The sequence below is a fragment of the Pelophylax lessonae genome (genome assembly GCF_965119305.1).
Source record: "Pelophylax lessonae genome assembly, chromosome: 7".
NCBI lineage: Eukaryota > Metazoa > Chordata > Amphibia > Anura > Ranidae > Pelophylax > Pelophylax lessonae.
The window spans coordinates 41146923-41291101 of NC_138774.1; the positions used below are offsets into that span (position 1 = coordinate 41146923).

General features: G+C 44.3%; 1 protein-coding gene across 1 annotated transcript; it reads left to right on the forward strand.

Moving 5' to 3' along the window:
* Positions 1-7914: 7914 nt before the first annotated feature.
* Positions 7915-64595, forward strand: LOC309559449 (class I histocompatibility antigen, F10 alpha chain-like). Its single transcript, XM_082262716.1, has 8 exons — positions 7915-8052; positions 16203-16463; positions 24417-24695; positions 33918-34196; positions 42519-42617; positions 46308-46340; positions 61469-61514; positions 64549-64595. Exons 1-7 carry the CDS (start codon positions 7980-7982, stop codon positions 61510-61512), a joined length of 1068 nt encoding a protein of 355 aa, XP_082118842.1. The 5' UTR covers positions 7915-7979; the 3' UTR covers positions 61513-61514; positions 64549-64595.
* Positions 64596-144179: the final 79584 nt, after the last annotated feature.

A 144179-nucleotide genomic window follows, 5' to 3' on the forward strand; every position in this document is an offset into this window, starting at 1 on the left:
CCTTCCAGCCAAGCACACAATTCTCATCACTCTTCAGACTCATAAGGCCTCATTCACATCGGAGGTTATCAAAAACTGTAGCTGTAGAGGAGTTTTTTTTTATAGCATTTTTGCAGTAGCGTTTTTCAGTGTTTTTCAGCGTCTTTTAGCGATTTTCAGCTATAGCATTTTTTTTTAGCAAAACTATTCAATACTATATGCCATACTATATACCATACTATATACCATACTATATACATTACTATATATGATATTATATACAATACTATATACAATACTATATACAATATTATATACATTACTATATACAATATTATATACCATACTATATACAATATTACATACATTACTATATACAATACTATATACCATACTATATACATTACTATATACAATATTATACTCCCACAAAAGCTTATGGCTCAAAAGCCACATTTTTTTGGCATTTTTAACCACTTGCCAACCATCCACCGTACTTACACTGCGGCAGGTCCGCTCTGTCCATACCTGTATGCCGTTTCACGGAACCGATAGTCGGGGAACACGCGTGTGCCGCTGGAGGCGAGTGCACCCGCCGATGGGCTACAGGGAGAACCAATCGGTGGGTTTGGCGGCTGCGATGTCCACCGGGCACCCGAGATGGCTCCCAATGGAGACAGAACGGCGGTCTGCCGTTGTAAACACTGCAGACCACTACCAATGTTCTGTCAGTAATGAACACAGGGATCCTGTGTTCCTCTTATTTAGGAACATGGATCTCTGTGTTCATTCAGCAAGCCCATCCCCCCCACAGTTAGAAAGCACCCCATAGGGACACAGGGAACCCTTTGATTGCCCCTGATGTTAACCCATTCCCTGCCAGTGTCATTTTTACAGTAATAGTGCATATTTTTTAGCACTGATTACTGTAGTAATGTCACTGGTACCCCCAAAAGTGTAAAAAATGTCAGTTTGTCTGCTGCAATGTCGCAGTCCCGCTAAAAAAAAAAAAAAAAAACGCTGATCGCTGCAATTACTAATAAAAATAAATATATAAATAAAAATAACATAAATCTTTCCCCTAGTTTGTAGACACAATAACTTTTGTGCAAATCAATCAATATACTCTTATTGCGATTTATTTTTTTTTTTTTACCAAAAATATGTGGCAGAAGACACGTTGGCCTAAAATGATAAATACATTTGATTTATAAAAAAAAATTTTATTTGGAATGTTTTATAGCAGAAAGTAAAAAATATTGAATTTAAGAATTGTCGCTAATTTTTGTTTATAGCGCAAAAAACTTAAAAATCGCACAGATGATCAAATTCCGCCAAAAGAAAGCTCTATTTGTGTGGAAAAAAAGGACATCAATTTTATTTGGGTACAGCATCGCACGACCGCGCAATTGTCAGTTAAAGTAACAGTGCCATATCGTAAACAATGGTCTGGTCATTAAGGGGGGTAAAACCTTCCAGTCTAGAAGTGGTTAAGCTTCTATCAGAGTTAGAACCTTTTTAGAGCTGAAAATCTCCTCTCAAAAACCACTAGTTCTGTTACATGGGGGGAGATTAGTGGCTGCAGGAAGAAACATTTGCTGTAAAAATGTCCCGTGTGCATGAGGCCTTAATCAGTCCTCATTTTGCTTTTTGATGCTTTAGGCCTCATGCACTCCGGACGTTATAAAAACGCCATTAGCATTAGCAGTAGAAAGCTGTAGAATGAGTTTTGCAGCATTTTTGCAGTAGTGTTTTTCAGCTTTTTTAACAAAACTATACGCAGAATAGGAGCGTTATTCAGCGTTTTTAAGCTTTTATCAGAGTTAGAGCGTTTTTACAGCTAAAAAACTCCTCTTAAATCCCACTAGTTCTGTTTTTTTCCAGCCAGAAAATGCCTCTGCCAAAAAATGCTGATAACGAGTGGGCCCCCAAAAAGCCCGGGGTCTAGTGTTGAGTGTAAATAATTATTAGCCCCCGAGTCCATGATCCTCCTCCTCTCTGTGCTGGGCCTCAGCCTGGCTCTACTGCCTGGCCTGCGTGCCGCAGCCACACTGGTTGCTAGGATGGCCTGCTGCATGGCTCCTAGCAACCAGTGATGTGACGTCAGCGTTGTCACGTGACAGCAGGAGAGCGCGGGCCCAGACTCCGAGTCCCAACGTTCAGAACGGAGGATTTCAAATTACTCCTCCGCGCCTAATTCTATTGACTCCGCCCACCGGCCACCTCCCCCTTCTCCGGGCGGCAGCACGGCTCAGCTTAGAGCCGAGGGAGGCCCTGAAGGAAGCGTCAGGTCGCAGCGCCGGGTCAGTCAGGTCAGTGTAAATCATTTTTTGCTTTCTGTGCTTCCCTGTCTCAAGTAATTGCAAATACTCTTTCTTCTTTTACTTTTTTATTTGTTTTGGGTGGATTGAGAAAATATTTGATCCCCTGACGGATTTTATTGCGGTCTGTGACCCCATTGGGGAGCTTTCCCGTCTCCTCTACTCCTCTTGTGGAAGTCGGTGATCTGTGGTCACTTCCTAGCTCCTTTCTAAGGAATGCAGAGTTGTAAAAAGTACTCGAAACCCATACTTGAGTAGAAGTGGAAGTGCTCGATCAAAAAGTGACTTGAGTAGAAGTGGAAGTGCTCGATCAAAAAGTGACTTGAGTAGAAGTACTAAAGTATTCAACATTTTTTGTACTTAAGTATTGCAAGTAGTTTTTTTAAAAATGTTGCTACTCAAGTACTGAAAGTAAAAGTACAAGTACTGTGTTATGTATTTATTAAAGAAAGAAGTCAAAAGTTTGAACATCATATTGTTTTTTATTATTTCAAATGCAGCTTTTATTTATACATACAGTAGCTTTTATTTTTGAATGCGCTGATAATACACATGTTTTGAGCTTCATGAAACCTGCCATCTACTGTTCTGGCAGTGGTAATTTTTATAATAGTAACGAGTAACTATGCAACACAAAAAAAAAATATCGGAGTAGAAGTATTGAAATCATCGAAAAAATGTAGTGAAGTAAAAGTGGAAGTAGGAGAAAAAAATTCTACTCTAGGAAAGTACAGATATCGCCTTTCGGTATTTAAGTACAGTAGTGAAGTAGTTCACCTTAGTTACTATACATCTCTGAAGTAATGCCTTCTCCATATATAGGTATCCTCTGGAAGTCCCCAGTGACACCCCGTGTGTTCCACCAACATACACAGAAATGCACGTTTCTATGCACATTCTGGGAATACTTGAAAAACGCATTATATAGACGCATTGTACTTGTGGTGACATTAATTGTGATTGGCTCCCCAGACATGGCCAGCAAATGTTTGTTTTGTCATTTGACAAAATACATGTCAAACATGCTAAAGTTCATTGTAGAAAAGTACCGAGCTCTGCACCAGAGTAAGCTGAAGGAACTTCTTTGGTGCTCTTGTCAAACATCGGGAAACCTCTTCAAGTGAAAGGGCCGCCCTATGCAGTCACACAAAAAAACACATAAAACCCATGCACTACACCGAGGTGTGAAAAAAATGAGGTTGAAGGATTATAAGAGGTGCATGAAAGTCAGCCAGCCCCCAGTCTGATGTACTCACCCTCCAGTCTGTCACCAACCAAGTAGACCTGTCTCATGATACAAAGAACAGGGGTTTAGTTGACACACATATGCAAACGCATGTGTAAGGGGCAGAGCCACTACACGGCACCCTGTTTTATCTGCAGTCCTAACACTTTCTAATTTAGTGTCTCCACACTGGGAGCACATGGCTGCTAATGGATGGATGGGGGAACAGGTGGGAGGGAGACAGCCCAAACCTCCCCCAACCCACCCCCATCCATGACTGGTCTGTTGTCTCAAAACTCAAATAACTAAGTTGTAACGATGGTACAACCTGGAAAGGACCAGCTGAGAAGCATTACATCTCCATCCCCTTGGTGGATGCAGTATAAAGACAGATTAGGATTTTATATATGGGGCATGGCCTGTAAAGCACAATGCCTTTCAACCCCTAATTTCCTAATTACACCGAGGTGTGAGGGGGGCCAAAGGGTTGGTTTGACCGGCTGCTCTGCCCCTAAGATCAGAAATTCTGAACCAAACGGTTACTTAAGTTAACCTTCTGGGGCAGTGATAGGGAACCTTGGCACTCCAGATGTTTTGGAACTACATTTCCCATCATGCTCATGCACTCTGCAGTGTAGTTGAGCATCATGGGAAATGTAGTCCCAAAACATCTGGGGTGCCAAGTTTCTCCATCACTGTTCTTGGGTCTGTGTAGAAGGGCTTTTGTTTTCTGCAAGTGGGTTTTGCATTCCATACAAGTCTATGCACTGGAAACAGGTCAGACTCAGGTCAGAAGGAGGTAATGTGCGGGTAGAATGCACTTCCAATGAATTCTGAAATATCTCAGAAGCATCTTCCACCAATGTCACACTGATACCATTGCTACAAGCAATATAGCTGTCATATATAAAGGGGGACTCTAGTGGCACAGAGAACAGAACTTCATATGGACAATAGAAATGGCCCAGTTTTTTAACCACTTCACTATTGCAGTATGATTTAAGTGTTGGTTTACGCTAGAATGCAGTGCGGGAAACCTTCATATTGTGTGCACTTCCCTCACTGCGTTATAAAAGCACTGCACTTGCAATCTGCAGTGGGTGTCAGTGCAATGCTAATGACCCCCCAAATGGAGGTTGCACATACACGGCATTTGACTGCACCAGATTGCATGGGACAATAGTACTGTGCGATCCAGTTGCTGTGCATGCACTACTTTTGGTGCAGTCTGGTGTGATTTCAGTCCATTCAAATAAATGATCTGAAACCGCACTGCACCTGGATTGCATGTGAATTGTACAGGGACACATGAACCTTCCTGTGAGATTCATGATGTGAACTGACCCTGAAACAGAGGAGTGGTGGACATGCGATTCTGAAATGCTGGTTATAAATGGTTCCACAGAAAACCCCATGGGCAGCCAGTGTGTATATGAATTACTGTCATCTGAACTCTCATCAGAAAGCACAGATCATATACACTGTACAGAGCCAATCAGAGTGACTCTGTACCTTGTGACTGCTGTCATGACCAATCACAATGATTGCAAATGTACAGTTTACATTTAAAGTGGTACTGTATTTAATTTAAAAAATTAAAAAATACAGACAGGGAGGGTTTTTATGGGAGATGAGACCTAATGGTCTCTTCTATCAAAAGTTCCTCCCCCTACCTGTCAGTGGTAATGTACACTGAGCTGTGCTTGCACACATCAATGTACCTTATGGCACCAGATCTATGCCACGGTGATGTGGCTCCTAACGTCATTGCAGCCTGGCCATTGAGGATGAACACACAGAACCTGTAAGAAAGATTGGGGGGAAGATGGAAGTAGCTGGGATCGGGGATTGAGCAGCACTAGAGGGCACATTATGGAATAACCCACCTAGGAGCCCCTTTTAGGTAAAAAAAGGAATTTCCATCCCCTCCCCCTCACTAAGGAGGAAGAGGATTTACCAATAAAGAATTGTACGCAGATTTAAGGTGGAGGGTTTAACCTCTTCCCATCCCGCTCACAGTAATGTTACTGCTGGTGGGATATACAGGCACCGCCACATACATGTACTGTATGTCAGCAGCCAGTTTCCGGGTTTAGGGCACGCATGCCGATCTGTGCTGTGAATCGCTACAGCACAAGTTTGTCAGCCGATCCCGGCAAATGATTTTGGTTGTGGACTTGTTGATTGACTGTAGCCAATCACAGCACAGAGTCCTGTGTTTACAAACACACAGAGCTCTGTGCACAGTTCAGTAACTGGGCTATTTCCTAAGCGCTGGTTCACACTGGCGCGACGCTACTTTCAGGGGCGACCTCCGAGATCACGGTGCGAGCAGCGCGCCGCAACCTCGGAGCGGCCGCCACGGACTTCATAACATTGAAGTCTATGGCGGTCGCCTCCTGGTCGTTCCAAAGAAGCTCCGGACATTTTTTCTAGGTCGGAGCGACTTGTGTCGCTCCTATTAGAACGGGTCCGCAGCTTCCCTATGGGAGGCGACCTGCGGCGACCTGTGAGGCGACCAGGTCGCCTCACAGGTCGCCCTAGTGTGAACCGGGGCTAAAGAACTGCCAGATGTGTTAGTAAAAGCAGCGCATATTACACACATTACACTTGTTACACACACAGTTAACCCCTTGATTGATCCTCTATGTTAACCCCTTCCCAGCCAGTGTCATTAGTACAGTGACAGTGCACAGTTTTATATCACTGTATTAGTGTCACTAGTGATGTCAGTTAGTGAACCTCCAAGCGAGGATCTGTTAGTGCTAGATTGTCCACCACACTATCACAGTCCCACTATAAGTGTCTGATCACCACCATTACCAGTATAACATAGCTTGCTTAATTCCAGTATAAATACCAGAGTTTGTAGAGACTATAACTTTTACACAAATCAATTAATATACATGTATTGGGTTTTTTTTTTTTAACCAAAGAGGAAGCAAAATACATCTTGGCCTGTATTTATAAAGAAATCTGATTTTTTAAATTGTTTTATTGGATATGTTTTATAACAGAAAGTAACAAATATTGTTTTTTGTTTGTTTTTTTCAAACATTTTGGTCTTTTTTGCATATTTAAATAAAAAAATTAAAAATCCAGCGGTGATCAAATACCATCACAAGAAAGCTCTGTTAGTGTGAAAAAAATATTTATATAATTAAATGATATAAATGTAATTTGGGTACAATGTTGCATGATGGAACAATTGCCAATTAAAATAGTTCAGTGCTGAATAACCCTCCCGAGGGTCAAATGGGTAATTGATTGTTGCATTTTTTTTATAACCCTTTTACTCCCCCCCCCCACATCTCATCTCCATTCTGTCTTTTTATCTCAGCTGTATATTATTGTCTCTGTCTCCCCAGTCCTCCACCTTAACCCCTTCATCTCCATCCTCCCACTGTATGTGACCTGTAAATTAACCCCTTCACTTCCCCCTCCCCCTGTATGACCTGTACATTTAATGTGCTCTATCTATTGTACTATGACCAAGTCCCATGTTTTTAACTACCTCAATGCCAGCATGCTTCTTCATTTCTCCAAAAATTGAGGTAAAAATGAGATCACCTTGGGGTGTCTACTTTCCAAAAAGCGTCCATTCCTGGTCTGTTATTTCCCTCCTGGGATTTCTATTTGATGTGTTTATAACAGAAAGTTAGGGAAATCTTTTTACTTTTGTTCTTTTTCTTTTATATAATAAAAAATAAATAAAATCCACCAAAATAAAGCTCTATCTGTATAAAAATGATATAAAATAAATGTGGGAACAGTGTTTCATTACTGAGTCATTCTAAAAGTATCCCAGCCCTGGACAATGGTCTGGTAATGAAGGGTTATGACAGGCTGGTTCTCAAGGGGTTAATCTGGCCACATATGTTACAATCTGATCTCACAATCTCCTTCTTCTAACAGTTCTGTAGATTCAACTTCTTTCTGATTGGTTACAAATTGAATTGATTGTTTATACACTTCTATTACTAGCCCCTCCCATCCTGGTAATGGGCACTAATAGGTGACCCCCATTTCCCAGCATTGTCCTGAGTGTGTCTGTATGTCAGTGGGGGGTCATTAGATTGTAAGCTCCTTCTCTGGTGTAGAATGGTGCGGAGGGTTCTCTGTAGATCAATAAGTAGAGATCCCTCCTGTGATTGGTCTCTGGGATTTCCTGTGGATCTCTCCCATGCCCGGTATTAGGAGATGATTGGGGGGATTTGGGGGATTCCTAGAATTCTATTGGTGGAATGTCTCCAGATTTCACTTTCACTTTGTGGCTTCTCATCTCCAACCTTCGTTCTGTTATTCTGCCCGGTAACTGTTGATCCTCTATGTAATCATTTTCCTATTGGATAGAGAGGAAGTCTCCTCCAATCAGCACAGAGCTCCGCCTTCCTGTACACAGAGTGTCCTGAGCTGGGTGAAGTGGAAGGTGTCGTGTTTTGGGGTCTCTATAGATGAGAGCGGGGAGGATGAAGATGATGACCCCCCTCATCCTGATTATTCTGGGGGTGTCAGGGGTGGAGTGTGGTAAGTAGAGGACAATATAGATGACATCTTGTCAGTGGGGGAGGGGGGATGTATAGAATGGTAGAAATCAATGTTTAGTGATAAAGGTAGAAGTATTGTGGAAGTGACAACCATGTCCTGTCTGTGTGAAGATGACAATACGGCTCTCCAGGCTCTGAAGGATCTTTATTGATCTTGTGTACGGAGCTGATGATGGACGGAGAGGTCGGGGGGTCAGAAGACATTACAATGTATCAGCTGACAATACATTTCACCTTCTCACTCATCACACCTATTTCCTGTTATACATCTCATCCTGGAGGGGACGCTGTGCTCAGCCTCGTCCTGGAGGGGGCGCTGTGCTCAGTCTCATCCTGGAGGGGGGCGCTGTGCTCAGCCTCATCCTGGAGGGGGCGCTGTGCTCAGCCTCATCCTGGAGGGGGCGCTGTGCTCAGCCTCATCCTGGAGGGGGCGCTGTGCTCAGCCTCGTCCTGGAGGGGGCGCTGTGCTCAGCCTCGTCCTGGAGGGGGCGCTGTGCTCAGTCTCATCCTGGAGGGGGCGCTGTGCTCAGCCTCATCCTGGAGGGGGCGCTGTGCTCAGCCTCATCCTGGAGGGGGCGCTGTGCTCAGCCTCATCCTGGAGGGGGCGCTGTGCTCAGCCTCATCCTGGAGGGGGCGCTGTGCTCAGTCTCTGTCCGATGGGAAATATAACTAAGAGTAAAACTTTTATTTCAGATTTGGATGGAGTGGTGAGGGGTTAGAGCCTCTGTCAGGTTTATATTGCTGTCTGTGTCCCCGTTAGGTAGATTCACCCTCTCTATGTGTCCTGATCACCAATGTCACCGGGAATAAAACTGAAAAGCCGTCTAACATTTTGTGTTGTCACAAGAACAGGAATAGAGGAGAAATTTTCCAATGGGGTCACTGTGACATCTAAACCAGGATTTCCTCTCACTTCCAGTTGAGTCTATAGGACAGGAAGTGAGGAGCAATTCTCCTAACGAGACACAGATGGAAAAATACAGAGGTCAGCTAAAATAAAAATAGTGTTGGCTCTAGATATTCTTTAAAACTCAACTTTGTTGATAACTTTTTCTATTTCAGTTTTGCAGAGATCAGGGAAGGGTTAGGACATCTGGCAGCATTTTATTCATCTTTGTGCTACTATGAGAGATATTTTCCCTCACTTGCTATCCAGATGATGGGTGTCACACAGAGCAGGAAGAGAAGATAAATTTCTCTATGGGGACACAGACTGTGTAACCTCTTCTCTATCAGAGCAATTTTTCATATATGTTAATATCAATATTTTTTGCTAAAAAAAAGTCACTTTAAACCCCCAAACAATGAAATATTTTCCATAAGTAAACGGCATTTCCAAATAAATGATGGCAGATGTAATTTCTTATGTCACAAAATGTTTTTTCAACTGTTTAACAAACTCATATTTTATGAAAAAAATAAACTAAAATTAATTTTAGCACAAACACAATATAATACTCAATGTTTGATAATCTATAAAATATGGGGTTGTGGTGAATAAATATATACTATATATACCATGTCTAAAAAGTGCCGGCAGTCTTATAGACCCCAAATCTCTCCATAAAGAGGATCTGTCATGTCTTATTTCTATCACAAGGGATGTTTATGTTTCTTGTGATAGGAATAAAAGTGATAAAAAATAAAGGGACAATGTAACAAAATAAATAAAAATGTTAAAGTGCCCCCCCCCCCCTGGTCACACACAGAAGTGAACACATACGTAGGTCATGCACACATATGTAAACGGGGTTCGCAGCACACATGAGGAATCACCACGAGCGTTATAGTGAGAAGAATAATTCTAGAGCTAGACCTCCTGTGTAACTCTAAGCTGGTAACCACTGCTCCATTTTATTCTCTGGGGCCTCTGCCTAAAAATATATCATGTTTGGGAGTTCTGAGTAATTTTCTAGCAAAAAATAAATAAAAAATCCTGATTAATACATGTAGGAGAGAAATGTCAGGATTGGGCTGGAAGTAGTTAAAGTTACAGCGAACAATAAAACCCGACTGACATTCTAACCCTTCCTGACTCCAACCAAACTTAAAAAAAAAAAATGTTCCTCTGCTTTAACCACGATTTTAAAGTGTTTATTACCCCCAAACTTCATATCAGCCCTATGTGTCTGTGTGTTCATGTTATTAGTGATCACTGCAGCCTGTTATTTATTCTTTTCTTCTTTTGCTCAGAAATATCTGGTGATCCCGCCACTTGTGATTGGTTCTTGTGTATTTTTTAATGTGCTGCAAAATATTTCCATCACCCATTGCAGTGATTTCATTTTTCTTTTCTATTTCCCTTCCATGCTATTGTTGTGCACTGCAGCAGGCTATGATGTGTAATAGAATGATAAAATGTGCTGTGCAGAAATACAACATGTCCCATTATTCTCATTGCACACCGACATAATACTTTCCTGGGAGATGAAGAAATAGGATTTGGGGAAATTCTTGTCCTTGTGTTGGGACTGTGCTGAGTAATGCTGCGTTAGGCTGCTGGTGTGAATGGGCCCCAATCTTCTATAGAATGTGTAATGTATTCTCAGCCATCATTTATCTTTCTATCATTTTTATTATAGTAGAAGATGTGATCTCATCCCTTGTACAGGACAAGTCATAGTGTGGGCACTCAGTGACATCACTAGGGTTGGTGTCACCCGGTGCAGTAAAACATGATGTCACCCCCCCCCCACCAATTATAGTCACCCCTCAGTACAGCCCCCCCCTTCAGTACAGACCCTCCTCCCCCTCGGTACACAATCTCTCTATACTAAGTATTGACCCCTTCTGTCAGTACAGACTCCCCCTCAGTACGGATTGCCTCTACACGAAGTACAGACTCCCCTCTCCAGTAAGTATAGACCCCCTTCACCAAGCATGGTCCCCCTCATTACAGACCCCCCCCCTCCACTAATTATTGCCCCCCCCCCTAGTATAGACCCCCCTAGAGCTTCACGATTCTGGATAAAATGAGAATCCCGATTTTCTTGCTTAGAATAAAGATCACAATTCTCGGTGTAACATCATCTTTTACATTTTTTTTTTTTTTTTTAAGCCCGTAGCGTGTGCAACACACTCAAAAGACTCCACCCGGTGCATAAAAAAGTGCACACACACAAGGTGAGAACACAAAAAAGCACAGGGTGTGCGAAATCGAATGGTCTTCCCTCCGAAGAGGTAGGACCCGAAACCTCAGTCCCCCGGGGCGCAAGACTCCTGACAGGGACACAAGGTACTCATGGTCTGTCTGGCCGAAACCAGACAGACCCCGTTCTTCAGGGGGACTGCCGAAACAGCCCCCACCGAGTACTAAGTAGGGCTCCCCCGAAGGGAGACCCCATAGGAGAGGGCGAACTAAGCCAAAAGGCCATATCCACCCCCTCCCAAGACTTAAGGCTGGGCCCGAAGACCCACACACTCTCGTCGTGCAAATAAAGAAAAAAGGTGAAAGTGCAGGTGACGGACTCCAAATAAAAAGACAGACAAACAAAAAGGTGGGGAAGGGGAGTGGGGAAAGTGCTTTGGTGCCATGTGAAGAACCAAGGCAGGCCTTCCAGCCGGAATAAAAAATTCCTCTGGTGCAAGCCAAAAGGCCTGTCCCAAGAGGCAGGTGTGAAAAAGGTGTGCATAGTGCAGTGACCAAGGTGCCAAAAGAACTCACAGCGAGCTGCCCCTCACCAGTGAGAAATTAAGGCACCCCTGGGCTGCCACCCCAGGGGCACTTACACTACGGGCTTTTTCTATCTCAGCCCCCGGCCAGACCGAGCGTAGCCTATCCCCACCAGCAGACCTCAGAACCTGGACAGCTTAGAGAGAGCTTACCTACAACTGGGGACAGGCCCACAAGCAAGCCAGATCAAAACCCAGGAGAGAAAGCCCTCCCCTCGCCATCCTGTTCCTCAGCCCATTACATCCAGGAGCAGTTCCACCGGGCTCACCCTCCAGACCGGCTTTCCTGCTCCCTTCAAACTGGTTAGGACAGTTCAACCCATTCGAATCAGAAGGCGGCGGGCCCCACATGCTTTCCCAGATGACCTACTTCCCATACCTCAATACTCAGAGCGCTCCGGGTTTCGGTCATACTGGTACTAGCTAAGGCCCATACCAACTGATAAGAACAGATACTACACTTGATCTTAGCCAAAAGGCCGAGAAGCTTTTACATTATACAAAACAATTGGGGTAAAGTGGGGTACACACTATAAGAAAATCGGCCGAAAATCTTCGCCCGAGGAAAGATCGTACGATTTTCGGCTAGTGTGACCTTCTGAAAAAAAAAACCGGAGGGACAAACTCCAAAATTTTCATCGTCCGTCCTCAGCACTACCCATTTTCCTTTAATGTGTATGCAATATGTCCGCAGAAAATCGGACATGAAAGACCTACGTATGATCGGAAGTTGCTGACAACCCGGAAGTTTATCAATTAAAAACAACACAATTGGATAATTCGTATCTATATTCGTTGCTCTAATAAGAACTGAGCTCTCACTCTCTCTCTTTATGTATCTCTATCCACCCCTACAGTATACAGGGGCTATATAAAGTCTATACACCAATGTTGAAATGTCAGAATACAGAAACCACAGAGGTGTGTAGACTTTTTATATCCACCGTATTTGTGTGTGTATATCAATGAATTAATATACACTATACGTATACACTGTTCTGTGCGATCTCTCTCTCTGTATGTGTGTGTGTGTATGTGTGTATATATATATATATATATATATATATATATATATATATATATATATATATATACAGATTGCATAACACGAACGACCCGAGGACAAAAGTCACGACACATCAACAAGATGGAGCTCAAAGACGTGGCCTCAGGGGTCACAGGTATACGTACTTACATCACACTCTTCGATCTAACGTCCCAAGGAAAAAAAAAAGAGATCGGACGAGAAATTTTGTGTAACATTATGCACTGTCAAATTAAAACGGTTATGACCGCTGAGCAAGAGCTAGAAAAATCAGACGATATTTCGTCCGATTTTCGTTCAGTGTGTACGAGGCTCTACCTTACTATTTAAATTCATTAATTCATTCAAATACAGTGTGACATAAAAAATTACAACGGTCGCCATTTTATTCTCTAGGGTCTCTGCTAAAAAAAAAAAAAATATATATGAAATGTTTGGTGGTTCTTCTAAGTAATTTTCTAGCAAAAATAATGATTTTAACTTGTAAGCAGCAAGTGTCAGAAAAAGGCTTAGGCATGAAGGGGTTTAAACTGCCCTCGTTTACAGATGGAAGTTCATTCCTTTGATCTAAAAAGATGGAAAATGTACATTGTAAAACATATTATGTTTATAGCAATCCATACATTGTAAAACATTGTGTTTATAGTAGAGATCGGCCGATTATCGGCAACACAGATATATCGGTGGCCGATATGCACGTTCCCCGATATATCGGAATCGGCCTTTGGATTTACCGATATTGCCGATATTTCGGGAAAGTGCTGTACCGGTGTGATGCTTGCAGCTAGAGAGAAGCCGCTCGGCTGTCATTACAAGGAGCAGCTCGCCTGGGTCTCCCGTCCTACCGGGAGATCCGGGAATCCTACCTACACTGCCACTGCCGCTGTCTGACCGGGTCTCCATTAATTCGGCGCCGCCGAGTACACGGAAGTGATGTCATGTCATGACATCACTTCCGGGTACTGGCGCCGCCGAATTAAAATTACTTACAGCATTCAAAACAGCCAAACTTGGCGTTTTGAAAGCTTTTAAGTGCAGAGGAGGGGTTTGGGGTCTTTTAGACCCTCAGATCCCTCCACCACAGTACCTGTAGACATTTAAAAAAAAAAAATTTTTTTATAAATTTCAGACAATATCGGCCGATACCGATATCCGATGACCAAAATATCGGTATCGGCGTTAAAAAAAATGATATTGGTCCATCACTAGTTTATAGTAATCCATACATTGTAAAACATTGTGTTTATAGTTATCTCACAGCCTTCACAATGTTGTAAACATTTGCTGGAGCCTCCTTTTTTTTTTTACAGCAGTGAGTGAGCAGTAAATGGCTCTGTAAGAATCGAGGACATGCCGTTTTAAGATCGCCGGGGGGAGGATCGAGATAGCAATTTTTTAATGATTAATTGTGCAGCTCTAGACCCCCCCTCGGTACAGACCCCCCCTCCAAGTATAGTCCCCCCCCCCCCTCAGTACAGACCTTTCCTCAGTATAGACCCCCTCCACCAAATATAGTCCCTCTCAGTATAGATCCTCCTCCCTCAGTACAAACCCCCATCAGTATAGACCCTCCCTCCCCTTAAGCACCTGGGCAGCAGGTGGGGCAGGATTTAGTGTGCAGAGAGTTGCTTGCTCAGACTGTCACTCCCCAGGCAGTGGGCCTGTGACAGGAGGCAGCCGCAGCAGTGAGAATGAGGAGTCCCACCCAGGGCTAGCATGTCGCTGGCATGTTCTGGCAAAAAGGAGCCCTGCCCCCGGGACACAGGACTCTCCGCCATCCTCAGGATGGTGTCACCCCGGTGTGGGCTGCACCCCCCGGACCCCCATAGCGATGCCACTGTGGACACTTATTGATAAGAAGTGTCAGGATTTGGCACACCTGGGACCCATTTACACCATAGAGGTTTCCCGGAAGCTGCATGTTGGCTTGGATGAGGCCGGATCAACGCTAAAGACTCGGGGACAATTCACACTATGTGTGGTGACCGCATGGTAAAACTTACAAAAATTAGACATTTTATAACTCATCTTTATGTTTTAGTGCTCTTCTGTATTGCTTTATTTTACATGTTGTTGCAAACAAAATAAAGAATAAAATCCGCACTGTAAGGCTCGGGTCACACTACTGCAATCTGATTTTCATCCGATTTCAGTGGATTGCAATTTGCTTGTGTTTTGGATGTGATTTGCATATTGAATGGGGCAAAATGCGCTGCTGTTCACACCAAAGTAGTACAAGAACCTTTTACAAAATCGCACCACACAGAGTTGCATTGATGTGAATGATTTCCATAGTCATGCAATTCTGTGTGATTTAGGTTGGATGTGAAATTGCACAAGTGTGATCCAGGCCTAAAACAGAGCGCAATTTACTGCACCGCACTCACTGTACATTGTGGGGGCTGCATTGCTAACATGGGGTCACATGTATTTATTATCTGTCACAGTGAATTGGCCGATCATTTCTAGTGAATGGACGGCCTTACATGAATGACAATGTGCATTGTATCCCCATTACCACACCGCAAGGTAATGCAGAAGTGTGAATTCAGCGCTAAAGGGAAGCCGTGATTTCATCACACAGGGCTGAGTAACGATCACTTCAATCCCCTCCGCTCCCCCCCACCATCTACTCACCATTATTCTTCTCCTATTACAGTTATTGCATGCAATCCCACCATTTATTATCATAAATTGTTCCTCCATGATTGCAAGCTCTGTGTGCAACCATCTGCACACTCATAAACAGGGCCGCTGATAGGGGGGGACCAACAGTCTTTCTGTATGGGGCCCAGGCACACAGGAGGCCCCAACAGCATGGGGAATCGGTGCAGTTGGGCAGAGGGACAATTACAGAAGGAAGCCCTGTGTGGCTCTCTGCAGCAGCTAAAAGCCAGTTTCTCCCCCTCCTGCCAGCTTTCAGCTGCTGCGGGAAGAGACACAGAGCATCGTTCCTGTAATTACTTCTCCCATACCGATCCCCCCTCCCTGTTCTGCCTGCTTCTGATTTCCCCCCCCCCCCTGTGTGCCCCCTTTTCACTGTGCCACCCTCCATCCTACAGCACTGCAGGCTTCCCTGTCCTGTAAAAAAATAACACATTGTAAAAAAAAAAAATTAAACACTGTAAGAAATAGTTTTAAAAAATTGTAAAGTAATTGTAAATTTTTTTTAACATTTAAGTTTTTTTTCTTTTTTCTAAATGTAAAAAACAGTTAAAAAGGTATAATTCACACAAGTTCTCAGTTACTGTATGTTTGTGTCCACTAATAATGATTTTAATGTATTTTTCGTGAAAATATTGTCTTGATCTATTCGGGGGGGGGGGGGGGGGGGTAGGCTGTTCTCTTCCCAGCATTATAGTGTGTGATGTGTAGAGGATGTATATATAACCGTCTGTATGTCTCTCTATCAGACAGTCACACTCTGCGATATTATGAAACATCAGTCTCCTCTCCGGGATCCGGACTCCCTGTGTACTCTGAGGTTGGATATGTGGATGATCGGGAGATATCAAATTATAACAGTGACACCCGGCAGCGTCTTCCCAAGACTGAGTGGATGAAGAAACTGGAACCTGAATACTGGGAGGAGAACACACAAATAGGTCGGAGCAATGAGGCTGTTGGCAAACACAATGTAGAGACAGCGATGAAGCGATACAACCAGACTGGAGGTGAGACAATTCTTACATTTCTATTTCTTTATTACACCGAATACAAACTCTGCAGACAGGATAGAGGGGGGGAGGGGAGAGATGAGACATTCTATGAGACAGATTTATAGAAGATCACAGCTTGATGAATAAATTCCTCCCTCATCTGATCAGAATTCTCATCACATCTATAAAATATACACAACGACTTCTTCTAGGAATCCTGGAGTGAGAGAGATATGGAGGCGCCATAGCCGACCTCTAAGGCCTCATGCACACGGGACGATTTTACAGCCAATGTTTTTGGTGTCAGACGTTTCTTCCTGCAGCCAGGAATCTCCCCCCATGTTCTCCTATGTCTCCATGCACACACAGCTCTTATCAGAAGTTTTTGGCAGGGGGGTTTTCTGGCTGGAAAAAAATCCCAGAATTAGTGATCTGAGAGGAGATTTTCAGCTGTAAAAACGCTCTAACTCTGATAGAAGCTTAAAAACGCTGAAAATGCGACTATTCTGTGTTTATCAGCGTTTTTGAGCCATAAGCTTTTGTGGGAGAATAGTTTTGCTAAAAAAAAATCTGACAAACTCCTTCTACAGCTTTCTATGGCGTTTTGCTAACATGCAGTGTGGATGAGGCCTATACTCCGCTCCCTATCTGCCCGCCTCTCATCCTCAGTCATTGCTTTCCATAGATTTGGGGTCATGACCCCAGAACAAGAAGCTAGATTAAAGTGTAAGTCCAGTCAAAGCTTTTTTTCTTAGTTTTGAATAAGGTGTGGAAAGGTAAGTACCCCTGCCAGGCTTTTACTCTCACTTCCTGTCCTACTGACTGCATTTTACCAAACCAGAGGTCAGGGAAATCTCTTACAGCAACACAGTTATAGATAAGTATGATTTTATTATTAGAGTAGAGGAAGGATAGAACTCATGTCAGATATTTCATTCTGTCTTTGTCTGTCGGAAGACTTTACCTCACTTCCTGTTTTGGTTGTCAGCAGGACAGGAAATGAGCCGAATTCTCTCTAATGGAGCCCCGGGGAGCAATAAAAACTCTGCAGGAGTTGTAATCCTTCTTCACTCTCTCAAAAACTAGAAACAAAGTTTTTGTCTGACTTACACTTCAAGACTTCGCTGTGACTTCACTTGCTGCATGCTTTTTCCCATGTGAGTGAATCAGAGTATTAGTGACAAAGGAAAGCCAGCCAACAGTTCTAGGAGAATGTCAGCAATGGGAGGCAGCAGACTTCTCTCAGTACAGGCTGTGTGTCTTATTTAACCCTCTGACAGCCATACAGATGTAATGCAGTACAGGATCATCATGATGACAGTTAAGGGGTAAAACGCGCTCAGTGCTGCAATAACAGTTGTGATCAGTTTCTGTTCTCCTCTGTATTAGTCCCGGTAATCATTATCAGCCAATCAGAAAGTGAGGGGAAATATTACAATGACGAGACAGCAAAAATCACCTAATGGGGGTGTAACCCTTCCCTACTCCATCTAAAGACTAAAATAGTTTCATCTATACATACACTTTAATTAGATGAAGGTATGATGAGGTGCCAGTACATATCACAGCCTTATCAGCCTGGCTCTCAGGGGGCCACACACTCTAAGTCCCGGTTCACATCAATGCAATTTGTCATGCAACTTTGTACTTCAAAGCCGCATGACAAGTCGCATTCCATGTATTTCAATCAGAGGATCTTAATTGCCAAAATTCAAGTCGCAGTAACAAAAAAAATGTTCCTGCACTACTTTTGTACGACTTTCAATGCGATCTGGCCCCATAGACTTTTATGTTCTCTCACAGAAGTCGCATCAGTATAGATAAGTATGGCACTTTGGAGGATCTTTTTTTTTTTTTAACCCTCCCCTCTCCTCCCTGGTCATCCTTGCTGCCTAAATCTCAATCACACCTGAGCATAGCAGAAACGCATCTTCCTGCTCACATTTATTTGTGTTTTTTTTTCACGCCTAAAAACACATCGCACATAGAGCAACCCATTCACATAAATGGGCAGCCCTGCACAGAACAAACGCCCCAAAGTAGCTCAGGAACCATTTTGGTAGTGAAGTGTCACACATTTGGGATTGTTTGTAGCACATTTTGTTACACAGCAGAACATGCGTCTGCTAACCACGATTGGGGGGTCAGTAACAATTAGCCTGAATTCACATCTGCGCATTTCCGAATGTGCCGCCACCTACACAGAACACGTGCGATTTGCCTCATTTTTAAGAAATGCGCAGCAAGCGGACATTGCTTTGCCATTTAGGCTGTGTTCACATCGGTGTGTTTCCAGACGCATGGCAACCCTCACAGTAAACGCATGGCACGCATTTAGAAACACACAGCTGTAAACACAACCTAAATTGTGATCCACGTTTTCTGTACGGGGTGCCGCACATTCAGAAATACGCAGATGCAAACGCAGTCTAAATAGCAGAGTTAATTTTGGCATCAAATTTCAATTTAGTTTTAGTTAGAGTCTTTTGACTAAAATGCCATTTTAGTTTTATTCATATTTTAGTCATCTGAATTGTTTTAGTTTTAGTCATATTTTAGTCTACTAAAATCTCATACATTTTAGTCAACTACAAATCCAACAGGTTTATGTAATTGTAATCCATTATTTAAACATTTCTCTAGCATTTCCAAATGAATTGTATACTCCTGGAGTAAAAATCTAATAAAATGTTTTTATAAGGTTTGAACACGCACTACAGACACAGATTTAGTGCCGGTTCACACTGCCCCGACCTCTAAGTCGCCTCATAAGGGGCGACTTGTTAGCGCGACTTCAGCGCTACTTTGCGCGTATTCAGCGCGACTTGTATGATAGACGACTTTGTACGACTTTGTATTTGGCCAATCAGAATATGATGGTTCTGGGTCATGCTCAATCACACAAAAAAGAGTTCTTAAAATTTGTCGTTTTTAATAGAGAGCCAATTATTGAAAAAAAAAAAAAAGAGATTTCTTTGGATTTGTGTCTGTGGGGTCTAAAAAGTGTACCTGTAAAGTTTCAGCTCTGTAGCATGTCCAGAACCAGAAAAAAAATATCATTTTTCTTAGAATTTTTAGTAGCGCAGGGAGTTGGCTCCGCTCCACCTGGGCGTTTTTGTTGCAGGCGTTTATCGCTAAATAGACACTAAATCCAAAAAAAGTCATACCTGCCTCCAAAGACGCCCAAAAAATGCCCGATAAATGCCTGCAACAAAAACGCCCAGGTGGAGCGGAGCCCTATCCCTGTGCTTCTAAAAATTATAAGAAAAATGATCTTTTTTCCTGGTTCTGGACCATTTCAATGGAAAGTCGGATCACAAGTCACTTCAATTAAGATAAGGAGGCGACTCCCATTGAAGTCTATGGGACAAGTCGGATACAAGTCGCCTCAAAGTAGTACCGGACCCTTTTCTGAAGTCGGAGCGACTTCAGTAGTGCCAATTAAGACGGCTCTCATTGATTAACATTGCTTTTGTTATGTCAAGCGACTTGGGGCGACTTGAGGGCACACAAGTCGCCTCACAAGTTGCGGCAGTGTGAATGGACTCTTATCCATTGAGATTTATAACCTCTTTATAAATAAAACCAAGTTTCATAAACAAACAGAAATATTGCTTTTTGACAAACTGAAGTGCAACTTTAAAATACAAAAAACCCAAAAAACTGTAAACTCCATTGGCTGTGATGTCATTGCACAAATTACCTGAATATATTACCGACATTAAATATTAGGGAAATATATAAGAAAAGCCTTTTTCTTCATTTTTTAGTTTTCAGCAGCTTAGTAGATGCCCCTTACTTATGCGGTGGTGCAATCCATGTTTAAACTTTAATGTGCGATTATTACTGGCTCTGGATGGAATTGTGTTGCCGATTTAGAAATGGCCAGCAGAGGAGCGTTCATTTTGATGTCAATTTTCAATTTAGTTTTAGTTCTAGTCTTATGACTAAAATGCCATTTTAGTTTTAGTCGTATTTTCGTCATCTGAATTGTTTTAGTCATATTTTAGTTAACTAAAATTGTGTTCATTTAGTCGACGAAAACATTTTAGTTGACAAAATTAACACTGCTAAATAGGAACACGTGTGCATTGCTGCGCATTTTGGAAATGCACGCATTTGCATTCGCTCGTTTCTGAAAGCGCAGCACCTCACACAGAAAACACGCGCTTTGCTGTGCGTTTCCAAAATGTGTGGAATCGCATGTTGTGCTTACATTGCCATTTAGGCTGCATTTGCATCTGCGCCTTTCCAAGCACGCAGCAATGAGCATCATGGAAAACGCACGCATTGCTGTGCATATCAAAAATGTGTGGAAATGTGCCTCCAGCTTGTGTTGTCATTTAGGCTGCGTTTTCATCTGCGTGATTCCAAATGCACAGCAACCCGCATAGAAAATGTGCGTTGTGCCGCTCACTTCCAAAACATGTGTCGCTCCTGCATTACCATTTGTTTACATCTGTGCCTCTCTGAGCGCACGGCAACCCTCAGGAAAACGCATGCTTTGTCATCTATTTTGAAAATGTGCCACACGCACATCACAACTACATTACTATTTGTATCTGCGCATTTCCAAACGCATGGCAACCCGCACAAAAAAAAGTACGCTTTGCTGAGCATTTACATAACACTCAGCAATGTGCATCATGTCTGTGTTACCATTTTAGGCTGTGTTTTCATCTGCGTGTTTCCAAACGCATGACAACACACAAGAAAACGCACGCTTTGTCCTGCATTTAGAAAATGTGTAACAATGTGCGCCACGCTTTCGGTACCATTTAGGCCGCATTCACATCTGCGCATTTCCAAACACATGACAACCCACACAGAAAACGTGAACTTTGTTTTGTGTCTCAAAAACTCGTGGCAACTTGCGTCACGCTTGCGTTACCATTTATTCACATCTACATCTTCTCCAAACACACGACAACCTGTAAGAAAAATCATGCTTTGCCTTGTATTTTACAAATGTGCGGCAATGTGTGTCATTCTTGTGTTATCATTTAGGCTGCATTCACATCTGTGCGTTTCCAAATGCACGGCAACCCGCACAAAAAACACGCACTTTGCGCACATTTCAGAAACGCGCATCACAATTGCTTTGATTTCATGGCAACACAAGTGTGATGTACATTTCTGAAATGTGTGGTAAAGCATGCGTTTTCTGTGCGAGTTCCATGCAGATGTAAATGCTGCCTAATTATTAACCACTTTACCACCGGAGGATTTTGCTGTCTTACGTCCAGGCCACTTTTTGCGATTCGGCGCTGTGCGACTTCAACTGACAATTGCGCGGTTGTGCGACGCCGTACCCAAACGAAATTTACGTCCTTTTTTTCCCACAAACAGAGCTTTCTTTTGGTGGTATTTGATCACCTGTGCGATTTTTACTTTTTGCGCTATAAACAAAAAAAGAGCGTTTATTTTGAAAAAATAACAATATTTTTAACATTTTTTTATATGAAATTCCCCCCAAAAAAGATGTAAAAACCAACTTTTTTTAAAAATTTTTGGCCAATTTGTTTTATGCTACATATGTTTGGTAAAAAAAATCGCAATAAGCGTATTTTGATTGGTTTGCGCAAAAGTTATTGCGTTTACTAACAAAGGGAAAGATTTCTGTCATTTTTGGTGGGTTTTTTTTAACGCGTAATGGCGGCGATCTGCGATTTTTTTTGCGGGACTGCGACATTGCGGCGGACAGATCGGACCCTTGACTGACATTTTTGACACTTTTGGGGGTACCAGTGACATTACTACAGTAATCAGTGCTATATATATGCACTGTTACTGTAAAAATGACACTGGCAGGGAAGGGGTTAATTTTATTGGAGAGGGAGGGGTTAATGTATGCCTGGTGCTTACTGACGTGTGGGGGGGGAGGGGACTGTGTGAGTCATGGACAGATCGGATGTCCAGCTATGCTGAACAGTCCGATCTGTCACTCCCTGTCACTATGGAGATCCGCCCGCTTGTGTTTACACACAGCGGGCGGATCTCCAGACTCGATCCCCGACGATCGGGTAAGAGCAGCGGCCATCGCCGCTGCTCCTCCCCTGGCCCGACTCCCGCTGTGAATGAAAACAGCGGGAGCGAGCCTCCGGCGGCGCGCAAGCGCCGCCCAGAAGGGGGAGTGTCCAACGACGTTAATACTACGTGGCTGGACGATAACGAACCACTCTGCCGCAGTAGTATTACTGTGAGCGGTTCTAGAGTGGTTAATGCCCCCCCCCCCAATCACGGTTAGCAGATGCGTGCTTCGCTGTGCATCAAAATGCTCTACAAATGCGCACAGCAAAATGCGATCTGTAAAAATGTGACACTTCATGACTGACAATGTTCTAGAGCTACTTTGGGGCATTTGTCTCGCATGTCGGCAGTTCATTCTAATGATTGGGATGCCCAATGTGCGACGCATGTTTACTCTTCAAAAACATGCAGAAATGGGAGCGGGAACATGCGATTCTGCTACACTCAGGTGTAAATGGAATGTGCTTGGGAGGAAAGTTTTTAGGCAGCAAGGATGACCAGGGAGGAGAGGTGAGGGGTAAAAAACCACTGATCCATGAAAGTCGCAGAGGAATGCTTCTTATCAGTTGAAGTCGCAGGGAAGTGGCACAGCAAAGTCACGCTGGAAATGGTGCGACTTTCATGTCACACAAGTGTGACCCAGCCGGGGATAAATCCATATTACAATTCTAATGTGACATAGTTGTAGAATACACATCGCTCCTCTCACCTGACCTATGGATAGGATGCACAGAGCAATGCATTGTGGGAGGGTACATGCATTTCCTCCAATACCAGGGAATTGGGATGTCACATTTTGAGGGTCCCAGGGACCTCTGATTGTGATTATGGTGTGTGACCCCTCTTGGTGCTTCTGTTTATGGGACATTTTGATTGGGTTGATTTACACAAATAGTAGAGGGGATTCACTAAGCAAAGTGAAAGTCATCAAATAAATGGAAGCAGTGTGTACTATAAGCAACCAATCACATGCTTACAAAATATGAATATTCCAGGTGAACACAGGACACACCCACTGTAGAGTGAGGGGAATGATTTCCTCCATGCACAGCTGACTTCCAGTCTGGGGCCTCCATAGAGAAGTATGGATGTCTGTCCCCTGTCAGGTCTCCTGTGTGTATTATACATGGAGGACCCCCCAGAAATGACACAACATAGACTGCTCCCCCCAGCAGATGTATAATGTGGAATCTCCCATTCCTGTTCTGTGGGGGGAGGGGAGTATTACAGAGATATTTGTAGTCAGTCTTCTACAGGAAGCATTCTGTGATTGGGACTGTCTATGTATGAATAGTATAAGATGGATGAGGAAGGTGTACAATGGCCGTGTATTGTCTCTCAGGTGACACCAGGAGGTGATTATTGAGGAGATGTCGGTTCTCTTTCTGGATTTCCTGTCACATGATCTCTCTGTACAATCTGCAGCCATGATGAGGGAAGATATTCTAATTATTCCATAATCCACACATCCCGTGTCACCATCACTGGGGGAGGGGTCATCTACACAGTGTGTGATTGGCTGGTTGAAAATAGAGGGAAACAGCAGCCAATGAGATGATGATCTGGAGATGTCACACCTGATTGGTGAATAGAAATATTTGTTGGGTCAGGACAGCCAATCAGTGATGAGTGTCATCTCCTCAGTGGTGGGATGAGTCGGTGACCCCTCTGTAGAACATTCTGGGGTGTCACTAGGATCCGATCTTCTTCTTCCTCCATACTGAGGATGTGTATCGGAGTTTTCTGCCATAGTGGAGGATATATATCTGTAGTACTGGCCGTGTCATTATAAGGAGAGCTGTGCTGTATATGTACACTCTGTATACACACATCTATCCCTATACATATCTCCTCCATATACCATCACCTCCTACATCATCACATATTACACACATCACACCTCTGATCCCGGGTCACATCTTCCTCTTCTCTCTGCAGGGATCCATATTGTACAGTATATGTACGGCTGTGAGCTGAGAGATGACGGCACCACTGTGGGGTATAGGCAGTACGGATATGATGGGAGAGATTTTGTGTATCTGGACACACAGAGATGGATCTATATCCCGACCATGAATGAGGCTCAGATCACCACACAGAGATGGAACAGTCCGGAGGAGAGAGTGGGGGAGATATACAAGAATTATCTGGAGAATATCTGTATTCCATGGCTGAAGAAACACATCAACAATGGGAGAGAAGATCTGGAGAAGAGAGGTGACTGCACTATATACATCATATATGTTATATCTACACCCCGTATATACACACTGCACTATATACATCATATATGTTATATCTACACCCCGTATATACACACTGCACTATATACATCATATATGTTATATCTACACACCGTATATACACACTGCACTATATACATCATATATGTTATATCTACACCCCGTATATAGACACTGCACTATATACATCATATATGTTATATCTACACCCCGTATATACACACTACACTATATACATCATATATGTTATATCTACACCCCGTATATACACACTACACTATATACATCATATATGTTATATCTACACCCCGTATATACACACTACACTATATACCTCATATATGTTATATCTACACCCCGTATATACACACTGCACTATATACATCATATATGTTATATCTACACACCGTATATACACACTGCACTATATACATCATATATGTTATATCTACACCCCGTATATAGACACTGCACTATATACATCATATATGTTATATCTACACCCCGTATATACACACTACACTATATACATCATATATGTTATATCTACACCCCGTATATACACACTACACTATATACATCATATATGTTATATCTACACCCCGTATATACACACTACACTATATACCTCATATATGTTATATCTACACCCCGTATATACACACTGCACTATATACATCATATATGTTATATCTACACCCCGTATATAGACACTGCACTATATACATCATATATGTTATATCTACACCCCGTATATACACACTACACTATATACATCATATATGTTATATCTACACCCCGTATATACACACTACACTATATACATCATATATGTTATATCTACACACCGTATATACACACTACACTATATACATCATATATGTTATATCTACACACCATATATACACACTACACTATATACATCATATATGTTATATCTACACACCGTATATACACACTACACTATATACATCATATATGTTATATCTACACACCATATATACACACTACACTATATACGTCATATATGTTATATCTACACCCTGTATATACACACTACACTATATACATCATATATGTTATATCTACACCTTGTATATACACACTACACTATATACATCATATATGTTATATCCACACCCTGTATATACACACTACACTATATATATCATATATGTTATATCTACACACTGTATATACACACTACACTATATACATCATATATGTTATATCTACACACTGTATATACACACTACACTATATACATCATATATGTTATATCTACACACTGTATATACACACTACACTATATACATCATATATGTTATATATACACACTACACTATATACATCATATATGTTATATCTACACACTGTATATACACACTACACTATATACATCATATATGTTATATCTACACACTGTATATACACACTACACTATATACATCATATATGTTATATCTACACACTGTATATACACACTACACTATATACGTCATATATGTTATATCTACACACTGTATATACACACTACACTATATACATCATATATGTTATATCTACAAACTGTATATACACACTGCACTATATACATCATATATGTTATATCTACACACTGTATATACACACTACACTATATACATCATATATGTTATATCTACACCCCGTATATACACACTACACTATATACATCATATATGTTATATATACACACTACACTATATACATCATATATGTTATATATACACACTACACTATATACATCATATATGTTATATCTACACACTGTATATACACACTGCACTATATACATCATATATGTTATATCTACACACTGTATATACACACTACACTATATACATCATATATGTTATATCTACACCCCGTATATACACACTGCACTATATACATCATATATGTTATATCTACACACCGTATATACACACTACACTATATACATCATATATGTTATATCTACACCCCGTATATACACACTACACTATATACATCATATATGTTATATCTACACCCCGTATATACACACTACACTATATACATCATATGTGTGATATCTACACACTGTATATACACACTACACTATATACGTCATATATGTTATATCTACACCCCGTATATACACACTACACTATATACATCATATATGTTATATCTACACACTGTATATACACACTACACTATATACATCATATATGTGATATCTACACCCCGTATATACACACTACACTATATACATCATATATGTTATATCTACACACTGTATATACACACTACACTATATACATCATATATGTGATATCTACACACTGTATATACACACTACACTATATACGTCATATATGTTATATCTACACCCCGTATATACACACTACACTATATACATCATATATGTTATATCTACACACTGTATATACACACTACACTATATACATCATATATGTTATATCTACACACTGTATATACACACTGCACTATATACATCATATATGTTATATCTACACACTGTATATACACACTACACTATATACATCATATATGTTATATCTACACCCCGTATATACACACTACACTATATACATCATATATGTTATATATACACACTACACTATATACATCATATATGTTATATATACACACTACACTATATACATCATATATGTTATATCTACACACTGTATATACACACTGCACTATATACATCATATATGTTATATCTACACACTGTATATACACACTACACTATATACGTCATATATGTGATATCTACACCCTGTATATACACACTACACTATATACATCATATATGTTATATCTACACACCGTATATACACACTACACTATATACGTCATATATGTGATATCTACACCCTGTATATACACACTACACTATATACATCATATATGTTATATCTACACACCGTATATACACACTACACTATATACATCATATATGTTATATCTACACACCGTATATACACACTACACTATATACATCATATATGTTATATCTACACCCCGTATATACACACTACACTATATACGTCATATATGTTATATCTACACCCCGTATATACACACTACACTATATACGTCATATATGTTATATCTACACACTGTATATAAACACTGCACTATATACATCATATATGTTATATCTACACACTGTATATAAACACTGCACTATATACATCATATATGTTATATCTACACCCCGTATATACACACTACACTATATACATCATATGTTATATCTACATCCCGTATATACACACTACACTATATACATCATATATGTTATATCTACACACCAAAAGTATTGGGACGCCTGCCTTTACACGCACATGAATTTTAATGGCATCCCAGTCTTAGTCTGTAGGGTTCAATATTGAGTTGGCCCACCCTTTGCAGCTATAACAGCTTCAACTCTTCTGGGAAGGCTGTCCACAAGGTTTAGGAGTGTCTATGGGAATGTTTGATCATTCTTCCAGAAGTGTATTTGTAAGGTCAGGCACTGATGTTAGACGAGAAGGCCTGGCTCACAGTCTCCACTCTAATTCATCCCAAAGGTGTTCTATCAGGTTGAGGTCAGGACTCTGTGCAGGCCAGCCAAGTTCCTCCACCCCACCTCGCTCATCCATGTCTTTATGGACCTTGCTTTGTGCACTGGTCAAGTTCCTCATCCCCTGTTAGAACAGGAAGGGGCCCTTCCCAAACTGTTCCCACAAAGTTGGGAGCATGAAATGATCCAAAATGTCTCAGTATGCTGACACCTTAAGAGTTCACTTCACTGGAACTAAGGGGCCAAGCCCAACCCCTGAAAAACAACCCCACACCATAATCCCCCCTCCACCAAATGATTTGGACCAGTGCACAAAGCAAGGTCCATAAAGACATGGATGAGAAAGTTGGGGTGGAGGAACTTGACTGGCCTGCACAGAGTCCTGACCTCAACCTGATAGAACACCTTTGGGAGGAATTAGAGCGGATATTGTGAGTCAGGCCTTCTCGTCCACATCAGTGCCTGACCTCACAAATGTGCTTCTGGAAGAATGGTCAAACATTCCCATAGACACTCCTAAACCTTGTGGACAGCCTTCCCAGAAGAGTTGAAGCTGTTATGGCTGCAAAGGGTGGGCCAACTCAATATTGAACCCTACGGACTAAGACTGGAATGCCAATAAAGTGCATGTGCGTGTAAGGCAGGTGTTCCAATACTTTTGGTAATATAGTGTACATCATATGTTATATGTACACACCGTATATACACACTGCACTATATACATCATATATGTTATATCCACACACTGTATATTCACATTACACTATATACATCATATATGTTATATGTACACACCGTATATACACACTACACTGTATACATTATATATTGTATATCATATCTACACACTGTATATACACACTGCATACAGTACAAATACTTATTACACTGTAAATATACGGCTCTATGTACACACTTCTGTATGTAGTCACACCACATGGTATATACACCGTACACTATAGATATACTTTATAAGGGAATGTGTTGGGGCCGAAACAACTAATCAATTATGAAAATAATTTTCAGAATCGATTAGTTGGTCTGCATACAGAATGCATTATTTGTTTACATATCAGGAAATACAGTGCAGCACACATACAGCTCAGTACACCGCCCATACATGTCAGTATACACAGTGCAGCACACATACAGCTCAGTACACCGTCCATACATGTCAGTATACACAGTGCAGCACACATACAGCTCAGTACACCGTCCATACATGTCAGTATACACAGTGCAGCACACATACAGCTCAGTACACCGTCCATACATGTCAGTAAGTGCCTGGGAACTTGTGAATGTAAATGTATGAGAAGCAATGCCTCATGGGACATGTAGTCCTGGGCAGGAGAAGGAAGTGAGTGGTTCTAAAGGCAGAAGTTTTTTTTACCTTGCTATAGGGGCACTCTGTCTATACTATACTTTGCAGCTTGCTATTGGGGCACTCTGAAGGCAGGAGGAGCCAGAAGTGTCGGTGGGGGACCCCAGGAGAGGAGGATTGGGGCTGCTCTGTGCAAAACCATTACACAGAGCAGGTAAGTATAACATGTTTGTTGTTTAAAAAAAAAAAATCACTTGGAAGACTCTGTGCAGGGAAGATCAGCATCTGACCCCAGAGAAGGTGGAGGCTGAAAATCTCAGCTTTTAGTACTACTTTAATATAAAAGATTTATATCTCCCTTCCACCCTTCATATAGCTTCATATCTAACTCCAAGGTAAAATGCCCATATATCCTACTTCTGGGTGTATTTATTATATATATATGATATAAGTAATATATGTTATTACTTTCACTGTTTCAGAGTATAAATGAACCCCTTATAGTAGCGATTATCTGCTTTTTGTACTATAAAGGGCTAATTTCTGTTTTTTTAACCCCATTATGACAGGAGATACAAAAAAAAAAACACGCTGCTGCTACTAAACGTCTTAGTCCTGGTTCACACCTATGCATTTTTTGGTGCTTTTTGCAGAAACGCATTACAGTTCATTTAACATGGTTTCCTATGGGACACGTTCACATCTATGCTTTTTTCAGCCGCAGCTTATTTGGAAAGGGTCAAGGACTTTTTTCAAAGCAAAACTGTGCTTTTTTTTTTGGTTCAATAGACTTTAGTGGAGAAGCTGCAGAAAAGCATGTAGTGCGTTTTTTCCACGATTCACGTTTTTTAATCTGCCCAACAACAAATTGGCCAAAAAAAGCATAAAAAAACTCAAATCGCAGCAAAATCGCATGTGCAAATAGCACTGCAGAAACGGATCAAAGCAAAATGCATTGGTGTGACTCAAGCCTTAGTTGACCATACATGTATCCATTTTAGGACAAAAAATATTTATACAAAAAATCTTTGTAGATTCGCTGAATGAAAAAATGTCTTTTGAAAATTTCACTTGCTTTTAACATTCAGTTTTAAAAAGAATGTCATATATGAATGAAAAACCACACACACTGTCTGATAATTCCTTTTACCAAGAAGTTTTCTATTCTGCTCCTTCCAATTTTCCCGTCACTGTGGTTGAAAACGAACGTCAATTTGACCCCACTAATGATAAGAAAATTGAACGAACGTTCTTAAAATGAACATTTTTTTTGAAGGAAGACATTGTTTCTGTATGGGCAGCATAAGTCACAGCAGGCGCAGGGAGCTTTTATCAATCCCCCGGCCTATGACAAGGGAGTCTGTCATACATAATATATCACAGGTCTGTCTGAAAATTTATAAAACAGTCTTTCATTTTTTTTTCCCTCTTTAAATAAAAAATGTGATCTCTGAGTCTGATGATATTTACCAGATCCAACCTCTAGCAGTATATACAGTATATCTCTTCTGTCTGTTATTCTCAGAGTGGATTAGAGATTTTGCTCCCTAACCATATACAGTAATATCTTGGATTGTGAGTATAAATCGTTCCGGAAACATGCTTGTAATCCAAAGCACTCGTATATCAGAGCAAATTTTCTCATAAGAAATAATGGAAACACAGATGATTTGTTCCACAACCATTTATTGGTATAAATAAAGATATGCTGCTATCATATCTAAAGTACAGCACTGTACAGTATAAGCATGCCATCCCCTCTGTTACATAACATTTTGTGTCCCTGTGTCTGTACTGTATATAAAAGATGCTGATTTCTCCTGTATCAGAGCGTCTCCCGGCGCTCACGTGACTCCTTGGCTCTCTGCTTCTTTCCTCCCCGGATGTCAGCTGGGGTGATTAGCCGGGGAGAGCTGAGAGACGAGGAGTCACGTGAGCACCGGGAGACGCTCTGATACAGGAGAAATCAGCATCTTTTATATACAGTACAGACACAGGGACATATAATGTTATGTAACAGAGGGGGTGACATGCTTATACTGTACTAAACCACTTTAACATTGTGAGTCTAATACTGCTCGTATATCAAGACAGCGCTTGTATATCAAGGCAAAATTAAAAAAAAAAATGTTGCTCATCTTTCTAAATGCTCGTAAACCAAGGTATTACTGTAGTTGGTTATTTATATTTACCACTGCATAGAGATATTTAGGAATAAATTGACTTTTTTTAAACTATAGATATTAACTAAAACATACACTACACTTTTTTCAAGGGTATTATCTGAATAATCGATTAATGGAAACAATAATTGGTCAACTAATGGATTATGAAAACAATTGTTAGTTGCAGCCCTAGAATGTGTAGTCAGTCTGCGATGCGATAGACATACAGCAAATGGGATAAATGCAATGGATAAATAGATTTTTCCATGTTTTATGGAAGATTCCGCTAGCAGGAACCTGCATGTCCTTCTGGAAAACACACGTCTATGTGAACAAAGTCTTGGGGTCCTTTCACATGGTTTTCCCGATCCGGTCTGACTGTCAGTTTTTAAGGCGGACCTGATCGGATGCTCCATGTACCTCTATGGGGCAGCGGATATCAGCGGTGACATGTCCACTGACACCCGCTACTATCCGATCCGGTCCATGAAATCCAGACGGATGGAAACCCTATTTTCCATCCATCTGGAGGATCGGATTGGATGAAAACAGACAGACGGTCCGTTTTTATCCGATCTCCCATAGAGGAGAGTGGGGATCAGACAGGTCGGTTTCCGCACAGAGAGTGGAGATGGACCTGTCACCCGCCTGCTTTGCGGGGGATCAGCGGATCGATCCCACTGAGCAAAACGGAGTCCGTCAGCCAGAAAACTCATGTGAAAAAACCCTAAAATTCCAATCATGTGCTGACAAAAATCATGTTTTCTTTAATATTCCTCGTACATTATTGGGTATTCGGAGAGATCACAGTTTCATCTTATTTATTACCATTAAAGTATAACTAAAGACAACATTTTGATTTAGTTTTGGATAGAGTGGAAGTGGATTAGAACCCCTGTCAGGTTTTAATTGCCGTTTGTGCGCTGTGTTAGGGAGATTCACTCTCTGTAGTTGTTCAGATGACAACTATGAACCAAGAGTGAAAGAAAATCCCCAAATTTTGGGTTGTCTTTAGAACAGGAATGGAGAATAAATCTTCCAATGGGAACACTAGATCAGGTGACAACGAGGGATTTCCTCACTTTGAAGGGATTTTCTCTCACTTCCTGTTTTGGCTATGGGACAGGAAGTGAAGAAAAACTTCCCCCAATGGGACACACATTGCAAAACCCTGAGAGGGGTTCAAACCCTCCCTTACGCTATCCAAATGAAAAAAAAATGTTTTGCCTTTAGTTCTACTTAAACTTTGAAAAATAAACTTTGACTTTACCAGGTGATCAGCCTCTATACCTTTAATAAATGAATCCACTAAGCTTTACACACTGCTCTGTATACATCCACCATTATAGGACATTACCATAGGAGGGGGTTTAGGTCAGCCTTGGTCTGGTATTGTTTGGTGCACACAGAGAGACATTGGGGGTCTGATATTCTATTATACATTTGAATGTGGAAAGCATATCAGACCCCATGAATTATTTTATATTATTATCTCACCAAGTCTAACATGACATGACTTTCCCAATGTTTGTCCGGCTCTCGTGTAATCATTGTGGATTTCTTCATCTGGTAGGATTGCTAATCTCACCCATTAGGTCACATTTGGGTGTTTTGTGGGAGGAGTCTACCTGGACTTTTTTTTTGCAGAGTTTATCCAAGGGATGAAATATTTGTTTCTGGATTCAGGAAATGATCTAATCCCAGATGAGTTCATATTCTGGGTTTTATCCTTATTAAGCCGGAAGCACAGCTTGCATATGTAATGGACAAATATGTTTGATGTAAATACATAATTCTAAATATAAGTACCTGTTAGATTTACTTCTTTGTAAAGTATAATTCTAATAGGTGATGTCACATGCCGCTTCCTATACCATTCACATTCATTTATCCATTCCATACATTTCACTTGTCACACCTTCACACTGATGACTGTATGAGGAAAAGGAATTGGTTTTGTGCTTTTTTTATCCTTTTCACTGTACGGTTGGCTAGGATCATCCTAATTTACACGGATCTATCCCAGGGAAGTAACCATTTTTATATAATCTTCATATGAAACTGATCAGAAGATGTGACCTCCTGTACAACCAGCAGAATGTTATTTTCTCTTTCTCTCTCTCTCAGTGCGTCCAGAGGTGAAGGTGTGGGGTCATCGTCAGTCGGATGATGTGACCAGACTTCAGTGCCTGGTGTACGGGTTTCACCCCCGACCTGTGGATGTGAAGTGGGTGAGGAATGGGGAGGACCATATTCCTTCAGATGAAATGAGTCCAATTCTCCCCCATCCTGATGGCACCTATCAGATCAGAGTCAGTGTGGAAGTGCCAACCAAGGAGGGAGACACTTACTCCTGTCATGTGGAGCACAGCAGTCTGGGGGATGAGACTCTCCGTGTGATATGGGGTGAGTGATATTTACAGAGAATACATGAAACCTGGAAGAGGGGGAAAGAGTGCAACTGAAAAGTTTTTTTCTTTTTCCATTTGACATCAATTTTCTATGGAATTCTAATATTAAAATATAAGAACATTTTATCTCCACACACAGCAGTCCCACTCCTTTCCCAGTACTACTTGCAGAAATAGACATTTTCTATCCTTGAGTGCACTAACTCATACCAACCAATCAGAATCCATCTTATATTAGTGTGACTTTAGAAAAATATATTTTGATTGGTTGCTATGAGTTACTGCACTTGAATCAAAACTGTAGTCCTTTTCTTAAAAGTGCAAATTGAAAGTTTTTATATTGCAGATAAGATGTGGTGTCTATGTGGTGTCTTGATGACACCAAGCTTTGCAGTGGAATAACTTCCTTACAGGATGTCTCCAACTTACAAACTGACCTCAATGTACTGTTTTATTGGGCAACTATGTGGCAAATGAGGTTTAATGTTGATAAATGTAAAGTTATGCACTTGGGGGATAAGAATATTCATGCATCATACATACTGGGGGGGGGGGGGGGGTAGAACTGGGGGAATCCATAGCGGAGTAGGATCTGGGTGTTCTGGTAGATCATAAGCTTAATAATAGCATGCAAAGCCAAGCTGCGGTTTCCAACGCAAGCAGAGTCCTTTCTTGTATTAACAGAGGCATGGACTCCAGAGAGAGAGAGATATAATTTTTCCCCTGTACAAATCATTAGTAAGACCTCATCTGGAATATGCAGTTCAGTTTTGAGCACCAGTTCTTAAAAAGGATATCGGGGAACTGGAGAAAGTGCAGAGAAGGGCAACCAAACTGATAAGAGGCATGGAGGAGCTCAGCTATGAGGAAAGATTAGAGGAACTGAATTTATTCTCTCTTGAGAAGAGGAAATTAAGGGGGATATGATCAACATGTATAAATGCATAAGGGGTCCATATAGTGAATTTGGTGTTGAGTTATTCACTTTAAGGTCATCCCAGAGGACAAGGGGGCACTCTTTACGTCTAGAGGAAAAGAGATTTCATCTCCAAATATGGAAAGGATTCTTCACCGTAAGAGCTGTGAAAATGTGGATCACCAGCTGCCAGCTCAGTAAATTGCTTTAAAAAAGGCCTGGATTCTTTCCTGGGTGTACATATTATAACTGGGTTCTAATATTTATAGGTAAGGTTGATCCAGGGAATATCCAATTGCCTCTCGGGGGATCAGGAAGGAATTTTGTTCCCCTGCTGTAGGTTTTTCACTCTCTGGATCAACTGCGGATGTGGGATTGTGTATATGGGATTGTAAGGTTGTGTTTTCATTTTTGTTTTTTATTGGTTGAACTAGATGAAATTGTGTCTTTTTTTTTCAACCTGACTAACTATGTATTAAAAAAAATGTCATGTGGATGTCTTAAGCATTCACACATGCATAAGAAATGATCACAGTATTGTTTGAAATATAATTATCTCCTATGATCATCAGCTCCATCTATTGGCCATATTGTGGTATTTATCAGAAATGGCTCAATAACAAAAAATATGCATTATGTCCACTAGATGGAGCTGATGATCTTAGGAGATAATTCTATTACAAACAATACAGCAATCATTCCTTGAACCTGTGTGAATGCTTAAGACATCCGCACAGCAATTTATTTCATACATAGACTCCATAGTGTGTCTCTTCTGTATAAAAGTTTCTTACCTTCCTGTTTTCTCTTACGTCCTCCGACAGTCGCCGCCCACTCCCAAGTCTTCACCAATCGGTATTGACCTTTGCTCCGCAAGAGTAGCTAGGCACAAGATTTGCTAATAACAAAAGCTTTTAGCATAGACACACCCCTAGGGGCTGTCCCCTTAGTCAATACCTCCCTGCACCAGCATTCCCAACTCAGTTTGATCTTGCCTAGCTTAGGAGTAGCAGGCTTTCCTATGCTGGGGCTTCAGTCTCAGCCTTCTACCCTTTTTTTGATTTTATTTCAAGTATTTCTCTTTTCTTTACTAGCTGTTATTTTGTCAGCTTTAGTTAGGGATCTTCGGATGAAGATGTTCATGCGGAGCTGGGTCTCGGACTGGCCGCCCTGGATCCCAGGGCTGAGGGCCAAATGGATCCCCAGCCTGCCATCGAGCGTTCAGCTATGGTTCGCCCTGGCGCCATGAACGACCCATCCCTGCTCGCTGCAGGAATGCTGCCTGTAAGGTGGCTACCTCACTGGACGCCATTCTGCGGTCTCGTGCTGCGGTCCACTGCGTCCTGGCTGCGGCACTCCCTGTCATCATGATAGTGGTTTGTCACCTGGAGACGGCTCCCCACGCCATCCTGTACGGTAAGCACCTTCTGTGTGGGGACCATCTGTGTGGGTGTCAGTCTGTGGCTGTGTGTACCCCCATGTCTGTGTAAAGTGCGGGCTCCCTGACAGATCCCTGTATGGGTTAGCATGCCTTATTGGGATTGGGGGGAGGGGGCCCTCCCGCTCCTTTGTGAGTTCTCTCTGGGGCGGAATGGGTGCAGACACGCTGCAGCGGCGGCCGCTGTTGCGGCCCGCCATCTTTTTGCAAACTGCTGTGGGCGGCTCTGTCCCTGTACAGCGCTGTGCTTTGGCGCCAATCGGCGCCATTTTGGCGAGGCGCGCTCGTTCTCGAGCACATGTCGGCGCTATTTTCTTGTAGCCTCTATCCCTCAGCCGAGCAGCCATTTTGCCGGAGCCTCATAGGTTATATAAGTCAGCCGGTTATTGCATCACTTCCTCTCTCTCTGGAACAGCGATCGGTGGCAACAGCCTGTTTGTGCTCTCTCCAGGTTTTTCCTTCATTGTCCTGTCATTCCTTGCTCAGTGTTCTTTGTCCCTGCGGGGTCGGTGCATACAGTAGTGTAGGGTGGGCTGTGCTCGCCGTAGTGTTAAAGGGCCAGTACCCTTTTTTCCTCTCATTGCTGTTGGGCATGGATTCTCAGGATAGCAAGTTTCCCCCCGCCCTGGTGGGGGACCAGGGGGCTGCTGCACCCCCCGATGGGGCTGATCTGGCCACTGTAGTGGCATCCTTAGTTTCTCAGATGCATGTGCTGATGGCTGAACGATCTGCAAAGAGGGCCAGGTTATCCATTTCCTCTGATTCAGAGGGCGATGTGGCTGCTATGGCTGGCGTGCCCTTCTCAGGGTCTCGCTCATCTCTGGACCTTGTGGGGTCTGAAGCGGAGGTGGAGGGGGTTGATACTTCTCCCCCTGGCTCGCCTGAAGAGCTTGTGCTCATGGGTGAGCTGATTGCCTCCATTAAGGATACGCTGCACCTGGAGGATGAGCCCACTCCTCCTGCTAGGGTGTCCTCTTTTGGGACGCAAAGAACCCGCAAATCGGCGCAGGTTTTTCCCTGCCCTGCAGAATTTCATCATACTGTTAATGAGCAGTGGCGCAATTTAAAGAAGCCCTTTACAGCGCCAAATAAGTTTAAACTGCTTTATCCATTTGCGCCTTCCACCGACTAGCATTGGTGTGTGGCACCCCAGGTGGATCACGCTGTAGCCGTTTTAAACAAAGCTACCCTGGTTCCTTCTGAGGATACCCCGGTTTTCCGGGATCCTACGGATAGGAGGATGGAGTCTCTTGCCCGTCATGCCTATATGGTTGCTGGCTCTATGCTAAAACCTATCTTTGCTTCGGTTATGGCGGCCCAGGCGGTTGCCGATTGGACGAAGGTACTCAGGCACACCCTGGTAGCTGATTCGGCTCCGTCGACCACGCTGGCTATGGTGGATCAAATCCATCAGGGAGTCATGTACTTGTGTGATGCGGCCTTGAATTTAGCTCCTTTGGCTGCACGCCTGTCCAGTGTGGCAGTGCTAAACCGTCGTCTGATATGGCTGAAAAGTTGGTCGGCCGACCAATCTTCTCGCAAGACGTTGGCAGATTTTCCCTACGTGGGATCTCGCCTTTTCGGCGAGGCTTTGGATACTCTGGTGAAAGGAGTTACGGGGGGCAAGAGTACTCTCTTACCCCAGAATCCCAAGCACAAATCCTTCCGTGGCAAACGGAACTCCTCGTTTAGGCCCTCTCAGGGGTCCTTTTGTGCCTTTTGGTCGCAATCCAAGGGCAAGCCCTTCAAAGGCCAAGGCTCCCCGAAGAAGCCATGGCCGGGTAAGCAAAAATCCGGCCAAGCCGGTTCGGCAACCCATGCCAATTCCGCCTGAAGGGACGCCCTCACCCGCTTCTGTGGTGGGGGGACGTTTGCGCGGTTTCCTCCAACCTTGGCTGATCCGCATTCAGGACAGATGGGTTCAGGAAATCGTTCGATCGGGTTACAAGATCGAATTTCTTTCTCGGCCGGCGGACAGATTTTTTCCCTCAAATCTTCAGCTGTCTCCGGAGCGCTTGCAGGATCTGCACCTAGCGGTGCGGGACCTGCGGGCCCAGGGAGTGGTGGTTCCGGTGCCTCGTCGGGACAGATTTCGGGGGTTTTACTCCAATCTGTTCACTGTGCCCAGAAAGGAGGGCAAGGTGCGTCCGATTCTGGACTTAAAAGCTCTGAACCACTTTGTGCGGTTTAGCAAGTTCCGCATGGAATCCCTGCGCTCAGTGGTGGCTGCCCTGAGTCCGGGGGAGTTCATGGCCTCCATCGATTTGAAGGATGCGTATCTGCACATCCCCATTTTCGAGGGTCACCAAAGGTACCTTCGATTCGCCATTGCGGAGGACCACTACCAGTTCATCGCGTTACCTTTCGGTCTCGCTTCGGCTCCGCGGGTTTTTACCAAGGTGTTGGCGCCGGTTCTGGCCCTGTTACGAGCACGGGGCATTGCTGTCTTGGGGTATCTGGACGATCTCCTGATAAGGTCGAATGCCAGCCAGAGCCTGGTGACCGACCTGTCCACCAAGGTGCAGTCACTACAAGAGTTCGGGTGGACCATAAACATCCCGAAGTCGACTCTGTGTCCTTCGGTTCGCCTTCCCTATCTGGGGATGATTCTGGACTCTGTTCAAGCGAAGGTTTTCCTGCCGGAGGACAAGCTCCGGACACTTCAGGACGAGGTCAGGTCCCTCAGGGACAACCAACACTCATCTCTCCGGACATGCATGAGATGTCTGGGATTAATGGTCTCGGCCTTCGAGGCGATCCCCTTTGCCCAGTTTCACACGCGGGATCTCCAGGCGGAGATTCTTGCCAAGTGGGACGGGTGACCGCAGTCCCTGGATCTGCGGATTTCATTGGGTCACCACGCCAGAAGGAGTCTTCTGTGGTGGCTCCAGTCCCCGGCGGTGTCGGGGGGGCAAGTCTTTTCGTCCATTGTTATGGACGGTGGTCACCACGGATGCCAGCCTGTCGGGCTGGGGTGGTGTCCTGGGCGTTCTGTCCGCTCAGGGAACTTGGTCGGAGGAGGAATCCTCCCTTCCGATCAACATTCTGGAATTGAGGGCAATAAGGCTTTGCCTTCTGCGCTGGACGGAACGGCTTGGGGGCCGTCCAGTTCGGGTTCAGACAGACAATGCCACCGCGGTGGCTTACATCAACCATCAAGGGGGCACCAGGAGTGCCCGGGCGGCTCGGGAAGTGGCCGACATTCTGTCTTGGGCCGAGACGCACGTCCCGGCGATATCGGCAGTTCACATTTCGGGGGTGGAAAACTGGCAGGCGGACTATTTGAGTCGCCAGACCCTGGACCAGGGGGAATGGTCCCTTCACCCGGATGTCTTTCAGATGTTGTGCGTGAAGTGGGGTTCGCCAGATGTGGACCTGTTCGCGTCTCGTCTAAACAACAAGGTGGAAAGGTTCGTGGCAAGGACGCGCAATCCTCGGGCAGACGCCTCGGACGCGTTGGTGGCGTCCTGGCATCAGTATCGTCTGATGTATGCCTTTCCACCGATTCAGCTGCTGTCCAGGCTCCTTCGCAGGTTGGCCTCGGAACCGCATACGTGATTCTGGTGGCACCCGACTGGCCTCGCTGGTCTTGGTACGCAGACCTCGTCAATCTGGCAGTCGACACTCCGTGGCGCCTGCCGCTTCGGGAAGACCTTCTGTCTCAAGGGCCGATATTCCATCCTGCTTTACAGTCGCTGGCTTTAACGGCCTGGCTGTTGAAAGCCAGGTCCTGAAGGACAGGGGTCTCTCCCCTGAGGTCATTCCCACTTTGATCAAGGCTAGAAAAGCCTCTTCGGGGAAGATTTACTACCGTACTTGGAAAGCATACTTTGCCTGGTGTGAGTCCAGGGGGTATTCCCCTCGCTCATACTCGGTGTCGAGAGTGTTGGCTTTCCTCCAAACTGGAGTGGACCAGCGTTTGGCGCTGACCACGATTAAGGGCCAGATTTCTGCGCTGGCCGTTCTTTTTCAGCGCCCTGTGGCGTCAAATTCGTTGATTCGCACCTTTGTTCAAGGGGTGCGCCATTTGGCCCCTCCTCGGAGGGAGCCTTTGCCTCCGTGGGACTTGAACCTAGTTCTGTCCGTGTTGCAACATGTTCCCTTTGAAAAGATCAGGGAAATCTCGTTGCCTCTGTTGTCCAAAAAGGTGGCCTTTTTGGTGGCGATCACTTCGGCTCGCAGGGTGTCGGAGCTGGCGGCCTTGTCCTGCAGCTCTCCCTACTTGGTACTTCACAAGGATAAGGTGGTCTTGCGACCTAGCCTGTCCTTTCTGCCAAAAGTGATCTCAGATTTTCACCTTAATGAAGAAATTGTCTTGCCTTCGCTCTCACGCGAAGCCAAAACATCCTAAGGAGGTTGCCTTACATTCCTTGGATGTTGTCAGGGCGATCAGGGTTTACCTGTCATCCACTGAATCTTTTCGTAAGTTGGATTCCCTCTTTGTCCTTCCTGAGGGACCTCGGAAGGGCATGGCGGCGTCAGCTGCGACAATCGCCAAATGAATCAGACAAATCATTGAGCAGGCCTATGCTTTGAAGGGGAAGGTTCCACCTTTCCCTGTGAAGGCGCACTCTACCAGATCCTTGAGTACGTCTTGGGCTTTCCGGCATCAGGCTTCTGTGGCCCAGGTGTGTAAGGCGGCGACTTGGTCGTCCGTTCACACCTTCTCAAAGTTTTATAAGGTGGATGTTCAGGCATCGGCCGATGCCTCCTTTGGCTGTAAAGTTCTCAGTGCGGCAGTGCCTTAGGGACCCTTGTTTTTGGGTCCTTGGCTGTTGGGGTGTTTTACCCCTGGGTTACTTGTTTTTCCTGGGTTGTTGCTCCTGTTGAGCACGTTTTTCGGTTGCCCAGTTGGTTCTCTTACTGTGGTAAGGTTCCTTTCTCTGATGTGGGTACTGCGTTGCTTGTTATGCGGCTGCGTCTCCCACCCCTCAGGTCTACACTGCTTTGGGACGTCCCATTGGTGAAGACTTGGGAGTGGGCGGCGACTGTCGGACGTAAGAGAAAACGGAATTTTTGTAAAATCTTACCGTAAAATTCCTTTCTCTGAGTCCTCCGACAGTCGCCGCCCCTCTTTTGGGGTTTTTGTGTACTCTTACTGCTATGCTACCAAACTGAGTTGGGAATGCTGGTGCAGGGAGGTAATGACTAAGGGGACAGCCCCTAGGGGTGTGTCTATGCTAAAAGCTTTTGTTATTAACAAATCTTGTGCCTAGCTACTCCTGCGGAGCAAAGGTCAATACCCATTGGTGAAGACTTGGGAGTGGGCGGCGACTGTCGGAGGACTCAGAGAAAGGAATTTTACGGTAAGATTTTACAAAAATTCAGTTTTCTCTTATGTGTGTACACTCCGTCTATACACATCACACAGCGCTGTATAGGAGGGTATTGGGAAATTTCTGTCTTTTCTTCACTCATTTCATGACAGCTTCAGTTTTCTATATTTTTAATAAACTTGAATTGAAACCCCCCATAATAATTCAGCCTGTAATTTGTATTTATTAGTTTCTTAACCCAGTTTTACATTTTACATACAGTTTTATATAGTGCAGGAATAATTCATTTTAAGGCGGCCAACACTTTTCATAATTTTGAAAAATCAATAATTTATATCGGGGGTTGCCAAACTTTCTAAATATAGTGCCAGTTTACTGTCTATCAGACTTTAGGGGGGCCAGACTGTGGCCATTAGGAGTAAAAATTGACCTGGCATCAGTGAGAGTAAACAGTGCACCTTTGGTATTAGGGAGAGGAATATAGCCCTGCCATTGGAAGGAATAGTGCCCCATCATTGGTATTAGTGGGAGGAATTGTGCCCCATTGTTGGTGTCAGTGGGAGGAAAAGTGCCCCAAGGGCCAGATAAAGGCAAGCAAGGGGCCACAGATTGGAGACCACTGATTTATATACAAGAATCCCAAATCTCTATAATATCTCATCTTCTCTTTATATTTATCTCTGTCAGATCCACCAGGCAATGGCCTCTCACTCGGAGTGATCATTGGAGCTGTTATTGGAATCCTTGTTCTTCTTGCTGTAATTATCGCAGTTGTTGTTTGGATAAGTAAGTATAAGGATTAGTGAATAATCATTTTTATCTGCTAACTCACAATAGATTTTATTTATTTTTTAACAGGTAAACTTTTTATTTAGTTTCATAATAACATACAATATACTCTCAGCATTCACCATACAGTTAGTACTTTCCAGATTAATTAGAATTGAAATTCCATTACATCGTTCAATCAAACAGTCTTACTTTGAAAGACAAGGATCCCATACATATCACAATAAGTGCCAAGGGGTGTAGCCTCATTTTTCATATCATCTCCCCTAACATGTGTACATTTTATATAAAGAACCATTCATACCTTAAAGTAGTTGTAAACCCCAGTCATGGAATTTGAGCAAAGCACATACATCTGCAGTGTTTACTTATCTCTTTCCAAAGCTCTAAGTGTCATTTCTCTCTGGTGCTTTGTTCCTCTGAGCATGAGTCACTTCTGACAAGTGTTCCTGACACATGAGATACATTTGTGATGGGAGAGCTCAGCAGACGGCTTGTCTATTCAGAACACATCTCTGTTGTGTGGAGGGGGGTGTGTCTCTTTCCTCCAATCAGCTCTCACACACTGTAACTGCAGCCTCTCCGCCCCCTCCTCTGTGCTGCTGACAGATGAAGAAAGATTTTTAAAACCATCTGCCTTTTTTCTAATGTGTACTGCTCTGTATAGGTCATGTCAAAGAGGATACAAATGAGGGTAAATAAGACACAGGGTATAGAGGGGATAAAGACAAAATGGAAATATAAGGAGGGGGAGATTTTATTTACTGCTATGCAGTATGTAGGATTTACTCATTGGGAGTTATTTACAAAAACTGGAGAGTGCAAAATCTGGTGCAGCTATGCATAGAATCCAATCAGCTTCCACTTTTTACCGCCAAAGCTTAATTGAAGAAGCTGAAGTTAGAAGCTGATTGGATTTGGTTATTATGCACAGCTGCACCAGATTCTGGGTGCAGCAATTTTAGTAAATCCCACATTGGCTGTCAGTCTGTAATATGCTTTATACAGTTTGTGTGTAAATTCAGGACTTGTGGCTGCCCATAGACATGAGATGACAAAAGGGAGATCTGGCTGGTTTTAAGATACGATTGTATGTATGTATGTGGACAATTAGTGACAGTTTCAACTGAGAAGCCTCAGCGGGTACAGCAAACCTGATGTTCGCTGTCACCCGCCGGTTGCTTGGCACAGAGGCAGAACGGCAGTCTGCCAATGTAAACAAGGCAGATAACCGTTCTGTCAGTAGGGAAGGCATGGACATGGATCCATGTCTTCCCCTAGTAAAAGCACCTCCCACACAGTACACAAACACTGGCTAGTAGGCACACAGTTAACCTTTTGTTCGCCCCTGATGTTAACACCTTTCCAGCCCATGTCATTAGTACAGTGACAGTGCATATTTTTAGCACTGATCACTGTATTAGAGTCACTGGTTCCCAAAAAAGTGCCAGTCAGTGTCTAATTTGTCCACCGCAATATTGCAGTCCCGCTATAAATTGCCGATCACCGCCATTACTAGTAAACAATAAACAGAAATTCCATAAATATATCCCATAGTTTGTAGACGCAAATCAATCAATATACACTTATTGGGATTTTTTTACTGTAAACAACATGTAGCAGAATACATATTGGCCTAAAATGATGAAGAAATTATATTTTTTTAGTGGATATGTTTTGTAGCAGAAAGTATAAATTATATATATTTTTTTCCAAAATTGTCTGCCTTTTTTTGTTTATAGCGCAAAAAAAAAAAAAAAAAGCTCTATTTGTGGGGAAAAAGGACAGGAATTTTATTTGGGTACAGCGTCGCATGATTTCACCATTGTTAAGGTATCACAGCGCCGTATCTCAAAAAATGTCCTGGTCATGAAGGGGGTAAATCTTCCAGAGCTGAAGTGATTAATTTAATAAGCTGTTAGAAGCTGATTGGCTACCATTTACAGCTGCACTAAATTATGCATTTTCCGGGTTTAGTAAATCACCCCCTAAGCTGGCTGTATTTTATTAGGTTACTGAAGCACTAAGCAGTAAAGCAAGGATAAGGATGTCACTCCTGGGGATGTCAGTAATTGAAGCTCCCATATCCCATCCTGAAATGTTCCCATTAAATCCAGGAACCAGTAACTATTTTTTGAAGTAAACCTCATTAAATTGGTCCTTAGTTTATAGTACAGGATCCTTTAGGTCTTTGCACCATTTGAATATCATTAGAGCTCCTGAGTCTCCTAAGACTTGTAGCACCCTGTCACAGCAGATTCTGTAGTCATGCCCCGCCCACTGCCTTCCCATCCCATGCCTTCTTATTGGCCAGTGAGGCAGCTAATAAAATTGGTGGCCAACACAAAGGCATGAGAGATAGGAAAAAGAAAGCCAGAATGTGACTATGAAAGCTTCATTAAGGCCAGGTTCACACTTAATACGGATCCGGCTCACAGCAGGGGTCCGGTGCGTCCCTGTTCTCCAATTCAGGAATGAATCAGGCCTGAATTTTTGCCTGAATTCAGACCTGAAATGGAGCCAAAGACACACAGGACTCCTGTGCAATCCGCTCCGCAGCCGCCCTGGAGATGTGAGAATCGGCTCCATTGGGAGTCAGGCACACTCTCCTGTCATGTGAATTGGATGTGAGGAAACCTTCTTTCAATTCACACCAGTGTGATCCCAGCCTTACTGGTTATATAAGGCCTTCTATATACTTGGGGCCAGCAGGCAGTAATACCAGGCTGTTAAGCAGTGGTTTTACCACTCCTTGGCCGCCCCTTTATTATAACACAATGGCTGGAGGGGGGTGTACACATGCGGCAGCCACAGTGCTTTGTATCATGGGCATAGCAAAACAACATCCCTCCTCACAACAGATTGAAGGTAATGACACAACCCTGCAGCTCTGATTCTATATCTGAGATCTGAAGGTCCAGCATTGGAGTGTCAAAACTATAGCGATAGCTGTACTCCCAGTGCTCAGTATAAACTGTATATTGTAAATAAAAGAGAGAAGTCCATGAGGTGGCATTCACCTTGTTGGACTCGGCCCCTTAATAAGCCAGCAGCTTTTTAAAACTGCTGAAATCCCTGAATTTCTTCAGTAAACAAACCTGAGGACACGTGTCTTCCTCTGCAACAAGAGAAAACAGCCAGAAAATGAAGCCACTTTTTTGGAGCATTACTTAATCCACTCCTGGGATTTCTGCAGTTATGTCCAAAGCATTACAATTATTAAGGCTCTTTTCACACTTGTGCGATTTGTCCTGCGACTTGGGACTGCAATATCACATGACAAGTCGTTCTCCATGATTTCCAATGAGTACCGTACATATCTGTGCGACTTCAAGTCACAACGACTTCAAAGTAGTCCCTGCACTACTTTGGTCTGACTTTGATGCGTGTTGAGGTCCAAAGACATTGCTTTAAGTCCAGTCAAAAGCGTGGCAAAATTGCACAACTTTTAGGTCGCAAAAGTGTGAAAGAGGCCTAAAGCCCAACCATCATATAGCAGAGCAAAGCAGGAAGTAGAGCCTGAATATCTAATGGACACATATGGCTGCCCCCATGTACAAAATTAACACAGCAATGATAATTGTGCTTTTCAACTATTGTATATTGTCTGGTAGAAATTATTTAAAATGCATTTTATGGGTTGCAGTTCTATTTTTTGGTTCCTAACTCCATGTCTTCATATTTCAGAGAAGAACAAGGCTGGCTACAAAAGCACCAACAGTGAGTAATGTTTGCTGTATTCCTCTGTGTAGTATTTTATATTATTATGATTTGTAGAATGTAATCTTTATATAGAATTTTATAAGGATCCTCTAAGCCTGATACACAATTTATTCCAGGCCGCAATGAAAACCTCCTCATTATTGTTGTTAGTGATTTCCATACACTCTAATGTCACACAAAGTACAGAAAGAAGGGAAAAGACAATAGATCCTGTGTGCTGTACTGTATGACTAAGAAAATAAGTTTTTCTTCCTGTAAAATCAGTTTCTGGGAGTACAGTACCGGACACAGGCCCCTCCCCCTGTTCTTCTCATATCCCTATTGCTTGCTACAAAACTGAGGCCAGCTGGTAGTGGGCGGGGTTATATAGGGGATCCAATAACAATCCCCTGCACTTAAGTGTCATAGTCCAACAGGAAAAGTCTCTTATAGTAGATATGGATAATCCCCTTGGAGCCTTGCTGCCCTCTAGGACTGGGGTTGTCCTCAGAGACTCTGTGGTAATAGATAATAACAGAGGGTGCACTGGCCTAGTGTATTATCCAACCCCATTTATATTAACAGTAAGACCAAATAAATATCTACTCACACACATATGTGGTTAAAACACCCATCAGGCTACTGATCATGGCTCCACTCTCCCAGGCTGGCCAAAGACTCGCTCTCTGAGGGGACCTCACCGGGGTCCCTGCTGGCTTTCGCATTTCAAAGCGATGTCCTCCTTCATCAGAGCCAAAAACCTGGTTTTGGCTCTGATGAAGGACATACCTTCGAAACGCATCGGGGCTGCTCTATGCAAAACTACTGCACAGAGCAGGTAAGAATACCGTGTGGTGTTTTTTAAAAATGGAAAAAAGACTTTAATATCACTTTAAACAAAAAAAAAAAAAAACACATGCGCTGTTAGAAATAAATATATTTGAGAAATTATGATTATTATTATTATTATTATACAGGATTTATATAGCGCCAACAGTTTGCGCAGCGCTTTACAATATGAGGGAAGAAAATACAGTTACAATACAATTCAATACCGGAGGAATTAGAGGGCTCTGCTCGTTAGAGCTTACAATCTAGAAATAATTTCAATCCTGCTCCTTCAAATTTTCTCATCACTGCAGTTGAAAACAAACATTGATTTTTTCCTTACTAACAATTAGAAAATCAAATGAACATTCTTGAAATGAAACATTTTTAATGATTGGTCTACTATTGTATACCCAGCACCAGTTCAAAATCCTGTTTCATCATTGCATGTGTGTTTATTTTTGTTGGATTATTTTGTGGATGAGTAGCCAGGGGTAATATGTATTCCTTACTCATTCACATAGGGGAAGGGCTGGATTTCTGGGGCCCTCTTTTACATAGGGTTTCCCTTTTAAATTTCATTTTTAGGTATTGTACACTATTTTTTTAGAGACCACACACCGCTCCAGGTGAAAATGCCTTCAAAAATCCTCACAGTAACAGCACAGGTGCAGGGTTCAGGCTCAATGTGCAAGCCATGTAGAACAAAAAAGTATGTCTGGACAGCCGCACTCCAATGCAAATAGTTATAAATGCGTTTCACATTACTAACAGTGCTTAATCAAAGCTGTGATTCAGCACTGTTAGTTTGAAACGCGTCAGCTCTCTTTGATCCGTACCTTCTGTATGCTGTGGTATTATTATCCTCTTTTCAATAAATATTTGTATTGGAGCGCAACTGTCCAGACATACTTTTTTGTTCTATACAATTTTTTTGTTTTGCCTGGGTCCCCCTTCAAATCTATATGATATCCTTATCAAGGACAATGATCTGCTCTTGGATTTTTGGGGATCCCTGTGCCATTTCTTACCAAGAAAAGCTGGCAGGGGAATGTCATTTTGGAGCAAATGTTTTCTTTTTTATAAAACCTGATGTTTGCTTATGTATATAAGACATCTTCCACACATAATATTTAACTCTTTCACTGCCACTGACATATGGCATACATTGGCCCCAGCGGGGGTTTTATCCCACCCAGAATGTGTGTGTGTAAATCCAACATGTCAACTGTCGGCTGTCAAGTGGAAGATGGAAGTGATCGGGTAGCTTTTCAGCTGCCCAATCACTTATACGAATCCTGGCAACAGTCAACCCCCTCGCATATGTCCCTGCCAGGTTTGCTAGATTTTCCACACTCCCATTGGTGGACCTGGGACTGCCCCCCCCCCCCCCCGCGCTGATTTTTTAACCCCCATCCCCACATACACGCACATAATATAAACACACGCATCGAGTGCGCCTATGCATGAAAATGTCAACTGCACTACACATTCTATATAATGCCATCTATGATGGAGTGAGAGCAATAATTCTAGGCCCAATATTCACAGTTCACTCTCAACTGAAGACCTGTAGGAGCTTTTAGGGCATCAACTATAGAAAAATTCAGGGTACCAAAGTTTGTTGCCATTTCAGGGGTGCACACAATATTATGACTTGGCATGTCTGATATCTATTTACTTGATCCAACCTCATATTTGAAATTTTATCAAAACATTAACTCTCAAATTAACTTTAGTATAAGTTTTATTGAAATTTTGTGATTAATAAACTGTTGCGTTAATATGATGTGTCATAAAAAAATTAAACTTCCAATATTTTATTCTCTAGGGTCGCTGCTTTCAGAAAATATATAATGTTTTGAGGGTTTTAAGTTATCTTCAAGTCTGAAATGGTTTTTCAAAGATGTTAAAAAAAAAAATGCAAAAATGACTCTGGCACTGAAAGTGTTAAAGAATTTTATATTCTAAATGTTTAGAGCTCCCCGAGGAACACTGTGTGTGTGTGTGTGTGTGTGTGTGTGTGTGTGTGTGTGTGTGTGTGATTTTTATTAGGTTTTTAGAGACAAAAGTAATAAAATGTTACAGGGCATTACATACAGATAGCAGAAACTTCCAAGATTGCATGGCAAGGAAGCTTGGTAAATTATATAAGCAAGACATTGCACATTCACGTAAATTAGCCATAGTTGCCATGTGCATGGTCATGGAGATTCAAGAACCAGATGCGCCCGGCGATCATTCTGTCAGTTGTCGCCTGGGCGCTCCGGAAGGACACGGGCCACCCCTACACCAGACCGCAAAAACTACACAGGGTCCAGGGGCAGGAAGGTGGGCACCTGCAGCATTGATTACGGAGGGGTGTAGCCAGTGGTGGGATTCAAAAATTTTAGTAACCAGTTCCGACTTTCCCAGCAGAATGACCAGCGTGCCCCCTTTAAATGCACAGAAACCAGCGTGCCCCCTTTCAATGCACAGTGACCAGCGTGCCCCCTTTCAATGCACATTGCCCCCAATGATTGCAGAGTGCCAGCCACAGCATTGTCCTCAATGATTGCTGAGTGCCAGCCACAGCATTGCCCCCAATGACTGCAGAGTGCCAGCCACAACATTGCCCCCAATGATTGCAGAGTGCCAGAACAGAGCATTGCCCCCAATGATTGCAGAGTGCCAGCCACAGCATTGCCCCTAATGATTGCAGAATGCCAGCCACAGCATTGCCCCCAATGATTGCAGAGTGCCAGAACACAGCATTGCCCCCAATGATTGCAGAGTGCCAGCCACAGCATTGCCCCTAGTGATTGCAGAGTGCCAGAACACAGCATTGCCCCCAATGATTGCAGAGTGCCAGCCACAGCATTGCCCCCAATGACTGCAGAGTGCCAGCCACAGCATTGCCCCCAATGACTGCAGAGTGCCAGCCACAGCATTGCCCCTTATGATTGCAGAGTGCCAGCCACAGCATTGCCCACAATGACTGCAGAGTGCCAGCCACAGCATTGCCCCCAATGATTGCAGAGTGCCAGAACACAGCATTGCCCCCAATGATTGCAGAGTGCCAGCCACAGCATTGCCCCTAATGATTGCAGAGTGCCAGCCACAGCATTGCCCCAATGACTGCAGAGTGCCAGCCACAGCATTGCCCCCAATGATTGCAGAGTGCCAGCCACAGCATTGCCCCTAATGATTGCAGAGTGCCAGCCACAGCATTGCCCCCAATGACTGCAGAGTGCCAGCCACAGCATTGCCCCCAATGATTGCAGAGTGCCAGAACACAACATTTCCCTCAATGATTGCAGAATGCCAGAACACAGCATTGCCCCCAATGATTGCAGAGTGCCAGCCACAGCATTGCCCCTAATGATTGCAGAGTGCCAGCCACAGCATTGCCCCCAATGATTGCAGAGTGCCAGCCACACATTGCCCCCAATGATTGCAGAGTGCCAGCCACACATTGCCCCCAATGATTGCAGAGTGCCAGCCACAGCATTGCCCCCAATGATTGCAGAGTGCCAGCCACACATTGCCCCCAATGATTGCAGAGTGCCAGCCACACATTGCCCCCAATGATTGCAGAGTGCCAGCCACACATTGCCCCCAATGATTGCAGAGTGCCAGCCACAGCATTGCCCCCAATGATTGCAGAGTGCCAGCCACAGCATTGCCCCCAATGACTGCAGAGTGCCAGCCACAGCATTGCCCCTAATGATTGCAGAGTGCCAGAACACAGCATTGCCCCCAATGATTGCAGAGTGCCAGCCCCACATTGCCCCCAATTGCAGAGTGCCAGCCACAGCATTGCCCCCAATGATTGCAGAGTGCCAGCCACACATTCCCCCCAATGATTGCAGAGTGCCAGCCACAGCATTGCCCCCAATGATTGCAGAGTGCCAGCCACACATTGCCCCCAATGATTGCAGAGTGACAGCCACACATTGCCCCCAATGATTGCAGAGTGACAGCCACACATTGCCCCCAATTGCAGAGTGCCAGCCACACATTGCCCCCAATGATTTCAGAGTGCCAGCCACACATTGCCCCCAATGATTTCAGAGTGCCAGCCACACATTGTCCCCAATGATTGCAGAGTGCCAGCCACACATTGCCCCCAATTGCAGAGTGCCAGCCACACATTGCCCCCAATGATTGCAAAGTGCCAGCCACACATTGCCCCCAATGATTGCAGAGTGCCAGCCACACATTGCCCCTAATGATTGCAGAGTGCCAGCCACACATTGCCCCCAATGATTTCAGAGTGCCAGCCACACATTGCCCCCAATTGCAGAGTGCCAGCCACACATTGCCCCCAATGATAGCAGAGTGCCAGCCACACATTGCCCCCAATGATTGCAGAGTGCCAGCCACACATTGCCCCCAATGATTGCAGAGTGCCAGCCCCACATTGCCCCCAATGATTGCAGAGTGCCAGCCCCACATTGCCCCCAATGATTGCAGAGTGCCAGCCACACATTGCCCCCAATGATTTCAGAGTGCCAGCCACACATTGCCCCCAATGATTTCAGAGTGCCAGCCACACATTGCCCCCAATGATTGCAGAGTGCCAGCCACACATTGCCCCCAATGATTTCAGAGTGCCAGCCACACATTGCCCCCAATGATTTCAGAGTGCCAGCCACACATTGCCCCCAATGATAGCAGAGTGCCAGCCACACATTGCCCCCAATGATTTCAGAGTGCCAGCCACACATTGCCCCCAATGATTGCAGAGTGCCAGCCACACATTGCCCCCAATGATTTCAGAGTGCCAGCCACACATTGCCCCCAATGATTTCAGAGTGCCAGCCACACATTGCCCCCTATGATAGCAGAGTGCCAGCCACACATTGCCCATAAATGATTGCAGAGTGCCAGCCACACATTGCCCCCAATGATTGCAGAGTGCCAGCCACACATTGCCCCCAATGATAGCAGAGTGCCAGCCACACATTGCCCCCAATGATTGCAGAGTGCCAGCCACACATTGCCCCCAATGATTGCAGAGTGCCAGCCACACATTGCCCCCAATGATTGCAGAGTGCCAGCCACACATTGCCCCCAATTGCAGAGTGCCAGCCATACATTGCCCCCAATGATTGCAGAGGGCCAGCGACCCCCCCGCACTTACCTCTCTCGCAGCTTCTCTTCAGTCCCCGACTCCCCGCATCTCCGAGTCTTCAGTCCTCCCGCGGCGCCTCCTCCTCGTCCAATGGCACAGGGTTTGCCTTTCGGCCAATCAGGAAGCGGGAAGACCCGCTCCCTGATTGGCCAGGAGGAGGTTCCGTGTGACAATAGCGAATTCTCATTCGCTATTGTCACAGAATGGGCGGGTCGCGGCGCACTGCTCTGCTCCTTGCCCGCCACGTCTGCGGCTGCGCGGTCCAAGCGCGGGACATTCAATTGTACTGCGCTCGGACGTGCAGAGGGATTCAGCCGGTTCTGCGAACTCGCAGAACGTTAGTAACCGGTTCTATAGAACCGGTGCGAACCGGCTGAATCCCACCACTGGGTGTAGCGTTTCCTCCAACCATAACACGGTTAAACAACGGAGAGAGAAAAAAAAAAAAGGGGGAGAAAGGAGAGAAAGACAGTAGAAAAGGAAACTTGCCGGAAAGAAATGGAAGAAGAGAAGAGTATCCCAAGAGGAGATGAGCGCGCTATTGTGCTGCTATGCTATAGGGTCCAGTAAAACAGCCAAGGTACAATGGAGCGGACAGGTAGTGGATCCAGGGTTCCCACTTCTTGTCAAACTAGGTTCTGTTGTCCAAGAGGGTTGCCGAGAGGCGTTCATTAAGCATGATCCATGTTAGCTTATGCTTTACAAGATCAAATGGGATGGTCGGTGATCTCCATGATCTGGCGATCACCATCCTGGCTGCCGTAAAAATAAACGCTACCAGTTTTCTAGCCCTGCTCGGCACGCCCATAAAGGAGTGTCCAAGCAGGGCTTGTTCAGGGGTTTTAGGTAAATTGACTTGCGTAAGTGAGTATATAAAGTTATAAACTCTGATCCAAAAACGCTTTACCTTTGGGCATGTCCACCACGTGTGTAATACTGTACCCTGCATACCGCATCCCCGAAAACATGCTGGAGAGCCATCTCAACATATGCCGCAAATTCTCACCGAGACCATGTACCATCTCATCAAAACCTTATAATTGCCCTCTATCAATTAAGTATTTATGTAAGATCTAGAGGCACGTTGGGTCATCTGAATCCAGTCGCCCAGTTCATGGGTTATATGGAGATCCTGTTCCCATTTCTGCATATAGAAAAGTTTTGTAGAAGAGGAGGTCAGGATCCCGTACATTTTTGAGATGTGTCCTGTGTTTTTATCATATGACCCACATAAATATTCCATGTTGAGTTGAGTTGATGTAGAGGTTGAGAGGTCAGAGACTGATTGCAGGGATTGCAAATAGTGCGTAATCTGATTGTGGTGGTAAAACTCTGAGTTGGGAAGGTGGTATCTTTCTTTCAGTTCAGCCTTAGGTATGATCCCCTTATTATCACAACAATCAGCAATACAAACAAAGCCTTTATTAGTCCACCAAGCAAAGTTGTGGGGGTGGAGACTGGGGGTGAAATCTGTATTGCCCCGTTATTGGAGCCAAGGGGGTATGGGGAGACTTGAATCCGTGAGTTTTCAGCAACCTATCCCATAAACTCAGAGAAAAGGAGGTAGTGGGGCATAGCATCGGTGGTCTATCTTTTGGTTTCACCCACATCAAGTGGCTAATGGGTTTGGAGGGATGTTGCACTGATTCTATTTTCATCCACACTGACTGGTGAGAGGAATGAAAACGGATCAATTGGGACAATTGCGCTGCATAAAAGTACTTGACCAAGTAAGGGGCTCCCAGACCCCCCCTAATTTGGGCGTGTATAACGTGCTCCTATTCACCCGAGGTCTCTTCTTCCCCCACACAAAACGTAACATTTTAGATTGAAATTCCCGTAGTTCGGACAGCCTAATGAAGATAGTAAGGGTCATAGCAAGCTTGGCCGAGCTTGTCCTGCCGAAATATCCAACTTGCCGAGATCTCCAACGGGCAGATGAGCCTCGGTGAGATCAGCACTGTACAGGGACATCCCAAGCCTCGAATAGAGACGGTATTCAGAAAATTATTGGCCAGCTGGATGAAGATCTGAGCACTATGGGGCAAATCCGCAAACTGCCAGAAACCCTCAGCTTTCCTCATCAGGAGCTGGAATTTGGTCTTTCCATGCCTGCTGCTGGTCCATACGGATACCTCTGAGTTCTTTACATCCACTTGGGACATCCACCTTATATTCCAACAGCTTGTATGACCCACATGCTATATGGTATCTGGGTCCTACTTTTCTGGTGAGCGCATATTATTACTCCTTCTCGGTGTTGGGATTTGCTGCACACTTTAATCACGTAATTTATGTTGGATTTCTTTTTATCACTTCATTCACTTGGGACTTTACTCCAGATGGACTTTTCATTGAATCACATTTGGCTTATATGATTGGACACTTATTATTCATTTCACATGTGTTATATGTTCAAGCATATTTTATTGATTTTAGCGCTGCACAATTTTATGTTTTTTCTATATTTTCGGTCACTTTTTTGTCTGGTGATAAGCAGGGCTGGTGCAAGGATTTTTGACACCCTAGGCGAAATCTCATTTTGCCACCCCCTCCCCCCTCCGCTCCTGACTGCGCCCCCTTTTCCCCTGCCTATGTATATGGTGGAGGTGGCGGGGTGGATATTTTACGGCGCCTCTCCACCTATTTCTTCAGCCGTGATCCTCAGGCCTGCACCTGTGCCTCTGGACCGGGCCTGAACACAAATAGTAGCCGGCACCGGCTCACTTCCTCATGCCAGCCATGGTCCACAGGTATACGGACAGGCTAGGGTAGTATATAGACAGGGATCAGTCCAAGACAAGAGGCTGCAGTGCAGGCAGGGGTCTACTACCCATGTGTGTCAGTGCCAGCCCTCCCCACTGGGGGGGGTCTCATGTAGACACTCCCAGCTGTTAAGCGCCCCCTGCAGCCGGTGTGGGGTTGGGGCTTGGAGGTGTGTGTGTGGGGGGTAGGGGAGGCTGGTACCTGTACATGCATCACTGGGGATCCTCTGCGGCAAATCATCAGCTGTTACCGATACCCTTCACTCAGCTGCCATTACCTGGGATGCTGGATCCACCATCTGCCAGCCTGGACAGGGGAGATGTGAATCTCAGTGGCAGAGATTCCAATTTGTTCCCTCTTCCTGAATGCATAAACTGTCATTAGACCATATTATAACTCCCAGCATTGATGTCAGTGGACGCAATATTAACCCCCAACACAGGTATCAGTGGATGCAATATTAACCCCCAACACAGGTATCAGTGGATGAATTAAAAATCCCCAACATTCTTTTATCTAAATTGTACACATATACCATGTTTTTGATGCATGTTAATGCCTCTTTTCAAAATAAAAACTTTTGTACAAGAAAAATCCCCAACATTGAGGTCAGTGAACGCACTAATAATTCCCAGCACAGATGTCAGCATTATTAACCCCCTCCCCCACATTGGTGATAAGTGGCATTGAAATGTAACCCCCCATGACCACCAATGTGAGGGGAGGGGTTATTAATACTGGCATTACCACAAATGCAGAAGGGGGAGGTGGGTAAAATGTCAATGCCATGAGGACAATGCAAGGTGGGGGCTGGGGGGGGTTAACTTTCACTGCCACTTACCCCCCCCCAGCCCCCACCTGCATCGGTGGAAATGGCAATATTAACCCCCTCCTCACTTCCAGCCTGCTCTCCAGTCCCATTCTCTTAGTACTCTGTCAGTTAGGTACAGTCAGTTAAGCTTACCTCAGCTCCTGGTCGTCAACATCTCCCTCTGAGTTTCAGTGGGTGGCCGGCCGGCGCAGGCAGGCCGGCGGACTGGCGGCAGGTGGTTCAGACAGTTGGCGGGCGGCTCAGACATGTAGGCGGGTGACAGGTGAGGCAGGCAGGTGGCTCAGACATGTAGGCGGGTGTCAGGTGAGGGGGGTAGCAGGGTGTCAGGGGGTGTCAGGTGTGAGGGGGTAGCAGGGTGTCAGGTGAGGGGGGGTAGCAGGGTGTCAGGTGTGAGGGGGGTAGCAGGGTGTCAGGTGAGGGGGGTAGCAGGGTGTGAGGGGGTGTCAGGTGAGGGGGGGTAGCAGGGTGTCAGGTGAGGGGGGGTAGCAGGGTGTCAGGTGAGGGGGGGGTAGCAGGGTGTCAGGTGAGGGGGGTAGCAGGGTGTCAGGGGGTGTCAGGTGTGATGGGGTAGCAGGGTGTCAGGTGAGGGGGTAGCAGGGTGTCAGGTGGTGTCAGGTGAGGGGGGGGTAGCAGGGTGTCAGGGGAGGGGGGGTAGCAGGGTGTCAGGTGAGGGGGTAGCAGGGTGAGGGGGGGTAGCAGGGTGTCAGGTGAGGGGGGGTAGCAGGGTGTCAGGTGTGAGGGGGTAGCAAGGTGTCAGGTGCGAGGTGGGTAGCAGGGTGTCAGGTGCGAGGGGGGTAGCAGGGTGTCAGGTGAGGGGGGTAGCAGGGTGTCAGGTGAGGGGGGTAGCAGGGTGTCAGGTGAGGGGGGGCAGCAGGGTGTCAGGTGAGGGGGGTAGCAGGGTGTCAGGTGAGGGGGGGTAGCAGGGTGTCAGGTGAGGGGGGGTAGCAGGGTGTCAGGTGAGGGGGGTAGCAGGGTGTTAGGTGAGGCAGGCAGGCGGCTCAGGCATGTGGGCGGGCGGGCAGTTGGCTCAGACATGCGGGCGGGCAGGTGTCTCAGAGTTAGACATGCGGGCGGGCGGGTGTCTCAGAGTCAGACATGCGGGCGGGCGGGTGTCTCAGACATGCGGGTGGGTGTCTCGGAGTTAGACATGCGGGCAGGCGGGCGGGTGTCTCAGAGTCAGACATGCGGGCCGGCGGCTCAGAGATGCGGGTGGGCAGGAGAACAGTCAGATAAGGCGGGTAGGATCTCAAAAGCTGGCTGCAATTCCGAACCCACAAGAGCCTGGTAGCCAGAGGAGATCCAGTCCTGCACTTGGAGAAGAGGCGGAGCAAACTCCTCCTATGACTGGAGTGACTGCAGGCGTATCTCCTGTCAGGTAGTCTAGCTGGGGAGCAGAGCGCACTTCTGCTCTCAATGCCCGCCGCTCTCCACATAGCGCCCCCTACTGGTGTGCGCTCTAGGCCGGAGCCTACCTTGCCTATAGGTAGCGCCGGCCCTGGTGATTAGTGCAAGCAGCTTTTGTCTTTCTACAAGCGCAGTATTTCAAATTCCATGTGCCTAATGCCCTTTATTTGACAATTCCTTGCCTGTTTGCTTTGAAAATGGAGGTCATTGATTTTCAAGATTTGCCTTTCATCGGAGAGTTTTGATTTAAGGATTGCAATTTGCAGACTCTTAAGGCCCGTACACACGTAGCGATTGTCGGCCGTAAATATTCGGCCACCGTCCGATTGGCCGATTGTCGGCTTGTTAGTATGATGCTTCCGACAACCGACTGCGACTTTTCGGCCGAACAGAATCTGATGTGCATGCTTTAAAATTTTTGTTGGCCAACACCAGAACGGCCGATTGTTCCTCAGTCAGTACAGAATTCGGCCAACAAACAGCAGATGAGCAAGACTGGGCATGCTCAGAGAAGAAAAAACACACGGAAAGTTAACCATCACATGACATCACTTCTGCAGTTGGTTGTTGTTGGCCGACAAAATTCGTGTGCAGTCTTTAGCATTTTTCAACCTACACGACAGCACCGGACAAAAGACGGCCGATCGTTCGGCCGACAATCGGTGCGTGTGTACGGCCTTTAGACAGGTTTGCTGCAATTCATCACCAAACCCATTCTCCCATCACTAATTTGTTCCTTTTTTTAAATGTGATCATCCCGGATAGAAACTGTTACCTGTTGCTATGATTAAAGTTTGTATTTGTAGATTTTTATCATACAAACATCACCTAACTGGCAAACACATCATACTAATATTGTTATTGGTGTAATGAGGAGGAAAGAGACCCATGTTCTTGTATTAAAGTCAGTGCTGGGCCTCACCATAGATATAGTAGTGATTGCCGCCTCTGCCATCCATCTTGTTACACCATTCAAGTTCTCTGTATACTGGCCATGTGTGTGAGATTTATCTGATATTACACTTATGACAGACCCAACCAGGACAGGGGCTCTTGGAGGGGACTGCAGGGTGGCCACTTGCCTACTGACTATGGGCCCTGGCTTTTGAGGGGGCTCTATTCTTGGGAGTTATGTGCCTGGGGGACCCTTGGAGTGGTCTCCAGACTTTGGGAATCCAGGTCCGGGATACAGATTTTGGGTCCTTTGTGCCCAAACCAGCAATGACTGCTTTAGACTGTGAGACTCAGAGCAGATGGTAATATGATCAGCTCAGACCAACCTGATATTGGGGTATCCTGCTATAATCTTTTTATAAGTTGTTATCTGTGTCTTTGCCCCATTGTGTGCCTCCTAGGTGTGAATTCCCATTTGTAATTGAGTCACCTAATGTTTCTGTCTGTCTGCTAATCTCTTGGACATGTGATTAATATTGTGTCCACTTTACCTTGTTATCGAACCATTGTGGGATGTTATGTGTTTATGCTTATGATAATGTGTAATGTACATTGTGTATCCAGGGTTGTGGGCTTGGTGCCAAATGGTCTAGACAGCTAGGCTTGTTTAAGTGACTAGTTTAAAGCGTAGCTCAAGGTTGCTTCAGATAAAAATAAAAGTCGGTAGCTACAAATACCAGGGTTCGTACGGTCCTTGAAAACCTGGAAAAGTTTTGAAATTTGAAGATGACACTTTCCAGGCCTGGAAAGGTCATGGAAAATTAGGATTCCACAAAGGTTTTGGAAAAGTCATGGAAATGTAACTGGGGAGGAGCGGGGAGCGGCGGGGGGAGTTGATGCTTAAAGACTTTAGTGTAATTTATTTTATTCAGTAATGTTTGTGCCACATATTATTTGTCTTCCGGGTCCGCGGTATACCCGTGCGCTGTCACGCAGCAGCCGAGGAGATAATCGTGCAGCATCAATCACTGGCAGCGGGGAGGGCCGGCCGCGGTTTGCCTGGATGTGACTGGCCAGCAGCAGCAAACCAATCACAGGCAGCGGAAGCGTCACTGGAGGGCGGGCCGGCCGCATGAACGTGATGACGCGGGGGTGACATGTCCACCGCCCTACTTGCCTACTGCACTCCTTGTGCTCCCTCGGTGACAGCAGCCTTCTAAACAGTGAGCAAACTAAAATTAGTTTAGCTAATTAGTTTAGCTTTAGTTTGCCTGCTGGTGACAGGAATTTTTTACCACCCCTTCTCAAGGGGGCTGCCTAAACTGCCTCATGCTGGCGCCGCCCCATTTTAAAACATCTCATAGTATTTTCTATAACAGTAACTTTCAGAGATCTAGCATTTTTCTACTAACTGCTTTAACATTATTATCTTTATCATCCCCATCCCTGTTTTAATTTTCTCTAATGTGGAAGGACTAGGACACACTGTATCTCTTTTAGGGACAGAGAAGTTGCTTAATACTTGTCATAGTTATATTCCCATAGTGTGCTGTCTACTTTATATTGTGCCCATATCTTCCACTTCACTGTGTGTATGCCAATCATCATATGATAAGATGAATAAGGAGGAAAATGCATCTTGTGAAAGCAGCATACAGTCTAATTAGACTTTTAAAAGTGGAAAAGGAGCATTTAGTATTTCAATAGGTTCTGATTATTCTAAAGTGCCTCCAAATTTACAGACCAACTCAATTCTTCTGATGTATCAAGCTGTCCCATGAATATTGTGTACTACACTAAGGCTAGACATTTATTTTTTTTATCTCCAGCCTCCCTACTGCTCTTCTATCTTCTATCATGTCCGCAGTTCTTGACCATCTCTTGTATCATGTCCGCACTCTCTGACCATCTCTTGTATCATGTCCGCACTCTCTGACCATCTCTTGTATCATGTCCGCACTCTCTGACCATCTCTTGTATCATGTCCGCACTCTCTGACCATCTTCTGTATCATGTCCGCACTCTCTGACCATCTCTTCTACCATGTCCGCAGTCTCTGACTATCTCCTGTACCATGTCTGCAGCCTTTGACCACCTCCTGTATCATGTCCACAGCCCCACACTTTTTTTCCCAGGACTTGACCCCTAAGTATAGACAAGAGTAAGCGCCGCATTTGTGCATCTGTGCCATCCATACCAGTCCACCTGCACCTCCATCATGACTGTGGCTTGGGCCTTCAGAGTAAGCGCCGCATTTTGTGCATCTGACTGTGCCATCCATACCAGTCCGGGAGCACCTCCATCATGACTGCCTAAACTGAAGCTTTTTCCCCATGTATACTACAGATTGTCATTTATTTTAGTAAAAATATGTTGGGTATGACATGGATTTTCTTCTTATTTAACATGTAAACATAGAGATTTCATGAAACTTTAGGTCATGAATATTTACGTGAAGTCATGGAAAAGTCATGGAATTTTATTGGTAAAAATGTGTATGAACCCTGAAATACTGTAGCCTCTGACTTTAGGACACTTACCTGTCCACGAATCCAGCGGTATCTTCACCCGAGCTAATTTTTCAATTGGCTCTTGGGTGCTGCCGCCTCCATTTTGTGTATGGGAAAAGCCGGTTCCCTACTGCGCATGCGTGATGCACACTGTGCTTTGTGAATGGCCCAGCATCGGGGGAAGGCGGAGGGGGCGGGATAAACTTCTGGATGAGTTTGCTGCGGCAAAGTCAGCCGCAAGTGGGAGCAGGTACCTGTCAATACCAGGTAGCTGCTCCCCCCCCAAAAGATGCCAAATGTGGCAGCGGAGGGGGGAAGGAGGCAAATAAATCAACCCCTTTTGGGTGGAGCTTCACCATTAATTAGCTTAATTATGTTGGATGTTCCTTAGCTATGTTAATTATATTCCTGTGTACAGTTTGCATTGTATACGATAATGTGATCAGGCTCTACCTGATCTTGTGCTATATATTCTGTGTGAGTTTACAATAAACAGTTCAAGTTCCAGTTTGCACCTAAGCTAGTGTCGTTTAGTCCTTGGGTGCTCAGCCATAATACCTGGTTCCTGGGTCCAGACTGGAGGAAGCTGAATACTGACGGAAGCACCCAAGCCGGATGCTGGATGGTTCCATCACAACCCTGATATAGCCATCTTAGTACTGTCCGTAATACTTTTTTTTATTTGCACTAATGTACTCTTGTTTCTGTCGCAAGTGCACTAATATGGCTACAATCACCTCAAGCAAGTTAGTACTATAATAGAAGCACATGGTAATCATTGCTTTATATTTTACAGCTTCTGACACCGCTTCTGACAACTCCAAGGAAGTGAAGGCCTGAATGTAAGTTTTGCTACATTTGATTTGACACGTTGCCTAAAGAAAACATACTAGATACTGCCTCATATGTCCAAGGAAGGTTATAAATCCCATCTTTGACAACATATGGTATTCACTATAAAAATTGTGAACATGAAAATGTTTCACTCATTAAAAACTGGCTGAACAAGTCAGGAGGTCCTTTAAACTCAGATCTTCAGCTACTTCTACCCACTAAGTCACTGGTTCTGGCGTAATGCAGTTTTTTACCCATTTAACCACTTCCTGCCCGCGCTTTAGCCGAAAGATACTACAGCATGGGCTTACAATGCTGGGAGGGGCATACATGGACATCCTTCCGTGTCTGCGCTTCTCACCCATCCCCTGCAGCATGTGGGCAGCGCGCTCCATGATCACTGAGTCCTTGGGACTCAGCTGATCACAGATCAGGGTAAAGGGCCAATGACAGGATGTAAACAGAAGCCATTTATCGGCTTTTCTTTCCTCACGGTCAGCTTGAGGAGAGAATAAGAAAGTTGATAACCCACTTCTGTTGAAGGGACGTCAGCACTGATTATCAGTTTTCTAAATATCAGTGCAGTCCCAACAGTGCCCACCAGTAGTGCCAATCAGTGCCCACTATCAGTGTCACCTATCAGTGCCCTTTAGTGCCACCTATCAGAGCCCTTCGGTGCCCACCAGTGCCGCCTTATCAGTGCCATCTTATCAGTGCCCATCAGTGAAGGAGAAAAATTACCTGTTTGCAAAATATTATAACAAACTAGGAAATTTTTTTTTTTTCAAAGTTTTCGGTCTTTTTTTTTGTTTGTTTAGAAAAAAATATAAAAACCCCAGTGGTGATTTGCTTAAAGCGGTAGTATCCCGCTTTTTGACACTTTGACCTACAGGTAAGCCTATAATAAGGCTTACCTGTAGGTACAAATAATATCTCCTAAACCGGCATGGTTTAGGAGATATTTACAGTGCATGCAGCCGCTCGCGCGAGCGGCGCATGCGCTCTGAAGGTCCGGGGGGACCTTCAATTAGTTTGCCGGAGTTTGCCGGAAAAATCACTCCCACGCGCATGCGCGGGAGTGACGTCATCGCGGCTCCGGCCAATCATCGCGCCGGAGCCGTCTCTTCCAGCCAATCAGCGCGCCGGAGCCGCCGAACCCGGAAGAGACGACGAGGGACCATGGCAGCGCCCGCAGCGATGTCCGGGGGTCCGTGTCGGGGCTTCGTTTTAAGGTAAGTTACACATAATGGGCTAGTATGCGATGCATACTAGCTCATTATGCCTTTGTCTTGCAGGTTTTTTTTTTTTTATTTTTTTTTTAATTGAGTTTACAACCGCTTTAATGTATAGCATCTTAATGCACCACACCACACTTCACTCATTACTATAACATATAACATTTAATTGGCCCTAAATGGTACTTTCTTTTTGGTTGAGTCAATAAAAAAATTGCAAGCTTTCAAAACAGCTCAGGTCTCTTGCTCAGGTGATGCGAATGAACTTATCTGTCTCCCTAGCTTGCAGATATATTTTTTGTCTAGTTTTCACAAGCCTTCTATTTTATGTGTAGCACTTCCCCCTAAGGAGCTGCGGAGTGTGGATTGCCCTGGGTTACCCATAGCAACAGTCTGTAAAATATTATCGCTTTAACACTTGGTTCAGACAACGAACAGTCCAGGGGATTTGGTTTTTTGTGTTTTATTTTAGAACTTGGATAGGAGAAGGGATGAGTGGGATACTCCAACTTGAACTATGCACAATTTCTGAGGACAACTGACTGTAGTGTGTTCGGCAAGGCCGCTGCTTCACCTTGCCAATGAAGTGAAGTAAAAAATATAATCCTGAATGAATTCCTCTTCAGGGTCCCAACCTGGCACCCCTTTTCTCACTTCCAGTGCATGCTAGCCCCTTGTCCACTGACTCTCCACTGGAGTGGTCCCCTTCCTGGACAGACCCCTGGCAAGCTTCCCGGTACTCACGGACACTGTTTTTCCCTGGGTTGCTCTGCCTTCAGCTCCACTCGTCAGTCCACTAGGCCGACTGCCGTGTTACCACTCTCCTCAGCAACAGGAGGAGAGACAGCCGCCACCCTCCTCCTGGCATCTGGCTACCCGCCCAAAGACGCCCTGTCACATGTGCCTCCGGCTTTTATGACCTATCCCAGGATGCACTGCTATTTTGCCCTCCCACTGGGACAGCCACAAAAGCCTGTATGTCACTGGCTGGGTTTCCTCCACTGTCCAACAATCTCCCCATTGGACACAGTGGGGACACTGGCTCAGACCAAGTGAATCACAAACGGACACATGTAACAGGCAAAACTACTGATCAGGCTCCCCTGATAAGAAGATGGAGCAAACAATGCTTTTACCTAGCATCTACTTAGGAGGGGGCTACATATGTTAAACTGTCAAGGTATGCAAAGAATTTTTCATATTCTTAAGCATGAGACTGCCGCTTACCATAGCCAATCCTGGTGTGAAAGCGTCAATCAGTGCTGCTCCTCAGGCCATGCTCCCTCATATGTTTTGCCCTGACCACTGGGGCTTAAATAACCCCTATGGATGAAACATGTCAGGGGACATTGCCTGAGGAGCGGCATTGACTGAGGATTTCACATGTATACATCCACACCAGGTTTGGCTATGGTGAGTGGCAGTATCATGCTTAAAGGTTCATTGGTCACTGGATGAGTTTTTCTTACGCTGGCATTCCTACTATCCTGAGTGCCAATGACGCTCTACACCTCAGCCTGGAGCGGCACCACTAAGCACTTATTAAGAAATGTTATATGATCCAAATTAGAGTTATAAACAAAAGCCGTACTATCCACAAATATGGAAGGATGTGTATTACCAGAGTACTGTAAAGCCGATTCAGGATTTCAATGTGTAGAACATGTTGGGTGAAGACTCCATTTTACATTGGATGAACACTGTACCTTTCCTCACATTTATGGATAGGACTGATAATAAAACATTTTCTGAGAGTAACAAAACTTCTGATATAGGACTATAAATATATACTTTTTGTTCTTTGCAGGTGCACAAAGGAGAAGAATGGAGGCTGTTTTCTTTATTTGTATACAATTCTCGCTTTGCTTCTTTCTTTTTAGAAATACGCACTTTGTGATTAAGGAGAACCTGTCATATCCCAGAATCAGTATAAATGCAAACATAATTAGTTGGTAGACATCATGTGCTCTTTTATGATGTTAGCATTTTTACAGGGGCACTTTAAGTATTATACATTCAGCAGCTGGTGGGATCTGTGGCGGCCATTCATTCTGCATTTTTTTAGAGGTGAAATTCCATGGTTCTTCATATCCATGGCTGATTTGATATTGTAATACAGAACACTGAGGTCATCTTTGTGAAAAGTATTTATTACATGTTCCATTATGCCTACTAAAGTATTAACTGTGTCCAATATAAATGTCCATACTATACTGGTAGCCATGTTGTCATCCAGAGTCCACCGTTGTCCTCGTTCTGAAATGTGCCTAAAATAAGAACTGCTGTGTTGACCACAGCCACCAATCATATTTAGACTTTCATATCACAGCCAGTTGTATGGCCAAGAAATGCCATCATCGGCCCAATTTACTGGTAATCAGCATGTGCACAGGGAAATCTCAACTCTGGAACCCAATCCATTATTTAATGGGCAGGAGAAAAACTGATTTCAGGATAACTACTTTGCCAAATATGTTAAAGCTCTGGCCGTGTGAGATTGAATGAGCCTTGTAAATGATCTGGCCGGATGAGATTGGTTTCTCCAATCTGAGGCTCATTCAATCTACAAACATAGGACCAACCTAATCAAAAAAAGGAATATGGTTATGCAAACATTAATTTATTATTTGTAGATAATTGAAGACCACTGAATATGGAAATCATGGCTGCCAGCAAAGTCTGAAGGTTTTACTTTGCGGAAGTTATTACCTTGGACAGGAATGACAGAATTAGATAGAATATTGGCAAGTGGATTGGTAGCTCTTTCCTAGATTACTAGTAGTTCAGGCAAGTCAATATTGCAGATTTCTTTAGGTGATCCAATCTCTTACTCCGATCCTGATCCCTTTGCAGTTTAGTTAGTGTCTGCCAATTTAAGAAGCCCATATTCTAACTCATTATGGTACTACTCTATTAGAGCAATTATGTCAAAGGAAGTGGGCAATCATGTCCCCTAATCTCTTCCACCCCCCTTTATGAATAAAACAGCATTCCTAATGGCAAAAAAAAAAAAGACTGTACCACTCCAAGCTCCTAAAACAGCCTCTTGGGAAGTCCATTGCTCTCAGGAGCTCATCTAGCTCAGTATGTATAGCAAAATTTAAAAACAAGATTGCGCTCTATGGAAATCCTATGGTAAGTTTATTGTGTGTAGCTGGATGTTTACACAGTCCCTGCCCATTTGCCACACTCCTCTGACAGGTTTTGCCCCTCCAAGGTCTATGATAAAGCCAAAGGATGGGCAGTCAGGGGTTGTCATAAAGGTGGGGACTGTGTAAACAGACAGCTACTCACAATAAACTTACCAGTAGGATTTCCATGGAGTGTGGCCTCATTTTTGAATTTTGCTAAACATTCCTAATGGATTTCACATTCTGCTGACCACAGCTAAAGAACTTAGTGCTGCTCAAAGATCAGGCTCTTCAATTGAACTAGCACAGAGTGTGAAGGGGCTCATTTACTAATTGACTAAACTGGGAGTAGATTGCAACTATGCACTGCAAAGCTACTACTAGCATCTGCTTCACCAAAGTGTTGTGACATTTGCTAAAATTCACTCATTACTAGGCATGAATAATAGTGACAAGTTATCTAGTGTTCTTCCTTATAGTATTGGATCTGTCAGAAAGGTGGATTTGTGTGCTGTTTGGAAGATGGATCTGACATTAGTCCTAAACTATTGAACTGTGCCATGATATCTGTGCTAATTTTCTATGACTGAGGATTCTAATTGTCGTATATGAAGTGACATTTTTGTAGGATTATTACCAGCAGCGCACGCTGGATGTATATACTGGGACAAAATAAAGTAATAGGTTGCTTAAATATTTAAACTTTACCTTTCCACTAGATAAGTAAATGATAATTCACCTTATGACAGGTTTGCTTTCATTATAGAATTTTTATAGATGTTATGCACTATGTTAATACTGACTGTTTTAGTCTTAAGTAAACCTAGATTTTGCCCATACTAAGTAAACTAATGAGTTCACATTACTCAATAGAAAATCAGCAGTATGTAACTTTCACTTTTCAAAGATTTCTGCATTTTTTGAGTTGCTCAATCTACACAGAGGCTGCACATAATTTGCCTTCCTATGTGTGATAGGCTGCAGACCTCAATGTTGGCTATATAAGCTCCATGTTCTGCAGCAAGAGTATGCAGGTATTATTTCACAGGACGGCTATAGATCAGAGTGGAACAGAAGTACTTAAGCTCAACCACAGAAAGCATATGTACTGTGTCAGGGAGGTTGGACACTAATGCATTCATGGGAACCAAGGTTTCTGTACTCATTGCACACTTCCAGCACAGTAAGCGAACTGTCATAGACCGTTACCTGATCTCTGTTTATGATTGGGAGCCAGCAGGGAGGGCTCTGACCTTGTGACCACTATGACAGCCAACCATAGTAATCACATAATGGAGAAGATACACCACCTGGTAGTATTACCCTGTTGAAGGGCCACCAGGAGGGAGGGCAAAGGGGATAAATACAGCGGCATCACTATGGGGGTGTGTATCGCACCCTGGTGACACCCGCTAGAGGGGTGACCCCATAAAGTAGCACTGTGGCAGGCTAGGGGGGGCAGCTGTGCAGATGTGCTTAGCCTGCTCAGTGCCTTACTGACTGTCCTACTTTGACTCCGTAGCGGCAGAACAGAGCACAGATAAATGTGGCAGGCTAGTGGGGGGGCGACACCATGGTTTACCACACCAGGTGACACCAACCCTAGTGACGACATTGGACAAATACTTGTTGTTTTCATTCCTTGGACTAACGTGTACCTGTTACTCTACATAGTATGGCCAAAACACAGGTTAACTTTAAGATATATATATTTAAAAGTTATCTACAATCAGGTTTTGGGGTCTTTTCTATTTATTTTATTTGTTTTGCTAATTAGGATCAGGATTTTTACAAAAAATGTAATATAGATTTTGTGTCATATAATTATATCCAATTTTCTTCTCTCATTGTTCTATATTTACGTATAGTATTTCAAATTAAACATCTATGACTGGGAAATGTCTAAGATGCAATGTCTTTCGGTGCCCTGGTATGTTTATATGCTTGCTCCATACGTGTTTTATTGGCATTGTCTGTACCTGTTTTATCTTTTGTTGGTTGAAAAATTGAAAAATAAATACCTTTCAAAAAAACATCTATGACTGGAATTATTGTTTTATATTTCTTCAATATTAAGTGATTGCTGTACTTGACGTTAAAGATTCTGAATGTACGTTAAATGTGTTTTTTATTGTAATTTTCATTTGTAGGTTGATTAAATAAATTTTACCTTTGGAAAATGTAAATTACATTACGACTGTAAAAACAAAGAAAGGATGATGGGGGTGGGGGATCGCTGGAGGTAGGTTTTAACCCTTTTGTTGCAACAGCCAGGAGTGTGTGTAAGGCCTCATTCACATGAGACACTGAGACACCAGACGGCGGCCAGTAGGTGGTGCTGTGGAGCAGAGAGCAGAGCGCGGGATCAGAGGCTGTCAGGGAGAGCAGGAGAGAGGAGTGTGTGTGGAGTGTGTGCGTGACCGACCGCGTGTGAGTAACCCCCCCCCCCCCCAGGAGAGCAGCGGCGGGGAGCGGCGCTCGAACCCCGACCCCCCCCCCCCCCCAGAAGCGAGCGGCGAGCGGGTAGGTAACCCCCCCCCCCTCTCTTGTTGCGGGTGGCGAGCGGAACAGTAACCCCCTCCCCTTTTTGCGGCGGGCGGCGAGTGGTGCGGACCCCCCCCCCCGACAGAGAGGGACCAGAGGAGACTAGCGAGCAAAGGCTGACCGGGAAGTGACAGAGGGAGGCGGGTGCAGAGCGGAGACTGACCGTCTGAGGGAAAGAAAAAAAAAAAAAAAACAGCCAGGAACTGCTAGAGACAGACTTAAAGGGACATACACTAGGTAAGTAAGACTGGTGACTGAGATTGTACACTGACTGAGGGTGTAGTACCTGAGTATCTGTGAGTACCTGTGAGTACCTGTGAGTACCTGAGTATCTGTGAGTATCTGTGAGCACCTGAGTATCTGTGAGCACCTGAGTATCTGGGAGCACCTGAGTATCTGGGAGCACCTGAGTACCTGTGAGTACCTGAGTATCTGGGAGCACCTGAGTACCTGTGAGCACCTGAGTACCTGTGAGTACCTGAGTACCTGTGAGTACCTGAGTACCTGTGAGTACCTGAGTATCTGTGAGTATCTGTGAGTACCTGAGTACCTGTGAGCACCTGAGTATCTGGGAGCACCTGAGTACCTGTGAGTGCCTGAGTATCTGGGAGTGCCTGAGTATCTGGGAGTATCTGTTGCTACCTGAGTGTCTGGGAGTACCTATCACTACCTGAGTGTTGTGCGTCTGACCGGGCTGTGCGACTCGGTGTTGTGCGTCTGACTGGGCTGTGCGACTCGGTGTTGTGCGTCTGACCAGGCTGTACGACTCAGTGTTGTGCGTCTGACCGGGCTGTGCGACTCAGTGTTGTGCGTCTGACCAGACTGTGCGACTGAGTGTTGTGCGTCTGACCGGGCTGTGCGACTCGGTGTTGTGCGCCTGACCGGGCTGTGCGACTCGGTGTTGTGCATCTGACCGGGCTGTGCGACTCGGTGTTGTGCGTCTGACCGGGCTGTGCGACTCGGTGTTGTGCGTCTGACCGGGCTGTGCGACTCGGTGTTGTGCTTCTGACCGGGCTGTGCGACTGAGTGTTGTGCGTCTGACCGGGCTGTGCGACTGAGTGTTGTGCGTCTGACCGGGCTGTGCGACTGAGTGTTGTGCGTCTGACCGGGCTGTGCGACTCGGTGTTGTGCGTCTGACCGGGCTGTGCGACTCGGTGTTGTGCTTCTGACCGGGCTGTGCGACTGAGTGTTGTGCGTCTGACCGGGCTGTGCGACTGAGTGTTGTGCGTCTGACCGGGCTGTGCGACTGAGTGTTGTGCGTCTGACCGGGCTGTGCGACTGAGTGTTGTGCGTCTGACCGGGCTGTGCGACTCGGTGTTGTGCGTCTGACCGGGCTGTGCGACTCGGTGTTGTGCGTCTGACCGGGCTGTGCGACTCAGTGTTGTGAGTCTGACCGGGCTGTGCGACTCAGTGTTGTGAGTCTGACCGGGCTGTGCGACTGAGTGTTGAGCGTCTGACCGGGCTGTGCGACTGAGTGTTGTGCGTCTGACCGGGCTGTGCGACTCGGTGTTGTGCGTCTGACCGGGCTGTGCGACTCGGTGTTGTGCGTCTGACCGGGCTGTGCGACTCGGTGTTGTGCGTCTGACCGGGCTGTGCGACTCGGTGTTGTGCGTCTGACCGGGCTGTGCGACTGAATGTTGTGCGTCTGACCGGGCTGTGCGACTTAGTGTTGTGCGTCTGACCGGGCTGTGCGACTTAGTGTTGTGCGTCTGACCGGGCTGTGCGACTTAGTGTTGTGCGTCTGACCGGGCCGTGCGACTCAGCGTTGTGCGTCTGACCGGGCTGTGAGATTGTGAGTGTTGGGTGACTGACCGGTGTCAAGTGAGTGGAGCGGAATACCAGAGGGTGAGAAGGTAGCGTTAGGAAGCCAGGAAATAGCCACATAGGATAGACTTAAATCGCTGAATCCCCATTAGATTAGATAGTAGGTACAATGCCCGGCGGGTGTGGAGATGCGACTCGGTGTACATCTTGTGATATGTATGCGTTCCTCGGTCATGCGATCGAGGGCGAATACAAATGCGCAAAATGTGAGCACGTTGCTTCCCTGGAAGCTCAGGTCCTGAATCTAGGGAAGCAGCTGGCAACACTGAGACGAATGTCCATACCGGAGGAGAGCCAGGATTGTACCAATCAGGTGCAGGCAGGGGCCTGCACAGAGGTGGGCGGAGTATCGGAGGTGCAGGCATCAGAGCAGAGCAGAGGGGTGACAGTTAGGAGGGGTAGAAGGGGACAAGTCAAGGAGGCTGATCCTGGGCTGGAGCACCCCAATAGATACGCCCCGTTGTGTGATGTTGGGGAAACCAGTCAGGGACCAGCATTGCTGGAGCAGAGCGACACCCCTAGCTGCCAGGGGAAGAACTCCTCCAGTGAGGCCGGGAGAAAGGGAAAGGATAGACAGGTGCTGGTGGTAGGGGACTCAATTATTAGAAGGGCAGATAGTGTAATCTGTGACAAAGACCGTGTGCGCCGAACAGTCTGTTGTTTGCCGGGCGCTCGGGTTCGGCACATCGCGGATCGGGTGAACAGATTATTGGGTGGGGCTGGGGAAGACCCAGCTGTCATGGTACACGTGGGTACCAATGACATAGGCAGAGGAAGACGGAGAGTCCTAAACGATTTCAGGGACTTAGGCGCTAAGTTGAGGACTAGGACCTCCAAGGTAGTATTTTCCGAAATACTACCTGTACCTCGAGCCACACCAGAGAGGCAGCGGGAGATTAGGGAAGTTAACGAGTGGCTGAGGAGCTGGTGTAGTAAGGAGGGTTTCGGGTTCCTGGAGAACTGGGCCGTCTTCTCAGTCGGTCACCGGCTCTTTGGTAGGGACGGATTGCACCTAAATGGGGTGGGTGCAGCCGTACTGGGTGCGAGGATGGCCAAAAAGTTAGAGGGGCTTTTAAACTAGGGAATGGGGGGGAGGGTACAGATGTAGAATTAGCCAGTGGAAAGCAAGCTTCAGAGGGCAGAAATGGGGGCATTAGCGGTAGGGTGTTCGGAGCTCCTATACCCAGGGTGGGTACGGGGAAAAATCAAGAGAGCAGCCTAAAAACATCAAAATTACGAGGCTTATATACCAATGCCAGAAGCCTGGCCAACAAGATGGGAGAGCTGGAGCTGCTGATGTTTGAGGAGGACTTAGATTTTGTGGGGATAACTGAGACTTGGTTTGACAGCTCTCATGACTGGATGGCGACCATTCAGGGGTATTCCCTTTATCGCAGAGATAGAGAGGGTAAAAAAGGGGGAGGGGTATGTTTGTATATTAAGAACAGTATACAGGTAAATATGAGGGATGATATTAATAATGGAGCTATGGACGAAGCAGAATCCCTATGGGTAGAGCTTCAAAGGGAAGGCACGGTGGGGAAGGTAATATTGGGCGTATGCTATAGGCCCCCCAACCAGAGGGAGGAGGGGGAGGCGGACCTCATGTTACAGATAGGATTGGCAGCAAGGATGGGAAATGTCATTATAATGGGGGACTTTAATTATCCTGATATAGACTGGGCAGAAGGAACCGCGCATTCAGCCAAGGCTAGGCAGTTCCTAAATGTTTTGCAGGACAATTTCATGGGTCAGATGGTGAATGCACCGACAAGAAACAATGCGGTACTTGACCTACTGATTACCAACAATACAGACCTGCTCACGGATATAGAAATACGGGACAACTTAGGGAACAGTGACCATAGGTCAATTGGTTTCAGTATTAATTACAGTAATAGGAAACACAAGGGTAATATAAGGACACTGAATTTCAAAAGAGCCAATTTCCCTAAACTGCGCTCGCTGCTAGAAAATATCAAATGGGATAGAACCCTGGGAACAAAGAACACGGAGGAAAAATGGGAGTGCTTCAAGAGCATACTTAACAAGGGGGTGGGCCAGTGCATTCCACAGGGAAATAAATTTAAAAGAGCAAAACTAAACCCTGGGTGGCTAAACTCCAACATAAAAATGTATATTAGAGCTAAAGAAAAGGCCTTCAAAAAATACAAGACTGAGGGGTCATTGGCAGCATTTAAGCACTACAAAGAGTGTAATAAGAAATGTAAAGATGAAATCAGGGCGGCTAAAATAGAACACGAGAGACATATAGCGGAGGAGAGTAAAAAGAACCCCAAGAAGTTCTTTAAGTATATAAACAGTAAGAAAGCGAGGCCAGAACACATTGGCCCCATAAAAGATGATAAAGGAAAAATGGCCACAGAGGACAGAGAAAAGGCGGAAGTGTTAAATAATTTCTTTTCTTCAGTCTTCACAAAGGAATCGGGGGGCTACACGAACCCAGCTTGTAAGGCCGAACTAAATAATACACCTCAGGAAGTGCCGCCATGGCTAACAGAGGATAGACTTAGAGCTAAACTAGAGAAACTTAACATAAATAAATCCCCGGGACCGGATGGCTTGCACCCAAGGGTTCTTAATGAGCTCAGCCAGGTGATTGCCAGACCATTATTCTTGATCTTTAAGGATAGTTTACAGACAGGTATGGTGCCAGCTGATTGGAAAAAAGCCAACGTGGTACCAATATTTAAAAAGGGGCCGAGATATATCCCGGGTAACTATAGGCTGGTCAGCCTAACATCAGTAGTCTGCAAAATTTTGGAGGGGATGATAAGGGACCACATACAAGACTTTAGTAATGAAAACGGTATTATAAGTAGTAATCAGCATGGATTCATGAAAAATCGTTCATGCCAAACCAATCTATTAACCTTCTACGATGAAGTGAGCTGCCACTTAGATAAAGGTAAGCCTGTGGATGTGGTGTATCTGGACTTTGCAAAGGCCTTTGACACCGTTCCCCACAAACGCTTACTGTACAAACTAAGGAAGGTAGGTATGGACCATAAGGTGAGTACCTGGATAGAGAACTGGCTCCAGGGGAGAGTCCAGAGGGTGGTGATTAATGGGGAGTACTCTGAGTGGGCGGGTGTGGAAAGTGGGGTCCCCCAGGGTTCTGTCCTGGGACCAATCCTGTTTAATTTATTCATAAATGATCTAGAGGAGGGGATATCTAGTACAATCTCAGTATTTGCAGATGATACTAAATTAGGCATGCCAATATCTTCTATACAGGATGTGGAAATCTTGCAAGCAGACCTGAACAAAATAACGGGGTGGGCAACTACATGGCAGATGAGGTTTAATGTAGAAAAATGTAAAGTAATGCACTTGGGGGCCAGTAACCAGAAAGCAAGCTACTCACTAGGGGGGGAACCTCTGGGTGAGTCTAGGATGGAAAGGGACCTGGGGGTACTGGTAGACAACAGGCTTGGAAGTGGCATGCAATGCCAAGCCGCTGCAAGCAAAGCCAACAGAATACTGGGTTGTATAAAAAAGGGGATTCACTCCAGAAATAAAGAGATTATTCTTCCACTCTACAAAACTCTGGTCCGGCCACATCTGGAGTATGCTGTCCAGTTCTGGGCACCGGTCCTCAGGAAGGATGTGCTGGAACTGGAGAAAGTCCAGAGAAGGGCAACAAAAATAATTAGGGGAATGGAGGACATCAGCTATGAGGAAAGACTACAAGCACTGAACTTATTCTCTCTGGAGAAGAGACGATTGAGGGGGGATATGATATCAATGTACAAATACTGTACTGGCGACCCTAGCATAAGGAACAAACTATTCAGAGTAAGGGAATACAATAAGACATGTGGCCACTCACTAAAACTTGAGGAAAGGCGGTTTAACCTTAAAGTGCGTAAGGGGTTCTTCACTGTAAGAGTAGTAAGGATGTGGAATTCTCTTCCGCAAGCAGTCGTATCAGCGGGGAGCCTTGATAGTTTCAAAAAACTATTGGATGGACACCTTAAAGACCACAACATACAGGGGTATACAATGTACGGTTAGCAAACACACACACACATCATAGGTTGAACTGGATGGACTTGTGTCTTTTTTCAGCCTCACTAACTATGTAACTATGTAACTATAGATGTACTTAAGCATACACCCATGTAAGGGCCATTTTCAGACATCCCAACCTGCAAAAACTCATTTCAGGGAGGTGAGCCCCCCCCCCCCCACACGCCCCCCCCCCCCCCCACGCACACGCCGCACCCCCCCCCCCCTTTCCAATTTAACATTACCAGAGAATAATGAAATGAAATGTAATCAGTATAACTGGTCACTGGTGCTGGTCACTGGTGCTGGTACTGGCCTGGTCACTGGTGCTGGTACTGATGCTGGCCTGGTCCCTGGTGCTGGTACTGGCCTGGTCACTGGTGCTAGTGCTAGTCACTGGTGCTGGTCACTGGTGCTGGTGCTGGTCACTGGTACTGGCCTGGTCACTGGTGCTGGTGCTGGCCTGGTCACTGGTGCTGGTACTGGCCTGGTCACTGGTGCTGGTACTGGCCTGGTCACTGGTACTGGTCACTGGTGCTGGTACTGGCCTGGTCACTGGTGCTGGTACTGGCCTGGTCACTGGTGTTGGTACTGGTGCTGGTACTGGCCTGGTCACTGGTACTGGTGCTGGCACTGGTGCTGGCCTGGTCACTGGTGCTGGTCTCTGGTGCTGGTACTGGCCTGGTCACGGGTGCTGGTATTGGCCTGGTCACTGGTGCTGGTACTGGTGCTGGTACTGGCCTGGTCACTGGTGCTGGTCACTGGTGCTGGTACTGGCCTGGTCACTGGTGCTAGTACTGGCCTGGTCACTGGTACTGGTACTGGTGCTGGTCACTGGTGCTGGTCACTGGTGCTGGTACTGGCCTGGTCACTGGTACTGGCCTGGTCACTGGTGCTGGTACTGGCCTGGTCACTGGTGCTGGTACTGGCCTGGTCACTGGTGCTGGCCTGGTCACTGGTACTGGTCTGGTCACTGGTGCTGGCCTGGTCACTGGTGCTGGTACTGGCCTGGTCACTGGTGCTGGTACTGGTCACTGGTGCTGGTACTGGCCTGGTCACTGGTGCTGGTACTGGTACTGGCCTGGTCACTGGTAATGGCCTGGTCACTGGTACTGGTCTGGTCACTGGTGCTGGTACTGGCCTGGTCACTGGTGCTAGTGCTGGTCACTGGTACTGGTGCTGGTACTGGCCTGGTCACTGGTGCTGGTCACTGGTGCTGGTACTGGCCTGGTCACTGGTGCTGGTACTGGTCACTGGTACTGGTCTGGTCACTGGTACTGGCCTGGTCACTGGTGCTGGTCACTGGTGCTGGTACTGGCCTGGTCACTGGTGCTGGTACTGGCCTGGTCACTGGTGCTGGTACTGGCCTGGTCACTGGTACTGGTCTGGTCACTGGTGCTGGTACTGGCCTGGTCACTGGTGCAGGTACTGGTGCTGGTACTGGCCTGGTCACTGGTGCTGGTACTGGCCTGGTCACTGGTGCAGGTACTGGTGCTGGTACTGGCCTGGTCACTGGTGCTGGTACTGGCCTGGTCACTGGTGCTGGTACTGGCCTGGTCACTGGTACTGGTCTGGTCACTGGTGCTGGTACTGGCCTGGTCACTGGTGCAGGTACTGGTGCTGGTACTGGCCTGGTCACTGGTGCTGGTACTGGCCTGGTCACTGGTACTTGGTCTGGTCACTGGTGCTGGTACTGGCCTGGTCACTGGTCACTGGTGCTGGTACTGGCCTGGTCACTGGTGCTGGTACTGGCCTGGTCACTGGTACTGGCCTGGTCACTGGTGCTGGTCTGGTCACTGGTGCTGGTACTGGCCTGGTCACTGGTGCTGGTACTGGTCCTGGCCTGGTCACTGGTACTGGTCTGGTCGCTGGTACTGGCCTGGTCACTGGTGCTGGTACTGGCCTGGTCACTGGTGCTGGTACTGGCCTGGTCACTGGTGCTGGTACTGACCTGGTCACTGGTGCTGGTACTGGCCTGGTCACTGGTGCTGGTACTGGTCTTGTCACTGGTGCTGGTACTGACCTGGTCACTGGTGCTGGTACTGGTGCTGGTACTGGCCTGGTCACTGGTGCTGGTCATAGGTGCTGGTCATTTGCTGGTACTGGTCACAGGTGCTGGCTCTCTGGTGCTGCTCTCAGGTTAGGTCACTGTGTCTGTCACAGAGTGGGGTGTCACGATGATTGGTCCCCCGCGCGCCAAAATGCCTCCTGGAGTATAAGATGTGGCTGTAGTAGAGAGCAAAGCCTCTGCTTGCTCTCTGCAGCTCCTGCCACAGGCGGAGTGCATGACTCATATCACTCCGCCTGTGAGCCGGATCTACTTCGGCTCCGTGCAGGCTTGCTGACACACTCGTCTTCTGCCTGCATCGATGAGTCATCAGACTCACACACACAGCCGGGATATTGCCCTGAGCTTGCGGGTGTCCGTGAGCTCAGGGCGGAAAGCGGGAGTCTCCCGCGACTTGCGGGAGACTTGAGATGTCTGCATTTTTTGCCTTCATGGGGTACAGAGGTGTTCTGTGTTGGCTTCCCTATCATGTTGATTGGGACACAGCAGCTTCGTGGACACAGTCGCTGCTCCCAGTTTCACATGCGTGTGGGTGCAGTTGCATGTCATAAAACATACACTCATTTGGGAACAGGCACCACACCGACACAGATGTGGGTGCAGCTGCTGTGTCCCAATTCACATGGATGGTCTGCAGTTAGATGCATGGAACCTCTGTGTATCCATGTGCAGGCAAAATATGGCCCTTGTCTGTGTGTGTGCTTTGCCGGTGTGAATGTGGACTAAAACCCCATATGACATATCTCGGTGGCAGAAAGAGAATTAAATAGAAGTATGAAATTCATAAAAGGCAGCGCTAACAGGTAAAATAAATAATCCGTGTATACTATAATAAATTAGTAAATAAAGTGCACAATGTGTTCAAAATAATTGCAAAATAGATAAAAATTCATCCATAATAAAGTGCATAAGTGAAGTGCAATTAAATGTCCATCAAGCAATCGTATATATATATTGGTGCAAATTTAAATAAATAAAGTGCAGTCCAAAAGGTGGTTCCCTCAAGGGAACTAAGGTGCTGGAAAGTGCTTATATACTCCACGAAAAGTGCCCAGGTGCTCTCAGGATGAAGACCCCTTATGGGGATACACTCACTAAATAAAGGAAAAAAGGAAGCCTTAAGCTCACACAATGTCCCCTGGACGGATGGATGGATCCAGCACAGCCTCTTTAAGGATGCCTTTATCTTAACTCCTCTCCACTTAATTCACGACCATATATTATGAAGGAGAAAGGAGCCATACATAGTGAAGCCCGTAGATAATACTACTCACAAGCGTTGAAATATTTCGAGCATTGATTACATCCACATAGAAGTCATTCCACTTCCGCGTACGCTGCCGGCGTGCGTTCCACGGTGGTTTACAGGAAATGACGTCGTGCATTGCTCCGCTGCCCGGAAGTGCGTCGTCTCATTTCGCCCACCTTTTTTGGGCGTTATCAAAGATCTGGTCTTTGATAACGCCCAATAAAGGCGGGCGAAATGCTTTGCCGCACTTCCGGGCTGCGGAGCAACGCATGACGTCATTTCCTGTAAACCACGTGGAACGCACGCCGGCAGCGTACGCAAAAGTGGAATGACTTCTATGTGGATGTAACCAATGCTCGAAATATTTCAACACTTGTGAGTAGTATTCTTTATGTTTTTTTAATAAATTACCTACGGGCTTCACTATGTATGGCTCCTTTCTCCTTCATAATATATGGTCGTGAATTAAGTGGAGAGGAGTTAAGATAAAGGCATCCTTAAAGAAGCTGTGCTGGATCCATCCATTCGTAAAGGGGACATTGTGTGAGCTTAAGGCTTCCTTTTTTCCTTTATTTAGTGAGTGTATCCCCATAAGGGGTCTTCATCCTGAGAGCACCTGGGCACTTTTCGTGGAGTATATAAGCACTTTCCAGCACCTTAGTTCCCTTGAGGGAACCACCTTTTGGACTGCACTTTATTTATTTATATTTGCACCAATATATATATACGATTGCTTGATGGACATTTAATTGCACTACACTTATGCACTTTATTATGGATGAATTTTTATCTATTTTGCAATTTTTTTGAACACATTGTGCACTTTATTTACTAATTTATTATAGTATACACAGATTATTTATTTTACCTGTTAGCGCTGCCTTTTATGAATTTTAACTTTTCTGGTGTTTTACCTAGTGAGTAGCAGCTTCAGGATACACTATCAATTTATTTTAGATATTTATTTACACTTACGATTTATACACTATCTTAGCGCGGGTTTTAATTTTTTAGTCTTACACATAAATAGAAGTATGGCCAAAGTTCCTTTGGCCATATTTCTCATGTGGGTCAAAAACTGCACTTACTTTTGCACTCCCGTAACCCAGAATGAGCCAATAGCGGACTAAAGCCCTGTCATCTGACATCACAAAGCCACTCCAGACCCTGAGAGGATCCCAAAAATAAAGTCGGGATCCACCCAGATTCATGAAAGGCAGCTGGCTGAGCCTCTCAACATGCAACTGAGAGCCTGAGCCAGCCACTCCCATTCCCTCTCATGCCTCGTCCTCCAGTGATTACTAAAGGGGCAGAGAACAAAGCAGTGACTGACCGTCACCGATCTCTGCTCAGAGCAGACCCGAGAACTGAGTGATCAGTGATTATTGATGAGAACATTCAAGTTTTTGTGTCTGGAGTCGACCTTTAAATAAAGTGAAAGTGGTTCTAAAGTTTAAGTGTTTTTTCTCTGCATTAAGGTAAAATACTACCTACTATCTTTGAACACCTACCTGTCTCCTCTCACAATCCAGTGCTGTCCCCGGCTGCTGCACGGCTCTCCCCTCTTCCTGCTCTCACAGGAGACAGAGGCATCCAAATGAGGGATCACTAGAGGTGGCAGTACCACTCCAGCATTTCTTTTCCTTGAAATTTTCCACCACCAAAACTTCAATTTGCACCATTTTCTTATTTATTTGTTAGTTAACAGCTAATGCATCAACTCTGCCTCAAAACTTGGAATTGTGCACCGAGAAAAGAAAAAAAGTCCATCGAGTAATAGCGTTGATATTAGGGCAGAACCTCAGAAAGAAAGCCACATACATTTAGAAAGTACATCAGTAGCTTATCATTCATATTATACTAGTGCAGACTCCCATACACCATCCAATCTGATCAGACAGATACGTGGCTTTGAGATATAACCATTGGATAGCTTCTGTTACTTCTATATGTTGGGGAGAGCCATAGCTCAAACTCATAGAAAACTACTCTGAGCTCTCCATCCTTTAACCACATGCTGTCTGTAATTATACTGCGTACCGGTGTCACTGCAAGGCACAATTACTTACATCAGTGGTTCTCAACTCCGGTCCTCAGGGCCCACTAACAGGCCAGATTTTAAGTATTACCTTTGGGAGATGCAGACTAGAATACTACAATCACTGAGCTGCAAAATATATCACCTGTGATGTATTTCAGTTATCTTGCAAACCTGGCCTGTTAGTGGGTCCTGAGGCCCAGAGTTGAGAACCACTGACTTGCATGTATGTCGCCGATTGATTGGCACAAAGTGCACCCCCCGGTCCACTGGACACAGCGGATTGTGGCTCCCGGTACTTGGCTGCTATGCGATCAAAAAATCACATCGTAAACACAACTGTTAAGAAAAGTGATTTTTCATAACAGTTGTGCTTAGCATTGTGATGCTGCGATTGGCCCAACGCCATCACATGGTACCTGGGCAATTACAGCACCCCGTACCAAGTGATAGCTGTGGGCCAATCGTATCACACAATAGTAATTACAGCTGATATGAATGTTACTCATTCATGATAGTTTAAAACATTGCTGTTACACTGATCATCACTGTACCAACAATAAAAGTGTAAACTAAAAATCCGTGATCACCCCCCCATAGTAGTACAGTGTCACTATGGTGACACTGAACTACTCTGATGAAAGTATGTATAAACAACATGTTAAAACTGTGTTAAAAAGGTTGTATTTATGTTTTTAACATACTGTCACCAGTCAGTATCCCTGATCATGACCACACCAGTCACCTGATGACGTTGTACTGCAATGGTCACAGTATGCAAAAAAAAAAAAATTGTGAAAAATGTATTTAACTTCTTCTTTGTCAAAACAATTGTGACAAAAAATTACTTCTTCAAAAAACCTGCCATGCCTCCTACTAAATACCTGGGGATATCTGTATTGCCCTGGCATTTCAAGGGCCTCAAGAAATTAGATGGTCTGTCAGTACATCAGGATTGATCAATTTTTAAATATTTATCCCATGGTTTGTAGACACTATAACTTTCAGAACAAATGAAATAATATACACATATTAGGATTTTTTACTAAAAGACATGTAGCAGAATACATTTTGCCCTCAATGTATGAAGAAATTCATTTTGCAATATCAATATAGAGGAAGGTCCCTGGTAAAAGAATGGGCTGGGAAAAATGTTATGCTTGTGAATGAATACATCAGTGATATGGCTTCACTAATTTGCATTTAGCTTATCCCTATTCACCAGAGAGAGATACAACGTCCTGTTCACACAGCCTCCAGTTTATTCCTAGTGTAGCGCTACCACCGCAGGAATCACTGAATAGGATGGGTTGTCCGACCTTTGGCCTTGACCTCACAAGTACCTCAGCCCCGTGACACTCTAGATTAGTCAGACACATTTTGTAATGGCACTGAATTCACTGAAAGCTATACCAGAAGCACAATGATGATACTTTGTCAAGAAGCAGACATCAAACAAACTGGTAGAGGTAAATCTCATTATATTGAAATATAGTATAAGTGATAACATTTGTATGTGATTGGTAAGGAATGGTGATGGTGGTGGGAGGGCCTTTCCTCCTGAGTTGAATCTGGCCTTGAAAAAGGCTTGTCCCCAGTTGAAGGCAGGCTCTCCCTAAGCTCTGATGCCTCCTGGTAGGGATGGGCTGCAGTGGTCTGGCCGTAGGCCGGGACCCGAAAGAAGCCTGTGGTGTATGTGCCCCTGGGGTGGCATACCAGGGGTGCCTTAATTCTCACGGTGGGGGAGCTCACCTCAAGTTTTTCGGGCACCTTGGTCACTGCACCACACACACTTTTTTCGCACCTGCCTCTAGGTACGGGCCTTTTGGCAGGGACCAGAGAAATTTTTTTATTCCTGGCCGAAGGGCCTGTCAAGGTCTTGCACCTTGACACTCCAGCACTTCTCCACTTCCACTTCCACTTCCACTTCCACTTCCCCTTCCCCCACTTTGTGTTTCTGTGTTTTTTCATTTGTGGTTTGTCACCTCTTTCTTTCTCATTTTTTTCACAATGAGTAGGGTGTGGGCCCTCGGGCCTACCTTGAAAGTCTTGGGAGGGGTGGATATGGCCTTCTGGCTTAGTTCACTCTCTCTCATGGGGTCTCCCTTCGGGGAAGCCCCACCTAGTACTTGGGGTGGGCTGTCTTGGCAGTCCTCCCAGAGAACGGGTCTGCCGGGCAGACCACAGTGAGTACCTCTGTCCCTGTCCGGAGTCTTGCGCCCCGGGGATCAAAGTCAGGGTCTGTCCTCTTCCGAAGTGGACTTTTCGCACACCCAGTGCACTTTTTGTGTTCTCACGTTTGCGTGGGTGCACTTTTTTATGCACCTGGTGCTAGTTCGAGTGTGTTCACACACCACGGGCTTTAAAAAAAATAAATAAGTGATAACATTTGAGGCATAAAACTAGGCAAGCAAATAATAGTTGAAAAGATCAGTGTGGGGTAAGAACCAGTAAATAAGAGATAAACATAAGGCAACAATATGTACCAGGATCTAAAGTATACTGCCAAAGTGCATTAAGGGTGATGGTGATATTCTTCTGCCTGCTATAGCTGGGGCCCGTTATTATCGTTGGTGCACTTAACAGCAGTCGATGGATTTGTATATAATTTAGGTGCAGTTTATGTTCAGTGTGGGCTTAGCTTTGGCGTGATATTGCCAGGGTATTGACACAGTACAAATGTAGTATTGTTGCCATATGGTATGAGTTAGATGGGTATTAGTTCTGCTCTCAGTTACTTAATTTCAATTTAAAAGGTGGTCTATCTGCACTCTCCCCAGTTCTTGCAACAAAAAAGCAAAGTTCCTGTGGTGGAAAGGGGCCCCTTTTTTCCTCACACAGGTGGTTTCAGTATTCAGTGGTGTAAGAAGGGAGGAAAAGAAGGTGCTGTGTATCCCAAAGAGTAGATGCGGTACCGATACAGCCACAGCAATCCCACTAGGGATGTCCATGTTACTGCCACCTTTCCGATCTCTGGCTTCAGATGCCCGGCTGACTCGACCTACTGATGTTGGGAGAACACATAAACAGATGTGCTCACCTCATTTCCCATGGTGCCAAGAGAGCAAAGCTCTCTGTTTGGTTTAGTTAAAGCAATTCCACCACACAATCTTCACCCCAGTGATTTTTGGGAACTGTAGTATATGGGTCCATTAATTTCATGATATGGCTGCTGCCCTGGACATTTAGTTCCCATGATCCTCAGCGTTCTGTTTAGAATTCCATAAGTTCTCCCATTTCCCCCCTGCAGTCTGCAGGGTATATTGCATAAGAAAACCAGCATATCAGTAAAAAGTAAAGCAAATTACAAGGCTAGGTTCACACATCTGCTGGCTGGCCGCGGTCAATTTTTAAAAAAGTCCTGTGCGTTTTTTTTCTGGTTCCAGTGCAAACAAATCTGCACCTGACTCCTTTTTAAAACTGCACTGAAACCGCGGATGGACATATGTGAACCCAGCGCAAAGAGGGCAGTGTCTTTCTGTAGTCCATCACTTGGCTATACTAGCAATTTTCCTCTGCTGCATCACAGTTATGGGTGTGTTAATGTCATGAAACATCTCACTCGGTATCTCTGTTCTTCCTGTTTGTGTCTGTGTCAGATTTCCTTACTGTGTAGCTCTCACCTATACCAGTACTAGATTGAGAGACTCGGTGATTGTAGGATATATAGTTTCTTCCCAAAAAGCGTCAGTTATTAAACCCTGTGCAGTGCCATGCCAAATGCCTTATGTATGAATGTAAACAAACCTCTGATGCAGCAATGTGAACATTTATGCCCCATACACACGTGCAGATTATCTGCAGACTTTTGTCTGCAGACTTACCAAAACCATATAATATGAGGTCAAACCTAAATACTTTCAATTTGTATGCAATCCGGCAGGCCCTTGCACTACATAGAAAAGGTAAGTCTGCAGACAAAAGTCTGCAGATAATCTGCTCGTGTGTACGGGGCATTACTCTACTATATGTGGCACAACCCCCAAAGGCGCTGCTTGGTAATTTTGGGTACTTTGTTCTGCACCTCAACTCCAAGAACAACCTCAGCCCCTCTGATACACTTGGTTGATGAAAGTCACTGCAAGCACTTAAAATAACACAATTATACAGTGCATTGCGAAAGTATTCGGCCCCCTTGAACTTTTCGACCTTTTGCCACATTTCAGGCTTCAAACATAAAGATATAAAACTGTAATTTTTTGTGAAGAATCAACAACAAGTGGGACACAATCATGAAGTGGAACGAAATTTATTGGATATTTCAAACTTTTTTAACAAATAAAAAACTGAAAAATTGGGTGTGCAAAATTATTCAGCCCCTTTACTTTCAGTGCAGCAAACTCTCTCCAGAAGTTCAGTGAGGATCTCTGAATGATCCAATGTTGACCTAAATGACTAAGGTTGATAAATAGAATCCACCTGTGTGCAATCAAGTCTCTGTATAAATGCACCTGCACTGTGATAGTCTCAGAGGTCCATTTAAAGCGCAGAGAGCATCATGAAGAACAAGGAACACACCAGGCAAGTCCGAGATACTGTTGTGGAGAAGTTTAAAGCCGGATTTATACTGGTCGTATACTGCACAAATCTGGCCTTTATGGAAGAGTGGCAAGAAGAAAGCCATTTCTTAAAGATAGCCATAAAAAGTGTTGTTTAAAGTTTGCCACAAGCTACCTGGGAGACACACCAAACATGTGGAAGAAGGTGCTCTGGTCAGATGAAACTAAAATCGAAATTTTGGCAACAATGCAAAAGGTTATGTTTGGCATAAAAGCAACACAGCTCATCACCCTGAACACACCATCCCCACTGTCAAACATGGTGGTGGCAGCATCATGGTTTGGGCCTGCTTTTCTTCAGCAGGGACAGGGAAGATGGTTAATATTGATGGGAAGATGGATGGAGCCAAATACAGGACCATTCTGGAAGAAAACCTGATGGAGTCTGCAAAAGACCAGAGACTGGGATGGGGATTTGTCTTCCAACAAGACAATGATCCAAAACATAAAGCAAAATCTACAATTGAATGGTTCACAAATAAACATATCCAGGTGTTAGAATGGCCAAGTCAAAGTCCAGACCTGAATCCAATCGAGAATCTGTGGAAAGAACTGAAAACTGCTGTTCACAAATGCTCTCCATCCAACCTCACTGAGCTCGAGCTGTTTTGCAAGGAGGAATGGGCAAAAATTTCAGTCTCTCGATGTGCAAAACTGCATACCCCAAGCGACTTACAGCTGTAATCGCAGCAAAAGGTGGCGTTACAAAGTATTAACTTAAGGGGCTGAATAATTTTGCACGCCCAATTTTTCAGTTTTTTATTTGTTAAAAAAGTTTGAAATATCCAATAAATTTCGTTCCACTTCATGATTGTGTCCCACTTGTTGATTCTTCAAAAAAAATTACAGTTTTATATCTTTATGTTTAAAGGCTGAAATGTGGCAAAAGGTCGAAAAATTCAAGGGGGCCGAATACTTTCGCAATGCACTATATATATATATATATATATATATATATATATATCTTTTTTTTTTTTGTCTGATTTTTACATATTTTGATTTAGATATTTGTTATTATTTGGTGATGCTATTGCGCTACTTGTGATGCATTTATTTTTTCAGGGGTGCCTCAGCAAAATTCCTAAAAATGTATCAAAAATTGTATGAAAGCCAGCAGGTGGATGAAGCCTGCCTTTTAGTTACACAAAGCCACGGGTTTTCATTATGCACCATTACGACTTTCTAGACACTGGCATCCTAACAACCAATGACTTCATCAGTTGATAAGGAGGATGTCTGTTACCTCCACAGCATCCTTGTTTGACCCTCCTGTGCCCCTCTCTCTCAGCACTGGGGTGACATTACCTGATTGATGGAGAGAAATTGAGTGAGAAGAGAAACATTGGAATACTAGTCAATACCAGTGTGCAAAAGTGTATTTGCCTTGGAAGAATAAATCACCTCTAACATTGGGTGTCCTATTGTACATGTGGATGTTGCTACATTATGTAATGTTATTAGAATAATTTATTACATTTTAGAATGTGGTGCCTCAAGACTGTCTATAATTTTAAAGGGTGCCTTGACTGAAAAAATTTTGACAAGCACTAGACTGGAATATTTCATAAATTGACAAGATCAGTAATAAATTGACGTGCATTCATATGAATTTTTGGCTTTCCTGGCCTGCTCCTTCACAACCAGCTATTCTTCACACAGAATTTAAATCCGTTGATTATTTTTTGACTGATCCGAATTCGAATCGCTCAGAAAATTTGGAATTAGTTAGAAAATGAATAAACTAAATTCAACTAAACTAAACTAGTTCTGAAGAAAATCAACAAAGCAAAATTAGTAACATAACTAATCTATCCAAAATAAAACAAAACAAATTTTTCTGTTCTGCACATGTCTAGTAATAAACAGTGCATATAAACGTTAACTGTAGTGTTGATAAGGATACTGTAACTGGTCTAGAGTGCATGCAAGTCCTGTGTAGTGTCCCCTGAATGTAACCTCTAAACTAAAGGATTTGCAAGGGTCTCAGCAACTGTGAATGGACAGTCTTTAGTCCTAACTGTTCAGCCGCTAACATTGGGGCACATTAATGCCTCCAGGCAGTAATAGATCTATAAATCAACTGTGTAATTAGTTCCTTAGGGCTCATTCTATAGTGGCAACCATCATGGCCCCAGGGCCCTCTCAACAGACACAGCAGCAGTGGTGCTTTCAGTTAGATGTCCGTTTTCTGGGTTGCCTGGGGCTTCTCTGGTCCTCAGCACAGCAATGGGCTTTCCATCCAGTGGCTCATTCTCTCTCTCTGTCCTCTAGTTTGATCAAACAACACTGGGTCACAGGTCCTCTTGCCCTGTTCTGCTCTGTCTTGCTCCCTGCAATTTGCCCAAGTCTTCTTGCCGCTGATTGGGTTGAGACCACTGCTGCCAGGAGGCAGTGGGGGGGGGGGGAATTCTGCACACAGAGCCACTGCTGCAACCTCTGTTTCTCTCTGCAGTGGCTGCAGGGGAGCGAGCAGACACATACAGCCCAGACCCTGCAGCAGCCCAGTCACTCAGATACGCCACCTGGTGAGGGGGGTTTTGAAGATGGACAGCAGGCACCAAGGCATACAACTTGCTCCTCCAGCCACTATATATACAGTTGTGTCCAAAATGATTCAACCCCCACTGCAATTGATTGTTTTGGCCAGTTTGACATTGATTTTGATCATTCAGTCATCCTGCTTACAATTAAATCAAAGAGTCACGTGTAGGTCAGACAAATATAAAATAACATTTATAATGAAATAACCACAAATGTCTTTTCTGTGCTCACATCATTATCAGTTTTATTCAACCCCCAAGTGACATTCAATCTTAGTACTTAGTACAACATCCTTTTACAGTTTTAACAGCTTTTAAACGTGAAGCATAGCTTGACACAAGTGTCTTGCAGCGATCTACAGGTATCTTCACCCATTCGTCATGGGCAAAAGCCTCCAGTTCAGTCACATTCTTAGGCAACTGCTTTCTTTAAGTCCCACCAGAGGTTCTCAATCGGATTTAAGTCTGGTGACTGTGATGGCCACTCCAAAATGTTCCAGCCTTTAATCTGCAACCATGCTCTAGTGGACTTGGAGGTATGCTTGGGATCATTGTCCTGTTGAAAGGTCCAATGTCTCCCAAGCCTATGGTTTGTGACGGATTGCATTACATTGTCATCCAATATCTCCTGGTACTGAAGAGAATTCATGGTACCTTGCACACGCTGAAGCTTCCCTGTACCTGCAGAAGCAAAACAGCCCCAAAGCATGATTGACCCCCCGCCATGCTTCACAGTAGGCAAGGTGTTCTTTTCTTCATAGGCCTTGTTCTTCCTCCTCCAAACATAGCGTTGATCCATGGGCCCAAACAGTTCTAATTTTGTTTCATCAGTCCACAGAACACTATCCCAAAACTTCTGTGGTTTGTCCACATTACTTTTGGCATACTGCAGTCGATTCTTCTTATTCTTTGGAGACAGCAAGGGGGTGCGCCTGGGAGTTCTGGCATGGAGGCCTTCATTACGCAGTGTGCGCCGTATTGTCTGAGTGGAAACTTCAGTACCCACATCTGACAAATCTTTTCTCAGTTCCTCAGCAGTCACACGGGGACTTTTCTCCACTCTACGCTTCAGGTAGCGCACAGCAGTCAAAGTCAGCATCTTCGTCCTGCCACGACCAGGTAGCGTTTCAACAGTGCCCTTTGCCTTGAATTTGCGAATGATGCTTCCTATGGTGTCTCTTGGTATGTTTAACATCTTTGCAATCTTCTTATAGCCATTGCCCTTCCTGTGAAGAGTAATCACCTCTTCTCTTGTCTTCCTGGACCATTCTCTTGACTTCACCATGTTTGTAACCACACCAGTAAATGTCTAGAACAGGGGTAATGAATTAAAATTCAAGGAGGTCCGGTCGCTAAAATTTTCATTGGGCCGAGGTCCGAATCTCAAGTCGGTGCTGACTCAGAAAGATTGTAGTCACCGTATGTCTTATCAAATCAGTGTGCCCCATAGCATAAATATGTCGATCAGAGTGCCCCTTAACATAAAATATGCCCATCAGTGTGTACCACAGCATAAATATGCACATCAGCATGCCCCTTAACATAAAATATGCCCATCAGAGTGCCCCTTAACATAAAATATTCCCATCAGCGTGACCATTAACATAAAATAAGGGGCAAGCTGATGGGCATATTTTATGTTAGGGGGGCACTCTGATGGACATATTTTATGTTAGGGGGCACTCTGAGGGGCACATTTTATGTTAAGGGGCACTCTGATGGGCAAAACAAAACGTGTAAATCAGCATTGCTCTTAACATAAAATATGCCCATTAGCGTGCCCCTTAACATAAAATATGCCCATCAGAGTGCCCCTTAACATAAAATATGCCCATCAAAGTGCCCCTTAACATAAAATATGCCCATCAGCATGTCCCTTAGCATAAAATAAGGGGCACGCTGATGGGCACATTTTATGTCAAGGGAGCACTCTGTTGGGCACATTTTTTTTTTTTTTATGGGGCACTTTAATGAGCAGAACAAAATATGGCAAAATATGGCAAAATATGCCAGTCTGCACACTAATGCTTGTGCAGCTATTCTCCCCTAAAATGTGCTCCACATACCTGAAGTCCTGAACTGCAGCCAGGAGCTGAGCCAAAAGCCGCGAACAGGGGGGCGGGCGTGCACATAGTGTCACGCCCTAGCTCGCTGCCCGAGTGTGAGGGAGCCGCAGTCAGGAGCAGGGGGCGGGACGCGCGCGTGACGTCATGCCCCCTACTCGCAGCCCAACAGGACACCGGCTGTGAGGGAGCCAGGGAGCCGCAGCGAGGAGGGGAAGGTCTCTACCTAGGTAGCGGGCTCGCGGTCCGGGCGGAAGCATCGCGCGGGCCGCCAATGGACCGTGGGCCGCCATTTAGTGACCGCCGGTCTAGAAGGAGCTGAGTATCACAGTCATTTTAAAGCTGCCTAATTGGTGCTTATTACGCTTTATTGCTGCTCCCTGACATCCACAGGTGTTTTCAATACCTGATTGAAAATACTTCAATGAACCTCTGTTCTTCAGAGTGGTAGTCTTTAAGGGGTTGAATAATTGTGTCAATGAAGAATTCACAAAAGAAACATTTACTACTGTTTTACAAAACCAATTGATGTCATTTTAGTTGCATATGGTTCTTTAAGAAGTCCTTGTAGGATTTCATTCTGAATACAATTACAAATGTACACTAAATTCCCTAAAACCCTTTACAGCATTGGGGGTTGAATAATTTTGAATACAACTGTAGGCTTTTGCATACAGGGCAACAAGTGACACCATGAAACAAAATGATCAATGCACGTTTTATGTGAAAAACACAAGGTGCAAGTAGGCAGCTTTATAATGTCTTTAACACCATCTGGCTGCGAGTTTGATAGAGAAAGTTCTGAGTCCCAAAGCCATTTCTGAAGAATAGCAGGCTTTTTCCTATCAGCATGCTTCTTGTCTGCACATGGACTGATTGACACCATATGCTGCTTCTTCCTCTCACACTCTATCCCTGCTGGACAGAGATTGCAAGAGGCTGATACCAGATCGTACCCAGGTCCTTATACTGCTTGTATTAAATCAAATGATGTATTAATGATTACACAGACGCATTACATTGTGTCTGTTATATTGCCTGAGTTCAGCTTTTGGCCTCTTGCACACAAGGGAATTCAGTTGCAGTGTATCCTTACCACTTTAGTGAGCTGGGGAGGGACAGGTGAAGCCTCCAGCCTCGCACCAGGCAGCCTATCAAAGTCTATGGAAGGCTGTGACAAAAAATGAGGTCACCTTGGGGTGTCTACTTTCCAAAAAGGGGTTTTCTTGCTGTCCTGGCATTTTTATTTGATATGTTTTTACAACAGAAATGTAGCCTCAGTGTTACTGTAAGTAAATTTAGTTTGGCTCCTCTGTAGGCGGAGGAGCGTGGGTTCATTTGTTTTTAGACTGTGCAGTGCTTCAAGGCTGTGGCGCTGTCACCCCCATCCCCCCCCCCCCCCGTATGCTAGGGTGGCTCTGCCCAGGGGCGTAACTACAGGGGTTGCAGGGGGTGCAATTGCAACTGGGCCCCATGCTCCAGGGGGCCTGTGCAGCTCCCCTGAACACCTGGATAGGAGGAGTGGCGGGGGCAGCAGACAAAGGAACCATTCTCCTTGTTTTTCCTCCTGTAGCTGCAGGAGGAGATTGGTTCCTTTGTCTGCTACCCCCGCCACTCCTCCTATCCAGTTCACTCGTGTTCTGCTGTCTATGGGCCCCTGTGTGCTCCCCTGGTCCCCCCACTGTGCTGCCCCCCCATTGTGCTCCCTACCTTCTCCTGCCGGCTGCTGCAGGGGATGTGTCACAATAGAGAACCAGGAAGGGGTCGGTAAATATGTAATTTACCAGCTCCTCACTTTTCTAAATGGACATCATAGTCAATGATATTGTAAAAAATAAAATAAAATTATAAAAAATAATACAATTAAAATACCAAAAAATAAAAACTACTGACACCAGTGGGTGAACTTCCAGGATCGCAAAGGTCACACTTTCAATTGGGCCCTAACATTCCACCACCGTGGGAGGCCCGAAGATGGCATTAAGGGGGCCCACTGCAGAACTTGTGAAAGGGTCCCACTGCGGGACTATAATAAAAGGCCCCGCAACCAGAATAAAGGGCCCCAGGATCAGTGGGAATAGCCCCAGGCTTGAAGGGAAGGGCTCTGGCCAGGGGTCCGGGGGGCCCTTCATGGTTTCTTACACTGGGGCCCTGAAGGTTCTAGTTACGCCTCTGGCTCTGCCCCTGGGCAGAAGGGAGATGAGGAGAGAGATAGAGGGGAGAAGAGCAGAAGCTGGAAGCCTCACACCCTTTACCAGCCTCACCTAGGCTTAGCTGAAGACATCCTGAAACCTAGCCTGAATAGCAGTGTGCCCATACAGCAGCTTCTTGGATTCCAGGAAGCACTAAAGGGACTGATTGAGTAACTTCCATTTCACTTTACCCCAAGCCTGTACAGAGAGGACAGTAAGGTTGCAATGTCCAGGACCAGAGGACAGCTTAGAGCTAGTGCAAAGCAACTAGAAGCAACCCCATATCTCTAGCTTGGAACAGCAGTAGCCAGGTTCTTTGGTATTCCTGCAAAGAGCAGAACCTGCATCTTCAGTGTGGAATTTTTGGTTGCTATTTTAGCTGCACCATCACTCCCCCGGGTGGCCAGCAGAATTTCTCAAGAGTTTATTCATGTTTGGGCATCCTTTGTATCCTTATTCCCTATCCAAGGTATACCCTAAATAAACAAAACCAAAACCCCTGTTTATTGGTCCTGTGAGGAAAGTGTGAAAATTCCTGTTGCCTGGCTGTGTGGGGGAAAGGCACAACAAATCCAGTAACTCCTATGGGAGTGAGTGCTACAGAAAGAATGGAAAATCGTTGGGGTTTTTTTTCAATTTTTTTGGTCTGTTTTCCTATATGTAGTAAAAAATAAATAGAATAAAAATCAGCAGTTATTAAATACCACCAAATAAAATCTCTATCTGTTTCAGGAAATTGATTATTTGGGTACAGTGTTGTGTGACCGAGAAACCCAGCACAGAAAACTGAAAACTTGTCTGGTAATGAAAGGACATTGCAGGCTGGTGCTCAGGTAGTTAGGCCCCTTTCACACTTGTGCGATCTAAAATTCATGCGATTTTGAAACAATTTATTGGCCGCGATTTTGACTGGATTTGAAACAATTCCTGAGTAATCTTGAGGTCTATGGACCTCAAAACGCATCAAAGTTTTACTAAAGTAGTGCAGGGACTACTCTGAAGTCGTTGCAACTTGAAGGCGCACAGATATGAACTATTCTCCTTGGAAACAACTTATTATGTGACTTTAGAGTCCCAAGTCGCAGGAAAAGTCGCACAAGTTTGAAAGGGACCTAAAAGTGGAACTTCGCTTTCCCAATCAACATTAGTTGTAATCCTCATGCTTCTAGCATTAGAAAATAGGTAGGAAAGTACATCATATTTACTGCGAGATCCGACGTAGAATTACATCGGTCATACACCTGCTGCTAGGGGGCGAGCGTGCACCGGCGAGCTCCTGCCCCCTCTCAGCAGTGGAGACTCCGATTCACGGGGCAGACCGCTGAGAGAGAAGAACGGTCAGCTGTGTTTACAACAGCTGACCGTTCTCTCTGGAATGATCAGGGTGCCTGTGATCCTTCTATATAGGAACACAGGTCTCTGTGATCATTTCACAAGCCCCGCCCCATACAGTTAGAAACACTCCCCTAGGCTTACATTTAACCCTTTGATCACCCAGTGTGTTAACCCCTTCCCTGCCAGTGTCATTATTACAGTAACAGTGCATATTTGTTAGCACTGAGTAATGTAGTAATGTCACTGGTCCCCCCAAAAGTGTCAAAAATGTCAGTTAGGGGTCCGATCTGTCCAATCACTGATCGCAGCCATTACTAGTAAGAAAAAATAAAAATAAAAAAATGACAAATCTTCACCCTAGTTTGTAGATGCGATATCTTTTGCGGAAGACAATCAAAATACGCTTATTGCAATTTTTGTTACCAAAAATATGTAGCAGAAAACAAATTAAAATGATGAAAAAATATGATTTTTACTTTTTTTTGGGAATGTTATATAGCAGAATGTAAAAAATATTGTTTCTAAATTATTGCTCTTTTTTAGTTTATAGTGCATAAAATGAAAATTACACAGGTGATCAAATACCACCAAAAGAAAGCTCTATTTGTGGAGAAAAAAAGGACATGAATTTTATTTGATAACAGCGTCGCACGACCACGCAATTATCCGTTAAAATAACGCAGTGCCGAATCACAAAAAATGGCCTGGTCATTAAGGGGGTAAATCCTTCCGGTCCAGAACTGGTTAAACTTGTTTTTTATGTTTCTTCAGTTACTTCCTGGTTTTCTGCCTAGGCAAATGATGTCATACATCCCAGGAGTCTCCAGGAGAGGAGGAGGGGTTTTCTCAGCTAAGCACACTCTCCTGCATGCATACTTGAGTTAAGGGCAGGAAGTAAATGCTCCAAGAATCATTTGCCCTTACTCAAGATGGCCACAGCCAGAAATGCTATGGAGTGTTTTTCAAAGAGATTTCTCACGATAATAAAGCTTGGAGACATGGATGGATGGGGGAGGTTGCTTTGAATAATAAAAATAAATTAAACAGTGTTTTTGGTTTGTGGTGCTCAGATGCAGTGAAGATCCGAATTCCCTTATTGTTGGCTGACTCTCTAGCTTTGCTATTTTTGCTAAACCTATACTTTTAAAAAAGTAATATGGCCAAAGCTTTATTGGCCATACTTCTCTTGTGGGTCACAGAAGTGAACTTATTTACTTGAGCTCTCCTGTGACCCAGAATTAGTTTTCAGTGGGCTAAAATGTCACACAACTTCTACAGGCTTTGTAGGGGTCCCGACCATATTGTTGGGATCCTCCCAGCTACCTGATTAACAGCTGGCTCCAGTAATCAGGGCCAGAGGGGCAAAGTGAAGAGCAGGTGATTGACAGTCACCTCTCTCTACTCTGAGAAGATTGCAAACTGAGCAATCAGTGGTCATTGATTGCTCAGTTCTCGGTGTTACAGCTGGAGGGGGACAATTGCAGGGTGACAGCGATGTTGCAGCCATAGATGTGAGTATGAATATTTGTTTCAATTCCCAAACTTCTCCTTTTGAGGTTCGTTTTGAACTTCCCTTTTGCTAGTTTGGGAGATGTCTCTGTGTTCTTGATTCCAGCTTCATATCAAAAATCCTACCCTCCTGAGAACTGACTGTATTCACACCCCTAGGCCTTGTCCACATGGGCGACCAAGTGGTGGTAAAAACAAGCAGATGAGCTGTGGTTTTAATGCCCCCTGATCATACAATTTAAAGATAATATGCAACCATTTGGGGGTCTTCCACATGCAGCGACTGTGGTACTTTGTTTCACGACCATGGCAAAGATGATCCCCCATGTCACATTCGTCGGGCAGTATTACCACCAAATGTATTCCATTTAAGTGAATCAGGAGTTCTGAAACTTTGGACCATGATATTTACATAGGAAATCCCATTTTGGCTGTCCAAAAAAAAAAAGGGCACTCAGGAGGTGGCAGTATCACCCACTGAATGCATGACAGCTGCTGCTCTACCACCCTCTGAAAAACAATCCACTGCAGATCACTTTTTCAGAGGGGTAGTAGAGAGTGCTGCGGGTGTGAAAGAGCCTTTAATGTTTTTAGAGGTTTCAGTCGTGTCCCCCCTTTTCCTTCTTACCTCAAAACTATACATACTAAGCTTAAAGTTAAAGTGTAACTACACTTTTGTGGGAGAAAAATTAGCAAATAAAAAAAATAATATAGCGTATACAATTGGGACACAAATCATATTGTAATTGAATGTTATTAAATATTTCCTTTCCTTTTCAATCTGCAGCCGCTGTAATTTTCTGTAAAATGCAATATGGCCGCCTGGGTAGAAGGAAGGTCAGAAGAGAGAAAGACAGAACAGAACGTCCCCCGGAAATGTCATTTCCTGCTTGTGTGATTGGCTCACTGATATTCCCAGAAGTCTGCATTAAGATACAAGTCAGATTTTGGGCATCCCCTGCAACAAAAATATACTTTTTGGTGAAATACTCCCAAAGGGAAATCATGTATAAATGGATGCAGACCTTGCTGCTTTCCTCATAACCCTGCATGTGCAGCAGCTGCTTGATAATTATAAAATCACTCCCATACAGATTCATTCTGCACATAGACACAGACAAACACACTGATTTCTTCAGAATAACAAAAGGTAAGAATCTGCAAAAAGTTCAGTAAAATCCCTGCAATGTACAGAGATCACCCAGAGGGAAATGTTTTCTTAACAAAAGTGGAGTTACTCTTTAAAGAGAGCCATCGATGGATAAAATTTCAAACAAAAATTCTTAGGAAAAGTCTTCGGAAAGTTCATACAAATAAACATTCTCAGAACATTTGTTTGTCATTTGAAAGGTTTTGTTTGCTTTAAACATTTGATTTTGGAATGAATGAAATTTACCAAACAAAAACCTCACACACTGTAAGGAATTCATTCAAGAAAAAATTTCCATCCCGCTCCTTCAAATTTTCTCATCACTGCAGTGGAGAATGAACATTGATTGGCCCACTAATGATTACAAAATTAAAGAAACTTTCTTAGATTCTTCTTTTTCTAAGAATTTTCATTGACAATTCCACCCATCTATGGTGATCTTTATTCCTCAGACCTTTCACCATTTGTGTTGCCCATCTGTAGAATCATTCCATCTTATCAGTATCTTTGTGTAAGTGAGGTCTCCAGAACTGGAAACCGAATTCTAAATGAGGTCTCACTAAAGATCTATATAGGGAATGAAGACCTCCTTCCTCCTGCTGCCCATCCTTCTAGTAATAACTAAAGATCTATATAGAGGAATCAGGACCTCCTTCCTCCTGCTGGTGATCCCTCAAGTGATACCTAAAGATCTACACTCACCGGCCACTTTATTAGGTACATCTGTTGCTTGGTAACACAAATTGCTAATCAGCCAATCACATGGCAGCAACTCAATGAATTTAGGCTTCTAGACGTGGTGAAGATGACTTGCTGAAGCTCAAACCGAGCATCAGAATGGGAAAGAAAGGGAATTTCGGTGACTTGGAACGTGGCTTGGTTGTTGGTGCCAGACAGGCTGGTCTGAGTATTTCAAAAATTGCTGATCTACTGGGATTTTCACACACAACCATCTCTCGGGTTTACAGAGAATGGTCCAAAGAAGAGAAAATATAGCGTGAGCGGCAGTTTTGTGGAGGAAAATGCCTTGTTGATGTTAGAGGTCAGAGGAGAATGGGCAGACTGGCTCTAGATGATAGAAAGGCAACAGTAACACATATAATTACTCGTTATAACCAATGTATCAAGAATACCATCTCTGAATGCAAAACAGATCGAACCTTGAAGCAGATGGGCTACAGCAGCAGAAGACTACACTGGGTGCCACTCTTGTCAGCTAAGAACAGGAAACTGAGGCTACAATTTCACACAGGCTCATCAAAATTGAATAGAAGATTGGAAAAACGTTGCCTGGTCTGATGAATCTCGATTTTCAGCTGCAGCATTCAGTTGGTGGGGTCAAAATTTGGCATAAACAACATGAAAGCATGGATCCATCCTGCCTTGTATCAATGGTTCAGGCTGGTGGTGTAATGGTGTGGAGGATATTTTCTTGGCACACTTTGGGCCCCTTAGTACCAATTGAGCATTGTTTAAACCCCACGGCCAACCTGAGTATTGTTGCTGACCATTTCCATCCCTTTATTACTACAGTGTACCCATCTTCTGATGGCTCCTTCCAGCAGGATAATGCACCATGTCACAAAGCTCTAATCATCTCGCCACTGGTTTCTTCACCATGACAAATGAGGCCACTGTACTCCAATGGCCTCCACACTCACCACATCTCCATCCAATAGAGCACCTTTGGGATGTGGTGGAATGGGAGATTCACATCATGGATGTGCAGCCAACAAATCTGAAGCAACTGCGTGATGCTATCATGTCACTATGGACCAAAATCTGAGGAATGTCCCCAACACCTTGTTGAATCTATACCACAAAGAATGAAGGCAGTTCTGAAGGCAAAATGGGGTCCAACCCGGTACTAGCAAGGTGTATCTAATAAAGTGTCCGGTGAGTGTATATAGAGGAATTAGAACCTCCTTCCATTTGCTGGTGAAAACTGAAGATCTACAATGTATATAGAGGACTCAGGACCTCCTCCCTCCTACTGGGGATCCCTCTAGTGCAGGGGTCTCCAAACTATGGCCCTCCAGTTGTTCAGGAACTACAATTCCCATCATGCCTAGTCATGTCTGTGAATGTCAGAGTTTTACAATGCCTTATGGGATGTGTAGTTCTGCAACAACTGGAGGGCCGTAGTTTGAGGATCCCTGTTCTAGTGCCTTGGTGACCAACCTACGTGACGTACAGCCCTTGGACCCCAGCAGTCTGTAGTGGGAACACAGATTTGGGTAATAGCATTGATCTCTATTAGCCTCATGTAAGATCTTCTCAGCTTTGTGTTGTCTTCTGCAGCATCTCCCCAGCCAACAATGTATCCTGTCCTCACTCTCTGACCTCATTCCTCTATTAGGTCTGCAGTCTCTGACAGTCCTCTCCAGCATTACATATACCGAACACTATGAGCAGCCTTTTGGTGATGTCAGGAGCCAAGTTTGAGGCCCCCTTTAGCTCATAAATGTGACAACCTCTGTAGGTGAGGGATAGATGGGGTGGCTGCATTCATTTTCTCTTTTAGGCTTTTTCTTTTATTTTCACCTGGTGATCCAGCCAGGGAGTCTGTTACCTGTTTAGATTCCTTTAAAAGAACAATCCGTCCAGCAAAAATGTCAGTTACAGGGAGACATTCCATTTACCACTGACAGGGGTGCTTACAATAGTCAGATTTTTTTTATTTACGTAAAATCTTTATCCCAAAAAGAAAAGAAATGGTTGCTATAACTGCTAAAAAGTGTTAGTTGGAGTTTGGCTTTAACCACTTGTCTATCGGGAAATTAAACCCCCCTCCTGACCAGGCCAATTTTCAGCTTTCAGCGCTGTCGCACTTTGAAAGACAATTGCGCGGTCATGCAACACTGTACCCAAATGAAATTCTTATCATTTTTTACAAACAAATAGAGCTTTATTTTGGTGATATTTAATCACTACTGGGTGAAAATGGAAGAAACCTATGCACTTGACCATATACCAGATGTTATAGATACAATTCAGTGGTAGATATAGAGTATAGATAGGGAATAAAAAGAATTAGCAGCCAATTCTGTAGAGTGTCACCACATACATAAAATAGGTGAAAATCAATAAAATCGGCGCTCAATGAATCCCCAATAAAACTTAATAAGAGAACACACACCTCCAGGATCTCACCCAGCACCTCTTGTGCTCTCCTCAATCCCACACAGTGCTGAGGGAGAGAAGGACATTTCCTGAATGCAGCTTCCCCCAGCCAGCCCTCCCTCTCCTCCTCCTCTCAGCCCCTCCCTCTCCTCCTCCTCCTCTCAGGCCCTCCCTCTCCTCCTCCTCCTCTCAGGCCCTCCCTCTCCTCCTCCTCCTCTCAGGCCCTCCCTCTCCTCCTCCTCCTCTCAGGCCCTCCCTCTCCTCCTCCTCCTCTCAGGCCCTCCCTCTCCTCCTCCTCCTCTCAGGCCCTCCCTCTCCTCCTCCTCTCAGGCCCTCCCTCTCCTGAGTCTCCTCCTCCTCTCAGGCCCCCTCCACACCCTCTTCAGTAATGCCCCGTACACATGTGCAGATCGTCGGCCGAACGATCGGCCGTCTTTTGTCCAGGGCTGTCGGTGTCTGTTGAAAAGTGCAAAAGACTGCACAAGAATTTTGTCCGCCGACTACAGCCGACTGCAGAAGTGATGTCATGTGATGGTTAACTTTCCGTGTGTTTTTTCTTTTCTGAGCATGCCCAGTCTTGCAAATCGGCTGTCTGTCGGCCGAATTCTGTATTGACTGGCGAACAATTGGCCGCTCTGGTGTCGGCATACAAAAATTTTAGTGCTTGCACATCAGATTCTTTTCGGCCGAAAGTGCGCTGTCAGCTGTCGGAAGCATCATACTAACAAGCCTACAATCGGCCGATCGGTCGTCGGCCGAAGCTTTTCGGCCGACAATCTGCACGTGTGTATGGGGCATAAGATGCAGCGTGATGAGCAGTGACAACAACTCCGCACAGCAGGGGGGGGGGGGGGGGACTTCGGAAAGGGAAGCAGCCTGTGCTGAGGGCAGGATCCAGCCGACAATCCGAGGGAAGCCCCGCCATTCACAAGCTGCATCTGGAAAGTTCTCTGTGGGAGAGGTAGAAAAGATTTTCCTGACATTTGCATGGTTAAGAGTCTGTTGGTTGGAATCGCCTGAAGAAGCCAAACTTAAAGAGGAAGTAAACCCTCCTCTGACACTTGTACCTATAAGTAAGCCTTATCATAGGCTTACCTATAGGTACTGTAAATATCTCCTAAACATGTACCGTTTAGGAGATATTTACCTTACATGCAGCCAGTGACATCACTGGCGCATGCGCTCTGAAGGAATGGCCACTCGTGCCGTTTCTTCAGAGACCTGTGCCGTGACTGTCGGCTCCCGCACGCGTGCGTGGGAGTGACGTCACCGTGGCTCCGGCCAATCAGATGGCCGGATGCTGCGTTCCCGGAAGACGGGCGACTGAACATGTCGCCCATCATAGAGGTGAGTGGACGGCACGGTGGGGGCTCGTTCTAAGGTTGCGATGCATACTAGCTCATTATGTCTTTCTCTTTCAGCTTGTAAAAAAAAAAATAATAATAATTGAACTGAGTTTACAACCTCTTTAAAAGTTTAAATTGTTCAAGGGCAACAATCCATGCAGACATTGCCTAAAAACCCACTTAGGATACCAGACTCGGACTGTAATGATACCATCTCCCCTGATGTCTGATGCTGGTTACCCATAAGGACCATCACAGCCTGCCTTAAAGGGACCACTACAGGACCGTTCACCACCCTATTGGAGACCTTTGCTACTTATTGGTACAAACACTCTTAACCACTTGCCGACCGCCGCAAGTACATATACTGCGGCGGTCAGCTCCGGCCAGGCAAAGAGACGTATGGGTACGTCACTAGCTTGTGAGCCAATAGCGGGCCAGTGCGCGCCCCCGGAGGCACGCTCCCACCCCGGCTCGTTCCCTAACAAGTCCGCGTGTGTGACCGGCGGACCCAATGTCTGCCAGTCACTCACGATCGTCCGCCGTGAAGGGAGAAAGGCAGACGGCTAATGTAAACAAAGCCGCCTGTCATTCTCCCCTGTGTAAGAATGGAGATCATACGGTTCTACTATGTAGGACCATTGATCTCTGTTCTTACACCAGTAGCCACATCCAATCACAGTTAGAAACCCGCCCCTAGGGACACACATAACCCCTCCTTCCCCAATAAAGTTAACCCCTTCATTTTTGTCAGTAACAGTGCATATATATATATATATATATATATATATAGCACTGATTACTGTAGTAATGTCACTGGTACTCCCAAAAATGTCAGTCAAGGGTCCGATTTGTCCGCCGCAATGTCGCAGTCCCACAAAAAAAAAAAAAATCGCAGATCGCCGCCAATATGCGTTAGAAAAAAAAAACAACAAAAATGACAAAAATCTTTCCCTTAGTTAGTAAACGCAATAACTTTTGCGCAAACCAATCAAAAAATGCTTATTGTGATTTTTTTTACCAAACATATGTAGCAGAAAACAAATTGGCCAAAAATGTTAAAAAAATTTAGATTTTTACATTTTTTTTGGGGAATTTCATATAAAAAAAATGTGAAAAATATTGTTATTTTTGCAAAATTGTCGCTCTTTTTTTGTTTATAGGGCATGATCAAAAAAACTGCACAGGTGATCAAATACCACCAAAAGAAAGCTCTGTTTGTGGGAAAAAAAGGACATCAAATTTGTTTAGGTACAGCATCGCACGACCACGCAATTGTCCGTTAAAGTCACGCAGTGCCAAATCGCAAAATAGGCCCTGGTCAGGAAGGGGGTAAAATCTTCCGGGGCTTAAGTGGTTAAAGAATGTTTTGGAGGGGAGCGGCCATTTCACTCACTTAAGGATATATGCTCATCACCACATGAGAAGCAGTTTCCCACACCTTGAGATTGTTCACAGTTTCCCGCACTTTTGGCAATTTTTTGCACATCAGCACCTTTTATGGAATTTCCATTTATTTATGAACTTATGAATCGTTTATGAACATTTGCTCATTCGTATATATTTTTATGTGCTTTTACCCTCACTTTTTGAGCATTTGGGTTGATTTATTTGCTTCTTTTTTGCTATTTATATTATTTGCTATTTTCATACAGTCACAGTTGGTTTCTATTACTGTGTATTTATATTATTTTTTCACCTCTGATCATACCTTGTTGGTGGCTTTGATCAGTTCACCATCACTTGGCACTTTAATTCACTGTCACTTTTTTCTTTACAGTGACACCTCTCTGTTATCATTGGTTTATTTAATTGCTGCTATCTGTTTGAGTCTAATTACACTTGTTTATGCATTTTTTTGCACTTTTGGCACATATGCACTTTATCACATCACTATTATTTATTTAATGTCATGTATTTATTATTGATGTGTATATTCTAAGTGTGTTCTCTTATTAAGTTTTATTGGGGAGCGCCTATTTTATTGATTTTTACCTAATCACTATTGTTTTTTTTTTTTTTTTTTTGCTGAACAAAAAAAGACTGAAAATTTTTAAAAAAACAAACAAACTGTTTTTAAAGTTTGTTATAAAATTTTGCAAACAGGTAATTTTTCTCCTTCATTGATGTGCGCTGATGAAGCGGCACTGATGGGCCCTAATAAGCACTGAGAAGGCGGCACTGAGAAGGCGGTACTGGTGGACACTGAAAAGGCGGCACTGGTAGGAAGCACTGATGGGCACTGGTAGGTGGCACTAATAGGCAGCACTCATGGGCACTGATGGGCACTAATAGGTGGCACTGGTAGGTGACACTTATGATGGGGCACCAATTGGCACTGGTAAGCACTGATAAATGGCACTGTTGGGCACTGCCAGGTGGCACTGGTAGGTGGGCACAATTTGCCCTCTCCTCTTTGGGACCGATGCCCCTCTGACAGCAGCCAGTGATCTTTTTTTTCTCTCCTCACACTAATAGTGTGAGGATAAAAAAAACAGCTGATCGTCGGCTGCTGTTTACTTCACATGATCAGATGTCATTAGCTGATGATCACCTGGTAAGGGGTCGGGACCGCCCCCTTACTCCGATCTGTGATCAGATGAGTTTCATGGATTCGCTGATCACAGAGCGAACCGGGCGCGCTCCACTCATGCATGGGAGAATGTCAATGTACACCCTCCTGGCAATTTAGGTCTGCGCTGTAGCCGTCTTTTGGCTATAGCGTGGGCAGAAAGTAGTTCTGCCACAACACCTAACAATCCCCTCCCCCCAGACTGACAATGCTGCAGCCCAAAGGTGTCGATTCATTCATTTTGTTTTGTTGTGATTGGCCCAGACTGTACCATGTGATCACTGTGATTAATCACAGCTAGCAACACAATTGTACACAATAGATGGCTGGAAAGGAAGCCATCAATTGTTTAGACCAGTCAGATAATCTGCTGTGATTGGTCACAGTGGTCACATGGTACCGGCAGCAGGCCAGTACAGTGATCAGTCATTGGCTGTGTCTGGTGGGCACAGCCGGTGACAGATAGGGCCGCAGCTTGGCCCAGCGAATGCATGCAAGACAAGTGGTGCCTAAAGGAGGATTCAGAGCTTCTGCTATAGAGGCTGGACCTTGACCGGGACCAATGACGACTAAATCTGGAAGAAGAATGTTGATGATGTGACCTAATGAGATATTTATCATCTTGTGCCATGTATTGTCAATCTCACCTAGAAGGTTTAAAAAAAAACAAAAAAGAAAAACAATATAGGGTCAAAAGGAAAGGGTTAAAAACCCAAAAGAGTACAAGAGTGCCAGGCAAGCGAGGAAAAGAAAGGGTTAAACACACCCTCTCATACCCGCTACACAGGGGGTGGCCACAAGGGGGGGGGGGCAGTGATACATCCGTAGTGTGGAACTGCACAGACAGCCAACCTGCACAGGGGATAGAAGGAAGGCAGGATCACACACAGGCAGCACACAAGGGGGGTAATGCAGAGAATATACCTGTGATGATTGCACACAGCATTTAGGGGAAACTGCTGCAAGCTGCCCACAGAGAAATCCCAATATCAACAGTACTGATTGCTGATTGGATTTCTCCACTGTAATGACACCACCACCGCCTCCCACAGCGCACATGTGCTGAGTCCCTGGGAAGGAGTAACCCAGAGACGCCAGGCCGGAAGACAGAGCAGTGGCTTGGAACACAAATGCGCTTCAACCGCCATAGGCTGGAAGACACCAGAGCCAGGGAAGAAAGCGGACAAACACACAAAACTGCTGCCATGGAATATGCAATATAAAAGTATTCATCCCCGGACACGGCATCCCCCACCACCACGCCTGGATTCAGAAGATGCTGCTGCACACCAGATAAGCAAAATACAGTGATAAACAGTGCAGTGCTACAATACCCTTATTGATATTTTATTATTTCAGGTACATATATAGCGCCGTCAATTTACACAGCGCTTTACATATACATTGCACAGTCCCTGCCCTCAAGGTGCTTACAACCTAAGGTCCCTAACTCACATTCATACATACATAGTACTGCCAATTTTTTTTTTTTTTATACAGGATCCAATTAACCTACCAGCATGTCTTTGGAGTGTGGGAGGAAACCGGAGTACCCGGAGGAAACCCACGCAGGCACAGGGAGAACATGCAAACTCCAGGCAGGTAGTGTCGTGGTTGGGATTCAAACCAGCGACCCTCTTGCTGCTAGGTGAAAGTGCTAACCACTTCACCACTGTGCCGCCCTGATATTGTAGCACTGCACCGTTTATCACTGTATCTTACTTAGGCTTGCCATACATTATACAATTTTCCTTTAGATTTACCAAAACCGTATAATATGAGGTCACACCTAAACACTTTCAATGTGTTTGCAGCAAGGCAGGCTCTTACATAGTTGAAAGTAAATCTAAAGAAAATTGTATGGTGTATGGGCAGCCTTAGGCCATACTGCCGCTTTGCCTGCCAATGGCCAGGCTTAATCTCTTCATGGCACCGCATCCATCGCCCTTCTCCACCCTGCTAATAGCTGGGCACTTCATTCAAGGTAAAGCCCCGTACACACATGCAGATCGTCGGCATACAAATGTTCGTCTTTTCTCCCCGGGATGTCGGTGTCTGTTGAAAAGTGCAAAGACAGCACAAGGACAGCACAAGAATTTTGTCCGCAGACTTCAGCTGACTGCAGAAGTGATGTCATGTAATGGTTAACTTTCCCTGTGTTTTTTATTTTCTGAGCATGCCCAGTCTTGCAAATCTGCGGTCTGTCGGCTGATTTCTGTACTGACAGGCGAACAATCGTCCGTTCTGGTGTCTGCAGACAAAAATTTTCATGTTTGCAAGAAAGACTCTTGTCCGCGGATTGTGTGCAGACATCTGTCGGAGGCACCATACTAACACGCATACAATCGGCAGATCTTTCGTCCGCCGACGTTTGTATGACGACGATCTGCGTGTGTGTACGGGGCTTAAGACTTCAATCATTCTGCTCCTTAGGAGGAGGACAAAAAAGGAACGCGGCCATTGGCTCAGAGCAAAGATTTATGGGAGGGGGGGTAACCCATACATATACTGCCATGGAGTGTCAGGAAAGGGAGTTTACTATCTTTTTAACAGCCCTCCCCTCCCCCACAAAGGAGGAAGAAGAGAGATTATCAATGAAGATCAAATGAATAAAAAAAAGTTTCCCAGCCCTGGAAAATGGTCTGGTAATGAAGGGTTATGACAGGCTGGTACTGAAGTGGTTAATCTGGCCACATATGTTACAATCTGATCTCACAATCTCCTTCTTCTAACAGTTCTGTAGAGTAAAGCCCGGTACACACCATGAGATGATCGGACGAACGATCGGCCATGTTTTTGCTTGCCGGTGTTCCGTGAAAATGACCTACCCGTGAGAAAAACCTACCCTCGTCACTTCCGGTGCACCCTCACTGTGTATAACGCGGCCGTTACATTAAAACAGCTGCCCGACAATATGAATCATCTCCGCTCCTTCCCCTGACACTTCACTGATGTCGGCTAGTAAATATAAAAGCGCCGGCGGGTGTATGAGAAGATACATAACGGAGCCGCCAGCCGCTTTTATATTTACTAGCCGACATCAGTGAAGTGTCAGGGGAAGGAGCGGAGATGATTCATATTGTAGGTCACCTATTTTAATGTCACCGCCGCGTGGGTAGCTGTTCCTGCCCGGAAGTGACGAGGGTAGCTTTTTCTCACGGGGTAGGTAAATCTCACGTTACACCGGTCTTCATATTGAAAATGAAGAGGATACTAAAGTTATGGAAATCCTCATACAGCAGAAGTGATGTAATGTACAGAATTGTATTTTCGGATGAAAACTCTACTGATTAAATGAGAATCGTTCGCTCTGATATCGTACGAGAAACATTTTCCTGTTTGTCCCTTCGGATAATTTTGGATGAAAGCTTTGTACTAACAATCAGATTATCGTACGATCGATTTGAAAGCGCTATTTTTTCTACAATTTTCTGATCGCGTGTACGGGGCTTTACCTTCTTTCTGATTGGATACAAATTGAATTGATTGTTTATACACTTATATTACTAGCCCCTCCCATCCTGGTAATGGGCACTAATAGGTGACCCCCATTTCCCAGCATTGTCCTGAGTGTGTCTGTATGTCAGTGGGGGGTCATTAGAGTGTAAGCTCCTTCTCTGGTGTAGAATGGTGCGGAGGGTTCTCTGTAGATCAATAAGTAGAGATCCCTCCTGTGATTGGTCTCTGGGATTTCCTGTGGATCTCTCCCATGCCCGGTATTAGGAGATGATTGGGGGGATTTGGGGGATTCCTAGAATTCTATTGGTGGAATGTCTCCAGATTTCACTTTCACTTTATGGCTTCTCATCTCCAACCTTCGTTCTGTTATTCTGCCCGGTAACTGCTGATCCTCTATGTAATCATTTTCCTATTGGATAGAGAGGAAGTCTCCTCCAATCAGCACAGAGCTCCGCCTTCCTGTACACAGAGTGTCCTGAGCTGGGTGAAGTGGAAGGTGTTGTGTTTTGAGGTCTCTATAGATGAGAGCGGGGAGGATGAAGATGATGACCCCCCTCATCCTGATTATTCTGGGGGTGTCAGGGGTGGAGTGTGGTAAGTAGAGGACAATATAGATGACATCTTGTCAGTGGGGGAGGGGGGATGTATAGAATGGTAGAAATCAATGTTTAGTGATAAAGGTAGAAGTATTGTGGAAGTGACAACCATGTCCTGTCTGTGTGAAGATGACAATACGGCTCTCCAGGCTCTGAAGGATCTTTATTGATCTTGTGTACGGAGCTGATGATGGACGGAGAGGTCGGGGGGTCAGAAGACATTACAATGTATCAGCTGACATTTCATTTCATCACCTGTGCGATTTTTAATTAAAAAAGAAAAAAGAGCGACAATTTAGAAAAAACAAAACAATATTTTTCACATTCTGATATATAAAATTCCCAGAAAAAAACTTAAAAATCAAAACGTTTTACCATTTTAGGCCAATTTGTTTTCTGCTACATATTTTTGGTAAAAAAATAGCAATAAGCGTATATTGATTGGTTTGCGCAAAAGTTATTGCGTTTACTAACTACGGGAAAGATTTGTCATTTTTATTGTTTTTTTTTTTTACTAGTAATGGCGGCGATCTGCGATTTTTTTGCGGGATTTCGATATTGTGGCGGACAGATCGGACCCCTAACTGACATTTTTGACACTTTAGGGGGGGACCAGTGACATTACTACAGTAATCAGTGCTAAAAATATGCACTGTTACTGTAATAATGACACTGGCAGGGAAGGGGTTAACACTGTGGGTGATCAAGGGGTAAATGTGTGCCTAGGGTGTGATTCTAACTGTATGGGGGATGGGCTTCTGAAATGATCATAGAGACCTGTGATTCTATATAGAAGGATCACAGGAGCTCTGTGATCATTCCAGAGAGAAGAATGGTCGGCTGTGTTTGCAACAGCTGACTGTCCTTCTCTTTTTGCGGGGAGCGATCGCAGGTGTCAGACGGCAATCGGAGCCGCCTGCATCAGAGTCCCCCCTGAAGAGTAGGGGTGAGAGGGCGCCGCTGGCAGCGCCTGCTCGCCCCCTAGCTGTATGCGTGCGACCGACGTAGACCTACATCGGTTCAGCCAGGAGTGGCTTCCTGCTGCAGTAAAACTGCAGCGGGACATCCAGAAGCGGTTAAAGTGGTTGTAAAGGTGGAAGTTTTTTTTACCTTCATGTATTCTATGCACCTGTGTGCTGCTCCCCGCAGCCCCCAATAATCAGCTGAGCCCCATCTCCATCCAGCGATGTGCATGAGAGCCTTAGCTGTCCCAAGACTGCCTCTCATTGGCTTAGATGGCAGTGGGAGCCAATGGCAGCCAATCACAGCCAGTCTGCAAATGAGGAGAGAGTGGGGGTGGGGCCGAGCCGCAGCTCTATGTGTATTATAGATGCACAGAGCAGGGCTCGGGAGCGAGCATGCACCAGTGCCCCCATAGTAAGCGGCTTGCTATTGGGGTACTGGTCAAAGTGGGAGGAGCCAGAAGTGCATGTGGGGGACCCAAGAAGAAGAGGATCGGGGGCTGCTCTGTGCAAAACCATTACACAGAGCAGGTAAGTATAACAGGTTTGTTTTTTGTTTTTTTTTTAAATGCTGAACCTTTAATAGTACTTTAATTTTCTGATGATAATATGCAGGATTGTTCTGGCAAAAAGATTCTGAATAAAAAACAAATTTCTTCCCATAAAGACCTCACATTTACACACATAGAATTCTTCATCTTCTTCCAGCTGCCGGTGTCTCAATGTATGTGTATACGATGATATATATGTGTGTATACGGTGATCTATATGTGTGTATGGGGATATATATATATATGTGTATACGGGGATATATATGTGTGTATACAGTGATATATATGTGTGTATACGGGGATATATATATGTGTATGGGGATATATATGTGTGTATACGGGGATATATATGTGTGTATACGGGGATATATATGTGTGTGTATACGGTGATGTATATGTGTGTGTATACGGTGATATATATGTGTGTATACGGGGATATATATGTGTGTATACGGTGATATATATGTGTGTGTATACGGTGATATATATGTGTGTATACGGGAATATATATGTGTGTATACGGGAATATATATGTGTGTATACGGGAATATATATGTGTGTATACGGTGATATATATGTGTGTGTATACAGTGATATATATGTGTGTATACGGGGATATATATGTGTGTATACGATGATATATATGTGTGTATACGGTGATATATATGTGTGTATACGATGATATATATGTGTGTGTATACGGTGATATATATGTGTGTGTATACGGTGATATATATGTGTGTATACGGGAATATATATGTGTGTATACGGGAATATATATGTGTGTATACGGTGATATATATGTGTGTGTATACGGTGATATATATGTGTGTGTATACGGTGATATATATGTGTGTATACGGGAATATATATGTGTGTATACGGGAATATATATGTGTGTATACAGTGATATATATGTGTGTATACGGTGATATATATGTGTGTATACGATGATATATATGTGTGTATACGATGATATATGTGTGTGTATACGGTGATATATATGTGTGTATACGGTGATATATATGTGTGTATACGGTGATATATGTGTGTGTATACGGTGATCTATATGTGTGTATACGGGAATATATATGTGTGTATACAGTGATATATATATATATATATGTGTGTGTATACGGTGATATATATGTGTGTATACGGTGATATATATGTGTGTATACGGTGATATATATGTGTGTATACGGTGATATATATGTGTGTATACGGTGATATATATGTGTGTATACGGTGATATATATGTGTGTATACGATGATATATATGTGTGTATACGATGATATATGTGTGTGTATACGGTGATGTATATGTGTGTATACGGTGATATATATGTGTGTATACGGTGATATATGTGTGTATACGGGAATATATATGTGTGTGTATACGGTGATATATGTGTGTATACGGTGATATATATGTGTGTATACGGTGATATATATGTGTGTATACGGTGATATATATATGTGTGTATACTGTGATATATATATGTGTGTATACTGTGATATATATGTGTGTATACGGGGATATATATGTGTGTATACGGGGATATATATGTGTGTATACGGGGATATATATGTGTGTATACGGGGATATATATGTGTGTATACAGTGATATATATGTGTGTATACGGGGATATATATGTGTGTATACGGTGATATATATGTGTGTATACGGGGATATATATGTGTGTATATGGGGATATATATGTGTGTATACGGTGATATACGGGGATATATATGTGTGTATACGGTGATATATATGTGTGTATACAGGGATATATATGTGTGTATACAGTGATATATATATGTGTATACACATGCACAGTATATATGGAAATTACTGCATTCAGACATAAAATGTTCTTTTTTATGTTTCTAATCTTATGGCCGTATTCCGGCTCTTTATGCAGCTGTGGGGATCGTCCCATAAGGAACAATGTACCTGTGTCCAGATCCCTAAATAATCTACACAGCTACAAATGCTGCGTTTATTCACTCATGTGTATTATCAAAGGGAAACCGACCCAAAATAGTAAAAAAAAAAAAAAAATTCTAACTCTAACTGTATATTTCTTGGTGTTACCATGACCACCACAAGGAAAACCCAAAAATAAATTTCCCTACTTCTGATGTTCATGGCGATACCACAAAAATGTATTTTATTTGTTGTTTGTAACTATAGAAGGGACCGATAAGTAGTGCGGATTTTACTTCTTATCCTATCTAAGAATACTGACACTGACACTAAACTCTTTATTAAAGGAGAATTATGGCCAAAATTTATTTGGCTTTACTTCTGTGGATCACAGGAATGCAGATTGTTTTCAGCAGACAGTGGGCTGAAGTCCGCTATTGGCTGACGTCACAGAGCCAGTCCAGGCTCAGGAAAGATTGCGATTATATGGTCAGGATCCTCCCACATGCCTGGACCGACGCCCACTTCCACCCCAATGACTAGATGACAAGAGCAGAGAGCCAATGACTGACAGTCACCAACTTTCTGTTCAGGGATCTTTGAGAACTTAGTGATCGGTGGTGTTTGATCGCTCAGTTCTCAGCCTTAGAGCCGGCGGGGGATCGATGTTGCATCCACCTAGGTAAGTATGATCCCATTCTTCTCTTTTAATCCTTCCTAAAATATTTTGACTCTGACATTATCCTCAAACTCTGATCTAACCTTTTTATTTTTATTTTGTATGTATTCTTTTTTCACATTCTTCCCCTCTGAGATAAAGACACAATCAGGGGAATTCATAGGGAGTGTCTAAGAAATTCTGACATTCCTCCACCCCACAAATGTTGGTTGGGGTGACAGATCTGTGTCCCTGTTGTAGAAAGGGACATGAATTTGGGGCTGACAGTAGGAGGAGTCTATGGCTCCCACTACCCTTAGGCTTGGTTCACATATATGTGGTGAGGAAAACGCAGCGAATAATGTGCGTTTCCCGCACCACACTGAAATTGCACGGCGTTCATGCAAACCGCAGCGCTTGTCAATGTTATCCACACCCCAAAATGGTTCACAAAACTCAGTGCGATGGAGAGAATTGGATGGCATAGGTGTGATCACCCATATATCGCTATATTCACTCTCCTGCGCTGTGCGATAAGTCCCAACGTGGTGTCAGACTCCTATCCTGACATATTACTGCATGTGGATAATGTGCTCCTCGCTGCCCTCCAGAGACTGGGGACGTCCGATATGACTGTAAGAATAGGAGACAGAGAAGGGGCGTAGGCCTAGCGCATTATCCCCAAAATATGTTTTATTAAATGGTATAAAACGGAGGTGAATGTACTCACAAACCAACGCTTGTATCATAGCTTAGACATAACATCATCTGCTTAGGTCCATATACATAAATTCACAATGCTCATAGACACATCGGCTAACGCGTTTCGAGGTTACCCTCTTTTTCAGAGCCTTGTCTGGATGATTATTGGTAAAGCTGAGGGACTCTTCTGGTCCGATTCCGTGCCTCTCAGCCTGGTGCCGTCACTTTGCAGATCCTCCTCTTATGTCTGAGTGTAATGGAACGCTCACACACTTATAAGGAAGTATGGATGTCTCCTGTGGGAATCTGATCTGGAACGCAGGGGACATCCATACTTCCTTATAAGTGTGTGAGCGTTCCATTACACTCAGACAGGAGAGGAGGATCTGCAAAGTGACAGCACCAGGCTGAGAGGCACGGAATTGGACCATAAGAGTCCCTCAGCTTTACCAATAGTCATCTAGATCCGCGTTTCGCACCCTTCTTTCAGCCAATGTTCACTTTAATTATTATGGAGTCTCAAGGCGCCCATTCTAAAATGTAAAAGCTATTCTAATAGTTTTACATAATGCAGCAACTTCCACAAATCCAAGCAGGACCCCCAACATTAGAGGGGAGTTTTCTTTCAAAGTAAATATACTTCTGTAAACTGGAACTTCGTATTTCTCCATCACTCAGCTAATGAGAACCCAACACTGATGGAGAGGGGCGGGGGAGGGTCAAACAAGGATGCTCTGCAGGTGACTGAAATCCTCCTTATCATCTGATGATGCCATTGGTCGTTAGGATGCCGGCAGGTAGAAGGATGTAATGGTGCGCAATGAGAATCTGTGACTTTGTGTAACGAAAACGGCCGCCTTCATCCACACGCCAGCTTGTATACAATTTTTGGGCAATTTTTAGGTGTTTTGCCAAGGCACCCCTGAAGAAACCTCAAGGCACCCTGGTTGAAAAAGGCTGATCTAGACAAGGCTCTGAAGAAGAGGGTAACCTCGAAACGCGTTAGCCGATGTGTCTATGAGCATTGTGAATTTATGTATATGGACTTAAGCAGATGATGTTATTTCTAAGCTATGATGCAAGCATTGGTTTGTGAGTACATTCACCTCCGTTTTATACCATTTAATAAAACATGTTTTGGGGATAATGCGCTAGGCCTACGCCCCTTCTTTGTCTCCTATACTTACAGTGAACACTCATATGATCTGATTCCAATGTGGGGAATAAAAAGGGTCCTGCACCTTTTTTGTGCAGATGTGTTGCAATTTAAGCCTTACAAATGAATGGCTCAAAGCGTACTACACAGATATCACATGTGATTTGTACAGCAATGCAGTGCGATTCCTGTGCAAATCACATGCGATGTGCTGCACCGCATATATGTGAGACGATCCTTAGTGTCTCCTGTGATACCAGGAGGTGAGAGGCGCAGTACTGCAGCTGGGTCAGCACTGGAGCAGTGACATGAGTTAGGTAAGTGTTTAGGGAGGGGGTGGATAGTGCGGCTCCATAGACACATACTGCTTGGGATTGAGCATGCACCGTGTGCACCCATAGCAAGTGGCTTCCTATGGGGGCTCATAAAGAGGAGGAGCCAAGATTGCTAGTGGGGGACCTTAAAATAGGCGGTTTGGGGCCACTCTGTGCAAAACCATAGCACAGAGCAAGTAAGTATAACATGTTTATTATTTTTTTTTTATTACAATTTGTAACAGTTAATTTGTTCATTTTTATCAATTAACAAAATGGAAAGTAAATGAATAGAAGAGAAATCCAAATCAAATCAATATTTGGTGTGATCACCATTTACCTTCAAAACATCATCAATTTTTCTGGGGAAACTTGCACACAGTTTTTGAAGGAACTCGGCAGGTCGGTTGTTCCAAACATCTTGGAGAACTAAGCACAGATCTTCTGTGGATGTCGGCTGCCTCAAATCCTTCTGTCTCTTCATGTAATCTCAGACAGACTCCATAATGCTGAGATCAGGGCTCTGTGGGGGCCAAACCATCACTTCTAGGACTCCTTGTTCTTCTTTACACTGAACATAGTTTTTAATGACATTGGCTGTATGTTTGGTGTTGTTGTCCTGCTGCAGAATAAGTCAGCATAAATCTCTTCTTCCTCCTTTGGGAGGGGGAGGGGAGGGCTTTTAAAGTGGTAGTAAAAAAGGGCCCCTAGGTGGGTTATACCATAATGCGCCCCCAGCTCTGCACTGTCACCAGTCCCAGACACTTCCATCTTCCCTGGATCCTCCTTCCAGGTTATGTGTGGTCTTTTGGGATAAAGGTTTTACATAAATAAATAAAAGCTGATCATTGTAAGTGGTAAATGGTTTGTCTCATTCCTGTAACTGCTGTTTTTTGCTGGACAGCTTGATCTGTTAAAGGAAGTTAAAAAATAGCAGACTTACTGGCTAGATCACCAGGTGAAAATAAAGTAAAAAATAAAAATAAGACAGCCACTACATCTGATAAGAAATGGTAAGGGGCAATATAATAAAGAGAAAGACAAATAAGGTGTTTATTAGGTATTACAAGGGTTAACTAAAGGTTAATATGACGTTTCATATGAACAATTTATATTTTAAAAACAAAATAATTTTTGGTTTGTTGGATTTGACAGTCTAAGCCAGCAGTCCAGACAACAGCCATTCCCTGCGATGAGAAGGCACTGCATGAACTGGATATAAGTCCAGCTAATACAAGTCTTTATGTATCCAGAACCTGTAACAGTACTACATTAGAGCAGTAGGTGGCAGTATAAGACTTCTCTGTGCTCAGCTGGGTGATGGAAGTCATGCGGTTTCCTGGAAATCCCTGGACTGTCATAACAAAGACTTTCCAGCAGGTGGCGCTGTGCACACTATGTAGAGGACGAAAGTTACCTATTACATGAGGAAGAGAGAACACAATCAGTAAAGAGAGAAGTGGAACAAATAGATTCTGTGTACATCTGGGAGCCAGGGCTGACACCACACAATGCAGTTTAGGCAGCTGCCTTTTGGGTGTCTGGATGAGTGGGGGGTGGTAAAATCCTAATTGGATTTTTAACCTTGCTGCAGCTCTGTGTATATTCGCACACTGCCGGCCGGTAGAGCGTGTTTGCACTTTAGTAAATACGACCATCGGCTTTCAATGTGTCACCTATATGCTACCACATAGGGGGCTATTGGTCTCCTATGTGATAGCAATAAAAGTTGTATAGAAAAATAAAATAAAATTAAGAATACAAATATACAATATCAGGAAAAATTGTTTTAAACATTTAAAAGGACACATAAAAAAATCTTTTAACCCCCCCCCCCCACACATACAAAACCGCATGCAGTGTGTTATATATCACCACGCACGCCAGAGTAAGCGCCATATTTCTCACACCAGAGCTCCTGCATAACACTAAACTGATGACCTGTCGGGGCTTTTAAAGCATTGCCTATGAAAAAATATAAAGTACTGAATTGTTTGTTTTTTACTTTTCTCGGGCACACATATAGGTTTTAAACACCCCACACATGTTATAATCTGATTGTACAATCTGTTTGAAATTTACCAAAAAACATAAAATATAGTGTAAGGGCCGGCCTGATTGGATACAAATTAATTTGATAGATTAGGCAGATGCTCAGATTATATAGTTTTGGTAAATATAAAGTTGATTGTACAAAGATTGTATGATCAGATTGTAACGTGTATGGTGACTCTGAGATTTCCTTGGACTCTTCTGAAAGGTTTTTCTGTAATCCTGCAGTTATGTTGGCAGTGCTGCAATATAAAGTACCCACCAGTAAATGAGGCCATATACAGCAAAATAAATATTTTCTATCTGTCGCCCTCTTTTGGGGGGTGTGAGAAATGTCCCCCCCCCCCCCCCCGACAGGATATGGAGCGAGACTTGTAGGTAAATAAGAGAAAGAGAACCCTCTCTATGTGGAAGAATGGGTTTGATAGGAAAGTTGGCCGGGCCTCTGTGATCAGAGGGGATTCCCTTCCTAGGAAATTAACTAAAAATGTCATCAAAGTAATTGGGAGCCGAGAAACTACAGCAACCAGCATATAACATTACCATAAGTATATAGATACACACCAGTATATAACATTACCATAAGTATATAGATACACACCAGCATATAACATTACCATAAGTATATAGATATACACCAGTATATAACATTACCATAAGTATATAGATACACACCAGTATATAACATTACCATAAGTATATAGATACACACCAGTATATAACATTACCATAAGTATATAGATATACACCAGTATATAACATTACTATAAGTATATAGATACACACCAGTATATAACATTACCATAAGTATATAGATACACACCAGTATATAACATTACCATAAGTATATAGATACACACCAGCATATAACATTACCATAAGTATATAGATACACACCAATATATAACATTACCATAAGTATATAGATACACACCAGTATATAACATTACCATAAGTATATAGATACACACCAGTATATAACATTACTATAAGTATATAGATACACACCAGTATATAACATTACCATAAGTATATAGATACACACCAGTATATAACATTACCATAAGTATATAGATACACACCAGCATATAACATTACCATAAGTATATAGATACACACCAATATATAACATTACCATAAGTATATAGATACACACCAGTATATAACATTACCATAAGTATATAGATACACACCAGTATATAACATTACCATAAGTATATAGATACACACCAATATATAACATTACCATAAGTATATAGATACACACCAATATATAACATTACCATAAGTATATAGATACACACCAGCATATAACATTACTATAAGTATATAGATACACACCAGCATATAACATTACCATAAGTATATAGATACACACCAGCATATAACATTACCACAAGTATCAGTGGCGGCTGGTGCTCAAAATTTTTTTTTGGGGGGGGGGGGGGCGCAAACAGAAAAATGTAATAGGCATTTCTTTGCGGCAAAAAACGCTGTAAAAAATTGCGTGACTTTGAGGTCGCAAAAGTGTGAAAGGGGCCTTCAGTAATTAAGGTAACGTGTGCCCCCTTTCAATGCAGAGAAACCAGCGCCCCCCCTTTCAATTCACAGTGACCAGCGTACATGCCCCTTTCAATGCAGAGCTCAGCGTGCATGCCCCCTTACTTACCTGGAGCAGCAGCGGTGGTGGGCGCCTTCTCCTTAGTCCCGGCGAGTCCTTCTGCTCCCACCTCCTCCTGGCCAATGGCATGGGGTTTGTCTTGCGGCCAATCAGGATTTAGGTATTAGACCTGCTCCCTGATTGGCCAGGAGGAGGATCCGTGTGACAATAGCGAATTTTCATTGCACGTACGCTGCTGCCGTGGAGACAAAGGGAGGTGCTCGCTGGAGTTCCGGATCTCGCCTGTCAGCCGCAGTAGCGCTCAAGCCCTTAGTAGGGAATAGCTCGCGGACGGCGAGCGGCGGTACCTTCCAAGCCTCTGTTTATTATGATATGCGTGCAAAGGGTTGATCAAATGTAAGCACATATATTGAAGGGGAGGGAAGTTTTAACTGACTAATAAAAGTTGAAGCAGTATTACGCTATTTTCCGCTTCATGTTGTTTACTTACAAAATGCACTGAGGAGATACGCAGCCTGTTAGTGACCCCTGGTGGACGGACAGGATCTGGACGTGCTCTGGAGACGACAGACTGACCAGAAGCAAGGGCTCATGCAGCTTATGCATAAAGGCGATATTTCAAGGGCAATTTGGTGAGTGGCCACTCCATAGGGGAGCACAGTCGGTGTGGTGAAGGCTTAGTGATACTGTGTGTGCAATCACTGGTGCTGAACATCTGAGGAGAAATCTTTGCTGGCTGTGACTAATTACCTTGTGAAGTGTGGACTAGACTACCTTGGCAGGCTCTGAATCATTTCAGGAACTGATTAATAACACTTGCACATGCACTTAGTATGTGCACAAGCGCCGCTGAATGTATAATATATTGGACTGAGACGCACAGACTGGGCTATTATTATACGTTTGATTTTGCAAGTTTGTTTTTTACAGTGGCAGCTAATGCATTTAAAGGATGCACAGAGTGACATGTTTTACATGATTTTATTATCTACTACGTATTATTCATTGTTTTAGTAGACACATTTTGATTTTATACACCTCACACTGTTTTATATTTTAGCGCCGGGCGGGTGGTTGACGTTTTTTTAGCATCAGACACCTTTTTTTACAATCATATTTATTATTAATCAACTGTGTTTACTCTTTTTAAATCATAATGACAACAGAAACTACCCAAATGACCCTGATCAAAAGTTTACACACCCTGGTGATTTTGTCCTGATAACATGTACACAAGTTGACACAAAGTGGTTTGAATGGCTATTAAAGGTAACGATCCTCACCTGTGATTTGTTTGCTTGTAATTAGTATGTGTATAAAAGGTCAATGAGTTTCTGGACCCCTGACAGACCCTTGCATCTTTCATCCAGTGCTGCACTGACGTTTCTGGATTCTGAGTCATGGGGAAAGCATAAGAATTGTCGAAGGATCTGCAGGAAAAGGTAGTTGAACTGTATAAAACAGGAAAGGGATATAAAAAGATATCAAAGGAATTGAGAATGCCAATCAGCAGTGTTCAAACTCTAATGAAGAAGTGGAAAATGAGGGGTTCTGGTGAAACCAAACCACGGTCAGGGAGACCAACTAAAATTTCAGCCATAACTGCCAGGAAAATTGTTTGGAATGCAAAGAAAAACCCACAAATATCTTCAGGTGAAATCCAGGACTCTTTGAAAACATGTGCTGTGGCTGTTTCAAGATGCACAATAAGGAGGCACTTGAAGAAAGATGGGCTGCATGGTCGAGTCGCCAGAAGAAAGTCGGGCGGCACAGTGGTGTAGTGGTTAGCACATTCACCTAGCAGCAAGAGGGTCACTGGTTCGAATCCCAACCACGACACTACCTGCCTGGAGTTTGCATGTTCTCCCTGTGCCTGCGTGGGTTTCCTCCCACACTCCAAAGACATGCTGGTAGGTTAATTGGATCCTGTATAAAATTGGCCCTACTGTGTATGTATGTGAGTTAGGGACCTTGGATTGTAAGCTCCTTGAGGGCAGGGACTGATGTGAATGTGCAATGTATATGCAAAGCGCTGCGTAAATTGACAGCGCTATATAAGTACCTGAAATAATAATAATAATAATTACTATGCAAATGCCACAAAATATCCCGCTTACAATATGCCAAACAGCACAGAGACAAGCCTCAAACCTTCTGCCACAAAGTCATTTGGAGTGAGGAGACCAAAATTTAGCTTTTTGGCCACAACCATAAACGCTACATTTGGAGAGGCGTCAGCAAGGCCTATGATGAAAGATACACCATCCCTACTGTGAAACACGGAGGTGGATCGCTGATGTTTTGGGGATGTGTGATCTACAAAGGCACAGGAAATTCGGTCAGAATTGATGGCAAGATGAATGCAGTATGTTATCTCAGAAAATACTGGAGGGAAATTTGTATTCATCAGCCCAGAAGCTGCGCATGGGACAGACTTGGACATTCCAACATGACAATGATCCTAAACACAAGGACAAGTTGGCCTGTCATTGGCTACAGCAGAATAAAGTGAATGTTCTGGAGTGGCCATCTCAGTCTCCTGACCTCAATATCAATGAGCCGCTCTGGGAGATCTCAAACATGGCGTTCATGCAAGACAGCCCAAGAATTTACAGGAAGAATGGGCAGCTTTACCATCTGAGAAGATAAAGAGCCTCATCCACAAATACCACAAAACACTTCAAGCTGTCATTGATGTTAAAGGGGGCAATACACGGTATTAAGAACTGGGGTGTGTAAACTTTTGATCAGGGTCATCTGGGTTGTTTCTGTTGTCATTGTGATTTGAAAAGAGTAAACACAGTTGATTTATAATAAATAGCTGCAGCCAAACACTGACCACGAGTGAAAGAAAAGTTTTTGTGTTATCATTCATATTCTCTGAAAAATGGCCAAGAAATCATAAATTCTGCCAGGGTATGTAAACTTATGAGCACAACTGTCTGTAAATGCTATTGCAATAAACAGGATCACCTACTAACATACAGCAAGGGGACCAATACACACGCACGCTGTGTCACACAACAAATTATGTGGTATAGTGCATGTAAGATAACAAGGGGACAGACTTACTTCTGTCACCAGTCATTAAATATATACATATTTACTACAACAATAGTAAACTATTAACACCAAAACACTTGCCTAATACCCCCTGCTTCTGGTCTGGAACAAGAACAGTTCTTCCATGGGTTCATGTGGTCTCAGCTCCTCTCTCTCTCCATTTCCAATTTCTGGGGTTTCCAAGACCACCTCCCAGAGACAAGAAGTGCTGAGAATTCTGCATAACTCTGTGATAGCGAGGATATTCACAAATACAAACAGTAGAGGTCAGCAGATCCATACACATCATGATAACCCATAAATCTGTTAATATTCATTGTGATTATTAAATCTTAGGAAATATAACATCACACTCCTCATACACATGTAGTAATCCTGTTGTAGATCCTCCAATGGCTCTTTAATACCAGATGCAGTTCAATTCATTTTAACCACTTGCCAACCAGCCACCGCAGATATACAGGGGCAGGTCGGCGGGAAGGATCGGAGGGGCGCGCGTGCGCCTATTCGCCAGCGGGGAAGCTGATTCGCAGGGCTGGCGACCACAAATGCCACCGGCCACACGCGATCGCTCCCCATGTAGATAGAACGGTGGTCTGCCATTGTAAACACAGCAGACCGTTGTTCTGTCAGCAATAATCACAGAGCTCCTGTGTTCCTCCTATTTGGGAATACAGGTCCCTGTGTTGATTCCATAATCCCATCCCCCTCACAGTTGGAAAACACCCCCTAGGTATACTAATAATTCTTTGATCACCACTGAGTTAACCCCTTCCCTGCCAGTGTCATTATAACAGTAACAGTGCATATTTTTAGCACTGATTACTGTAGTATTGTCACTGGTCCCCCAAAAAGTTTCAAAAATGTCAGTTAGGGGTCTGATCTGTCCGCCGCAATATCGCAGTCCCGCTAAAAATCGCTGATCGCCGCCATTACTCGTAAAAAAATAAATAGATAAATAAAAATGACATAAATCTTTCCCCTAGTTTGTAGACGCGATAACCAATCAAAATACAATTATTGGGATTTTTTTTTTTTTTTTATGTAGCAGAATATAAATTGGCCTAAAATGATGAAAAAAAATTAATTTACATTTTTTTTTTTTAAATTGGAAATGTTATATAGCAGAATGTGAAAAATATTGTTTTTTTTCAGAATTGTCGCAAAACTTAAAAATTGCAGAGGTGATCAAATACCAATAGAAGAAAACTCTATTTGTGGGGAAAAAAAGGACATCAATTTTATTTGGGTACAGCGTCGCACGACCGCACAATTGTCAGTTAAAGCAATCAGTGCCGAATCACAAAAATTGGCCTGGTCATTAAGTCCCGGGTCACACTGAGACGATGCGGGAATCCTTCGAATCCACTGCGGTTCCCGCATCGCACTCAACTCGCAGGCAGTTCACACTGCCATATGCGAATCGCTGGGGGTGTCAATATAAAGTTAACGACACCCCCAGATTAACAAATATTTTTTTGTATGATTCTGCTTTAAGGGAGGCGTGGCAGGGGGTGTGTCCTATGCCTTGCTAATAGGAGTCCCTCATTCCCATCTCAGAAAGTTAGGAGGTGCGAATCCTTCACAGCAGATGAGAGATTTGTAAAATGATTCAGAATTCACAGACAAGAACTGTCTTTGTGGTTTGGTCCTGAATTGTGAACCCGGTCCCTTGCGGTAGGGCTGCACCCGCACTACAAGGGTTACCTGCTCAGTTATTATTGGGGAGAGTAAAAGCACTTTACCCATCCTCCGCTCCCCTGGAAGATGGGGGGGCTGTTCACCCCCGCTCCCTCTGTCCTGGAGGTGGAGTGTCCCTCTGATGTAGGGCTATGGACCCTTCATCGGTCTTCATACCATCAGGGCCTTAGACTGCTGGAGCGCGGGGGAGAAGGTGCTGCAGGAACCAGTCTAGTAATGTGGAGGATTGAGGAAGGAAATCGGCTTTTCTCTGCCCCTAGACCTAAACCAGCCGTTACCCCTTCCACTGCATGTGCAGCCCTTCTGCAAAGGAGAATTTTCACATTTCCCAGATTTGGGTTTTAACACTTTTTTTTTAGTATCTCAATGCATCTCAGAGGCCCCAAATTGTCCCCCCACCTTCTATCCTTACATTGTTATATATTAAGGGGTGGGGCTTAATGGTAAAGGGGTGGGGCTTTACAACAATTTTTCAACATTCCCTCCAACTAATTCAGAACTTTTCATTTTAAAGTCTCACTTTAGGTAAAATTGTGAGCAGGAAGCGTTTATTATTATTGCAGAGGAGACGTACTATGAGGATGATTTACTAAAGGCCAATAGATTGTGCACTTTGCAAGTGAAGTTGCATCAAAGTTTTGTGAATGAAGTAAAGCAATACTTTACAAAGAATAGCCAATCACACGCATTTCAGCATTTTTTGTTATTTTTAACCACTTGCCGACCAGCCACCATACTGTTACTGCGGCAGGTTGGCTCTGTTCTGCAAAACGATGTACCTGTATGTCGTTTTGCAGGACCCCTAGTGGGGGCGCACGCGCCGATTGGCTACATGGGAAGCCAATCAGTGGGTCTGGCACCCGTGATGGCCACCGGGCACCCACAATCGATCCCCGTGGAGACAGAACAGCAGACCGCTGTTCTGTCAGTAATGAACACAGGGATCCTGTGTTCCTCTTATTTAGGAACATGGATCTCTGTGTTCATTCAGCAAGCCCATCCCCCACACAGTTAGAAAGCACCCCATAGGAACACAGTAAACCCATTGATTGCCCTTGATGTTAACCCCTTTCCTGCTAGTGTCATTAGTACAGTAAAAGTGCATATTTATAGCACAGATTACTGTAGTAATGTCACTGGTCCTCCCAAAAGTGTCAAAAATGTCAGGTGTCTGATCTGTCTGCTGCAATGTCGCAGTTCCGCTAAAAAAAATTGCTGATCGCCACAATTACTGATAAAATTAAATATATAAATAAAAATGACATAAATCTTTCCCCTATTTGTAGACACAATAACTTTTGTTCAAACTGATAAATATATTCTTATTGGGATTTTTTTTTTACCAAAAATATGTAGCAGAAGACACATTGGCCTAAAATGATGAAAAAATTAATTTTTTTTGGAATGTTTTATAGCAGAAAGTAAAAAATATTGAATTAAAGAATTGTCGCTAATTTTTGTTTATAGTGCAAGAAACAAAAAATTGCAGAGGTGATCAAATACCGCCAAAAGAAAAATATATCTGTGGGGAAAGGAGGACATCAATTTTATTTGGGTACAGCGTCACACGACCGCGCAATTGTCAGTTAAACAGTGCCATATTGCAAACAATGGTCTGGTCATTAAGGGGGTAAAACCTTCCAGTCCAGAAGTGGTTAAGCTTCTATCAGAGTTAGAGCGTTTTACAGCTGAAAATCTCCTCTCAGATCACTAATTCTGGGATTTTTCCAGCCAGAAAACCCCCCTGCCAAAAACTGCAGATAAGAGCTGTGTGTGCATGGAGACATAGGAGAACATGGGGGAGATTCCTGGCTGCAGGAAGAAATGACTGAAGCCAAAAACATTCGCTGTAAAAACGTCCCGTGTGCATGAGGCCTTAACCAGTCCAGGGATGTGCGTTTTGATGCTTTAGGCCTCATGCACACCGGACGTTATAAAAACGCCATTAGCGTTAGCAGTAGAAAGCTATAGAATGATTTTTGCAGCATTTTTGCAGAAGTGTTTTTCAGCTTTTTTTAGCAATACTATACGCAGAATAGGAGCGTTTTTCAGCGTTTTTAAGCTTTTATCAGAGTTAGAGCGTTTTTACAGCTATAAAACTCCTCTTAAATCCCACTAGTTCTGTTTTTTTCCAGCCAGAAAATGCCTCTGCCAAAAAATGCTGATAACAGCCTGTGTGTGCATGGCAGTGGCGTCGTTAGGAGGAGGGGTCGGGCTGGCCTGGGCTATAGCCCTGAGTGGGCCCCCAAAAAGCCCCGTGTCTCGTGTTCTGTGTAAATAATTATTAGCCCCGAATCCATGATCCTCCTCCTCTCTGTGTTGGGCCTCAGCCTGGCTCTACTGCCTGGCCTGCGTGCCGCAGCCACACTGGTTGCTAGGATGGCCTGCTGCTTGGCGTCTAGCAACCAGTGATGTCACATCAGCGTTGTCACATTACAGCAGGAGAGCGCGGGCCCAGGCTCCGAATCCCAACGTTCAGAGCGGAGGAGGATTTCAAATTCCTCCTCCGCGCCTAGTTCAATTGACTCCGCCCACCGGCCACCTCCCTCTTCTCCGAGCGGCAGCGCGGCTCAGCTTAGACCCTGAAGGAAGCGTCAGGTCGCAGCGCCGGGTCAGTCAGGTCAGTGTAAATAATCTTTTGCTTTCTGTGCTTCCCTGTCTCAGGTAATTGCAAATACTCTTTCTTCTTTTACTTTTTTTATTTGTTTTGGGTGGATTGAGAAAATATTTGATCCCCTGACAGATTTTATTGATGTCTGTGACCCCATTGGGGAGCTTTCCCATCTCCTCTACTCCTCTTGTGGAAGTCGGTGATCTGTTGTCACTTCCTAGCTCCTTTCTAAGGAATGCCTTCTCCATATATGGGTATTGTAGGAGACAAGCTACTTATCTAATAAATAAAACTCACTTACTCCTTAATTGGATAAATCACGGCCGCGGCTTTATTATTGGTTTAAAACAAAATTCTAATCAAACCATTTAAACATATTATTGAATAATTCATCTCAAAATATTGAAACTTCACAACATGGCCCAGCCACTACGGCTCGAGCCTACCATCTTTAAAACTTTAAAAAATTAATATCATTCTTAATTCTATTGAAAAAGGGGGGGGGGGGGGGTCCCACCACAAAACAAGCTGCGATGAGGGATGGGGGGGGGGGGGCGGCGAGTTGTCCGGGGAATTCCTTTTTTTGACTGACCAAAAATTGTGCCAAAAAGTGCCTTTTTATAGAGAAATCCCTGTGTTCCAGAATTTTCCACTGGTCAGGTGACCCCTTTTCCTAAACTCTGGAATATTCCTAAACCACCTGACTTCACTGACCAATCAGAAAACAATTACCTCATAAACCTTACCTGGCAGCTTGAAACTGCTACCTCCACAATCCCATGAGGAAAAGGGGGGGCCTGAAGTTTATTTCCCCCCTTTTTCTTAGCATTCTCTATATATTCCTTTGAACAATCCACCAATGGCCTAGAGTGTCACCAATCCATTAGTGGTTTCTCCAAAAAAAAATGATATTGGGAATTCACTCCAAAGAAAAGAAGATGAAATTTTATTGTCAAATATTTTACATGCTGCTCCGGGTGAGATCAGAGCTCCACATTCCACATTCACATCTCAGGTGCTGGCGAGGTTTGTCTCCAATGAAGCAATTCATTGTACTAATAACAGGAATGCTGCACATTAACATGCAAAATAATATTCTTGCTTTATTAAAAAGGGGAGCAGGAAGAAGTTCTACACCGCCATGTCTCACAGTAGGTACAATGTTTTCTCATAATAATAGAAAATTAGAGCATATTTCTCAAAGAAGTCTTTAGGAAAGTGCTGTTCCTAGCACAAAACCTGTCAGAATATCAAATTATAATTTGTTCCTGTTGGGTTTTTTATATAACGAGGGGGTGTGGCATTACTGTCGCTCGTACAATTCCATGGAATTTTAGTGGATGGCAGAATCTGGGCGGTCTTATCCTGGTATCACAGAGCCGGGGTCATGACCAGCCCAGCAGGTGAATGAATCCTCATTTCAGCCAAAACTTAGGATTTAGGCTTTGGCCATATTTTAGTCACCTTAAAGGCGAGCGCACAGAATATTTCCAAAACTCCATTGTTATTAGTATTTACTGTTGTCTATTGCAAAGGTTCTCTGAAGTCAAACATGAAGATTTTACTTTAGGGCTCCATTCACACAGTGTGCAGTTTTGTGTGGGAATTCTCATGCATTTCCTCCTGTCACATAAAGGGCGGCCCATTAAGAAAATCTGTATGTAGTTGCTACTGCTCTTATTTTCTGAAGATAAAATGCAGCTAATGTGTACTCTAATGAATGCACTGCACACTCTCCCAGCCACATGTGCTTTATAAAACAAATAATCCTTGTGGAAATTATAAACCATTATTATAGTGGCTATTCAAGTGTGTTCTTCCAGTTATCTGTGAAAGTTTAGACACTGGGAGCTACAGAAAAGACAAGGGCCATCCTTACAGCGGTTGTATCCCCTGTGTAAAAGATAAAAAACCCTTCAGGACAATGGCATAATGTGCTAGTATGTGTAGCACTACTCCCTTAGGAGCTGCTGAATGTGGGTTCCCCTGGGTTACCATTAGCAACAATAAGACAGTTCAACATTTTCAGAGTGATTTTGGCTCAGTCAGGAAACAGTCCGGTATCTTTGGTTTTTGTGTTTTTTTTTTGTTTTTTTTTTTTAGAGCTTGGATAGGAGAAGGGAATGAGTGGGATACTCCAACTTAATATAACTATGCACAATTGGCTGGGATGACTTGAATAGTGCTGAGTAACGCTGAATAACGCTGAATAATGCTGAATAACGCTGAATAACGCTGAATAACGCTGAGTAACGCTGAATAATGCTGAGTAACGCTGGATAACGCTGAATAATGCTGAGTAATGCCGGCTACTGCTAGGCCGCTGCTTCACTTTGCCCTTGGCTGTGAAGTAGAATGAGCTCTCTGAGGTAAATTGTATCCTGAGGTAAACTGTACTGTAGAACAGCTGGGCACATAGGATAACATGCTGGGGAGATTACTGGCTATAGGAAAAATGTCAGACGCCAAAAACAACTGAAAAAATGTCCAGTGTGTATGAGGCCTAAATGAGAACTTGGATGGTCGGTGTGTAATGGTAAGATTGTCCTTAGTAATAATTTGAGGACACTGAACTTTCTCTTCAGAACTGTGAGCCAAGTCCTTACACAAGCTGTTGGTGGACTGAGCTTCATAATAACACTTTGAGGAGATGAATCTTCCTCCTTGGACATCCGAGGAAAGTCCTTTCACTGAGAATTAAATAGACTGAGCTCTTCAGGACATCAGACACAATGGGGTTGATTTACTAAAGGCAAATAGTCTGTGCACTTTGCAAGTGCAGTTGATCCAGAGCTTAATAAATGAGCAGAAGCTCTGCTGACTTCCATCATCCAATCATGTGTAAGCAAAAATGATGTTTTTTTTTATTTTCCTTGCACATGATTGGGTATTCTTTGCAAAGTGAAGCTTCGCCTCATTTACTAAGCTCTTTAACAACCGTACTTTGCAAAGTGCACAGTCTAGTTGGCTTTAGTAAATCAACCTGTTTGTCCCCTGTAAACACACTGACTCTAGTATAAGAAGGATGGCAGCAGCACACAGTCTCTAGGATCTCTCTCACCACTCTGTGCTCACTAATGTCCTTGGAACATTGGTTGCCTCCAGGACCTCTGATAAGGCAGTACTGTGCTGTTGTACTGGGCCCAGGCCTCATCAGCTAAACAGGGGATCGGGGCAGCTTTATTGTTCATTTCTGCCTAAATAAATAAATTGATTTTACTAGACCATGTCCTCACTCCTACTTGCTTACCAGGACTTAAATTACATTTCCTTGGGCCCCATCACATCAGCAGAGGGGCCCAGGAAGTGGGAGCAGAGGAGGGAGATTTTTTTTTTCATTTTTGGGGCATAGGCAGATAAAGTCGTGCCGCTGTTCGGGGTTGGAAGGGGTCAGGAAGGCTGTACAGTGCCGCATGATTTCTACAGCAGCCCTGGTTGCCTCCTTCTAATTTCCTCCACAATTTCACCCAGTGGCACCAGACTAGATCCTCAGACGACAGTCCCTCAGTCAGCTTCAGCAACTCTCTCTCAGCAAAGCAGGCATCCAGCTAGGCCAACTGAGGCCTTGATAACCCGCAGGCACATGATAGAATGGCCTAGGATAGACCCCCCCCCCCCCCCGGCTGTGATATCCTCCTCAGGGAAAAGACCAGGCTGCTCTCAGGCTCAGAGTATTTATACAGATTCCCAGTCACCATCTGGGCACCTCTCCCCAGGGATTGGCCAGGGCTGAATATTCAGCTGCTGATTAAACTCTTTCTGGCCACTAACTTCCAGAACAATTTAGGACAACCTGTGGGAAGCAGTCAATCCTGCAGCCACTGAAACACAGAACAGACCAGAACAATCAACACAGCCACACTGATTACAGTGAGCCACAGCTAAATGTGCTTAAAGCGAAGTTCAGGGCACAAAATCGATATTTTTTTTTGTGCCCGTCCGCTTCTTCACCTTCACCTGAAAAGGAATTGGATAGTTAGGTTTTTTTTTTTTTTAAACTCACCTTGTAATTGAAGATCGAAAATACTCACCTCAATGTATTTCCTCTCCTCCGTCACTTCCTCCTTTGCGATGATTCCTGGGAGCTGAACGTCATCGCTCCCAGGAATCAATGCGACGGCACCGGCCCCGCTCATCACTTCCGGGGCGACGCCGCATTCCCTGCTAAACAGCTTCTGGGCATGCCCAGAAGCTGTGGAGGAATGCGGCACCGCACCGGAAGTGACGAGAGGGGCAGGTGCAGGCGCATTCTGGGAGAAGAAGACGCGGAAGAGGATCGCGCCGGCTTCAGCTGCCCACAAGAGAGATGGAAACGCTGTGGATGAAATTTTAGTAATAGTAAGTATTTCTTCTTGCAGGTAAGTGCGAACCGGGACAGATCAGAGGCTAGCCATTGTGGAATGTACTAGACCTGACTGTCCCGGGGGTATGTTTATTGAAAAATGCTTTCTGTGCCCCGAACTCCGCTTTAATGATGAAATGAAGCTCCGCTGGATACCGTGAGCCAGAACTAAATTTACCGACCCCAGCATCTATCTAGGAGGGGGTTACACAGAGTTACCTCTGTAAGTTATCCTCTGGAAGTCCCCATTGACATCCGTGTGTTCCACCAACATACACAGAAATGCACGTTTCTATGCACATTCTGGGAACGCTTGAAAAACGCATTATATAGACGCATTGTACTTCTGGTGCCATTAATTGTTATTGGCTCCCCAGACATGGCCAGCAAATGTTCGTTTTCTCATTTGACAAAATACATGTCAAACATGCTAAAGTGCATTGTAGAAAAGTACCGAGCTCTGCACCAGAGTAAGCTGAAGGAACTTCTTTGGTGCGCTTGTCAAACATCGGGAAATCTCTTCAAGTGAAAGGGCTGCCCTATGCAGTCACACAAAAAAACACATAAAACCCCATGCACTACACCGAGGTGTGAGGGGGCCAAAGGGTTGGTTTGACCGGCTACTCTGCCCCTAAGATCAATAATTCTGAACCAAACGGTTACTTAACCTAACCTTCTAGGGCAGTGATAGGGAACCTTGGCACCCCAGATGTTTTAAAACTACATTTCCCATCATGCTCATGCACTCTGCACTGTAGGTGAGCATCATGGGAAATGTAGCCCCAAAACATCTGGGGTGCCAAGTTTCTCCATCACTGTTCTAGGGTCTGTGTAGAAGGGCTTTTGTTTGCTTCAAGTGGGTTTTGTATTCCATACAAGTCTATGCACTGGAAACAGATCAGACTCAGGTCAGAAGGAGGTAATGTGCGGGTAGAATGCACTTCCAATGAATTCTGAAATATCTCAGAAGCATCTTCCACCAATGTCACACTGATACCATTGCTACAAGCAATATAGCTGTCATATATAAAGGGGGACTCTAGTGGCATAGAGAACAGAACTTCATATGGACAATACAAATGGCCCAGTTTTTTTTACCACCTCACTATTGCCGTATGATTTAAAGCAGTTGTAAACCTAAAAAAAAAAAAAACCTGCAAGACAAAGCACATACTAGCTCATTATGAATTACTTACCTTAGAACGAAGCCCCGGCACGGACCCCCGGACACCGCTGTGGGAGCTGACATGATTCTTCACAGATGCATGCGCCGCTCGCGTGAGTGGCTGCATGCACTGCAAATATCTCCTAAACTGTGCCGGTTTAGGAGATATTAATTGTACCTACAGGTAAGCCTTATTATAGGCTTACCTGTAGTTAAAAGTGACAAAAGCGGTATACTACCGCTTTAAGTGTTGGTTTACACTAGAATGCAGTGCGGGAAACCTTCATATCGTGTGCACTTCCCTCACTGCGTTAAAAAAGCACTGCACTTGCAATCTGCAGTGGGTGTCAGTGCAATGCTAATGACACCCCAAATGGAGGTGTCACATACACAGCATTTGACTGCACCAGATTCCATGGGACAATAGTACCGTGCGATCCAGTTGCAGTGCATGCACTACTTTTGGTGCAGTCTGGTGTGATTTCAGTCCATTCAAATAAATGCTCTGAAATCGCACTGCACCTGGATTGTATGTGAATTGTAGAGGGACGCAAGAACCTTCCTGTGAGATTCATGATGTGAACTGACCCTGAAACAGAGGAGTGGTGGACATGCGATTCTGAAATGCTGGTTATAAATGGTTCCACAGAAAACCCCATGGGCAGCCAGTGTGTATATGAATTACTGTCATCTGAACTCTCATTAGAAAGCACAGATCATATACACTGTACAGAGCCAATCAGAGTGACTCTGTACCTTGTGACTGCTGTCATGACCAATCACAATGATTGCAAATGTACGGTTTACATTTAAAGTGGTATTGAATTCAAAATTTTTAAAAATACAGACAGGGAGGGTTTTTATGGGAGATGAGACCTAATGGTCTCTTCTATCAAAAGTCCCCCCCCCCCACCTGTCAGTGGTAATGAACACTGAGCTGCACACATCAATGTACCTTATGGCACCAGATCTATGCCACGGTGATGTGGCTCCTAACGTCATTGCAGCCTGGCCATTGAGGATGAACACACAGAACCTGTAAGAAAGATTGGGGGGAAGATGGAAGTAGCTGGGATCGGGGATTGAGCAGCACTAGAGGGCACATTATGGAATAACCCACCTAGGGGCCCCTTTTTTAGGTAAAAAAGGAGTTTTCCTCCCCTCCCCCTCACTAAGGAGGAAGAGGATTTATCAATAAAGAATTGTACACAGATTTAAGGTGGAGGATTTAACCTCTTCCCATCCGGCTCACAGTAATGTTACTGCTGGTGGGATGTACAGGCACCGCCACATACATGTACTGTATGTCAGCAGCCAGTTTCCGGGTTTAGGGCACGCATGCCGATCTGTGCTGTGAATCGCTACAGCACAAGTTTATCAGCCGATCCCGGCCAATGATTTTGGTTGTGGACTTGTTGATCTGCTGTAGCCAATCACAGCACAGAGTCCTGTGTTTACAAACACACAGAGCTCTGTGCACAGTTCAGTAACCTGGCTATTTCCTAGAAAAAACTGCCAGATGAGTTAGTAAAAGCAGCACATATTACACACATTACACTTGTTACGCACGCAGTTAACCCCTTGATTGACGCTTGATGTTAACCCCTTCCCAGCCAGTGTCATTAGTACAGTGACAGTGCACAGTTTTATATCACTGTATTAGTGTCACTAGTGATGTCAGTGTCAGTTAGTGAACCTCCCAGGGAGGGTCTGTTAGTGCTAGATTGTCCACCACACTATCACAGTCCCACTATAAGTGTCTGATAACCGCCATTACCAGTATAGCGTCATAGCTTTCTTAATTCCAGTATAAATACCAGAGTTTGTAGAGGCTATAACTTTTATACAAACCAATTAGTATACATGTATTGTGATTTATTTATTTTTATTTTTTTTATCAAAGAGGAAGCAAAATACATTTTGGCCTAAATTCATGAAGAAATCCGAATCTTTCTAAAAACTTTTTTTTTAAATGTTTTATAACAGAAAGTAACCAATGTTGTTTTTTTTTTTTTTTCAAAATTTTCGATGTTTTTTGTGTATATAATAAAAAATAAAAAACCCAGTGGTGATCAAATACCATCAAAAGAAAGCTCTATTAGTGTGAAAAAAAATTGATATTTATATAATTAAATGATATAAATGTCATTTGGGTACAATGTTGCATGACAGAGCAATTGCCAGTTAAAGTAGTTCAGTGCTGAATAAGAAAAAATACCCTGGTCATGAGGGGGGTAAAACCTTCGCAGGGTCAAATGGGTAATTGTTTGTTGGATTTTTTATAACCCTTTTACCCTCCCCCCCCCCCCCCCCCCCCCTACATCTCATCTCCATTCTGTCTTTTTATGTCAGCTGTATATTATTGTCTCTGTCTCCCCAGTCCTCCACCTTAACCCCTTCATCTCCATCCTCCCACTGTATGTGACCTGTAAATTAACCCCTTCACTTCCCCCTCCCTCTGTATGACCTGTACATTTAATGTTCTCTATCTATTGTACTATGACCAAGTTCCATGGTTTTATCTACCTCAATGCCAGCATGCTTCTTCATTTCCCCAAAAATTGAGATAAAAATGAGATCACCTTGGGGTGTCTCCTTTCCAAAAAGCGTCCATTCCTGGTCTGTTATTTCCATCCTGGAATTTCTATTTGATGTGTTTATATCAGAAAGTTAGGGGAATCTTTTTTACTTTTGTTCTTTTTCTTTTATAGAATAAAAAATAAATAAAATAAAGCTCTATTTGTCTAAAAATGATATAAAATGAATGTGGGAAGTGTTTCATTACTGAGTCATCTTAAAAGTATCCCAGCCCTGGAAAATGGTCTGGTAATGAAGGGTTATGACAGGCTGGTACTCAAGGGGTTAATCTGGCCACATATGTTACAATCTGATCTCACAATCTCCTTCTTCTAACAGTTCTGTGGATTCACCTTCTTTCTGATTGGATACAAATGTAATTGATTGTTTATACACTTATATTACTAGCCACTCCCATCCAGGTAATGGGCACTAATAGGTGACCCCCATTTCCCAGCATTGTCCTGAGTGTGTCTGTATGTCAGTGGGGGGTCATTAGATTGTAAGCTCCTTCTCTGGTGTAGAATGGTGCGGAGGGTTCTCTGTAGATCAATAAGTAGAGATCCCTCCTGTGATTGGTCTCTGGGATTTCCTGTGGATCTCTCCCATGCCCGGTATTAGGAGATGATTGGGGGGATTTGGGGGATTCCTAGAATTCTATTGGTGGAATGTCTCCAGATTTCACTTTCACTTTGTAGCTTCTCATCTCCAACCTTCGTTCTGTTATTCTGCCCGGTAACTGCTGATCCTCTATGTAATCATTTTCCTATTGGATAGAGAGGAAGTCTCCTCCAATCAGCACAGAGCTCCTCCTTCCTGTACACAGAGTGTCCTGAGCTGGGTGAAGTGGAAGGTGTCGTGTTTTGAGGTCTCTATAGATGAGAGCGGGGAGGATGAAGATGATGACCCCCCTCATCCTGATTATTCTGGGGGTGTCAGGGGTGGAGTGTGGTAAGTAGAGGACAATATAGATGACATCTTGTCAGTGGGGGAGGGGGGATGTATAGAATGGTAGAAATCAATGTTTAGTGATAAAGGTAGAAGTATTGTGGAAGTGACAACCATGTCCTGTCTGTGTGAAGATGACAATACGGCTCTCCAGGCTCTGAAGGATCTTTATTGATCTTGTGTACGGAGCTGATGATGGACGGAGAGGTCGGGGGGTCAGAAGACATTACAATGTATCAGCTGACAATACATTTCACCTTCTCACTCATCACACCTATTTCCTGTTATATATCTCATCCTGGAGGGGGGCGCTGTTCTCAGTCTCATCCTGGAGGGGGCGCTGTTCTCAGCCTCACCCTGGAGGGGGCGCTGTGCTCAGCCTCACCCTGGAGGGGGCGCTGTGCTCAGTCTCATCCTGGAGGGGGCGCTGTGCTCAGTCTCATCCTGGAGGGGGTGCTGTGCTCAGTCTCATCCATGAGGGGGCGCTGTGCTCAGTCTCATCCATGAGGGGGCGCTGTGCTCAGCCTCATCCTGGAGGGGGCCCTGTGCTCAGTCTGATCCTGGAGGGGGCCCTGTGCTCAGTCTCATCCTGGAGGGGGCGCTGTGCTCAGCCTCATCCTGGAGGGGGCGCTGTGCTCAGCCTCATCCTGGAGGGGGCGCTGTGCTCAGCCTCATCCTGGAGGGGGCGCTGTGCTCAGCCTCATCCTGGAGGGGGCGCTGTGCTCAGCCTCATCCTGGAGGGGGCGCTGTGCTCATCCTGGAGGGGGCGCTGTGCTCGGTCTCATCCTGGAGGGGGCGCTGTGCTCAGTCTCATCCTGGAGGGGGCGCTGTGCTCAGTCTCAGCCTGGAGGGGGCGCTGTGCTCAGTCTCATCCTGGAGGGGGCGCTGTGCTCAGCCTCATCCTGGAGGGGGCGCTGTGCTCAGTCTCATCCTGGAGGGGGCGCTGTGCTCAGCCTCATCCTGGAGGGGGCGCTGTGCTCAGCCTCATCCTGGAGGGGGCGCTGTGCTCAGCCTCATCCTGGAGGGGGCGCTGTGCTCATCCTGGAGGGGGCGCTGTGCTCGGTCTCATCCTGGAGGGGGCGCTGTGCTCGGTCTCATCCTGGAGGGGGCGCTGTGCTCGGTCTCATCCTGGAGGGGGCGCTGTGCTCGGTCTCAGCCTGGAGGGGGCGCTGTGCTCAGTCTCATCCTGGAGGGGGCGCTGTGCTCAGTCTCATCCTGGAGGAGGCGCTGTGCTCAGTCTCATCCTGGAGGGGGCGCTGTGCTCAGTCTCATCCTGGAGGGGGCGCTGTGCTCAGTCTCATCCTGGAGGGGGCGCTGTGCTCAGTCTCATCCTGGAGGGGGCGCTGTGCTCAGTCTCATCCTGGAGGGGGCGCTGTGCTCAGTCTCATCTGTGGGATATCAATGATAAATAATATTTAGGGTGATATTAACCCCTTAATGCCTGAAGGTAAAACAAACCTTAATGGCTGAACATAGTTTTGGATCTCTGACATGTGTTGGTGAAACTGTAATTATTGTCACAAATACTCGGTGTATCTGGGAGAATTATACTGGTTTTTCCTGGTAAATTGGCCGTCATTTCATGGTAAATGCTAATAGATATCTCTTCATTTTTTGGGGGCTTCATAGATTTATTAACCACTTCCGGACCAGAAGGATTTGTCCCCCCCTAATGACCAGGCCATTTTTTTGCGATTCGGCACTGCATTATTTTAACGGACAATTGCGCAGTCGTGCGACGCTGTACCCAAATAAAATTGATGTCCTTTTTTTTACCCACAAATAGAGCGTTCTTTTGGTATTTGATCTCCTGTGCGAGTTTTATTTTTTGCGCTATAAACAAAAAAAGAGCGACAATTCTGAAAAAAAAAAACAATAATGTTTACTTTCTGCTATATAACATTCCAAAGAAAAAAAATTAAAAATCAAAATTTTTTAACAGTTTAGGCCAATTTGTTTTCATATTTTTGGTAAAAAAAAAATCGCAATAAGCGTATTTTGATTGGTTTGCACAATAATGATCGCGTCTACTAACTACGGGAAAGATTTGTACTGTTTGTTTTTTTTTTTTTTTTTACTAGTAATGGCTGCGGTCTGTGATTTTTTTTGTGGGACTGCGACATTGTGGTGGACAGATCGGACCCCTAACTGACATTTTGGACACTTTTGGGGGGACCAGTGACATTACTACATTAATCAATGCTAAAAATATCCACTGTTACTGTAATAATGACACTGGCAGGGAAGGGGTTAACACAGTGGGTGATCAAGGGGTTAAATGTGAGCCTAGGGGTGTAATTCTAACTGTATGGGGGTTGGGCTTTTGAAATGATCACAGAGATCAGTGATCCTATATAGAAGGATCTCAGTCGCTCTATGATCATTCCAGGGAGAAGGACGGTCGGCTGTGTTTACAACAGCTGACAGTTCTTCTCTCTCAGCGGGGAGCGATCGTGGCTGGCCTGCAGCAATCAGAGCCGCCTGCCCCGCACATCGGAGTCCCCGCTGATGAGCTGCAGGCGCCTGACCGGCGTAGACCTAAAAACTGCGGCGGGCGGTCCAGAAGCGTTTAAAGTGTTTTTTTACCTTCATGTATTCTATGCACCTGTGTGCTGCTCCCCCCGCAGCCCCCCAGTAATCAGCTGAGCCCCATCTCAATCCAACGATGTGCACAAGAGCCTTAGCTGTCCCAGGACTCCCTCTCATTGGCTTAGATGGCAGTGGGAGCCAATGGCAGCCAATCACAGCCAGTCAGCTAATCTCAGATAGACTCCATAATGTTGATCAGGGCTCTGTGGGGGCCAAACCATCACTTCCAGGACTCCTTGTTCTTTATGACATTGGCTGTATGTTTGGGGTTGTTGTCCTGCTGCAGAATAAATCAGCATAAATCTCTTCTTCCTCCTATGGGAGGGGAAGGGGAGGGCTTTTAAAGTGGTAGTAAACTCCCTGTTTTATCTAAAAGGGCCCCTAGGTGGGTTATACCATAATGCACCCCCAGCTCTGCACTGTCACCAGTCCCAGGCACTTCCATCTTCCCTTGATCCTCCTTCCAGGTTCTGTGTGGTCTTTTGGGATAAAGGTTTTACATAAATAAATAAAAGCTGATCATTGCAAGTGGTAAATGGTTTGTCTCATCCCTGTTAATGCTGTTTTTGCTGGACATCTTGATCTGTTAAAGGAAGTTGGAAAATAACAGACTTACTGGCTAGATCACCAGGTGAAAATAAAGTTAAAAATAAGACAGCCATTATATCTGATAAGAACTGGTAAGGGGCAATATAATAAAGAGAAAGACAAATAAGGTGTTTTAAAGGTTAATAGGATGTTTCATATGAACAATTTAAATATTTTTTGGTTTGTTGGATTTGACAGTCTAAGCCAGCAGTCCCGACAACAGTCATTCCCTGCGATGAGAAGGCACTGCATGAACTGGATATATATCCAGCTAATCCAAGTCTTTATGTATCCAGAACTTATAACAGTACTACATTAGAGCAGTAGGTGGCAGTATAAGACTTCTCTGTGCTCAGCTGGGTGATGGAAGTCATGCGGTTTCCTGGAAATCCCCGGACTGTCATAAGAAAGACTCTCCAGCAGGTGGCGCTGTGCACACTATGTAGAGGAGGAAAGTTACCTATTACATGAAGAAGAGAGAACACAATCAGTAAAGAGAGAAGTGTAACAAATAGATTCTGTGTACATCTGGGAGCCAGGGCCGACACCGCATAATGCAGCTGCCTTAGGGCGTCTGGAATGGGTGGGGGGGTGGTAAAATCTGAATTCCATTTTTAACCTTGCTGCAGCTATGTGTATATTAGCACACTGCCGGCTGGTAGAGCGTGTTTGCACTTTAGTAAAAACGACCGTCAGCTTTCAATGTGAATCCCCCGATCACTTCCACAGCTGCCACAATGTGCCGCCCCCTGCGTAACCACCCACCATGTGTATCGGGCTCTGCTATCACACCTGCGGGCCCGGTGCGGTCATGGCCAGTGTTCTGTGAAAAAACCATACCCGTGAAAATTCCCTACCCTCGTCACTTCCGGTGCACCTACGTCATTGAACAGCTGAGGAGCTTAGCATTGCGCATGCTCAGAGGTCCGGAGGGTAGGGAATTTTCTCGGCAGTGTGTTGTAACGTTACTCTGCATCAGCTGTTGCCGCGGTTACATTAAAACATCTCGGCTGCAACATAAATCATCACCGCTCCTACCCCTGTCACTTCCCTGATCTTGGCTACTAAATGTAAAAGCGGCGAGTGTATGAAATATAAATGACGGAGATCTCGGCTCCATGATTTATATTTTCATAGACCCGCCACCGCTTTTACATTTAGTAGCCGAGATCAGGGAAGTGACAGGGATAGGAGCGGAGATGATTTATGTTGCAGCCGAGATGTTTTAATGTAACCGCGGCAACAGCTGATGCGGTGTAACGTTACAACACACTACCGTGAAAATTCCCTACCCTCCGGACCTTCAAGCATGCGCAATGCTAAGCTCCTCAGCTGTTCAATGACGTATCCAGAGCTGTGAGCATGCGCACTGCTAAGCTGCTCAGCTGTTCCATTACGTATATGACAGGAAGTGACAAGGGTAGGGAATTTTCACGAGGTAGGGTTTTTTTACGTTACACCGGTGTCGCTGGGAAGAATGGCCTGAGCTCAATGGACATCCGCCCGATGAGTCTCCCTCCTGAGCGCACACCAGGAAGTGATGTCTATGATGTCACTTCCTGGACCGGCGCTGTCATTCTCCAGGAGCAGTGCTCAGGGAAGCAGCTAATGGAGCACCGTCTGTGTTCTATCAGCTGCAGCAGAATACAGAGGAGACATCCAGGATCTAATAGATAATAAAGAGTACCTGTCACCGATATGCTACCACATAGGGGGGCTATTGGTCTCCTATGTGATAGAAATAAAAGTTGTGCAGAAAAATAAAATAAGGAATAAAAACATACAAAATCTGTTTTACACATTTAAAAGGACACAAAAAAAAATAATTTTAGGACCACCCCCCACACACATACAAAACCGCTTGCTGTGTCTTATATATCACCACACGCCAGAGTGAGATCAATATTTCTCCCACCAGAGCTCCTGCATAACACTAAACTGATGACCTGTCGGGGCTTTTAAAGCATTGCCTATGAAAAAATATAAAGTACTGATTTTTTTTTTACTTTTCACGGGCGCACACACATTGTAAACACCACACATGTTATAATCTGATTGTACAATCTCTTTGAAATTTACCAAAAAACATAAAATATAGTGTAAGGGCCTGCCTGATTGGATACAAATGAATTTGATAGATTAGACAGATGCTCAGATTACATAGTTTTGGTAAATATAAAGTTGATTGTACAAAGATTGTATAATCAGATTGTAACGTGTATGGTGACTCTGAGATTTCCTTGGACTCTTCTGAAAGTTTTTTCTGTAATCCTGCAGTTATGTTGGCAGTGCTGCAATATAAAGTACCCACCAGTAAATGAGGCCATATACAGCAAAATAAATATTTTCTATCTGTCGCCCTCTTTTGGGGGGTGTGAGAAATGTCCCTCCCCAGACAGGATATGGAGCGAGACTTGTAGGTAAATAAGAGAAAGAGAACCCTCTCTATGTGGAAGAATGGGTTTGATAGTAAAGTTGGCCGGGCCTCTGTGATCAGAGGGGATTCCCTTCCTAGGAAATGAACTAAAAATGTAATCAAAGTAATTGGGAGCCGGGAAAACTCCTGCAACCAGCATATAACATTACCATAAGTATATAGATACACACCAGTATATAACATTACCATAAGTATATAGATACACACCATTTTATAACATTACCATAAGTATATAGATACACACCAGCATATAACATTACCATAAGTATATAGATACACACCAGCATGGAAATAATACAAACTTTATATAAGAAGAAATGATTCCCAGTACATACATCTGATGTTCATACAGATAATATCAGCAAGGGACCCAAGAAGAGTCGGGGTGGAATTGTGCCCATATACCCGGGTATATATAATTATTAATAAAGATCGCTCCAGGTGATGCTCCAGCATAGATGAGTTTGATATGGAATTCATTTTGATGTCAGGCGACCTGAAAACAAGATCTCCAGTGATGGGGAGAACCTCCAGCCTTTGTCCAACCAACCTGGAATGTAGCTTCTCACATGCAGAAACCATGGTGTGGCCCAGGAATTGAGAGTCCGTCCATCTACTTTGCCCTTAGACCCTCGTAGTATCTAATCTGTCATACAACTGGACCTCTAACTACCAGAAGGGGCCATCGGAGGCCTAAACTGGATTTAGCCAATGTTGGGTATTAAACCCTGAGCTAAAACTAGCTATGGAATCCCAGTTCAGAAGGGACAGGGTTAGCTAGACTAACAGGAGCTGCATATAAATGCTATTGCAATAAACAGGATCACCTACTAACATACAGCAAGGTGACCAATACACACGCATGCTGTGTCACACCCCCAACTATGTGGTATAGTGCATGTGAGATAACAAGGGGACAGACTTACTTCTGTCACCAGTCATTAAATATATATATATTTACTACAATAATAAACTATTAACACCAAAACACTTGCCTAATACTCCCTGCTTCTGGTGTGGCACAACTACAGTTCTTCCATGGGTTCATGTGGTCTCAGCTCCTTTTCTCTCTCTCTCCATTTCCTCTTTCTGGGGTTTCCAAGACAGACTCCCAGAGACAAGAAGTGCTGAGAATTCTGCATAACTCTGTGATAGTGAGGATATTCACAAATACAAACAGTAGAGGGCATCAGATCCAAACACATCATGATATCACATAAATCTGTTATTAATATTCATTCTGATTATTAAACCTTAGGAAATATAACATCACACTCCTCATACACATGTAGTAATCCTGTTGTAGATCTCCTCCAATGGCTCTTTTATACCAGATGCAGTTCAATTCATTTTAACCACTTGCTGACCAGCCACCGCTGATATCCGGCGGCAGGTCGGTGGGAGCGATCGTGGGGGCACGCGTGTGCCTATTCACCAGTGGGGAAGCTGATCCGCAGGGAAACTGCAATTGCAGCTGCCAGGCACCCGCGATCGCTCCCCGTGTAGATAGAACGGCGGTCTGCCATTGTAAACACAGCAGACCGTTGTTCTGTCAGCAATCATCACAGGGCTCCTGTATTCCTCCTATTTAGGAACACAGGTCCCTCTGTTGATTACATAACCCCCCCCCACAGTTAGAAAACACCCCCTAGGCTCACATTTAACCCTTTGATCGCCTCTGGGTTAACCCCTTCCCTGCCAGTGTCATTATTACAGTAACAGTACATATTTTTAGCACTGATTACTGTAGTAATGTCACTGGTCCCCCCAAAAGTGTTTAAAATGTCAGTTAGGGGTCCGATCTGTCCGCCGCAATGTCGCAGTCCCTTTAAAAATCACCCGATGGCCGCCATTACTAGTAAAAAATAAATAAATAAAAATAAATAAAATAAATGACCCCTGTCCTGCACCAACCTAGCCACTTCTGTCTACAACACTTCACTCTTAGCCTCCCTGGACACATTGGCCCCCCTCACCACACAACGAATCAGGCCCCGACCCCTTCAACCTTGGCAAACCGATAACACTAGAAGTCTGAAAAAGCATAGCCGTGCTCTTGAGCGCCTATGGCGTAAGACTCGGTCTCAGAAGGATTTCAACCAATATAAATCCGCCCTCCAAAAATACAATTCCAGTCTCCACACTGCCAAACAGACCTATTTTATCACTCTCATTAACAGCCTGTCATCACGCCCCCGGCAACTCTTCACTACCTTTAACTCTCTACTCCGTCCTCCACTACCCCCTCCCACTGACTCACTCACTGCCCAGGAGATTGCCAACCACTTCAAACAGAAGATTGACACAATTCGTGAAGGAAATTGTTGCTGTTCAGATACCTTCCTCCATGCCTTATGCTTCACGCCCACAAGTGCGATCATTACTTCCCTCATTCAACCCCGCCACTACAGCCGAGGTTGCTAAACTACTTGCTAACGTCCACTTAACAACCTGCCCTCTGGATCCTGTTCCCTCGCAAATGCTACGTTCACCTTCTGTCCCTATTCTACACTCTCTAACCCACATCTTCAATCTCTCCCTCTCTTCTTGCATCTTCCCCAACTCTCTAAAACATGCACTAGTCAGCCCCATACTTAAAAAGCCCTCACTGGACCCAACCGATCTGAACAACATACGCCCTATTTCCTTGCTCCCCTTTTCATCCAAACTCCTCGAACGTCTAGTCTACAACCGACTGTGCGACCACCTTGCCGAGAATAGCCTCCTTGATCATCTTCAGTCTGGATTTCGGCCTCAACACTCCACTGAAACTGCACTCCTAAAGCTGACAAACGATCTGCTAACGGCCAAAACCAATGGACACTATTCTGTACTCCTACTTCTGGACCTTTCTGCTGCCTTTGATACGGTTGACCATCCCCTCCTCCTCAAAAAACTCCATGCCTTTGGTCTCCGTGACTGTACTCTTCACTGGTTATCTTCTTACTTATCCAACCGCACCTTTAGCGTTTCTTACAATTCTACTTCCTCCTCTCCTCTTCCCTTCTCTGTTGGAGTCCCCCAAGGCTCTGTTCTTGGACCCCTCCTATTTTCAATCTACACCTCCTCTCTAGGTCAGTTGATAGCCTCCCACGGCTTCCAATACCACCTCTACGCTGACGATACCCAAATCTACCTATCCACTCCTCAGCTCTCTCCCTCAGTCTCCTCACGCATCACTAATTTACTATCAGATATATCGGTCTGGATGTCTCACCACTTCCTCAAACTAAATCCATCCAAAACCGAGCTTATAATTTTTCCTCCACCGCGTGCCCCTTCCCCTAATTTCTCCGTCAATATCAATGGCATTACCATCAGCCCATCCCCACATGCCAAGGTCTTAGGTGTTGTCCTGGACTCTGAACTCTCCTTCAAACCCCACATCCAATCGCTGTCCAAATCTTGCCGCCTCAGCCTCCGCAACATCTCCAAAATACGCCCCTTTCTAACCAAAGACACAACAAAACTCCTAGTTCACTCCCTGGTCATCTCGCGCCTCGACTACTGCAATTCCCTTCTCATTGGCTTACCTCTACACAGGCTATCCCCCCTTCAATCCATCATGAATGCTGCCGCCAGACTCGTCCACCTCACCAATCGCTCATTGTCCGCCGCTCCTCTCTGTCAAGCCCTCCACTGGCTTCCGCTCACCCAACGAATTAAATTCAAAATACTAACAACATCTTACAAAGCAATCCACAGCCTAGCCCCCAGCTACATCACCAGCCTCATCTCAAAATACCAACCTAATCGCTCTCTTCGTTCTTCTCAAAACCTCCTGCTCTCTAGCTCACTCATCACCTCCTCCCATGCTCGCCTCCAGGACTTTTCCAGAGCCTCTCCAATCCTATGGAACTCCTTACCCTTATCTGTCCGATTATCCCCCACTCTATTAGCTTTTAGGCGATCTCTGAAAACCCTCCTCTTCAGAGAAGCCTATCCTACCAACCCTTAACAAATGTACCTCCTTTTCTCCATCAACCCATCCCCCACAGTTATTGCCTTTTGTTTCACTTGACCCTCCCTTCTAGATTGTAAGCTCTAAGGAGCAGGGCCCTCTAGTTCCTCCTGTTTTGAACTGTATTGTAACTGTATTGTCTTCCTTCACATTGTAAAGCGCTGCGCAAACTGTTGGCGCTATATAAATCCTGTATAATAATAATAATAATAATAAAAATGACAAATCTTTCCGATAGTTTGTAGATGCGATATCTTTTGCGCAAACCAATCAAAATACACTTCTTAGGATTTTTTTTACCAAAAATATGTAGCAGAATATAAATTGGCCTAAAAAGATGAAAAAGTTTGATTTTAATTTTTCTTTAATTGGGAATGTTATATAGCAGAAAGTGAAAAATATTTTTTTTTTTTCAGAATTGTTGCACTTTTTTTGTTTGTAGCGCATAAAATTCAAATCGCACAGGGGATCAAATACCATCGAAAGAAAGCTCTATTTGTGGGGGAAAAAGGACTTCAATTTAATTTGGGTACAGTGTCACACAACCACGTAATTGTCAGCTAATGTAATCATTGGCGAATCACAAGAAATGGCCTGGTCATTAAGTCCCAGGTCACACATATGCGATGCGGGAAACCTGCGAATCCACTGTGGGTTCTCGCATCGCACTCAACTCGCAGGCAGTTCACACTGACATATGCGAATCGCTGGGGGTGTCAATACAAAGTTAACGACACCCCCAGATCATTTCGCATATCGCAGTGCCAATTGTCAGTTCGGACATGAATCGGATCGCATAGGTGTAAACACCCATGCAATCCGATTCTGGTGTGGACCCAAAAAAGGGTCCTGTGTGAGTTTGGTTCGAATGCGATGCAAATTCTGCCATACAATCTGTATACAATCTGTATGTCTGAATTTGCATCGCACAGACATCGCAGATTTGCAGAGCAGTGCGCTCCGAATCCCATGCCATGTCTGACATCCATATGTGTGACTCGGCTCTAAGGGGGAAATCTTCCGGTCCAGAAGTGGTTAAACATCTTCATATATTTCCAGTACACACCATTGCAATGCTTTCATGTGTATTATTAGAAAACATCTGAACACGCTGCAATCACATGGAAATACAATGCAGTAATAATAAATAAGGAATAATAATAGATAGGTATAAAATCACTCTGTAAAAATGTTACAAATACATGTAAATGCAGATGTGAGACTACAATGAATGGGGGGATGGGGGTGTAAATGAATTTTTAGGGTCAGAGGGGGGAGGGGCTCCCATTTCTACAGGCTACAATGTATCTTTATGAAGGTCAGTCTCACCTTGTGTCAGTGTGTAGCACACCGTATCCATAGCAACCAACTGTCACTGATTTGGAACAAAGTCCCTCTTTCCTCCTCATTTTGGTCTGATCTCTATAGTTTTATATAAAATACAATATTTATCTTTCACAAAGTGTTTCCTAGTGCTAAATCTTTCATCTAATTTCTAAATTGCTGCATTTGTAAATTTCAAAATCCAATATAAAGTAATAATAGCGGTAAAATAAAGCACTTATGGGTTTAACTAATATATTTGTGTATGATTCTCCTTTAAGGGGGGCGTGGCAGGGGGTGTGTCCTATGCCATGCTAATAGATGTTCCTCATTCCCATCTCAGAAAGTTGGGAGGTGCGAATCCTTCACAGCAGATGAGAGATTTGTAAAATGATTCAGAATTCACAGACAAGAACTGTTTTTGTGGTTTGGTCCTGAATTGTGAACCCGGTCCCTTGCGGTAGGGCTGCACCCAGTGCTGTATTCTGGCCTAGGCCAACAAAGCCCAGGCCTAGGGCGGCACTTTGCAGGGGGGCAGCAAAAAAAATATTTCATTATTTGTATAATGACTATGAGCTTCCTATTTATTATACAAATAAGTTAAATAATCCTATAATTACAATTGGTGGCAGCAAACACAAGTCCAAATATCCTAAAAGAGTAATCTTACTAATCCTGTGACATAAGGCTGTACTAATGAGCACTGATGAGGCTGCACTGGTGACCACTGATGAGGCTGCACTGATGGGCAGTAAAGAGGTGGCACTGATAAGGCAGCACTGATGAGGCTGAACTTATGGGAACTGATGATGATGAAGCTATGCTGATGGGCACTGATAGATTGTGGTTATGGTCT

Coding starts and splice junctions, on each gene's coding strand:
- LOC309559449 (XM_082262716.1), top strand. CDS start 7,980: ATGAGAGCGGGGAGGATGAAGATGATGACCCCCCTCATCCTGATTATT. Junction 34,197..42,518: donor GACTCTCCGTGTGATATGGG/GTGAGTGATATT, acceptor TATCTCTGTCAG/ATCCACCAGGCAATGGCCTC. Junction 46,341..61,468: donor TGGCTACAAAAGCACCAACA/GTGAGTAATGTT, acceptor TATATTTTACAG/CTTCTGACACCGCTTCTGAC.